Genomic DNA, 143,392 nt, shown 5'->3' with positions numbered 1-143,392 from the left:
CAAGCACTCATAATGATATATATTGATAATTGTTTCTTACAAATGTCACTTTTCAGGAGATTTCATATTGTACATACAGCAAAACCAGCAGACAAACTAATTGACTGATTGGATGGTTGATTTTTGAGTGGAAGCAGGATTTTGTATTTGAAAAGGAAATTTTTGCTCTTAGCCACTGTGCAGAAGCTTAAAGGAAATTGTCTGAGGTATGAAATCTCAGATATATGTTCACATTTACAAGTAGATAAATTTGTTCTAATTAGAGTTGAGATTTCCAGCTATGTATTCCCAGGGGAATTCACAACCAAAAAGTTGTTCTCGAAGAAAAGTCATCTCAAGCAACCAGGGCTAAGGACTGAGGTGATCAGAGGTGAAAAGTTAGATTAAGCACCATTTAGCACCTGCTTGGGCAGCTTACCACATGGGTATATGAGGGTATAAGTATGTGCATGTGTGCATATCAAATACAGATATAAATCTGAGAATCAATTCAATTGGACATTTAAAAGCTTGGGTCTACAGGAAAATTCCACTGCTGTAAACCTAAGAGTGAATCTAAACACTTACAAGCACTCAGGCACTGTCCTCTGTGGATATGCTTGCTCGGGGGTTGGCTGTGTGCTGCAGTGTGAGTAGCTGCTAAGATTTTGCTGCCACAGTCAGTTCTTAACTGTCTACCTCAACTCTAAAAGACAGTTTAAGTGATCTAAACCGCAGGCCCAAAACATCTATTTATTTACACTGGCTGCTTCATTTCCACCATGACATGGAGTTAGTTAGGGCTGAATTGAAAAAGTGACCACAAGTACCTCTGGAGATAGCTCAATAAATGTATATCACACTCACAGCCACAAACCCATTTTCACTCAGGAGGTGAATGTGCCCAGGAGAGTGGGTCTGAGAACACTCTTGACATTTTCATTCTGCTGGCTAAAGGGAGAGGCTGAAAAGAGAGGCTGAAAAGCCTGAGAAGATGGAAGTCATGTAAAAGCTGCTTCCAACTGTGTGTAAAATGTTTAGTGACTCTGGTGTCATAACAATTCCACACTGAGCCGGCAGCATATGCCTGTGTGCCAGTTTCACAAGAGGCAAAGGACAGCTTTCCTTGAATTGCCAAGCCTGCTCCAGTGATCAGATATTATTGAAGAGGTGACAGGGGCTGGGACAGCAGGGCTGGTTTGTTTTCAGAGGTAGTAGAGTTGTTTTACTCAGTTCCAAGTTAGTGACATCTGCTTGGACTTGGATCCTCATGAGGCTTTTACTTCTGTATATTATTTACAGTGTGCTTCTTTTCCAGGGGCAAATGTCTAAAGATTTTGTAGTTGGTTTTTTTATAGAGAAACCGCTCTAGCATGTAGAATAATCTCAGTGAAATGAAGGATGGAAATAGAGGCGAGAAGGGTTAGAAGAAGAGGAGATAGGAAAATATCAAACATAGCTAATAATAAAGCAAAGTGTCCAGATGATTTATTTTCTTTCTTTCACTGATGCCTTTTGACAGCAGTTAAATATCAAAAAAGGAGATAGACCAAAACTTCTGATACAAACAGTTCCTTCCTGCTCCTCTAACAAACTTCAGGGAAGCTCAGCTCCAAATTTTGTGGCTTTCTCCTTTTTGATATTAAATAAAAAATCCTAGCATTTGCCAACAGTTACATTCCTCAGCAAATCCATCTGCCGCTGTGCTGTTTCCATGGAGGTTGAGCTCATCAGCTTTTGCACTATTTTGATGCCCATGCACGTTTTCAGCAACCTGAAGGTATACCTGAGAAACTGTAATGACCCTCTCTTCAGAAAATCTTTTGCAGCTTGGTACCTGCACCCTATGAGGCACCCTGCAATGCTGAGTCTCAAATCAGTCACTTCAGCTGGAGAAGGGCCGTGGCAAGGTGAAAGGAGTTTAGCTAAGGAACTTAGCTTTTGTTAACACGCAAGCACAAAATGAATGTAGAAATGAACTTCTAAATCTGTATACTTCCCATCTACTCTCATTATCAGGAGAGGACAAAAGCCTCAAGATGCTAAAAAGCTGATGTGGGCTGTCCCTCCTCCCCAGGTTTGTTTACTGTGTGCTGTAGGGAATGGTCAGCCTGCTGTCATGGCCACTGGCACCCCTGTCCTGCTCCGCTCAGCCCCCTCCGGAGCTCACTTCCCCCTCAATTTTGTCAGCATAACTGCACATGAAAGGGCTCTCTAACCCAACTGCTGAAGTGATGAGAGTTACAAAAATAAACATAGTACTGGAAGTGTTGAGGCTGACCCAGATTACTGTGACAGAACTGGGTTAGGGAGCACCTCCAACCTGCAGCTATGGTGGCAGATACAAAGCAGGGATGATGTTTAGCAGGAAAGGAAAAGGACAGCTGGGACATGGGACTGCCCTGAAACCGGGTTCATCTGAGGCCAGAAAAGCACATTAACCCCTGCTTTAAACAGCACCTGCTGTCAAGGCAGCATCTCATTTCTTAGCTCTGTGAACCCTTCCCTATGGCACAAGCATTCGAGGAGGCTTTTCAGCGATAATGGCAGTGAAGCTAAAACAAGCAACGAAGAGAAAGGGGGACAGTGAAAAGCTGGTTAGAAGTGAAGGCTGTCCTTGTTTTATTATCTAGTCAAAAGACCCTTCCAAATTATTTACAAGTAAGAGAAAATTCCTCTTCTTCTGCCAAAACTTTAGAAGAAGATGAGTTGTTTTTTTCAAACCAACAGAAGCTCCAGGCTAGTGATGAACTCTGCCATCTCAGCAAACACCTCTGAACTGAAGTCCATCCCTTACTCCACATTAGCATTTTCCCCTCTCCTTGCACTTGTTTTAGCAGCCACTTGAGTCAGTGAATGTTATACCAATTCACATCTCTACACCTGTCTCTGGTCATGTGTTAAAATATATTATTAGAAAGACAGGAACAATTATTACAAATAAAATAAGCTTTCTGTTTCTTGGAAACCCACTTCTGTGACAGGTTGTAAATCAAATGGTATCAGAAGTAATCGGTTTTTCACAGAAAGGGAGAAAAGGACAAAGCCTTTGCACTTTCTTATTTGGGATAGGGCTGGGTGGAAGAGCAGGAAAACTGGGACTGGAAAATAAGCAGCCACTCACCACGAGGAAACTACATGTCTTTGTGGAGAGAGGGCATATGTCAGATCCATCCCAGAGGTCAAGGTTGGGAGAGGAAAAGAAGATATGGAAGACAAGGCAGAAATACTAGCTCTGTTTTTCAAGAGCATCTGAAGATTTCCTGGAAGGGTGCTTCTGATGAGAGAAGCGTCCTGCTCAGACAGCCCCATTCAAGGGAAGTCACCACAGGCAGGAAATGTGGTTAGGAAAAAATCTTCATCAGCACTGGAACACAATCAAGACATTATATTAAGGGGAAGCTATTTGCATTTGGTAAACAGGTTGTATTAGTGTAACAAAACCCTGCAATTAGGCTAAATGTTCTGGACATCACCCAGTGATGACCTCTCTGCTGTTCCTCATGAGTAATGAGTACACATGGTCATACAAAGCACTCGTTTAACAACAGCTTCAGACCAGTTTGAGGGTGTTGGTTCTGTAGTCACCCCTGGAAAGACTAGGCTCGGAGTCATATCATAACAGGGTCACTATGCTGTAACTGGTTAAAAGCACCTCTCATTCTTAGCAGCACTCCCTCAGGTCTCGACTTTATGATTCAGGTCATGAGAGCAAGGTGATCAGAGATATTAATAGACATCACATCTAGCTGGAAGATGGAAAGCTGACTGCACACATGAACGTCTCCCTTGAGTGAGTTTTGTCTGTGAGCTTGGTGAACGGACTGAAGTGCAAGGGAGAGAAAGTCATTCTCATTCCCAGTAATATTTTATTGATTTACTTCATATAATGCAGTTCAATAACTCATCCCCCAAACAGATGAAACTCCAACTCCATATAAATAGGTATTAATCTCATGTAAATTTCTGACAAGCCTTAATTAAGCAGTAAGATGGAACAGCCCATATAGTCTGATTAATGGCACACCTAGGACATGCACCAGGGCACAGGGAGGCAGAGGGCTTCCAGTCCACTCGTGGAATGAAATCAATCAGCAGAACAGTAAACCCAAACACATCCTCAGGGTATTGTCATAGTCAAGGGCTTGACTGTTACTCTAGCCTTGACCATGCAACTTCCAGCAGTTTGTTTAAAAGAAAACATGGCAGAAACTGAGTCTCTCAGATTCTTCCAAAGCAGCAGGCTATGTGATTGCATTGCTGTTTGTACCTTTCTTACCCATCCAAATAAAACGTGCCAGTAATAGCAGCAGAAGCATGAGAGAAGGTTTATAATGCAAGAAACTCACCGAGAAGAGAGATGCCTTTGCAAATCCCTGGCATAGGCCATGCTCCTCAGTGCAAGCCGAAAACAATTCTGCACATTTGAGGGGGCATCATTCCAATTTTGTTTATGGCGCTGTAAATTAGGAGGGACTCCATGGAGGTCAACAGAACTAAAAGACTGTGAAATTGATGTGAGGGAAAGAAAGCGGGAAAAAAAGCTCCATATGTTTCTCTCCCTGCACACTAGTGTCAGAGTCTGCTTCCTGGTTTATCAAAGCATGCTATAGCCCTTTCTATTTCCCACTAGAGGAGTAGACTATTAGCATACAGCTGCACCTCTTGGGAGAGCAAAAACAGAAAGAACCAGAGTTTTGGTGGAGTGGGGGTTTTCTGTTGTTTTGTGGGGTTTTTTTCACAACGGGCAATACAAAGTCCCCACAGAAGAGGGAGACGTGACAAAGCCAGTTCTCAGTTACAGTAATTCAGTTCATTTAGTCAGTGGAATTACACTGACTTACTGTAGATGATCAATTCACCTCAGTCTGCTCCCAGTCCTCTTTCTCTCTGGGTCCAGAGAGGTTGAAAGCAAGCATTGAAAAAAACATAGAAGGCCAAAGAAACTCAAGCGGCAGACAACTTCGTGGAAGGAGAATGCAATGCAAAGACATTTGTGCCAGAAAGGGAAAAGGGAAAAGGAAGACAGGGGACATTCCCATAAAATTGGGAAAACTTTCCAGTTAAAAAGGCATTGCAGCTGAGCGGTCCTGAACTGAAGGGGAAAACGTAGGTTTAAGTGAGTAAATGAGGGAGTCCCACTCTACATGCTGAGATGATGGATTCATAATCATGTGAGGTCATTGATCACAGGTTCCTATTCCCGCCTTGCTCAGGGTCTTCCTAGTCTCCTGCATCCTGGGGCTCTGCATGCCTCCATTCCCACTGTTGTCCTTCTGGCTCAACAGGATCCCTCCCTCCCACCACCACCACAGGGGCTGTCTGGCACCTCCTTTTGGATTTTTTTCCTTTCTTCCTATGTCCCTTCACCACTGATTTTGTGGGCTGTGCTTTATTAAGGCGGGAGGAAGAAAAGAGCCATTGGCCATTGATTATTGTCACTAAGGACTTCAGCCCCAAGGATAACAGTCCTTGCTGATTAAAGTACAGACTGTGGCCACCAAATCACTTTCTAGCTTAATAGTACTCTTCCTGTGTGCTCTGTCCACCCTTCTAATCCATTTGAAAAAGTCCAGAGCAGGCAGGAAGCTTTGACATTGAAAATCAGATCTTTTACAGGACTGTTAATGAATAAAGCATTTGCTGGAAACAATTTCTGTGAATCAAATATGGTTGGTTGTTACTTGGGGCAGCTGGAGGAACAACCAGGTCAGTTGTTCCATCGCAGCCTGCCTCGGAGAGCAGTAAGCTCTGGCTGAGGTCAGGTGAGCAGGCAGAAGTCAGCAACTTCTTCAGCCACCTCCACCAAATCCAACACACAGCACAAGTCAGTGGGTCTTGGACATGTCAGGATGTCCTGCTAATTTTTCTCCTAACTTCAGCACTTTGGGGGTTTTCACCCAAACACCAGAATAATTAGACCTATCTTTTTCTTTCACTATTCACTCTGCATTTCAGCTAACCTCCCTGCACACATGCAGACGCACCACACCCCCACTCCCCATCTGAGCTACCGGCAGCCCAGCTACACCCATCCTAGCAAAGCCCTCTAGGGCAGATGTAAGTAAAACCAGCCAAAAGTGCTCTGGGTAGTGCACCTTTTAGTCTGGTTCACTAATATATATGAACTCTGTCAGGAAAAAAATAAGTGTTTGTTTCTATGCTTCATGTTGGTTTAACTGCAGTTACCATAAAAACATAGCTGAAAATGTCACAGCAGAATCACACCCTGACTGACAATGAAATACCAGCCAATGTCTCTAGCATAACTCTTGCATAAACTACCAAGGTTTAATTTCCAGGGCAAAGGGAAGCAAGCAGACCTGGCAGGCAAGAATTTAAAGGAAGAGAAAGAAGAAAGGCACCTTAAAGAGACAACAATTCTGTTACTAAATAGATATTCATTCATGTACATTAGCAGATAGTGCTGCATCCCATTACCAGTCACTCTTAAAACAGTAAGAATTTTTCTGTTTAAGGTCTCTGGATAAAGCTGCCAAATGTTGAATGGAAAAAGCTACAATGAAAATATTTTATTTTGGCAGAGACAAGGCCACCTATGAGGCTTTCCGTTTCTCTTCTTTCTCCTCATTCTCCCTCTTCCAACCCCCTTGCAGCCATTAATTTACTAGCAGCAGTTATGATTGTCTTGAGATATGCAGAGAAGCATAAGACCATCCTGTGCCTCATGCCAATGCTGTTAGTTCAGGAATATTATGGGATTTTTTTTTTAAGATGTTCCTCCTCTTGTACGCAAGGCTGGAATTGAAAAAAAAAAAGGAACTTAAGAGGATTTTCACGCAGTGTGTTTGTTATTCATTTTGTTGTTGCCACAGCATGTGGGATTTGTGTGCATTTAAGATATCAACTTAACTGTGTTCCCTTCATTTCATTACTTGTGTTTGCCAGCTGATGGGATGCCAAGGTGAAGTAACAGAATCAGAGAAGATTTAAAGTAAATACCATTTAGAATCTGGGGCAAACAGCATAACACTAGTGAGGTGGCTAGGGAAGGAGGAGAGGAGAGGAGGAAAAGGATATAATGTGCTGTTTTAATAGAGGGTGCCTCTACAAAAGACTAATGCTTGGAGAAACCAGCTGTCCTGAAAAAATCATCACAAATATTGCCAGAGACTTTTGTTGTCATCAGTCTCTCCTTTCAAAGGACTGCTGCACTCAGGTTTTATTTGGTTATATCTTTTACTATGTTCTGAAAGACATTCCAATCATTAGTTTTCCTTAGGAGGATTACTAAAATAAACTACTGCATTGTGCCATAGATTTTATTTTTTGTCCCATTTGCTTTGTCTCTTTACCGGATAGGCCTCATCAGTGCATGACCTTGAGATTTTGCCTTTCATCTTCTCAGATTTTTGTCTTTACAGGTACAAGGGATGCAAAGACTAAAAACAGATGCTAGGTGTATAAGCACTGTCTGCATACTCTGTGCCCTTACCTCCTTGTTTTGGAGAGCCCTAGTAAGACCATTTGTTACTCACAAGGGGCAGGCACGTGACATTACTGTTTTCTAGCCGCATAGGTAAAACCTACCATCACACACCTATCTAAAACTTTATTATTCAAGGAGAGTGCTCAGTAGTAAAAGTTTTAGAGAAAAGGAGGAGATACCCTGTTCCAAATAATATTGAAATAATTTGGATCTTGAAGAGGTCACTTCTATCAGGAATTGTCACTAAGTGCATTTTAGGCACTTCAAGGCTACAGTCTATTATTTTCACTCTTTTAAAAAATAAAACAATATTTTGTCTGGGAAACACACTATTGTGGAGAATTCAGAAAAATTATCTCTTTATAGCTCCCTCCTTCCTCCATCCAGATTTTGAAAATAAGATTACTTATTAACAGTGGCAAATTGGAAAAGATACAGCCCGGTGAAGGGGAAAAGTCATTGCTACTCCTTGCAAAAATCTTTTTTGAACACTTTCAAAACTCATGGGCCTGCCAAGACAGCCTTAATTTGAAAGCAAAGGAGCTGCAGCTTCTGGAATCAGATGAATGTCCTGTAAAGCATGAAGAGCTGAGATACCATGCAAAGGCCTGATTTCAAAATGGCTCACTCAGCGCCCTCCAAACCTTGCTGCCCTCTGAGTCGCTGCTTCTGATACTGGGTTTAGCCTTAAAATGGCATCAGAGAGCTGTGACCCCCATTTTACAGCTGGGGGAGGGGGGCAGCATGAAGGCTGAGAGCAGGGAGGAGATGGATGCAGATCTCCTAAGTGCTAAGTTGGTGTCTCAACCATGAGTAAAACCCCACCTCCAAGACCCCTCCAAGCAGCACGTGCCACCCGATAGTCCCAGCTGTCACCATGCCAGCGTGCCACCGGCTGTGCCCAGACTGCAGCTGTGCCAGTGTGCCTGCCCCTCTGCCAGCAAGAGAAACCACAGCAGGGAAAACGGGGGCAGCAGGGGCTTCGGCACATCATAGGAGTCAAAGCACATAACCAGGATCCCCGGAGTGTTTGTATGTTGGTTGCTAGCAAATGTTTGAGTCCCGGCAGTGACACAGGCACAGCTGCTGTCGCCCACACTGCTCAGAGTAACGTAGGCCATGACACAACCACACCTGTGTTCTTCTTTGAGGCTTCTGCCCATCGCTCTTGAGTCACAGCCCAGGGGCACTGGACAACATGTTAGGAGATCTGACTGCACGTGGCTTGAGACACTTCCGTGCTTCTATTTTTCAAGCTTTTACAGCTCTAATAATTATTCGTACATTATCATTGGATCTTTCTGTTCTCCTGATTTGCAGTACAGCTTACAAGGATGCTGTGTATCGCTCTCAAGTAGTTTTACTTTTTTAACCTCTACTGTTTACAAAACCCCACATAAAAGGCTGAAAATAAAATTTCTTTATTGATTTCTTTTCTTTTTCCATGTGGTGAACATTGATTTTTTTCCTTGTGTTTTTAATGGAGCTTGAAATTAACATGAATCTGTTTGTTCAGATCCCTGTTTGAATTAGTGCAGTTTTAGTAATAAAGTTAGGTAGCTGTTACCTTGGAAACAGAGCTCTCTTTTAGCAAACACTTTTAACTAGCTTTAGGCCCTACACAAACAGAAGTAGTAAAACCAAATTCCTCAGTAAGAGATTGCTGGATGTTGATATCAGTATTTACCTTCAGCCCAGAACATGCCACCTGCCTGATGGTGATTGTATAAAGAAAGCATTAACTCAGGGGCTTTGGCTGTTTCACAATGTTCAAGTTTTTGCAAGTGCTTCTTTTCCCTTCCCATCAACTAGTGCCATGTTGTCAGTCAGCATTAAGGATTCCCTGCTTCTCACTATCCCTTAATTGCCAAGCTAATCTGGACTACTTGGCTTAGCCGTGTGATCCTGTAAAGGTGCAGGCATACTGTGTGTACCTCTGATTCCACAGCAGTACAATATCCAAGGTACTGGGCACGACTGACACGGCAAGACGGCCACAGGGAGCCGATGATTAGTTGCAGGGATATACTGTGCTACTACAAACACGCAGGTTTGAATAGTAGCCCACATACTCAGAAATGTATTAGGCCTCATCTTCTGCAGAAGTGCAGGAGGGAGGCTCGAGACAAAGATACTGAAATGTATGTGACAGATCAGAGAGCAGTGGTACAAACACAGAGGCAGAATATGTCCCACAGCCAAAACTCAAAAGCAGTTGTCCATCTACAACTTAATTGGACAAGAGATAGAGCAGACTGAGCCAGCTGTGTTAGGCTTTATCGCCTGAAAATTGCTATTTACACCAATTAGATAACATTCAGTTTTCTCAATTTCTTCAGTTTCCAGTAACATCCAATTGGTGCACCAGGATAGGACTACTCCTCTTCCTTCTCTCTCCCAAAAGAATTATTTAACAAAGAATAAAAATCCTCTGGAAGAGCAGAATTGTTTCAACACCTCCTTCAGAGGTATGATTCATGTACGTGTGACTTTCTTTGACCATGAGGCTAAAGGTGTCTCAGCCATGCTTGCTCAGATTCCAATTAAAAAGAAATAAAAATAAAATGCTGAATGAGAGATGACATGCTGTTCTGCTGAGGTTTGTTGTTTTATGATCATTTCTGGCTTCCAGTAGCACCTTCAAAAAATCCAAAACTTCTAGCTTTGCAAAAACACCAACTGACAGGTTAGTTATTTAGCTCCATGCATCTCTCGTGGACAGGCAGCAGAACAATGAAGAGGAAAAGATAATGCTTAGTGTAACCTCAGCATTAACATATGCAGCATAATAGATGAGTAGCCACCACATTTGAAGAGCAGTTCATGAAGCAAAGTAGAAATGGTGTGTGTGCAGGATATAATTACAGCAGTAATGTAATAACATTCCACGTTGGATTATTAGGGGTCCATTCTGCCCTTGACATGCCTACATAACTCTCATTAATGTTAATTGAGGTTATGCACATGAATCAGCAACTGAGCAAATCACTAAATTAATTACATGTAAAGTACCTGTTTCATTTTTTAAAGCTGCTGATACGTTTGGTTGGTGCAAATGCTTATAGTCCAGAAATGAACTACCATAGTGTGGAGGAGAAGGGATGTGGAAAGACTAGCCAGATTTTAAAAACCCCAATAAATAAAATTAAGTTTTGAAAAATAGGCAAGGGATAGTGGGAATACTAATTCCTAGACAGGCCTTCCTGTACGTTTGTCAGAAACCCTGGGACTCTGAATAAGCTAGGAGAGACTCTTGCTTTTCTGTAGCACCTCCTGCAGAGAACTGGAGCTTTGGTTATTTGGAGCTCTGGTAAAACAAAGGTGTTAAATACTGGCTCTGGAGGAAAGGGGGCAGCTTTTGTGAGTGCAGCCATAAGAGCAATGACAGACTTGGATAAGGCATACAGCTACTATTTTTCTTTCTGCCTGGCAGTCACAACCCCCACTTTCTGTCCAGGAACGCTTTGATCAAACAGATGTGATGACAAGGATCTGTGCGATGACAAAGTCTTTGCATATGGTGGGAGAAGTTTGGGCTTGAAATTCAAAGCGGGTGTTTCACTGAAGGGTCTCATTCTGCAAACATTTATCCCAGAGTTTGAAGGCTGGAGATTGTTATACAAGAAACTGAATCAACCTTCTCTCATTCTTTCTTTGTTTCATTCTTGGTTTAAGCACCAGGAGCTCTTCAAATTTCAGTACTCTTGAGCTGCAAACTGGGTGCAAAGAACAGAAGAGGCTTCCGAGGAGAAAGGGAGGGGGAGTATACACACCCCCCATCACCTGCACCTCTAGTACTGCCCCCTTCTGATGCTGCAATTAGAGCAGAGCTGGGTCGTAAGCCTTTTCCACAGCAGGAACCCCCTGGAATCCCCTTCTCAGCTGGGCAAGATCTAGAAGGGATTCCCCCACCCATTTAGCAACCTGAGAAGGCCCGGATGGTCATAAAACTCTGCCACCTGTTTGTGGTCTCCCACTGGGAGGGGGGACAACTGCCCCACACTCAGACTTCCTGAAATAGAGCAATATCCACAACACAACCAAGAGAGCCCCCCTCGCTCTAGATTAGAAAGGATGCCTGAGCTTTTAAACCTCTGTTTCATATGAAGTAAACAGCCTCTCTGGTTTCATCTGGACCTCTCTGAAAGCGCAACTTCTGGAGTGGCTTTATTTACTGGGAGCTCCACTGCCCCCCCAGATAGCTTGTGGCCCAGATCCCTGTGTGTACAGAGTGGCACTGGAGCATGTTGGACGTGCTTAGCCATGTAAAGAGGCCTGCCTTCAAAGAGCTACACTTTACAGGATCACTGCCTGCCAGACAGGCAAAGAGGAACTTAAGTTTCACCTCAAGACAGTGTGTGGACGCAGCTGCCGAAGCAGAGTAAAGCTAACCCTGGTCAGCTGCACAGCAGATGGGGTTGCCAAGTTAATTACAAGTAGCATTACTTTCTGTAATTCTCAATAGATATTTATGCCCATTTATTTGCAATAATTTGCACTTAGGAGTACCTTGTCGTCACTAGGAGTATAAAGAGGGCCAGCCAGAGGAATACGTGACATGAGCAGTCACCCAAGGAGAGCAGTCACCTTGGCAGAGAAAGCAGAGTGGTAAAATTCCAGCTTTAAGGGAGATCTCACCTCGGTGGCCATGGCATCATCCCTGGCCTGCACTGGTTCAGTGGCAATGGCATAGCTATTCCCACAAGTCTGATTCTTTGTGAGCTGTGAGGAGCAGTGATGGCTCTGCTGTCTTGGTGTCTTACCACTGTCTCCCTCACTCACAGCTGAAGACAACAGCCTATACAGAAATTATGCTTCCCAGTGGCAGGCAAATAAAGGTGGAACAGAATAAAGGTGTCTAGAGACAAGACCATGTTTCCTCCTCCTCTCTCCGTGCTCTTTGGTACGTGTCTCAATGTTGTGTGTGTGAGAACCCATCAGCAGGACTGTAGCAGCCAACTGTGGGGCTGGACAACCTGTGCTCAATGCCTCAAAACGCTCAAGAGACATGGTGCTTAAAGAAAGTGCTCTGTTGAAGCAATTGGAGGCTGTCATGGAGAAAGGACTGGTCTTTGCCATGGGAAGCTAAAAAGCGAGTACCTAAAACACCAATGAGAGTACAGAGAACAGATACTCAGATGCCAAAAAAAGATTTTTGATGCTTAACTTCAGACATTCATGTTTAATAATACAGATGTATTTATTTGCCTGAGAAACAAAATGGCTTGTTCATCCCTTGCTTTCATTCAGTTAAGTCTACAGATATCTCCAGAAAGCATTCAAGGTTATGGGACTGATATTTTAAGAAGGAAAGGTGGACCTTGTGGACATAGGACTGGCTTTCCATCTATGTCTACATTCCTAAGTGTTCGGCTCAAAATCTCAGTGGCTGCTCACTTCTATTTAAAAATACAATTACAAAATAAAGAGAAAATAGCATGTGAAAATGCTCACTGGCAGGTTTCATCATGTTTTGCAAAGGACAGCTATCTTACTGTTCTCATTTCAAAAAGGACAGGACTGGCACTCAAGAGAAGCAGTGAGTAGTCAGGCAGCCACCAAATGGCCGACTCATTTAAATGAGCTCCTGTTCCATATCATGTTGTGCAAGTTTCATCACCCGATGAGTGCATGGAACCTATTCCCATAAGAGGTCAGATTCAGAGATATCAGAAAGCCTTATGACCTCCAGAATGATTTTATGTGCACGACTCTGTGTCTCCAGCAGGAGTTTATGTCTCCAGCACATACTGCCTTTTTAAGACAGTGCCTAGGCATACAGGCTCAGTAAGTATACATGTTCTAATTATTAAATACCCAGGTATCAAACATCCAGTAGTTGGAAATTTTACTCTGCAATTCCACAAATATTGATTAACTGACCTGAACTCTTCTGCACTTTATAGCATATTAGAAATCACATCATACCAGGGCCACTGCCTTTGCATTACCAATTGCACTTCAGCCTAAATATTCAACTACAGCTTGTTCTGTTTAATAATATTCTGGGCACATCTGTGCCAGGAGATAAGTGATAAATAATGTGTACAGATAACAGGTCAAGGCACTGCAAACAGAGCCAGCCAAATCAAAGAGAACTTGGAAGATTCAGATATTGATGATACTTGAGCTTCAACAGTAGCACACAGAATTTGTACTATGGCTCCCTCACACCCATGAGGCTGTTACGGAGGCTCCCGCTGAAGCCAATGGAGACTTTTCACTTGACTTTCCAACTGTGTGTATAATAATTGCAAGATACAGCCTATTACCAGTACCCTACATCAGAAAGGAGTCTCTGTTCCACTATGGCTTTTCTTCACTGAATTTTAAGGCTGTCTCGCTCAGCTCCATTTTTGGTCTTTTTCCTGGGTGCTCCACAGACAGTCCCCCATACTCTTTGCAGTTAATCTCCCACCCATCCCTAACCAACACTATGGGCCTGACTCTGCCTTACCCATCACCTAGGTCACTAATCCTGAGTCATGGTGGTCAGCAGCCAGAGCAGTGTGCAAGCCGTGGTGTGCCTCATCCCCATCCTCACCCTGGGATTCACCAGCCTTAAGGCCTTGACACACTAAGCTGGGCACCCTGGGCTCCAGCTCCCAATCACCTGTGGTGGCATAGTGCATGGCAAGAGCCAACAAAGGTAGAACAGTGGGAACTGGGAGTGCAGCAGGTGTCTCACGGTGCAGCCCTCAACAAGCAGCCACTGCTGGCAACCAGTGACAGGACCTGAGGGAATGGCCTGAAGTTGTCAGGAGAGGTTTAGGTTGGATACTAGAAAAAAATTCTTCACTCAGAGGGTGGGTGGGGGCTGGAACAGACTCCCCAGGGAAGTGGTCACAGCACCAAACCTGGCAGAGTTCAAGAAGAGATTGGACAATGCTCTGGGGTACATGGTGTCATTCTTGGGGTGTCCTGTGCAGGGCCAGGAGCTGGACTCGATGGTCCTTCCAACTCAGAATGTTCTGTGCTTCTGTGATTCTGTGCACCCAAGAACACAGCTTTCTCACCAGAGGAAAGCATCACTCTAACTTGCCCCCCGCAGCACTTTGCTCTTCACTCATCCCAAATCAAATACAAACCCGAGTGGCAGGTGTTAGCCTAGATAAGTAGGAGAGAGAGAGAGGAGGGAAGGAGAAAAAGGCAAGACAGGGGGAAACAGAGAAACCCAAAATAATAACCCTGCCAACCCCAGCCCCGCGCCGTGTGCTGGCAGGGCAGGGCAGGGCAGGGCAGTGCGGGCCAGGGCAGGCCCGGGCAGTGCGGCGGGCGCGGTACCGCGGCGGGCAGCGCCGCCGAGCGCTCCCGGAGCCGCCACAGCCCGCGGGACCGGCCCGGCCCCGCTCCCGAGCCTGAGGCGCGGCCGCCACCTGCTGCCGGCCGGAGGGAGCGCCGCGAAGGAGCGGCCCGGCTGCGCGGGAAGCGGGCTCGCCCGGGGCGGCTGTGCGGCCTCCTGCCTCGCAACGTGGCATGGCCTTGGCGAACCCTCGGGAAGGGTTTGCAAAATCCGTCTCTGACGCTCTGTTCGCCCCCGACTCATTTCAGGCTTAAATGAAGGCAGAATCTGGCTACAAGCGAACGCAAATCCTGGGTGTCTCTGGGCAAGGAAAACCTGCAACACCCCAAACGGCACCAATGATTGGTCAGGAGCAGCTGGAACTGGACAGTGGAAAAGGCCAGGAACAGGGCAAACTCCACCACTTTTTGCTATTCTTTCCCCTTTCCTTTGCTTTTTACATGCTAATAATACTCGTTCTGCAGAACAGACCCCAGGCTGAAGCAAATGACACCACATCATCGTAGTATCCCATTACATTCTCTCTCTTAAACACTGTAGTTGCAGACTACTGTCTGCCATTCCCAAGGAGACATCAAGGCTCTTCAAGAAGGGATTTCTTTTTTCTCCACTGTGTTCACTGTGTTGGAGTAATAAACTGATGATGGACTGTTGGAGCGAAAGCTCCTCTAGACTCAGGCCCAGAGGGAAGCCAAAGCACAGGGATTGAATTAAAACCTTTAGACAAGCTAGAGATACATGAAGCCACACCAAAGTGAAATAGAAATATAGATTTTTAACTTTAGTAGAAATATATGCTAAGTGCCTTAAAAATTAAAAAGCTGTAGCAGAGACCTTAAACACAGTTCTTGCAGCAGCAGTGTTACCTTTTCACAGAATTCTTTACTTTAGACAAAATATAGATACAACTATACTGTTCACATTTTTTAGATAGAGTGTTCACATAAACAATAAGAGCTGATAGAAACTGTATACTCAAATCTGTGTAATACCTATGTAACACTTGTGTAAGACTTACGACTGTTAGAATTAGACCAGGATAGGTTAAGAAAAGGAAAACTAGAATCGTGTGTTAATCTTACTGGTCAGTTAACAAATATAATCCACACTTCAGTAAGAAAAAATATATGGAGCATATAGAACATATAGAAGAAGCTGGTTTTGCCTGCTGTTGCTGCTGCTGTTTGGCTTTATCATGTAACCCCCTTCAAACTCTGCCTTCAAGAAAGCTGTGAGACAATGAAATAAATAACTTAGCAGAACAGCAGCCTCCTCTGCTCTTTTACCCTGGTCCAAGAAGGAAGGGTATCCCGTCAAAAGCTCAACAACGGACAAATAATTATCACCATTGCAGTCGAAGAGTAAACAGAGGCTGTTATGAATGAGTGACTGATGAGGTGGAGTATGGGAAGAGCCAAGACCAGCAGAGAAGTTTCTCCTGATCCTCCTTTAGTAACAAGATGTAAATGCTGTTGCCCCTCACTGCTTTGTTCACAGGATACAGTCTTGTGGGGTTTAGAAAAATGAAATAAGGCTGGAGAGGATGCTTACTTGGTTAGAAAATATTTATTCCTCTGTACCGGTATTGATTTCCTTTAGGTATGAATAGCAATGGCATTCTTATCCTCCAAATGTTCATTCCAGTCAATAACAAAATTAATTTGTATACCAACAAATCCACAGCTCTCCGGGAGGCAAATGAGCTCAGTACATAATAGAGAGGAGAGTTTTGGCAAAAGGGAGAGGGTAGAAAGAAGACTGCTCATAAGAATTATTGATAAAAGAATTATATGTTTAGAGAATCCAATTCTCTATCTTGAAGCACTTTATATGTTCAGTCCTCAGCGATAACTGCAACCATTTCAATAATCACTGTTTGCTGAAGAAAATTGATTTTAAAATCTCCCTGATTCATTTACAAATTGCTATTATATTTTTGTACTAAAGTAGCACCCCAGAGTCTGTGGCTCAGATTAGGGCTCCCCTAGGGTAGGTGCCACGCAAACTCGTGATGCACCTCCAAGAAACTGGCTTTCTGAACCTCACAGTTCAACAAGATTCATGGGTATGTACTTGTGCATGTGGTACTGAATGACTGCACTGAAGTCAACATCTGAGACAAAAGCATTTCTTTATTAGAACCTACACAGGCTCTTAAGCACTGAAAGGCGCCTTAAATAAGCTTGCATCCACACATAAAAGTCTTTAACTCACTCAAACCCCAAATTCAGCTGGTGTTGCAGCCACCATGGACTCTGCAAACTCCCTAGAGGTGCAGAGCAGTTGGGGAAATTGGTAGTGTGCAACTCACAGGCATGTTTGGCCTCTGTCTGTGCTAACCCAAAGCTGAGGGCAAAGAGGGCAACACAGGAGGTTTGCAGATATACAGCAGGATGTAAACACCTTCGATTGGTGAGTTAGAGAAGCAGCCTCACATTGCAAATGCTCCCTCACACTGGTTCTGCTCAGGAGGTGCAGTGAACAGGCCTCTTCACTCCTCGCAAGGCAGGTTGTTAGCCTCCGTGCTGGGGAGCTGTAGGAGGTTAGAAGAACTAAAGAGCAAACAGCCCAAGAGGTACATGAAAAAATATATTGGGGCACTCACAATTCAAATACGTTGCCACCAAAAAGTGCCAATATGGAAAAACAAGACATTAAGAAGCACTGTTGCACAGGAAACATCTGAAAGGAGCAGGAAAGGATCACAGTTGCTGTGTCTAAATAACAAGATTTACCTTCCTCTCAATTTCAGTATTATCTAGTGGGCAAAATGAGTGAAACTGCACTTCAGGGTCAATTCATCCCTTGCCACAGACTGTACCCACAGGGAAGAGAAAAGGAGTGTTTTGAGCAATGCAAAGCATGAAGTAGAAGCAAGTGACGTGGGGGAAATCTGCTCTCAGACAAAAGCCTTTGCTGAGCCAATACACCTCAAGTTGAAACTCTGGGGGCACATAGGTTCTGGAGCACTGACCTGGACGTGCACTTTATCCCCCACATATACAACCACAGCAGAAGCTGGGGAATACACACATAGAATGCACAACAAGGACAGGAACATAGCCATGTGACCTGGATGCACCAGGAGTATCTGTGTTGTTTGTCCATCTACCTCCAAAACATGTGAAGGACAAGTCTTGAGCCAAAGAGATGAACAAACATGGCAAAAGTTACTCTGGACTCTGATCCAAAGCTCAAGGCAGTCAAGGGAAGTCCTCTAGGACAAACCACATGCGGTACCCACAGCTACAGTGCATATGATCATCGGTAACAAGGAAATATCAAAGATACATACAGTAGTGGGTGTCTTAAAGCATCCTGACAAGCATTTCACCACTAGGAAAAACAACTGATAGCATCTTTCTCTCTGAAGGATGCAGTAAAACAATTTAATGGCCAAATATCCAGTTATATTTCATGGTACAAGCTGAATTTTTTCACATCTCAGCTTCTGGAAGCATTATGTGAGTATGCAAAAAGCCCAGCTTTATTCTGGTTTTTATTTTTACTTCAGTTTTTAATCTCCATATAGCTGTAGAGAAAAACTCAAAAGCCATGAATGCTGAAATGCCAAATTCAAACTCAAATATATAGTATATGCTTATATATATATCTATATATCTATGTCACACACACATGTATACATACTACTTCATGGTTTGACAAGGAATTTTTTAGAATCCAAGGGCTTGGCAATACTGTGATCATCAATGGCCAGGCATGGCCTTTGGGGATAAAAACACATATGGTTATTTAGCTGAACACGAAGGTACTACCAGTCACAAAAGTGACAGCAACAAATTCTTGGCTGCTAGAAACTGGCATAGTTCCACAGAGTTTCATAGATCAGCAGCTGGGTCACAAACTAAATCCAGAAATCAGGGAAAATAGAAAATCCTGGGAATGCAGACTTTTCAGTTTGCTTCACACCCCTCCATCTTTTGTTAAGCTTTTTTTTTTTTTTTTTTTTGGCATTTGCACAGAAAACATGTCAGTGTGTCTTTTACAGCACTCCAAGGAAGAAAATTCAAGCTGCTCTGACTGATATTAAAAGATGTGGCATTTGGTAATATTTGGATGCAATCCAACTGCTAAACTGCTGAACTGCAGTTTGTAACGCAAGCACATCTTGAAGGGAAAGCAGCAAAAGAGATGAAAATGGAATTTATCAACAGGAATAAAAGAACACGTGAGCAGAAAGCAGCAGGAGGGATATCCAGTGTCTGAGGATGGAAAGAAGGATAACAAGCACATTAACAGTGGCATTAGCTTATTTAAATACAGCCACATAATGAAGCTGAGCATTAGCGTCATGATAAATTGGAGCAGAGGAATGAGCTTTGAGGGAGGGAGTGAGTGAGTGAGTGGAAACATAGGATATGGCCAAATGTGTCATGGCATGTGGAATGAGAGTGACCCACCTGGAACATCTTAGATGCTGAATAGCACTGCCTGCTACTTACTCAAATGACAAAAACAAAGTTGCAATATATAGGATTAACGCACATTACAAGAAACAAATTCTCATGCTATTAAAAAGATGATAGTATGGTCACTAAAAACTCATAGTAGTGTAACCCACAAGTATTTAGCTGTTGAACAAGTCCATTTGCATTTCATATATTCAAGTGTTAGTAATTAAGGGTGGGATATCAACCTTAAGCTGCTACATTTTCCCAGATACTGTCAGTTTAAATCTGACTCTTGCCATCGCTATAGCTTGTTTTTGCTTTTGAAAGGAATGGTGAGGTCCTAGGAGTATGACATCAGCCTTCCTAATGAGAGAACCACAGAAAGTAGGGCTGGAAGGGACCTTGCAAGGTCATCTGGTCCAGCCCTCTGCCCTAAGGCAGGATCAATTATACCCAAATCATTCCTGACAGAAGTTTGTCTAACCTGTTCTTGAAAATGTCTGGCAATGATGATCCCACAACCTCCCCAGGCAATCTGTTTCAATATTTCACTACTGTTACAGATGGAAAGCCTGTCCTAATGTCTTCCTTAAATCTCCTTGGCTACAATTTAAATCCATTAGTTCTTTCTGTATTCCCAGTGGACACAGAGAACAATTTACAACTTCCCTCTTTGCAGCAAGCTTTATATGTCTGAACAGTGGTATCACATTCCTATTCCTTTCCCTGCATCTCCTTTCTCTAGATGTACTACCCACTTCTTTCAGTCTTTCAGTTCATGTTTTCTAGACTCCTGATCAATACCACTACTTTCTGTTGGAATTTCCAATTGGACAGTATCTTTCTTTTTTGAAGTATAGTGCACAACAGTAGACACATCACTCCAGCTAAGGTCTGAAGCAGAGAATAATTAGAGTAAGATTATTTCACATTTCTTCTCCATGACACATTAATTTATAGAGCTGAAATTGCATTAGCTTTCCTCACACCACGGCCTGTGTTCAGTGCTTAATTCACAGCAGTCACAAATCCCCTCCTGCAGAATAATGACCTCTGAGTAAGAAGCTCCCATTATCTATGTATATTGTTGGCTATAGGAATTCAGTGGCAAGATCCTGGAGTATCCCACACTTAAATTCTCTGAATTTAAACCCACTCACCTCAGACTACCTTGTTCAGGTTTAGTAACAAGCTCACATATCTACCAGTGTCATTTCACTTAGAGCAATGACGTAGTATCAGTAAATAATTTATCCCAAGTTGCCCATCCAGTGTACAGGAATTCAGCAATGGATGTTCCCTTTAGTACCATGTTTAGTATATTCTGTGTGAAATAATCTGAAACACAAGGCTGTCAGTGTAGAGGAATTGGAGCAGCTTAAAATATGGAAAATTATATATGAAACATTATAGTTCAGAGGTGTCCCAATCAGATGAAAGGCCTCCAACCTACCTGTATCCTGATGACCATAATGCCCAGGGAGTGGAAGGCTTTCATTCACCAATAATACCCAAATTAGGATTAAATGGGAATTGCATCCTATCAGGTTTCTAGTTACTTGTCCAGAAGGGAAGTTCAATCTCTATTCATATCTGTAATGTATGGAATTATATTTGTCCTATTATATAATCTTAAAATGTGCTAAAGGAACCAGCTGCAGTTTCTCTTTCTGCTCTACAGGCAGATCCTTCTCTTTAGCAGCTGGAGAAATTTGCAGATACACTGTGAAGCAGACAGAACAAGGTTCTTCAGTAAAGGAGGCCTAAACAACAACCCAAAAATACACTGTCGTAAGAAAAGGCTTAACTCTGCAAGTGCCAAATTGCTTTGTCACTTGAAGTAGAATTACAGGTTACCCATACACTGTTTAAAAGCATATGAAGCATTTAAATGAAATTTCAAAATTGCTCTGAATTTGACCCTCCTCTAATTTTGATTTTTACCAAGTATTTTAAGCAATTTGGAATGATTAAAATTTTATATTGGAATACTAAGTAGCTCAAAGGAAGAAGTCTTCTAATTTCCATCAAACTCAGATACATAATTCCCACAAGTGTCTTTGAAAATCTCTGTTTTCAGTGTTGTTGTCCACTGGATAAACAGCTCAAACATCACTGGCTTTTTGCACAAACTTCATCTGCCTGAAATAATTTATGAAAATCATAAAACTGATTTAAGCTCTTCTCAGTGCTCCATAAATTTTATGTAGCCCTTAAATTATAAAGCTGCTCCTGCTGCTGCTGCTGCTGCTGCTCCTGGGGCACTCATCAGAACAATGCTTAATCTCTTCTCTCAAGATAGTTGGCATGTCAGAGGAGAAAAGAAGGGACTCAGGCAGCTGAACTGTTTGTTTCAATTTAACAGGGCAGAATAAAACAGCCTAGATGCCAGGGCTCTAGTCCCAGTGAAACTGTGTGCATCAAGGTTTTATTGCAAAACTAAGTTGTTCTAACCTTGCCCTGCTTTTCCTTGGTTTTAAACCAGAAAATAGCTTTCATTGATTTCACAGGGACTCTTTTTGCACACATCATCAGGTTTGTGATACTTGAGATGTTCCCTGCCTAATTTATAATCAGTGTATTCTTGTTCTGATATACAACAATAAAATTCTGCATCTGTCCAATTACCCATCGGCGTGAAAATACTGTGCAAACCTCACTTCATCCTTATCAGATAGTCTCTCTCTCAGCCCAAAGCTGTATCAGAACAGGTAGGGTTTTTTCTTTTACTAGGGTTTTATGTAGGGATTTTTCTTTTACTAAAATCAGAGGTTTTATGACTGTTCGGTTTCTTTTTTAAATCTCTTACCTTCTTCAGCAAAGACTGAAAGCATTTTTGGAACTGTATATAACACAAGGTGAAAATAAAGAAAATAAAGTCCGAGCATAGAATAACTATGATTGAATGTACTCCTTTACTCTTAAATTTGGCCTGGTAACATATTAAAAATGCAGACTGATTTATTAAGATTTTGGCTTGTGCTAGCTAACTCAGATTAAAAGTAAGCTGCTTTTTCTGGTTAAGTCTCCTCTGGACTAGCCCCGTCTTCAGAGGCAGAGTGATCTGGACTTTATAAGACTCATTCTTTTCAGTGTTTCATCATGGGGATCCAAAGTCAGCAGCTGCTATAATCTTTTCCTCAGCCCTGACTTTCCAGCTCTCTCCACTCTACTGGTAGCATTCCCTAGTCTGTCATTCAGACAGTCGTCATCTTTAAGGGATGTGTTTCAACCTCTCTATACTCACGCTTTTCTCCCACGTAACCCTGTGAGTTTCATCCTTCCTCGTAGGCTGTTTTTGCTCAGAGGTATACAAACCATCTGTGCCTCTAATACAATGTTCTTAAATAGCCTCCAGGCAGATCTCTATGGTTTTTAAGTACTTCTCTTTGCCCTTCAGCCTGCTGTTAACCATTTTCCTCAGAGTTTTATAATCTGCTCTTTTAAAGTTCGTTGTTACTGTGCTGTCCCTAAGGGAACAACTCTTTCATGATATCAAAACTAAAAGTGTGCAGTGATCACCGTTATCCTACAGAGGCTTGACAACACCTACCTCTAATAACTTCTGCCTCTTACAAGCTAGCTCCCTCTTGCCCATGGCCTCAACTAATCAGGCATGGCACTGAGGACTGCCACTGGAGTCAAGGAAAAGGAATTCTTTGCCATATGGATTGGAATGGCACCAAAGCCACTTGTCCTGATAAGAGGGAAAGAACTGCTTTTACCAGCTGTTGCTTTACCTTCAACAAAAAATATGTTAACAGAGAGGTAAATAACAGTAAAATTCAATCTTGTGTAATTTTCCTGACTGGTCCCATTCATTTTCTCCAGGAGGAAGTGAATTCCCAGAGGCTGGCTCTGAGATTTTATAGGTTCTCAAAATCTTGAGGAAGTCTACAGGAGGTTGCAGTCGCATAAAACCCTGTGGTGTGTCTCCCCTGGTTTTAATGGCTATCTTTGTGGCTGCTGCCTGTGAAATGCTCTCAAGGAAGTGGGGTAGAAGGGAAGGTCTACAACATGAAACATGTCTTTGCAGATTAGTACCTTGCCCTAGGAATGGGAATAAAGGGATGATACTGAAGAGGCAGCTGATACACCAGCCTTTCTGTTTGCTGAATGCACAAAGAATTGATTTATGGCTTCTTGCCACAGGAGAGGCCTATAGGTTATTAACCAACTTCAATGGACAAACACTTGCTGAGACTGCACATCATACCTCTTGTGCTGCACAAAAGGTAATGACTCATCTGCAGGCAAGCCTGATGTCCTTGAGAATGCAGTTGGCTCTGCACAGCCAAGTGAAGCATTACTTAGATAATACATCACACCATAAGGGAAACAATCAGCTGAAACGATGACATTGCTGCTTCCTAACAGGATTATATACTGAAGCACTGTAAAAAAGGACATTAAGTCCTGTGATGAAACTTAAAAAATGTGTAATTAAAACTGCTAAATACAGGCTTCTTGTGCTCAGTGTCTGCAAAACACAGCTTTTGATCCTGCAAATGATATTTCTTGGGAAAGCGCTGGACAAAAAAATCAGAATAGAATTATCAGAATAGAATTCTGACTCACCCCTTCCTCTTTAGGCCAATGAAATGAACATTTGCAGTACAACAAATTTCATTTATTTCAGAAATACAACAGCATCTATTGCTGCAATGCTACTACAGTTCACCAGATTTGTTGCACCTCACTGCTCAGCTAACACCATCAATAAATGTTCTAGTCTTAATGAACTGGGAAATTTCAAGTACTTTGTTAATAAAAACTGTATAAGATTCCCATACGAGGTAACAGGCCACATCTGACCAAGATTCCTGTACTGACTAACAAGCCTCAGCTACTCTCACCTTGCTCCTCCAGCACTTCTCTCACATTTAACTGGGCAAACTCCATGAGAAAATAAATGCATATACATTCTCTACTGCTGGAGGGGTTAAAAGACTAGGAAGGGAGGCAAGGAAGAGCAAGAGAAGGAAAACCCAGGAAAATTATCCTTTTCTGTCCTAGCCTCATGTTCCACGTGCTTAACTTTGGCTTCCCCTTTATAAGAAAGTTGTGATTATCTTCCTATGGCCCATTAAGACAGGTGATTGCTTAAGAGTTTTACCTTTCTTTCCTAAATGAACAAGTAATTGTTCTCTTTAGTCACAGGTTTCATAGGGAGTTGATAAGTGTGTGTGATTTTCCTGGTGTGTCATAGTAAAAACACTGACTTTTCACATGACTACCTAATTAAAATGCTTTTGAGCATCACTCACACCTCTTAATAACTCTATTCAATCAGTTATTGTTAGGTGAACTGGGAGTGAAATACAATGAATACAGAAGTCTCCTCCTGGTCAGAGCACTATAAATCAGTCAGAATAAAGGAAAGAAGCTGGGTTTCCATATCCACCTTTCTTTTCCCTGCTGTGTTGCCTGAAGAACAACACACCTTTTAATTTATTATTTCCAAGTAAACACAATCAATTGATTTGCATTCCAAACATCTATCATAAAGTTGTAGGGCAAGAAGCACGATTAAGCAAAAGTACTGCACTCGATACTTCAAGGTAACCCTCCTTTTACTGGACTTCAGTCTCCCGTCTTTCACTAAAAATGGTAACTTTTGTTTAAATGCAATTACTAACCAGATTCAAACAAGATCCCACTCTTATTTTGAACAGACCAGATCAACTGCATATTTGTGAGGGTTTCTCTAATTTTAAGGTAAAACCAAATTCCCTCTGGTCCTTGGCAAGCACTTATCTTGATAGCCATGTCTCCTAAACAGCCTCACGGCTCAAGTCAAGAGCTTCCAGGTTGTGCAAGAAAAATGTAAGCAAACATATTTCTGTGCTGATGAACAGAACCAGAAAACTTTTAAGTAAGCAGCCAATGGTTAATTCATTCTTTTAGATGAGTCTCAGCAAGTCAGAGTTTTTACTCCATTGTTGACATATGCCCAAATATTCCTTTTGTATGCTGGAAAGCTACAAGATCAGTCATGGCTGTGTATGTGTATATATATATACACACATACACATATGTGTGTGTATTTAATGGATTCAAAGAAGTTTTAAGCATACAAAATAAATGGAAATACTAAGCCCTGGGAACCTTTGGTTTTGTACTTCTTTAAATTTGTTCTTCTTTTATATATAGAGAATACAGACAAATTATGTATCTACAAATGTAGCATGTCCTCATGGGAATAATCAGGTTGCCACACAGTACCTCTCTCACTATTCTGAGACCAGTGCAACAAGACTTTAATACCCATTTACAGGTCTGGTTTCAATTTTCTGAAAGGACAACAGATCTATTCATTTTCAAACTCAGGGTAACATAGACTCACACAAAAGGTGTGAAACAGTGTGCAGACTTGCATCTGATGTTATGCTGCAGGAAGCTGGTATGTAGAGAGATAGGCAACAGGTACAGGAGGCTCCAGTATCAGGCAGCAAAAAAAATCTCATTTCATGTACTGAAATTTTTATTAAAATATCTTTGATCCACTTAAAAGAAAACATCATTTATTGTTTAATACCAGATGAACAAACTAAAACCAGCTGTTTCACACAGCAACTTGAAATTTGCTCCTCAACGAAGCTTTACAGGCCAAATAATTTTGACTGTTCTGTCACACAGCAGAACTGGTTTCATATGGTTACAGAACACACCATACATCCAAATAATTTCAAAGTCACTAGTCACATTTCCACCACCGTGTTCTCCCAAATCCCATCACCTCTCAGTGTCGTTTTGAATTTCAGCACATCCTGTTACAGAAAAGGTGCTGAAATGGTCACTTTCTTTCTACGTCCACCTGCCAAGATTGTTACTCTCCCTTTAAGACCTGGGGGTCAGAAGCAGAACCTGAGGGTCTTGCTCCAGGTTCGTGGAGGCAGGAGGTGCCAGGATCCCTTTAAAAGTAGGACAACACTCACACAGGCCTCTCTTTCGTTCTGCTAGCTACTGAGAAGCTGAGGCAGCGCAAGGCAGAAGCTCCCCTTTGTTTTGGTCTCTGGGCCAGCAAGGACGTTTTCTTCAGACCTTTTTTCCTTCCTTTCTCTTTCATTGTTGTCACCCAGGATGGCCAGCCATGGCACCACAGTGGGAAAAACAGAACAGCTCCTGCTCCATACAGTCACTCCAGCCCACCAGCAGCACTCAGTTGAAGCAGGAGGGCACAGAGTCCAGGTTGCCCCAGCCATCTGCCTGTCATCTTCTGCTGAGGAAGAGGCCAAGTCCCTCCACGAGTTCCAGCTGCTGACCAGTTCCAGCTGCCACTGCTGATGGAGCTGCTGCCGCTGCCGGGAGAGAGACCCTGTTGGGTGATGTGGAGCAAACGGATCAGCAGCATTTGATTGGTTTTGGAGTCCAGGTTTCCTTTTGTTTTGTCCTTGTTCCTCATTGGTTGTTTTTTGGGGGAAGAGGGACTTTTATAATCAGAGTTTCAGCAGGGACTTTTATAATCACAGAGTGTCAGATGCTGTGGGGCTTTTTTCCCCTTTGTTCTCTCTCCACCACATGGTCAGGAGAAGGGGCTGCTCCACCAGCTTGTCTCTATCCCCTGGACCACGTGGTCTTTTATGAAGGCCAACATTTTTGGGGAGGGACTTCTCTGCTACCTTGTTTCCTTGGTTCCTGGATAGTCCATGGGATTCAGCACCTTTGTATCTAGTGATGATTACTGTTATTCTGCCTGTTGCTAATTCATTTCTTAATAAACTGTTATTTTTTCACTTATATGTTCTTGCTTTCATCTCTGCTTATTGGTGAAAGGGGAGCAGTTACAACTAAAAGGGGCAGTAACTCATTTTGGAGTGTCTGCCCCAGAAACTGTCTTAAACCAAGACACACAACAGCTAGTGTTTCTTGACTTAAATTCCCTGTTTACAACTTCTCCCCTACTTGAAGAAAACTAAGTTAATGCTTTTCCACAACTTAAAGATGAAATATATTTTTTTAAACAAGCTGAGATCCCAAATAATTATGAAACATAAGTAGCCAACTGGAACAAATATAATTTAAAAAAAAAAAAACAAAACACCACCAAACCACTGAGCCCATCAGTGTCAAAACCAAATTGCACAATCTCTAATGGTTTAGGCTTCTTTTGTATTAGTTGATACCATCAACTAGAATCAAAATCTTTATACCTTGCTATCACAACCAATTCAAACTAATTTGATGTTTCTCAGACTGAATGCACCAAAGACAGGATCAAGACTACATGACTTCAGTAACTGCAGCCTTATTTATGGTAAGGCTCTGCAAAGAGCTGATCTTGCAAATCACAAATGCAAAGGTTGTGCAAACCTTAACAAAAGTTAAGCTATGAGACAGAAAACTTCAGTCTCTGTTCCACAGCAATGAGGTGTCTCTCTTGAATGTCAATAATAACAGGTAAAAACTACACAACTGTCAACTAAGGCTATTCAATACAGAGGAAATACTTTTTAGTAATGGAGGGCATTTTAAAATGGATTGATTGAAAATCTATAAGCTGAATATATACAGGTATATCTTGCTACTCATTGTGACCTCAAATAGCTTTTACATACATGGTTAAATTCTCTTTTAAAATAAAGACATGACATACAGTTCCAACTAACTGCAAAGACTTAGCTCTTGCTAATTTTATACTATATTTCTCTAGTTGGACGATAACAAAGTAAGAGAAAACTCAGACACCATGCTTCAATTTCTATGAAAGCCCTCAATGTTATTTAGGTCTCTAGAAGGGCAAGTAAAAGGTAAAAAAATACAACACCTAATCATCATTTTCCTCATCATCAAATGAGAGAAGACTGCTGTTTTTGACTTGCTTAGCTGTACTCTGAGAAGTAGTTGCTTCCCTCTTAGTTTTCTTTGCTTCTTTCATCTTCTTACTTGAGCTTACATTGAAGTCCAAACACTTCTCTGATGAACGTTTGGCTGGTTTCCTGAACATAATTTTTCCATCAGCAGGTTCTGGTTCATCATCTGTAATAAAGAGAGTAAAGTCAGAACTCATCTGCACATGTTCACAAACAGACTTTCACTATTATCCTGAACCACTATGATCTTGGAGCAAGATCAGTGAGACCTCTGAGAGAATACAACTATCATGAAAATGTACTTTTCGGCCATAAATTCTGTATCAATGAATGTCCTTTATGAACACACACCTGCTCCATGGCAGCCAGCCCTTGAAGACCATCCTCCTGCAGTTCCTATTGGAAATGGGGTTTCACTAACCAGAGCTCTAACTTAGAAGAGCCTGTGTGCAGTAGAGCTTTTCCCACACATTCCATTCACATCCGCTTACCAAAATGGAGAGGATAACTTCATAGGATCCTCTCACTCTGCTTCCGTATTTGTAGAATTCATGACAACAAATGCATGGCATCTCTGTAAATAACAAAATGGCACACGTACAAGAAAAACCATTTTTTCCCTAATATATTCTGTTCTGCTGAGACAGCTGAAAAGATCACATGGTAATAAACCTCCCCTTTATTATCATAAGGGATGAAAGTTTCAGGGTTTCTTTGTATCTGCAAAATCACCCAACTATTCCAACTGACTGATTTTGCTCTAGTACATGCAGAGGAGCAGACAACGATCCTGAAAACAGGAGAAGTCCCTTCCATGATTATCAGGCAGTGGGAAAGCTACTGCATAAGTAACAGCATCAGGGCAGTATTTCTGGAAGATAAAGTGTAATTGTAAAGTCGTGAATCAGACACAAAGGTTCATGCTGCAGTAGTTTGCAATTTTTGTAATGTATATGTGACAGAATGTTAAGGAGCCATAGGTTCTGTGCAAGGTATTTTTCCTAAATTACTTTTGTGAAATTCATTACTCAACAGAAATGTGTTTGACAAGATTATGTGCTATTTAATTATAACCAATAAATAACTTTTCCCTTTAGCACAAATTCATTCCTCAGTATATCAGCACTATGGCAGAAGACTTAACATTTCAGTGTTATCTACACAGCACTGGCTGAAACTCTTTTCAGTGCCTTCTCAAAACAATACAACTAATAAATCTGGTATCTTAAGGGTTGTGTGGTACAAATGAAGACATCAACTTCAGCAGGAAATTTCACTTAGAATTCCTTAAGTTTCAGAGCCCCTTTTTAAGAAGAAACCGAGCTTGAAAAACTAAGCATCAATTCTGTCAGTGGCTCCTATAGAATTAATACTCCCAAGAGGTGCATAAGATGATGAGCTGGAGCACACATCCTATTGAGGAGCAGCAGGGACCTGGGGTTGTCCAGTCTGGAGAAAAGGAGCTTAAGTGAGACCTTATCTCTATCTGCAACTACCTGGAAGGAGGTTGTAATGAGGTAGGCAGCAGTCTCTTCTCCCAAATAACAAGCAATAGGACAAGAAATGGCCACATGGGGAAATTTAGATTGCATACCAGGAAAAATTTCTTCACTGTGAGAGTTGTCAGGGTTGGAACAAGTTGTCCAGGGAAGCAATGGAAACACCATCCCTTGCACTGTTCAAAAAACATGTGGCACCTGGGGACATGGTTTAGTGGCAACAAAGCAGTGCAAGTTTAATAAGTGGAACTCTGTGGATCTTAGAGGTCTTTTCCAAACCAAACAATTCCTTGATTCTATGATTCTATACTAGTTTATGAGAAAATACTACTATGCAGAAAATAACTAACCAGCTTTGGGGAAAAATATTTCAGTCTTGGCACATTAGAAAAGCATTACAGTTACAAGGAATTACCAGCAATAATAAACTGTAGATATGAAAAGAATACTTCTCAATCGATCCATTGAGAACTGTGCGTGGAGAGCTTTGGTGTTTACATGCTGTACATGTGACACAGAAGTTTAGGAAGGGCCTACAGTAAATTCTGGGAGGGAAATAGAACTCCTGAAAGCATATTACACCTAGTGAATCAGAATACGCTATGCATCATTTTTCTCAGAAGCTGGACCTCCATTTTTGGGCTCAGAAGTTTAATAGCAAATGATTCCCCTTACTAATTGCTGCATAACTACAATGTTTATTTGGAAACCCAGATCTTCTAATTTAAATAAGGTCTGAGACACAATATAAGCCAAATTCTGGGGAAAAAAAAAGTCGACCTATAAGAAAAACTTCCCTTATGCGCAGACACAACTGTCTATGTACTGGAGCCAGTCTGAGTGCCAACTGTATATAGTACCAATACTGCTGTAGAAATGACACAACCAGCTACTGGATAAGCATGAGGAGCAAAACAATCAAACCTCACTGGACACTCTCTAACAAACTGATTACTACATTTTCTTAGAGTGGTAAATTTAAAAACCTAACCCCTAAAAATGTAGTTCAAAGCATATCCACAAAAGAAAACAGATAAACAGTCTGTGTTTGGAATCCATGGAAAAATAGAGGACAGAAATTTTAATTTTACACACAACTGTCCTGCTGCCCACATTGTGAACTGCACAAAATAATTTCATTTTGCCAACCAGATGGAGAAACTGGTAAGTACCTTTGCAATATGAATTTAAATATGAAATAAGCTAAGGGCACAAACAGCAAAGCTCAAAAACTCCACCAAAATGGCAACTAGCTCAGCTCTGACCTCCAGCGCCACAATACTATTTGCAGGTTATTCTGCATCAAAGGAAATTATTTTAGCTCTTGGCCTGGTTAAACACTGTCAAAATTTCATTATATGCTCAAGGACATTCCCTTCAGCAGGAAGCCCAGGCCAGCTTCAGAGAGCAATGTGTGTTGGCAGTGCTTGGCAAACAATGAAGCAGATGAGGAAACACCATAGGCCTGGCCTTACCAACATGTGCAGAGAGTGAAGACAGACTACACTTTTTGAAAGAATTTGATGTAGCAGTTCAAGAAATTTGTGTTGATTTGTTAAGATTGTCTTTTCCAGCTGGTAAAACAACTTCACTTTATCCTTTGTAATTTCACCAGGTTCTTATGTATCAGCTATCTTTTTTGTTTGCATCAAGGACCTACAAAAAACTGACTTGTATTAAGCAATGCAAAAAAAAAAAAAAAAAACTAAAGAAACAATCTCAGTGTTGGTAGCTTTTAAAACAGAGTCCTAATAGAAGATTCTGTTAGTATTACAAATTATGGAAAGCGGGATTTCTGGTAAGCAAACTGAAATACACAAAGTAAAATACATAAAAGCACTACAGGAGAAATAATAAAATCCACTTCTGAAAAATGAGTCAAAAACTACACTAGTAGTTCAAAGTCCCACTGTTCTTAGTCATTGCTGCTTTTTACTTGGATCACAAACTTTTACACTCCTTGACCAACAGTCAGATGTTGAGCTGAAAACTCACTTCACAAGTGACATCAATTTAAGAAGTCACAAAGTCAGAAATCTCTTCTTTTCTTTTAATTTCAAGTTATATATTACAATAAAAGTAGAAATGAGAGTCTGAAAAAGAAATATTGCTCTTCAGTTTACAGGGTTTTTCTATTTAGTAGTCATTTGTGTAGTTAGCAATGTCCACATGGGTCAATGAGGCAACAACAGGAAACAAATGCCACTGAACTGTCAGGAACAGCCGGAGGAACACTGGAAACCATATACATCTACCCAAAGATAAGGGGTTGGGAAAAAATTTACAATAACCTGGCAAATTTGTTAATGGTTTCTAAGGCTAGAAGTTCAGGTCAGCCATTTCAGATGCCCCTTACAGTGCTTTCTGGCCACCCATTCTCTCTGTATGACTTTGGAAGCATTTACTGCAGGAATTTGGCACACTGGTGGTTTGAAGAGAAGAAGGCCAGTGTTGCTCCAGTAGTCAGTCTCAACTGTATAAGAGAACACTTGGGAAGTTTTTCTTACTTAAATACTGCAAAGTTAGCTTTGATTTAGGTTCCTGCTACTTCACATGATAAAGAACACCATTAACTCTGTGAGACATACTGGATATAACAACTGCTTAATCAGAGCAGCCTGTGCCTATTCAGAAAGAGCTCCAATAGCCAAAACAGCATGGACTGTTTTCTCCTCATCTTCTTTCTCTACTGTCCTTCCTCAGAACCCAGCATATAGAATGAAACAAGAAAAATATTATATGGCTTTGAACATGAAAGGATACCTTTTCCCAAATTTGGTCATCTGCACATGTTAGTGTCCCAGAGGCCATATGAAGTAGAAAAGCACTAGGGAACAAAATTTGATTTAATAGATTATAACGAATGCTGGGATAAACTATCTTGCAGTAATTGACATATTTTCTTTTGTGCAAATTTAATTTTTCATAAGACCATTTGTCTCTGAACCAACAGTAACAATTTATAAAATGATGCATAAAACATTAAGCAAAATCACTGCTGATAAACAAACTACTTATTTTTAAAAAGCTTCTAAGTCTCTGCTCCATGGAGAAAAATATTTCAATATAGAAGGGCTTTTTCTCATATAAGAAAGGTTTGGTCCTAAATAAAAAAGATCCCTGTGACTCTCTACTTGCAGAAGCTGAGAGAAAATCTTCACTAGGATTTGCTCTGCCTTAGGAGGCAACTAAGTGCAGCTAGGACATTAATCAGCTGGTTTTACCACATTAATGCAAAAGTGTTTAACACAAAAGGTATTATTCATCTATAAAAGAAAATGCAAATCATGGGAACATCTGGTGTCTAAAGTTAAAAAAAAAAAAACCAACACAAAACCACCAAAAACTGTAGCCATGTCAAAAAGGTTATAGAAGAAAACAAAGGAGAAAGTATGTAAATGAAATACGGAAAATTCTAGAGTAAAATCACAATCCTAAACCTGAAGACAAGGTCCTTCAAATTAAGACAATCACTACAGATCTAAAAGAGGAGAGGGCAGAACTTTAAAACTGAGTACTTCCCATGTTTTGAAAAATTGCATTCACAACAGATAGCTAGTAACACATTTCTTAGGAGCTATCAAAGTGCCTCAGCATGGATGCATGCTGGAAATGAAGATTATCAGCTGGGAAATTTACTTTCCTATTACCTTTACAGCTTCATGTAATTTCACTAATGATCTAAGTTGGGGCTATATAGTATGGTCCACTATTAGCAATTAAATTAATTTGACTTTCAACTCTGGGATAAAAATCAAAGCAACATGAAATGCAACCAAGTCATGCGGCACCAAACTTTCTTTATACTTCCCATTTTCAGACAAAAAAAATAAAAGAAATTCACATTACTCAACATTCTTTTTATTAAACTGGAAGTAAACAGATGTCTAAACACCTGCCTCAGACTAGAAATCAGAATTTAAAGCTAGAGGTCAGACTGACAGTGCAAAAAAGGCCCAAAAGGCAAAAAAGCCTTCAGCAAGCTGTAGCGTAGTCACACACACCTTCCTTCATTGAAAATTTCACACTGGGTTCTCTCCATAGCAGAGGAACACAGTAGCACTTACCCTGTTTATTCCCATAAGCCATAAAAAGGAAAAGGACACGAAGACCTCATATTAACTGCAAAGGCAGATGAATGAATAGTAACACAATAATGCAGAACAGAGGGCAGCAGTCCCCAACACTCCTGCTACCTACTTCTGTGGATTTTTTCCACCAAATGCAAGTTATTACTGAAGGGCTGAAGGGGTAATAAGCAGAGGTGACAAAGTCCTACAGGGACTCAATACTGCCATCCTCACTACATACAATTATGTCTTAGGAATGTCTTTTTCCACCAAATAAGTTCAGTCACTCTATTCAAATACACTTCCATTTCACACAGTGTATTCAGCTTCGTAGCTCTTTTGGACTTTTTTCACAGCATGGACTCCACCTCAATAGATTCTCATGGACAACTACTTCTTTTTGCCCAGCCTTACAAAATCATTTTTCCTCCTACTGTGATCATTCAAAGTTCAAGTTGCTTATATGAAAAGGAAGCCAATGCTCAGAAAGAACCATGACATTTCTTTCCAATAAGTTGAAACTTCTCCCAATACTAGGAGGGTGAAAAGAAATTGTGTGATGACTTTAGCAACTGCAACACGAAGCATCTATATGCATTACACTTCAGTAAGAAGACACCAGGAAGTAAGGCCAAAGCTGAACATATATTCTCAGAGGAGTTCAAGTCATATACCTGCTTAGACCTAACAAATACGTATCTACCTGCAGAAACAAATAGGACGCAGTTCTATTCAGTTTCAAGCTAACCTACATTATTAAAACTTAAAAGATTTCTCATCAATCTGCTTTTCAAAAAATGTAAGATTCTCAACATACTTTCTCCCACTGCTGTTACTGACTTCGCCATTTATACCATTTAAACTTTAACACGTACGTCTACACAGAGGCAGCACAAACTTGAATTTTCAAATCCGAATGGCATACAGAGAAGCTAAGGATGTCATATTGATAGCCATGTGCTAGGCCTCACAGTGGGCTCTAAATTCAATTGGCAGCTTTTGTAAATAGCCATAATGGCTAACCACAGAAGACATCCAGTTTCTATGATTCACCTATTTTATACTTGTGAGGTTCCAGTCCTATATTCTTAATTGTCAAGATATTTCCACTAGAGACAGTAGTAGCTACATTCAATCTGTCAAGTCTTCTGTCAGCAAAAGATAAAGCTACATTTCATCACACCCTGTGTGATGATTGAAGTTTCTGGACACTCAAAGCACTTAATCATATCTGAATGATGAATACTGAGAGAAATTCTTAACATAACCATATCCATCAGGTGCAGTTTCACATCATTATTGTCAAACTATAGCAGTCCCTCCCACACGGCTTCCATCTTTCCATTCTGGGTAGTTCTTTTAGCAAAGAAACCTTTTTTTCTGGACCTTGCTGGTTTTTGGCACTATTGTACCATCTGTTTAGTTTTGCTTAATATATTTGCAAGTCACAACACATACTGGGGTTGATTTTAAGCAAGTAATAACATGGACCAGTCAGCTAATATGTTCCCAAGCCACACATCTGCCATTCTTTCCACTGAAGACAGACCTGAATCCCTCTGCCCTGACACTCTCTTTTATGAACTCACACAATTACCTTTAAAACATCCACTCCATTGTCAAATTTGGCTGAACTAGTCAATGAGTTAAAAAATTATCACAGGTGATGTCAAAAGACTGTGCACTGGAATAATACAACAAAAAAAATTAATTTAAGGGGGTATTTAGAGGGAGGATGGTGCACAATCAAGAAGTACAGAACTACGTAATTATAAAAAGCCAGACATCCTGAATATATACTTAATGACTTGAGATTAGGAGCCACAAGTAAAAATTATTTAGGTGAAAAATTCAGAACTAATCAAAGACAGTATTAAATGGTAGAAAACTGAGCAAATATCAGGCCCCTCTTATGGGTTATCTCTTTGACTACACAAAGCAAGAAATTAGTAGTTTGAAATTCACCTGATTCATTTGACTTTAAGGCCTCTTTGATTTGCTGTTTAATTTTCATTGCTTCTTCAGCAGTCAAGTCCCCTTTCTTCAGTGTCACCACTTGAGGTTGCTCATCTTCCCTGTCACTGCCATTGTCACTGTCATCATCCGCAAGGGAAAGCTGTTCTCTCTGGACAAGAGAGAAATAAAAGCCATTCAGGTAATCACTCCAGTTGTGAGCCAGTCCTCTTTGGTTTCACTTTTGCAGAAGGGTTATTGAGGAGACTTGGCTGCCAGCGCCGGGCCCTCCCAACACACGTTGTCCAAAGGACACTCCAATTCTACCACTGAGACATGGCTTCCCATTGAAAAAACCAGCATGGGATTATGGGCTCCTTCAATTAAGACACTGGAACAGCAAGGACATGGAAAGTGAGAAATCATTCCTTTTGTTCACCATCTTGACTATACAGGCACTGTCTGCCATGCAGCACTAAGAAAAACTTTAAATGCATGGGTCCATATTTGAACCCTCTATGCTGCACTCAAAACAGCACAAAGGGAAATGTGGTCCATGGTGGCTGGGTTATCAAACCTGCCTAAGCAAATCACTGTAAGCAGCACTGACACAAGGAAGATCATACTCCTGTTTCTACTCTCTCAAACTTGTGCACTGAGACGGGAGAATCATTTGGGATAATTTTTTTTTTTTAAATAAACCTTCTGCCATGGAAACCTCAGTGCAGCAACCTGAAGTTTGGCAATATTAGAGGAACTGAGAACTTCATTTTGTAAGGAAACATATAGGCAGTATTATTTTAATCCACTGAATTTACCAAGAGATCGACAAAATGTAGTCTTTCTTATGAGGTGAAACAGTTTGCACTAGATTTATTAACGGCACACTTTATCTGAATTTCCAGCTCGTGAAGTGTTTTTTGTTTAACAAATCATTGTGACTATTACTTTATTGACTACCCTGGAGAGGTCAGGTGGTCATGGCTTCCTTAGCTCAAATGAAATGAACCTTAAAAGGCAATACAGGCACATGGAGCCAGTGGTGAAATTCAATACATTGTTTGCAATAAAAGGTATTTTCCTAAGTAGCTTGTAAATTCACAGTGGTACAAGTACAACTCAACTCCCTCCACTGGGAAAGGGAGAGGTTTTTTCACTAAGTTAATTTTTGGCAACATAAAAGTTCGAGCTGGGATCATCCAAACATTTGTACAAGTAAGACTAGGTAACAACATAACTGCACAAACAGCGCTACAGCTCAAGTTTTCCTAGTCATCAAAAAGAACAGTTTTACATGTGCTATACCACAATAATGATGGGCTCATTCTTAAGGTAATCTGTAAAACCCTACTTAGAGGGAAACACGTGCAAAAGCATACTGAAAGCAGAAAAAAACTGTGCCTCAGGAAAGGCTGCCTTTTAATAAGCTAGTTCAGACCCTACTGCCCCTGCCCTGCCTTTCCGGCCATCACACCGCAGGTCGTGACCACGGACCTACAGCAAGATGGTCTGGGTTGGGCGGGACCTTAAAGATCACCCAGTTCCAACCCTCCTGCCGTGGGCAGGGACACCTCCCACTAGACCAGGTTGCTCAGAGCCCTATCCAGCCGAGCCTTGAACAGTTGCAGGGATGGGGCATCCATCATTTCCCTAGGCAACCTGTCTCACCACCTTCACAGTCAAGAATTTTTTTCCATATATCTAACCTAAATTTTCCCTCTTTCAGTTCGAACCCACGTTAACTCCTTTCCAAAAAAAGGAAATTACTGTATTTTTGGAACACTTTTTCCACACCGCCCCCCTCCTTCCTGGGCTTTTTAAAGGCTAGCTCAAGGTGGGACACACCGCTGTTCCCCCGGTGCCTCCACAGCCCGGTCGGGCACGGAGAGGCTGAGCGGCTGCTCCGCAAGGCCAGCACAGCAGCCTTGCTCAGACCTGTCGCAGTTGTTTTGATCCGCCAACACAGAAGAAAAAACAAGTTAGACAGACGATTTCGGCCAGTTTCAAGCGGGTAACTACGGCTCCCCCCTGCACTACAAAGCCCTGGAATGCTGCTTCCCCACCGCCCGCTACGGGAGAAGGAAGGGGGCGGGGATGGGCGGGCATCGAAGCTCGGGAAGCGCCATGAAGCGGGCGCTGCCCCTTCCCACCCCCGGGCCAGGGCGTTACCTTGGTGTCCACCGTGGGGCCCTCCCGATACCCGACCCGCCGCTTGAAGCGGCTGAGGAAGGCGGGCTCGGCCGGCCGCACGTAGGAGACCTGGTTCCTCTTGCTCATGGCGACCGCGACCGCCCCCGCGCCCCTCGCCTCGCGCGCTTCCGGGCGGCACGCGACAGGCCCGCCCTCCCTTCCGGAACGCCTCCGGCACGTGACGGGGGCTCGGGCGCTCCCGGCCAATGGCGGGGAAAGAGGGCGCGGAGGAAAATGGCGGCGGCCGCGCTGGCCCCGGGCAGGGGGCGGGGCCGCGCCGCTGAGCGCCAAATTCAAAGGCGCCGCCATTTTGAGGCGGCGGGTGGGTGGGAGCTGCTGGGGTTGCAGTGGCTATGGCTCCCGGCGTGAGAGGTGAGTGGGGGCGGTCGGGAAGGGGCTTGGGGATGTGCCTGCCGTTCGGAGAGCAGAGAGGGACCGGGGGATGGCTCTGCCCGGGGGTCCGGCTTTGCCTGGGGGGCCGCCCCGCCCCGTCTCCTGGAGGGGCATCACCCGTGTGTAAGAACCAGCGGGGCCAGGTGCGACCGTGTGGGGGGTGCTCGGTGCCCCATGGGCGGCTGATGCCCTGGAGGTTCCGCCCTGCGGTGCCTGCGCGGCAGAGCGCTGCCCCCGGTGGTGTCGGGGTACCTGGGAGCCGGCCCTTTCCCAGAATCACGGAATAAGCGGAGTCCGAAAGGACCCACAAGGATCATCGAGTCCCACTCCTGGCCCTGCATAGCACCATCCCCAACAGTCAGACCATGTGCCTGAGAGCGTTGTCCAAACACTTCCTGAATTCTGTCAGGCTCAGTGCTGTGACCACTTCCATGGGGAGCCTGTTCCAGTGCCCAACCCCCCTCTGGGTGAGGAACCTCTTCCTAATATCCAGCCTAAACCTCCTCTGACACAACTTCAGGCTTTTCCCAGGGCTGTGCATGTACCTATTGGTCTGATTTCAGTTTTAAAATGCACTCCTTTCGTTGATAACTTATGAAATTGAAGAATAAATTACTGAATTGGAAGCTAAATTATTTCTCAGATATTGGATAAGTCAAAACAGCACGCAAAAAGCTCGTGCAGCAGCAGGATATTTAGGTAGTATGAATGTCAAAGAGAAGGTTAGCACCTTTGCACATTATTGCTCATTCTGCTTTTAAAGACAATCCTCCTACAAAAACCCCTGTGTTCTTTTAAAGATTTTATAGAAACTTTATTATTGGAATATTTTGATGCATTATCTTTCATTCTTATTGTGCTTATTTTCTAAATGCAATTTTTTTACTTAGTTAATATTTTGACTATATTTTGTACTTTCATGTCAGATTCACCCTTATGTAAAAAATAAGTCACTTTATCTACCTATGGGGTAATATATGCCATCTCCTTGAAATCTGAAACTGTGCAAAATGAGGCTTGTATCACAGAATCAGTGAGGTTGGAAGAGATCTCTGAGATCATGGAGTCCAACCTATGGCTGATCAACACCTTGTCAACTAGGCCATGGCACTGAGTGCCACTCCAAACAGCTCAAAGTATGGTGGCTCCAGCACCTCCCTGGGCAGCCCATTCCAAAGTCTCTTCATCCTTTCAGTGAAGACATTCCTCCTGATGTCTAGCCTGAACCTCCCCTGGCACAGCTTGAGGCTGTGTCCTCTTGTCCTGTTACCTGGGAGAAGAGTCTGACCCCAACCTGACTACAACCATCTTCTGGGCAGTTGTAGAATGATAAGGTCTCCCCAGAGCCTCCTTTTGTCCAGGTTAAGCAACCCCAGCTCCCTCAGCTGCTCCTCATAAGACTTGTGCTCCAGATGTGTACAGGATATCTTTATTCATTACAGGGTGACTAATTTTCACAGAAGTAAAAGTAATGCAGCTGCTCAGTTGTGCTGGTTTAGGATAGTGAGGTTTTGCAGTCACATCAGGAAAGTTAAATCATGCTTTAATGGTTTATCTGCATTAAGTTTGCTATTTTTAAAGTATAATAGAATATGTAATACTATCAGCATTTATGTTTCTAATTCTCCAAAACACTTGCAAAATCTTATATGCATTGACTTAGGAGCCTACTCATTGCACACACGTTGACAAGTGTGTGCCTGTTCACATTACAGGACTGGAGATTTCTCTACCTCTCTTCTTTTTGCCAAAAGAAGATAATTACCAAATATATTCATGCATTTCTGTCTGCATTTAGAAGGCTCTCCAGTTATTTCCCTCTGTACTGCTTACAGGATTTTGTATTTAGATGGGGGGTTTTGAGCAGTAATTTTATTTTTTGTATGTCTCCCTTTTCTTTTGTAGGAGATTTGCGTGACTCTTCAATATCGTTGGTGAACTCACCTAGGTAAAATAATATTGGCCAGTGACCATATATTATCAATCACATTGCACAGAAGGTGCAAACAAAACCTAGCATAACTTTGTAAAATAGTTTAAAGGTTTTTCTTTCAATCTTTTCCTGCCTAAGATTTCTGTCTTTCTCTCCTAACATCCTTACCAATTTTAAAAAAGAGTTCTCATAATAAAATTGTTGTGCTGACATATTGGGTTCCTCTTGGAATGCTGCCATGCAATAAATTCTCATTTGTCCACTAATTCTGCAGCTGGACTCTAGAGTTTATCTGAAGAAATATTCCACTAGGAACTTCAATCCTGTGAGGAAGCCCTAAACTAAAACAAAAACTAAGAGGCCCTCCTCCAAGTGTAAACTGTGCCACAACTCAGAATAATGTCACACAACAAAAGCACATTTGGCAAATTAATTTTGTGTGTCTTAAATACAGTATAACATCTTCCCTTTCTCAGCTGCTGCTTGTGTTCTTAGCCCTTTCCTCTGCCACTACCCAACTGCACACTTCATTCATGGAAACCCTTCTCCACTTTTAAAACTGTTCTCTTCCTTGCTCTTGTATACCAAAAGTAAAAATAACAGTTAGAACACCCTCCTGCTAAAACTTCTCGAAAAGAGAAGTAAAGCAAATCCAAGCTTGCTACCACTTCATGTAGGAATTTAATTCTTTAATATTTTATGGGTGTATTGGAATTTATGGCGGAACTTCTCAGAGTCTTAATGTAAGTCATGTACAGTTACGTATTAAAACTGATAAATGTGATGAAATTGGTTAGGGATGTTTTAGATGTAGGCACTTGCTATGCTTTATTTGATTCATTGTTCAAGAATTGATTTTTCTTTCCCTTCTTGTGAGCACCAATTATAACTTTTTTGCTGGACTCTAGCATTATCTGCTTCATTTGTCCATTAAAACTTCCAGGAGTAAGAAGGGCATCTCAAGTTTACTGTGCAATGTGTTCTTTTAGAGCTAAAGTTAGGTGCCACAGCAATAAATTGCATGTAACTGCATGTTCTTTGTTTTTTCAATCTGCCACATTTTCACCTTTAACTGGTCTTGTAGTGAATTGATGATGTTCCTGTACAAGTAGTATGGTTTCAGGACAGACTTTCCTAAGACTTCACATGCTTAATCTGATTGCTGTGATTTAATTTTATCAGACAGCTGCTAGATCTATTTGAAAGTAATCTAATGCATAAATATTTATTTAGTGTTGAAGGTGATGCTATCAAAGTTTTTGTAAGGGTACGTCCCCCTTCAGACAGACCTGCATTAACCGATGGAGATCAAGGCCTGTGTTTATCTGTTCTTTCATCAAATACCATCCGCCTGCATTCGAAGCCTGAACCAAAGATCTTCACTTTTGATTATGTTGCAAATATGGAAACAACACAGGTAATCATTTCCAGAATCTCATAACTACTGTAATTTCTGCCCAAGTTTTGGCAATTATTATGCTAAGCTTTTCTAAAGGTATAGTGCATTAGGTCTAATTTTTTTGCCGTGGTCAGATTGGAAGTACATAGTTATAGTACAGAAATGCTGCATTAAATTCTGCTCTCTAACAGTTTTAATGTAATATTTTTTAGCTGTTAATTTCTTTAATTGGAGTTTGAATTAAAATTGAAGTTTTTGTTTGTAAACATTGTATCTATCACTATAGACAGAAAATAAATCTGCCTATTGAGACAAACATATAAAAATAACTGGCAGTCAGTAGCTGATATTAAGGTGTGATTTCACAGAATATGCTGAGTTGGAAGGGACTCACAGGGATCACCAAGTTCAACTCCTATCCCTGCACATTAGTATTTAAGGAACTTGGGCGTTTATATTCCATTTACTATAATGCCTTTTAAATGGATGCAGTGCTCATCTGGGGCAAGTAATACTGGAAACAAAATCGTTCAACTTAATTTCTGTAATACTGTGTTCGACATTCTGAACATAATTTTAATTCTGCTAAGACTTCAATTCCATTTCATTTCTGTTAAAAAAACAAAACAAAACCTCCGAAAAACGTCACCTGCTGTAGGCTGTTATTTGTAGCTAGGCTTGTCTTGCAGATCTAAGAGAAAAATGTGGAAGTAGATGAGACTTAAGTTGTGCAGGTCTGTTGAATGTGCCATTGTGCAGAGACAAATGTTGAAAGCTAACTAGATTTCATAAGTGTCACAGGCATCTGACCTACTGATGGTATAAAGTGCATAACATAATCAAAACCACTGGATCAAAATTATTATTATATTTTTGGGAGCGGTTACTGTGATGCTGAATTTTATTATTTCTCTTTGAGTTTATCAAGGAATACAATTTTTTGAGAGTGTGATTTATGTCACAAAGACTTAGGATGTATTGTTTTGCTGTGAGAATTCCAGGGGTCATGGTACATGTCTAACCTTAAGGAATGCATCTATTTATATACACTATAAAGTTATGGCATAGGAAACACTGATATAAAAGACACTTAAAGAGGTGGTGCCACGTGCCTTCTCTTTCCCTTGTCCCCAGGAGTCTGTGTTCTCAAGCGTGGCTAAAAACATTGTTGAATCTTGTATGAATGGCTACAATGGAACCATCTTTGCATAGTAAGTAATTCCATAGCAATTGCAGTCATTTCATAGCAATGGCAACATTTAAGGAGATTGTGCTAATAAGCAGTTGTGGTTTTAAGAGCCAGAGCCTGCCTAATGTTACAGTAAGCTTTAAAAGTTTTTACTGCAGCACAGCATAAGGAATATTCTTGCAATATTGGGTGGTACTCCTTGCTCCTCTTCTGGAGGAATCTATATGTAGATGTTATACTTTTAATAATGCACATGTAAACTCATTTCAATCTTACTATTATTTGCTTAAAAAGTAGGAGTTACATTGTACTGTTAAAGAGAAGGCTAGTGGTTTTCAGTATGACCATAGTAAAATGGAATGAAAATTGCTTTATCTTGATACTTGGCTAGCTCAACTCTTCGGTGACTCTTGGCTGCCTGTGGGAAAACTCATGAATGATAATTTTAACTTTTAGGATATTTTCAAGGTAGAAATATGTCCATGACTAGTAGTATGAATATCATTATATTAACTCAGTATTTTTTCATTTTGGAAACTGAGGAAGGACTTTAGTCAGAAAATGCTTACTTAAAGGGCTAATCTAATCAAAACCTTACTGGGGTTTTTTAATGTAGCACACCTTTTGAAAAACTATGAAGTCCACTTTGTTTCAATATACAAATGTGGAAAAATAAAATGCAATTGCCCTGAAGTTTCTCTAGCATGATCAATAACTACATTAGAAAAAATAAACTGTAAAAGAAAAAAATACTTTTATGTCAGATATATCCTAATGTGCACTACTGAGTGACATAAAACTCAAAAGATTGACCCAAAAATTAGTTTAATGTATATATTTGAAAGCCTTCATTTTAATGCTAACTTCCCTTTCCAACAGAAATTAGGAAGAAAGTAGTGGGTGGTAGGGGAGACAAAAGGGGATTTATCGGTAAAATTTGTTGTTCTATTTCTATACCTTTTAAGCTGACTGATTTCTCAGCTTGCTCCTGTCTCCTGATCTTCTGTTTTGAAAATTTTTTGTTTGTTTAAGTTTTGACTTCTCCTTAAGAGATGCAGATTAATGAAAAATTCAGAGCCAGAATAAAGTTTAATCTCAATTTTCTTTCTTTTTGTTAGTGGCCAGACTGGGTCAGGAAAAACCTTTACTATGATGGGTGAGTGCATGAGAGATTAATCTTTCAGTGGTTTCTTAATTTTTTTTTTTTTGGTCTTGAGACATATTTCTCATGTCAACTGCTAATCTTGAGTAGTACTAATTAATTTTTTTTTTCATTAAAAAATCTCTTTAGGACCATCTGATTCTGATAATTTCACTCACAGTCTGAGAGGTGTAATTCCACGGAGCTTTGAATACTTATTTTTTCTAATTGAGCGGGAAAAGGAAAAGGTACATTTATTTTATAATTACCATTGTAGTGAAAGTAATGTTGCACAGTAAAGATTAGCTAGGGTTGGTAAACTGGGTGTGCAGCCAATAAGTTACCAAGATTATTGCCATCTTGCATCAAATTTGTTAATGAGAAATGCTTGCATCTAGTACTCTACCAAATTATAGTAACTGTTTCTTCAGACACCAGTGTGCTTATATTTTGAGTCTGAAAATGCATCTAGGTTTCTGGATGTTGGTTGTCACCTGGGCATCAGAAATGTATAGTATGCAGAATATACGTGCAATCTAATAGCTTTAGGTATGTGTGAAAAGAGACTTGCTGCCATACAATGACAGACTTAATAAAACCCAACTGTTTATAGTGTAAATTACTGTGTTTTTCAGGCTGGCAGTGGAAAGAGTTTTCTCTGCAAATGCTCATTTATTGAAATCTACAATGAACAGATATTTGACTTGCTAGATTCTGCTTCAGCTGGACTGTTTCTCAGAGAACACATCAAGAAGGGAGTCTTTGTTGATGGTGCTGTTGAACAGGTGTTGTCATCTGCTGCTGAAGCATACCAGGTATTTTTTGGCACTTTTAATGTTTGGACTATACATCTTAAATCTTATTTGGTAAATATTCCTCTTGGATTAAAGCACATTTTTTTGCCCATTTTTTGCCTGCAATGCCTTCTCCCTCTATCTTCATGCTCCAAAACACAGTGTAAAAAAGTTTAAGGCAATGCTTCCTAACTATCCCATACCTGTAAGAAATCAAAGAAGTTCTGGAGTTTGGAATACCTAAATGGCAATTACAGAAATCATTCCCTAATGCTTGCCCTACACATCTCTGAAATACCAACAGAAAACTACATTTCCTGCCGAGTGGGCACCATGTGTTCCAGAATTGTCAGGTTTATTTCTCCATGAATAATACACATACACATAGTATTTGTATCACTTTAGGTTTTTGTGTGTGTGTGTGTGTACTGCTAACGTACACTAGTATGGGGTATGTTATGCTTTCAAACAGCAATGGCACTTTTGGAGAAAAGTAGTGAATATTATAACAAGTTCTGCTGCTAAGATTGACTGTAGCTGTATCTTTTTCACTTTTAAGATACTTCTATTGGAAAACAGTAAAAAAATTCTTATCCTTGAGGTTTTTAAAAGCTGTTGCATGGAATGGTACCTGTATGTAAAGTACAGTCTGACCCAGTTGAAATTGTGATGTCTTTTTCATGCTTAGGTATTAACTACAGGCTGGAGAAACCGTCGTGTAGCCTCGACCTCAATGAACAGAGAATCCTCCAGATCACATGCAGTTTTCACTATCACAGTGGAATCCATGGAGAAAAACAACGAGGTTGTTAACATTCGGTCTTCCCTGCTCAACCTGGTAGACTTGGCAGGATCTGAGAGGCAGAAAGACACCCATACAGAAGGACTGAGGTTAAAGGTTAGTTCTGTAGTATCTGTGACATCTTTCTCCTTTCAGATGCAGGGCCCTGTCCCATCCATCAAATCCATTTGCTTTGTTCCCTCCTCTTTTTTTTAGGAAGCAGGTAACATAAATCGATCACTAAGCTGCCTGGGCCAAGTAATCACAGCACTTGTTGATGTGGGAAATGGTAAACAGAGACACATTTGTTACCGGGATTCCAAGCTCACTTTTCTGCTACGGGTAATATATATCCTCTGGATTTTATCTGCTACCTGGGATGTAGAAAAAAATATTTGGTTGGGCTTTTTTACTATAAAAAGCGGAACTCCAGTGCATTAAAGTTGTTTCAATATTGGGCAAGTGGAAGAAAGATTGAAAGGTATCTTTTTAACCTAAACAGATTCTTAATCAATCTCTTGCTTTTGACTGAAGACTAATCTATTTATACTTATAAGCTCCTACTACGTATTTGGAAGTTTTAATTTAAAAAAGCACACATTTTCATCCTTATAATTTGGGAAATAATGTGTATCAAAGTGTAATATTCAGAGATGTGTTGAAACATTTGACATGCTTTCCAGAATTAGCTTATGTGTGCTTGTTGGATGTCAGCACTCACCAAAATTCTGTGAAGAGTACATGAATATCTGTAGTATATTTTTGTATTATAGTATTTGTACGCAATACAGTATTTGTATTACAACACAGTATTGTGATCACAGCAAAATTTCTCAGTGTTCCATCCCAGTTCTATATAGATTGATGAGACTCTGAGGAATTATGTTCTTCCAATGTAACCCAAAATACATAGAAATTGGAAGAGAGTTACAACTTTGTGAGCTGTTACTTTAAATGGTTATTTTTTGAGGTGTCTGTACTGCAAAGATGTCCACAAACATGACCTTCTCTACTAGAGAGGAAGAGAGAGAATGCCATTGAGGCTTGTGGACTATTTTGTAGTACCAGACTTTCAGTCTTTAGGTATTACTGCTGCCTTCTCCTGGGATTTGAGAGCTACTTATGTAACAGCACAGAAACAGCTGAAGATACGCATGTAAAAGGGAGATGATCCTTTTACATTCTTGGTCAAGAATCTGTTGGTTTGTGATTTTGTTCATTTGACAGTTGCAACCAGAAGGTTGGAACAATCAACAGATGATGTTGAAAGTAGTGTGAACATTAATCTGCTAATTACCAAAATTATTTTTTGTTTAGAATTTTTTCCTCTTTTTGCTGTTCAGATGAAGAAAGCATCTCACTTTGTTCAGTAATATAGCCAGGATTTTGAAGACCTAAATAGAGTCTTTATTTACAGTTGCATCCTTTATACCCACATTTGAAATAAAATTTAAGAAACTTGCCTTCTGTGTGGATATTTGTTAAACGAAATTCTTTCTGCGATTTGTTCAAAATTATACACAGTATCTTTTAGGTGATGGCTTCTTATTGTCAGCAAAAACATGTAAATAAAACTAACTTCCATGTTTTCAAATAGGATTCTCTTGGTGGTAATGCAAAAACGTGTATAATTGCAAATGTTCACCCAGGATCCAAGTGTTTTGGTGAAACACTGTCCACTCTTAATTTTGCGCAGCGAGCAAAGTTGATTAAAAACAAGGTAAGAGTTAATAGCATATATTCTTTGCTTGTTCTTAGAGCTTGTTTTCATTAGAAAAGTAAAAAGTAAATCTTTATTAAAAATATAAATTGTCATAAAAATTTCTGATTTAATGTTATTTCTGTTAACTAGTTCTATATAAATCCTAGTGCCCAAAATGTAATTTCTCATGAGGGGGTTTTTAAAAGCATGTTGGCATTTAGCTGAAATTGTTGCTGATGTATATTGTTTTGTTGGTGAAAAAGGTCCAGACAAAATTCTGCAGAAAACGTTACATTTTTTAACCTCTAATTCTCTCTGAAGTACAACTTGCTGGTTTCTCAGCGAATGGAATTCTGCTTTTCCCATGAGTTCTTCCTTTCCTAAGATGGAAAGAGTTCTCAGTAATTTTACTGGTTTGCATTCTTTGAGTTTTCTCTTATCATGTAAGATTTTTATTTACACCTTTTCCTAATTTTCTCCTATTTATAAAAGGCTGTAGTAAATGAAGACACACAAGGAAATGTGAGCCAGCTGCAAGCTGAGGTCAAGAAGTTGAAAGAGCAGCTTGCTCAACTTACTTCAGTGCCATCTGTGTGCAGTATTTCTGTATCACAAGGTAAGAGTTGGAGGTGAGGGAGAGAGAATTTGCTACTTCTGTAGCCTCGAAGGTTGAGGGCCTTAATTAAGTTTCTGAACAATTAATATTTTTGTAGGAACTGACCTATAGGGGTCACATTTTCCTTATGGATCCCATTTCCTGTACCTGTATCTGATACCTTGTAGAAATTGTTAGCGTGGTTTTGTTTTCTTCCTCATAAGTTCGGGTACTGGACTATGGTTTTATTATGATACCTAGATATTCTTCCACTTCAGAAGAGATATGCTGCCTAATCCTTTAAGTAACCAAAAGTTTGCATGTGATTCCTTGTCCATTTAGGTCAGAGGGAAGGCACAATGTTGCATTCTTTTTAAGCTTGGAACTGGATTTTTTTTCTGCCTCTTCCCTTTTTTGCCCCTTCCAGAAGAACCTAAGAGGGGTGTTTACTTTCAGTAGATGTTTGATTTCAGTGTAAGATGGAAATAGAGTTTTTAGGTGATTTTCAATAAGCTTCTCACTGGGCTATTTTATCTGCAATACAAATCCCAGCAGAGCTTCCTCGTATGTATGTTTCTCACTGAAATGTGCTGCTTGATAATGTTTGATTGCAAGGTGGTAAACTTTGTAACTCTTACTGTTCTCGTGAGTCAACTCTTTCCTGACCTTGCCAAGAAATAGAAGATACAGCAAGAGAAGTTACGACAGAAAATAGAAAGCCTTGTCTAATATAATACAAGCATCTGGGGTTGAGTTTTCCTAAGGAAAAAGTACTTCTGTGTTAGCATACATGTTTAACCAGTAAAAACAAGTCAGTGATGAGGTAGGACACTGACTCATGGTTCATGAATACATGAACATTGACAGAGAGCTCAATGTTTAGACCCATGATAGAGTTCTGAGGGAGAACAAGTATGATGCTTAAACACTGAGGAGGAGTTTTGAGCAGAACCTAATGTATCAGAGCTGTGTTTGTTCTGTGCATTTAAATTGTTTGTAATACTCAATCACACAAACATAAAATCTGCTTTCTAGCTACTTCAGAAACATGATGGCATTTTAAAATATATTAAATTATGATAATGTAGTTATGCACCTAGATACTAGTGATTAGTATTCCATAAATAAGTAGACTTATGCATTAGAATATTTAGAAATGCTATTTTGAATTAATTTCTAAATGGATTATTAAACCCTCTTAATCCCTTGTGTGGATACTTTCCTTCCAGATTAAGCCACTAATTGTCCACATAATTCAAGCTTATTTTCCTAAATTTCCTTCTCATAAACGAGTCAGTCCACTTCTAATATGTACAAACTGTACTAATAATGCTAATAATGGGTTAGTGTCATCAAATTAATTTCAGAGGGATTTTGCATTTTATAGATATGCTTAGCTGAACAGACTGATTCTTTTATTTTAATAAAAGTTCATTGCAAGTCCGTTTAATGCTTGAACAACTTTGTTAATTATACAATTATGTATATTAGCTCTGTTCTTTATCAGCACTTGCAGGTGACTAGGAATTACTGTCCAAACAGTGTGCTCTGGGTATGCCACATGATCTTTGTGGAAGAATTACACTGTTCAAAGAATTATTCAAATTTTCTTTACGCAATTGTCGTGTTATGTATGTAGAAAAACCTGGCTAAGTGGTATTTTAATAAATATAGCATTTGTTTCTTTGACTTCCCCTACAGATGCTGTTGAAAAAGGCAAGAACAACATAAATTACATGAGCAGCTTTCTCGAAGCAATGTTGTTTTGGGAGAAATCAGAAGGTGAAAAGAAGGTAAGAAAGCACTGATATTTCTAAGTGCATTCAGTATACTTTCTGGTGAGAGACCAGTGAGCATATTGAAACTGACTCTCTTAATGATTTTCCTTGGTTTTGAGTAAAAATACTCTGTCGAAAGATAATAAGGTTTGCTAACAAGGGAACTTAGTCAAATGACATTTGAGATAAAATCTGTAGTGCTCAGGAGGACTACAAGACAACTAGCAGGGCCAAAGCCTAAATCGAACTTAAACTGGCCACTGCCATAAAATGTTTCTATAAATATATTAGCAACAAAAGGAGGGCTAAAGAGAAACTCCAGCCTTAACTGGATCCGGGGGAAGCAGTGACAAAGGATGAGAAAAAGGCTGATTTACTTAATGCTGCCTTGGCCTTAGTCTTTAACAGAATAAGAACAGTGATTCTTGGAGTACCCAGCCCCCTGAGCTGTAAGATATAGGATGGGGAGCAGAATGAAACCCCCACCACCCAAGGGGAAATAGTCAGTGTTCTGCTCCACCACTTAGACACAAAAGTATGGATATTAGGGAAAAACTCTTCACTGGAAAGGTGGTCAAGGACTGGAACAGGCTGCCAGGGGAAGTGGTTGAGTTGCTGTTCCCTGAAGGTATTTTAAAGAGATGTAAATGTGGCACTTAAGGACTTGGCTTAGTGGTGGACTTGGCAGTGCTGGAATAGAGGTTGGACTTGATCATAAAAGTCTTTTCCAACCAAAATAATTCTGTGTTTCTATTCTGTCTTTCAAATTCCGACAAACCATAGGATAGCTTTCATAGTATGTTTAATTTTAGGGGGTGGGAAGTTTTACTGGGGTTTTCTAGTTTTAAAAAATTGAACAGAACAACAAGACTTCTCTGTTTTACTTAATTTTGAGTGTGGTTTTGAGTGTTTGGATCAATAATGTGTTTTTTGAAGCACATCTCCCATTCATTCTCATTTTATTGTTCTTTGGTCATGGTGTAGTATTGAAACAGCCAAATGGATTGTTTGGGGCTTTTTCCTAAAGAAAATCAACTGAAACAGGCACCCTAGTGATGTGCATCTGAGGTGTTTAACTGAATACTTACTCTACCAGATCATATTGGAGTTTCTAAGTACAGTTTTTGCAACATGTTGTTTAATTTGGGTTCTTGGTATGAGCTGTTGCTCTCTACAAATCTGCTGCAAATGATAGTCTGTATATACACAAAATTACTGTTAACTGAGATTTTGCATGATTGGTCTGCCTGTGCATATGTGTGTTAGATGGGCACCTTAAAAATTCACTAATCTCTATTTGTACTTTCTAAGAATTTATTAGAAAAAGTTGCTCAGCTAGAAGAACTGTGTGCCAAGAAGGAAAAATTTGTTCAGTCCAATAAAATGATAGTTAAATTCCGGGAAGACCATATTGTTCGCTTGGAGAGATTACATAAAGAGGCTGGTGGAATTTTATTGCCGAAAGAGCAAGGTGATCTCCTCAATGACTTGAGAGAGGAAGTGCAGATACTCAGAGAACAGGTAAAGTCTGGTTTTTCTTTTCTGGAACAATATTGTTTTGTGAGAATAGCTCATGTGTTGTAGTCCTGTGGTGGGTGAATAAAGGCCTTTTAGGAAAGACAGGCAGAGAAGAGGTTGGGTGGTGGGTTCCTTTATAGAAGCATTCAAATGCATGGAGTTTCCCTATGGAAGAGACAATGGCTGGATTTAGAGCTTGAATTTTAAGAGGAGAGTTTAGTGAGGGTGATGTCATGATGGGAGCTTGCCACAGGCAACCTGATCTGGGTTAGGCAGAGGACCAAGTCTCTTTTCAGCAAATTAAGGAAGTCTCCAAATCACAAATCCTCATTCATATGGCAGACTTCAAGCTCTGACATCAACTGAAAGGGAAAGAGCAGGATGCAAATAATGCAAGGGTTTCTGAGGGATAACACACATGCCAGATGGACATGTAAGGGGTGTCATGGTCCTGGAGCTGTTTGAAGAACAGCTTTGGGTTATTCGGGTGTCTGGATAGGTGTGGTATCATTTGTGAGGCAGTTTTGAAGAACAAAGAAACTCAAGAGAGAAGGCAAATTCTTGAAAAACAATTTCCTCCAAGCACAAGTAGGGAAAAAGAGGAAATGTCTCGGCAGGGTAGCATGAATCTGTAGCTCATAATTGAGCTTCAAAGGAAAGGAAGAAGGAGAGGAAATGAAGTTCAGGACAGTCCTTTATTGACTACAGAAACATTACTATGGCATGCAAGGATAGTGTTAAGAAAGCCAAAGTTCAAAATTGAAACTGAAAAGGGTATCAAGAGCATCAAGAAAAGCATCCTACTGCTTTAATACAAGTAAAAGAGTAAACACATAAGATGTAAACTTGCTGTCTTGTGAGTAGATTCCAAGGCAGTAAGAAAGTTAACCAAAAAATGAGTAGCTTTAACCACTGTAGGGAACACCTCTTTTCCTTTTATATTACAGTTTAATCCTTATTAAAGGTAGTAGAGTAACAGCTAGGTAGGTATAGCATTGTCTGGAAAATCAAAACTGTTGAATAAAATATTGATTACCACAGATGGAACAACACCCACGAATTGCAAAGTACGCCATGGAGAACCATAATCTCAGAGAGGAGAATAAAAAACTTCGTTCTTTACAGTCAGTTAAAAAGGCCCAAGAAATTGATGCTCAGACCATTGCAGAGCTAGAAAAAGCTTTTTTGGAAGCTTCAGCCACAGAGAAAAGTACTGGAGGTAAAAACATGCTAATGTTTCCCAGCTAAATATGCTTACTGTGTTTCTTTTGTGTGCAGTATAGTGTTGAAAATGTCTTGATGTATTTTTGCCTTCCTCAAAGTGGTACCTGAAGACTGCTAAAACAATTTTACTTAATTGTATTCATGTTGGCCTTCAAGCAATAGGGAATTCAGATTTGCATCTTGTGAAACCCATCTATAATCTCATTTTGTGGTCCTTACTTATCATGAAGACTGCAGTAATATTATTTTACTGGTTTTCATGTTGGGCTGTTTCTAATACCTATTTTTGTCAATCTCAATTGCTACTATGCTGTTCAAAAGCCCACAAACACTTTCATTTTAGTAAAACTTTAGGTATTTGAGCAGCTCTGTGATTTCAGAGGGTCTATGTTTGTTCTTTAGGTCACCGCTTATATTCCACCACCATGTCAGCGGAAGGCAACTCGCTGGCATCTGTTGAAAGGCTGAAAGCTCGTCTGCTACAGACCCAAGCTGAACTGGCAACTTCAAAGCAAGAATATGAAGAATTTAAAGAGCTAACCAAGTGAGACAAAACAGTATTGAAATATCTGTAATTAAATGTTTTTAAGTCATTATTCATATTGATTTTTGAAAGACTCAGATCCTGATTATACTGACTAGGTTTGTTCTTTGCATGTAAGAGAGGGCCAGGTTAAGAATAATGGCATGCACACAGAGTATGTTCCTGTTGAACTGGGTTATTCCCAGACTATGGCACAACCATCATTAAATCTGAAGGTATGTCTGCGCTGTTGGAGGTTTCTTTGTCTTTCCCAAAGCCCCTCTTGATAGTTAGATGCAAAAAAATGCTTCACAATATGCAGGAGATGGACATACCCTTTAATTCTGGTAGTTACCTGCTTAACAGCACTGGGAGAGTTTGGCTTAGTTTCCATGTAGAGCAAAGGTTTTGCAGTAACTGAAATATTACAGGTGGAAGCACTGACAGGAAGTAAGAGTTGATGGGGGTGGGGGAGAATGAGAGGGGTATTTTGAGGGTTTGTTTTTGTGCAACAGTAGTTTTTAATATAATCACTTAAAGTCTGCAAGTTTGAGTCACCATAAACGTAGAATCCAAGCACTCCAGAAAATTCTGGCTGACCTGTTGATTAATTTTTAACCTCAATTTCAAAGATTATAATACTGTTATCTTGTTAGGGGAACAAAGGTTTAATTCAAATCAGAGCAAAGACATGGTGTCAGTAGTACATTTATGTCCATTTGCTTTGGCATCTAAATGTGAGATAAGGGTCTACTATGCCCTTATTAAAGTAGTAAAGAATTTACTGTTGTTATTCTCCTGGAGGGCAGCACAAGATAATGGGAATGGCCTAACTAATACCTTCAGTGTTCATATGCATGTGAATAATACATGACTTCACTTGATTAACTGCATTTCTGAAAAATTGCAATCTTGTTACTGCAGATACAAGAAAAATAGCATTTCCAGCAAATGTAATACAAACCTGGAAAGCAAAAGGGACCTGATTTTTTTTTTTTTAATTTATTTTAATTGTACCTTACACTGTTGGTTTCTATTGATTTCAGTGAAATTAGAGTGTAATTCTAAAAGCATCAGGCACAATTTTGGCTCCCCACTTCTTTGTTTTCAAAGTAGCTTTTAATATCCTTTTTGTTTAGTCAGGCAATTGTACAAATCTGTATTTTTACTGTTAGATTTCTGTGTAGCAAATCCTATGAACTTTATAAATAGTAGTAGTATGATCTGAGGTTAGCAATTCAGCAATCCATCAGTTGTCCCATATCATTAGTTGCAATAGTCTATTTGTATTTTTATATATTGATTACTTTATTTTTTTGCCCACTAAGTGTATTTCTATTTTATGTATTCCATGTTTTGTGAATGTCTTGCTTTCTTGGTAGTATGTATGCATTTTATTGTCAATTACCAACATTTTCTTAGTGGAGTGAAGTCAAACAGATACGTGCTTTTCAGCCTCTGGAGTAATTAAATTTCACTAAATTTTAAACTTGTTTCCAGTTTCAGAGTAACTGGATACTTAATTTTACATGCAGGTGTAACTATATGCTGTAACTGAACAAAAGTAGAGTAAAATAGCAAATTCACAAAAACAACATATGCTAATTTTTCTGCTGTCCAATTGCAGTCAATACTAAAGTTCTACTCTGTTCCCTAAGTTTTGTTGTAGATGCCAAGAGCGTGAGAGAAAATGATTGCATTAAACTGCCAAGAGATGAAATAGTATATTTCCATTTGTCTATAGACTTTGACCCTGCCATTATGCCAGTAATGGCAACTATCACAGTAACAGTGTGTAGCTCTGCAAAATACCTAGTGAAAATTATTCCTAAATTTACGCTCAACTGTTGGATTTCAGTTAAAGTACTCTTAGAGGGCAAAATAATCTTAACAGAGCAGCACTTCCAAAAAAAAAAAAAAAAAAAAGGGTCTTTAAAGCACTAAAGAAAATCCTGGCAAGCTCCAGTTCAGACTTCTCATATAACTGGATAACATTTTTAAAGCTTAAAACCATATTGGTATGGGTGATATCACTTTCTCATAAAAGGAACTGCAGAGCTCTCAGCTTATTTCTTACCATGTAATGGATTTTTTTTTTTCTGACATGTTTAGTTATCCATCTGCTTGCTTCATTATGCAGGCACAAATAAGCTGCTTGGCTTTTTAATTTTTTATACGTTTTTTTAACTTTTGAATACAGCAGTGATGCCTTTCTTCTCAAAATAATGCATTTCTGTGTTTGGGTGAAAGTTCAGCTGCAGTTTGCTCATTGGCAGTACTGCAGCATATTCTTACTGATAGGAAGACATACTCATGGAGTAGTTTTGACAGTAGTAAAATACTTCCTAAACAGGAAAAAACAGATGGAACTGGAATCAGAACTTCAATCCCTTCAGAAAGCAAACCAGCACCTTGAAAACATTCTTGAGGCAACCAAAGCACACAAGCGCCGAGAAGTCTCTCAGCTACATAAGCTACATAGAGAAAGTCTTAAGGTATGAGCATAAGTTTATTTAAGTCCACACATACTTACTCCTGAGTTGTACAAGAGTACAGACTGTCATTTTTGTGATCCCTTAGCCTAACTAGTTTTCTGGAGTGTTTTCCATATGTGATAAACCAAATAGCCTACTTTTTGTTCTGGAGTATTAATTAAATGACTGGTATTGTCATCAGATGACAAATCTGAAAAAGTGGTAGTGGTTCAGAGCTAGCCACTTTGAGCATTTTATTTCATCATTCTGCTTATAGAATTAAGAAATACAATACCAGACAGAGTCTTAATTTCATTTTACAGTTAAAATAAAGACTGCTTTGTAATCTTTGTAACAGAACATAACCACTCCAACTAAAGCGTACCAGCTGAGGTCTCGCCTTGTGCCGCGAATTAGCCCAGATTATAATTTTGAAGATTTTCAGCGTTCTGAAGAGATGATGGATGACATTCTGAAAGAGCCAGTTCCTCCAGAGATGAGTGAACAAGCATGTGAAGCTATTGCTGAGGAGCTCAAAGTGGCACAGGTGAATGTTTTGAATAAAAACTGAAGTGTATGTGCAACTTTATAATAAAGTGGGCTTTGCCATGAAGTGCTTTCCTCTCATCAAGTGCATTCTAATTTGCATGGGAAACTGAAGCCCCTCATGAATACTTAACAATAAACAGTTCTCTATACCTTGTACTTGAAAGAGGATTTACAACAAAAATACTGAAAGTGATTTGAGAGTTGGATATCATAACTAGTTTAATCAGGGTGTTTGTACTTTTTTCTATTTAAACCTGATAACTTGTCTCTGAGGAGTCCTCTTTGTAAGTTGACAGCTACATTTGGAACAATACACAAGCTTAATATTTAATACTGCATTATTTGAAGAAACCTGCCAAACAATGCTTGTCCACCATTATACATTGCCTTGTATCTTTTCTAGTGGGCAGGGAAAGTCTTTTGTCACATAGAAGAGCACTACAGATTTATCTGAACTACTCTCTAGAAGCTGGAACTAACTTTCAGTGCATGTAAAACCCTGGCACAACAGCCAAAACCCCTCTTTGATGCTTACCATAGTGGAGAGATTCAGTAAGGAGTTTAACTAGTGCATGTTTTGAATAATTCCTTTTTAAAGCCTTATTTTTCCAAGATAAACATGTGTCTGAAAACTAAGTGTTTATTGGATTCAGTCCTTGTATACAGTGATGGATTTTCTTGTGTTTTGGCAGTTTAGTTAGAAATAGGAGAAATCAGCTACTTAAGATACCAGTTTATTTTTGAGTGTTCTGTTTTCTGTTGGTTCAGGTCATAAAAATAGAAACTTGTTGACATTTTTATATTTAATATGCACAGACTGCCATATGGCATGTGAAAATAAGTACAAGATGGGTGCTCTAATTTTGAGTGTCTGTTGTGTCACAGGAGCAACTGAGCACAATGCAGACAAAGCTGGATGAAGAGGAAAGCAAGAATATAAAACTCCAGCAGCATATTAATAAACTGGAGCATCACTCTGCACAAATACAGGAGGTGAGAGAACAATGCAATATAAGGCTCAAGTAACTATAACACAGTCATACTGCTGTGTTGTCTGGTGAGGTCTTGCAATGTTACTTTCATTTTGACAAATTTACATAGCATCATAACTCATGGCTGTGCAGGAAGACAAGGACTTAAAATCATGGAATGGTTTGGTTTAAAGGTCATCTAATCCAACCCCTCTGGAGTTGGAGTGAGCAGAGACGGTTCATTTAACATAACACTGCGGTTTGGAGTTTGGTTTTGTTGGTTTAAATCTTGTGCATCTGAGCCTGCTTGGTCTTAAATATAAGCAAATAAATGCTGTTGTGGTTGGGTTTGGCCAACTTCATGATTTCTGGAAAACAACAATAATAACAAGGAAATTTTAAACTTTGGAATGCTGAAAATACTCATTTCAGTTGGATATACCCATCAAATATTTGCAAGTCTTGCTTAATTGCTAGGGTTGATTTATGATAGGAAAGGAAATAAGGCCTGGATTCTTTCCAGATCAGTCTCATTTCTCATATCTGTGATGTCAACTCCTAAGCTCTGGGTTCCTTTTAAATGAACTTTTTCGATAAGGTAATGTCTTCAGTTATACAAATTATTTTTTTCCTTGGACTTCTGGGGATTTCAGAGTCACCAAATATTGAATTTAAAGAAAAATGTGTTTATAATCAGTTGATGAAATGCTTTAATACATCATTATCTTATTGTTACAGTCTGTGACTTAGCCACTCCTACACTTCCTTTCTACTTAAAAAATTTTACTTTGCTTTTCAAGCTTCTTTCATCTGAAAGGAATGACTGGAGTAAAGAGCGCCAGGAGCTCCTTGAACAGATAAAATTACTTGAAAAGCAGCTTCAAGACAGTCAAAGCAAGGCTGATAGTAAGTCTTTATAATACTGAAACTTCATAAAAAGTTTTGAGGTGTCTTTCTGTTTTAAGTCAACAATAGCACATGTTGAGTAACTATTTGCATTGTTAGATGTACTGGTTTGATTTTTTTTTTTTTTTTTAATAAAGAAAGCAGAAATTTTAATACTTGCAGATCATCTTTGCCTAGTCTTGCACAGTATACAATATTCAAAATGGTTGTGTCTTTACTCTGAATGTGAAGGAGGTACAAGATACAGTATTTTAAAAGAAAATGTTAAATAAAAATAAAGGATAAAACCTCTATTGTCTATGGAAATTACAGTGATATTCTCTGGAATATTTTTGATTCACCTTTACTTAAAGTCAGTGTTTCATTGACCTTTTCCATTCACAAAGCCTTTTTGTGTGTGACTTTCGAGAGTAATTCCACTGAAAACGGGCAGAGGTTTGTGAGACTTTCCCAGCAGGTTCTGTAGCATTGTGTGTCCCATATCTAGCACAGTTTTCCAAATAACATGTAAATTATTTTGGGGTTTTTTGACAGTATTAAAAAGTGAAGTCCATGACTTGCGCATTGTCCTGCAGTCTGCAGACAAGGAGCTGTCTTCTGTAAAATTGGAATATAATGCCTTTAGGGAAAAGCAAGAGAAGGAAATAAGTCAGCTTTCTGGTAGACATATGGATGTACAGTTCCAGCTGGACAGTGTCAGGTATGTTGGCAGTTCAGTACAATGCCTTGTTATCCCTTCTGGATGCATCTGGTGATTCAATTATCCTCTCCTGTGTGTGAACTTGCACTTTACATGTATTCTTTAAAGTTGTTGTTCTATGTTCGTCCTTTGCTGGGATTTGTTTGTTTGTTGCAGGGGGTTGTTTGTTTGTTTGGGGTTTTTGTGTTTGTTTTTTTTTTTTCTCAGTTCTCTTTCATGCCTATTTCAGGCAACATGGTGGAATTATTAGAAAGAAAACAAAATGTGGCTACCTTAATTTTGCTTTGCTGTATCATTTTCTCATTAAATAGGATATATCTATAAACTTGCTGCCCTCCAAAAGTTAAGTGGCTGAAGAGACAGTTTGTTAGTCTGGTCACATGAACTAGATGACATAATGATGTTACTCTAAAAATACAAGCAAAAAGAAATCATAAAAAATAACTGAAGTTTGAGTATCAAAGCCAGAAAAGGTCATTGCCTTGTCTGCAATAACTGCCATTATTATCAGGAGATGATAATCAGTATGGTTTTTAATTATTTACATGACTTAGTTATGTTGGGTTTCATTGCAGTTTTTGTTTAGTTTGTTGTGCTTTGGTTTTATGTTTTGGGTTTGGTTTTTATTCCTGGAAAATGTAACTACATTTTGCATTACAGCAGATCATGTCTTAGCTGAAGTAATTTTTTGAGGCATTGTAAGACCAGGAACCTGGAATTGAAATTAAATGCTGTGGTTTCACTGGTGTGTTCTGTGTTAGCAGAAATACTGTTGGAAGAGTATTCCTCATTTAGTAACATGATTCATAACACTTATGTAGCAGCTCTTTTGCCCCTCTTTGCTTTTCACTTTTGTAAAAAATTAAATTAATTTTCAGTGCCACAGTTTAGAGGGGACTAACTCAAACTTGTCCAGAATACGTAAAGATTTTATATAGTATAAATAACCTAAATATCAACTAAGCATGTGTAGATACTGAGGATCCTTCTAGCAGAGTCCTTTGTCCAACAGCTGGCTAAAAACCAAATTTTTTAAATTATTAACTCCATTATCAGGACACAGGACATTTCTACTGAAATTTCAGTAGAATTTTGTAAGAAGTAAATTATTTCTAGAGATCAGAAAAAGTATTCTCTGCCTTCTCAGCCAATGCCACTTCAAGTTCCCATGCACTTCATAAATTTGGTGTCTCTGTTTTAAAAAAAAGAGTCAACATTTATGTCAGTCACTTCTTTCTGTAGTAACTGTACTCTGTATATTATCTTAATATTTTAATATACATTTGATTGGAGTATTTTTATAAGGACACAAACCCTTACTAGAGTATTTGTTTTGGGTTTTTTATAAAGGCTAGAACATGAAAAGATTCTTGAAGAAAAGGCAAGCCTGCAGGATGACTACGACAATTTGCAGGAGGTAGCAAAGTTTGAGACGGACCAGCTGAAGCAACAACTTGAGGACAGGAAGCAAGAAGCAGAAGCAATGAAAACTGAGCTTTGTGTAAGACAGTCAAGGATTTTAAAGGACTTAATCATACAGAACCCAGATTGCTTAATTCCTATTATTGTATCACTGATAACATTCCACAATAGTAATAGGTTTCTTGGTGATTTCATTTGGAAGATGTACCCAAATTCTTTTTCCAAATTTAGATTTTTGCAACCACAGGCTATCAGAAATCTCCAACAGCATCATGAATAGTAAGATTTTAGGCTGGAGAAATTGCTCTGGAAATGCTGAGGGAGATGGGTTAATTAGTAAAGGAATAAGAAACTTCTTTGGAAAAGAATCCTGACATTGAAAGGCTGAGATGACCTTTTATCTCAGGGCTAGCCAAGACTAGACTAATTATTCTATCTTTACAAAGCAGTTTCTTAAAAATTTTTGTAGTAGATGTGATCTTGTTAAAATGATCTATGGCTTGTGGTGGATCACTGTCCTGCAATTTAGTTGGTGCTGTCCTTGAAAGCCTGTCAGACTGCAGTGACTGCAAAACAGCAGTAAGGTTGCTCAAGGGCTTTTGCAAATGATTTTGCCTGTGTTTCTGCAGGGTGCATGGTGCCTGCTCAGGAAGTTTGATATAAATTTTCCTTATTCATGTTTAAAAGAATGCTGACAGATTGAATGTTATTGGTTTAAATTTCGTATATTTTAGTATTTTGAACAAATACAGTATTTTAAAATGCCCCCAAATTAATCTACAATTGAAAATTCTAATTTTTCCCTTCACAGGGAATATTGAGGAACATCATAGCTATATGAAATTATTATTAATGGCAGGTGAAAAGATCTGATTACTTAATATAAATAAGGGTTTACTTCTGAACTTCTTCAGGACCAACTAAAGATCTTCCAGTTTCCAATTAAGGTTTTGTGGGGTGGTTGTTTTTTTTTCAGTCATCTTAGAGATTTGTTTAGATTTTTATTTCATTTTAGATTGCTCTAGAGACTTTATGTTGTAACTTTGTATAGCAAACGTATGTTTTGATTTCTAGAACCTTTTGCAGCTTCTGAAAACAGAAAAAGAACATAATGAAAAACTAACATTACAATTACAGGAAGACAAAGAAAACAATTCAAAGTAAGTTTTAATTAGCAGTGGGGTTCATTTTCGTCTGACCTCATTGGTGCTATATGTTGTTCAGATGGGGCTCCCACTTGTAGAGGTGTTTTCCCCCAGATGGGTTTTTTATTTTATCCAAATCAGAGCAGCACTTCATTTTAATGTAAAGTAATTTCATTGTATAGTTTTTCATGTCAAAGATAAAGTTCTGCCACTGATAGCAGTGTAAGGCTATTAACTAAACCATTAGTCTTTTGTATAGCACTGAGAATATGATAACTGAAGAACTCTTAAAAAATTAAGCGCAAATAGAGAAACTCATATCACTTTTTTCTTGTTAAAGTTCTCATACGTTTTGATCATATTTCTCACTAGAAATGTGGTTTTTTTCACCAGGGAGCTCTTGAAAGTACTTGAAAAAGCACAGGTGGAGAAGCCGTTTTCAGAAATGGTAACACAGTGTGAGCAGCAGGTACAACGGCAGATTTGAATATCTAAATTTTGTGTTCATGGCTTTGCTTGGGCATTAATAATAATTTTATTGGTGTACTGACTGTTAGGTTGATTACCAGCAAAATAAATGTAGAGTGCTTGGGCTACGTATTGTTTTGTTAAGCTACTGGTTAATTTTTTGGGTAAGGTTAACTACTTACTTCCTTGGGCTTTTTTCATGACTTAGTGCTTTATAAAACATACTTCAAAGGTAGTGAAGACACTCCTTCACAAATATTATTTCCTCTAGGAAGCAAAACTGAGGACATTGGAACAGGAACTGACTGCTGCTGAAGAGACTATTGCTTCTTTGAAGAAGACAAACGATACAGATAAGGTTTGGGCTTATTTCTGTTACTGATACAGTCTTGTGGATAACTATGTTCTGTAGTAGAGATGGAAGACCAGAGCCTTCCTTTGCTGCTTAGTAATTTTGTGCTTTTAGGCAATCCTGGCTATATAGCTAGGTAAAATAAATCTTACCTTTTCCTAGCATGAGTTTGCAGGGAGGTAGGAAACTGATACGCATGTAGAGAAAACACAAGTTAACTGATGTTAACAAAACCTGAAGTTTAACAAAAAAATTGAAGGTAAAGCTGTCTACTGGACAAAAAAGCATTCAATGCCTAAACAATGCATAATTCCCCAGATGATTAATAGAGCCTTCCAGTCAGGGCTTTGTTGTAATGGGCAGATGGAAAAGGTAAGAAAGGTGTTGTAAGAATGTGACCATGTGTATCTTTATTAATAAAATCAAAGCACTTCTTTATGTAAAGACTGATGCAGTATGAAAGCTTAAATAGCCAGAGTTCCCCTAGTGCAAGCATATGTGCTGTCTGTAAAACAGGCATAAGAAAACACATGGTGCCTTTACTACCCAGCATGATGCAATGGTAAGTATTGCTTTTTCCATCATAAACCCAAAAATCTGACATGCATAAGGTCAGAATCATCTAGCATTGTTAGTGCAGTGGTGTTTCTTGAATGTGCCTTTTTCCATTACAAGCAAGTGTACCCTTAAATTATAGTAGTTCTGTTCTCCTATTAGAAACCCATTACAGACTAAGACTAAATCAGCAGGCCAGTCTTCTCTTCTAATGAACACTGCAGGTTATTTAGTTGTTTGTTAAAGTGCTTAGAACAAAAGCCAGTGATTTAGCAACAAATTTTCTGTTTATTCTTTACATGTGCATTTTGAGGACTCATTTTCACATGATTGATTGAAATTTGGGATTGACAAATTATATACCAAAAAAAGCTCAGTAATACATTATATAGATTTTTTAATGTATTTTATCAGGATTAACTTTTTTTATGTTGCAGGAAGTTGTAACTGACTTGATGAGACAGATCCAGGAGCTGAGGTCTTCAATTAATCATAAAACTGAGTCCATAGATGGGCTGACAAGAGAGCTCGAGGATATAAATGTATGTTCTGTCATTTTGAAGGACATGGTATCGTTCTGTAGAAATGGGAGGCAATGACATGTCTTATCATGGGTCTCAAACAGTATAACTTGCTGTAGTATTTTAGAAGGAAACTTCTTTGTTTTGACACGTTGAAATCTTCTGAACATTTTATGCCTAAGGCTGTCTCAAAAACTGAACCCTCTCCACGTGGTGGGTAAAAAGCCATGTCTCTAAAGGGACCTGCTCACATCCTGTAAACTCCACTCAGCTGACAGTCACATTTAGAGTTTCTCAGAAATTGGCAATTTAAGACCTCAACAATTGAAGCTGAATTGTAAATTCATTTTTGATGGAGTGAATTTTTATGTTGCTGGTATTAAGATGTTCTACATCTGAAAACAAGTATAAAGAACTATAACTGTGTATTTGAATAACTATGAATAAATATGATGCCTCTGCTTTATTAAAATAGGTCTGGTTTGCAAACTGACAGAGCAATCAACAGAATGCTTTAGATAATATATTATGTGTGAACTACTAATTCAAAAGGTTCTATAGAAAAGTGTTGATGAGACAGATTTCTGATTATGGCTATCTCTTTAACAGTGGTTTTAGTGGGTAATATTTATTGTGGTGGCTAATTTGCGTTAATAATCTTTTTGTATCATTCTGACAACTAATCTCTAAAAACAGTTTGTATAATTCAGCAAGTACAATATATCATTCTGGTTTTAGTCACTGACCCTGATTTCTAAATGTATTGTCATCATAAGATTGGTGATGTACATTTGTTTGTCTTCTGTTGCTAACTTTACCTGATAACATGTTTTTCTAAAATATTTTAAAATTTAATTTAATGCTTTTTGTAGTACAAGTATAATATTGTTCTGGCTGCAAAAGAAGAAAGCAAGGGAATCATAGAGGATCAGGAGAAGAAAATTGAAGAACTGAAGGAAGCCTTGGAAGGAAGAGAAATAGCTGATAACATTGAGGTAAAAACACTAATATTGGTGTATTATGATTGTTTGTTCAGCCAGACCAATTGGATGTGGTTTTGCTTAAAATGCTCGTGTAAAACTTTAACTCATTTTAGTTCAAACTATAGCCAGTTAAGCTGCTCTCAAAAGAATTTTTCATGAGATACCTGACAAATTCTGTTAAATTATCATGTTACTTGACATAAATATTTTATAAGCTACTTCATAAAAGCCTATGCTAAGAGCCTGGTTTAATTTTGTTAAGGCCACTAAGGAATCATCAGCTGAATTTAATGGCAGCTTTAGATGATGCAGCTGAGAAATTAAAATAGGTAGAAGAATATATTCTGTTTTACATTATCACTTCCCCCACTGCACTATATTCAGTAATAGCTTTTCTTTACTCATAATTTTAACTAAAAGCTCCACCTGCTGGCAACAGATCTAGGGCACAGTTTTGATTCAACTGTGGTTTTGCTTTTTAATACTGTATCTTTCTTTAACTCTGCCTTTTCTATTACTGCTGTCACTATTACTTTGTTGAACATGTCCATCAGTCAAAAACACTAGCACCTCCTTACATGTAATTTCTAGAAGATCATCTGTGATTAGGTTTGCTAGTCCAATCATATAGCACCAATAAAGTCTTCTGGGGAGGTGTATGTTTCTCAAAGCACATTAAACATAGTGGAAATCTGTTTAAAAATAAGCAGACTATGTTCATTAATAATCGTACCTAAAAGTGACGTTCTGAAACCCAAAGCTGAGTTGTCTGGCAAATGGATCACTTTGGGGTTTTTTGGTTTTTTTTTTTAACTGAAGTGCCAGTTCCTGTTTCTGTGTTATCCTTGGGTATATCTGACTCCTGATAAAATTAGAGTGTTTTTCCTTTACTTTATACTTCAGTTACTGATTTCTTCATGCTTTCTTAATTGGACAAGAGGAACTAATCTGAGGTGGCATTTAAAGTACTAAACACAGTTTCTCCTTATGGGTTAACACACCTTGTTGTAGGTATGATGCCCCATCAGATAGGGTGGGAGTACAGATCCTAGAATAAATCCAGGGTATCTACAGAATATCAGTGCACTAAAAAAGCTGTAATCACTTCAGCATGAATTAAAATCTATAATTTTTTTTCTTATTTAGAGAACTCTATCTCTTTTTAAGTACACATTATACTTTAAAACAGTGGTTGATTCCAAAGATCTTCCACAAGAATCTTAAGCTGACTATGTGGTGGCAAAGCTCTCGTTTTTGTTCTGCAAACAAGACCAAGAATAAGAAAACATGCTAAAATAAGAACTTTATAGACGAATGCTTGGTATAATTCATGATGAGAAAGTAGAAGGAAAAGGGAGATGCTTGTAGCTGGTAGCAATCTTGGCATCAGTGACAAAACATCTTGAAACAACTGACTTTAGAGCAATAACTTTAATGCTTCTTTCTTTACTCATCCAATGACTGGAAATAGAGGGACCTTCTGTGTGAAGAATTGCGTCATACCACTGATCAGCTGATAAGTCTGACAGAGGCCTCTAAGAAACATGATGCATTGCTCCAGTGTGCACAGGAAGACATAGCAAAGAAAGAAGCTGTAATCCAGGAACTCAGGGAGCAGGTAAAACAAAGACATTTTCACAGTTAGGTCGTTGAGAGGGAGCTGTGGTTAACTGTAGCTTCTGAAAAAGGTTTCACTTGTCATTTTAGAGCATCTTGTACATAGGATTCTTGGTGAAGAGCATTGCTCCTTCTTGTCAAAGCAAAGTAGTAAGAGTCTAGCTAAAAAACTTCTGAACAAAGATTAGGTAACTTTTAATGTTTTGGAAATGTTGTCTAGAGATCACAAAAATGTTTACTGTGATAGCAGAGTAAAATTATCAGTACCTTTAAGAACAGAGTAACCTGAGGTTATCAGCAGTGTAACTTAGGGGATTACTTTTTCCTCTGCTTAACACTTATCCACAAATGGTATCATTATGCAATAGAGATAGCTGTTTAGTCTGCAGAAGCTCCAAACTACCACATCATTTTTAGAGCTCAACAGTTACGTTAAACCTTTGTCCAAATTTTACCTCTAGTTGTCACAACTATCATAGTGCTAACTGGCATATTTGTGTTGGCGAAGACTCTGATAAGTTATTTTTTGAAAGAGGAGGGTTTTTGTCAAATTAGCATATTCTCTTGGGGAAACTGATCAAATCTATACCACTAAAGTCTTTGTATCGAGTCATACTTTGACCAGTGATGTTTGCCAGCCAAGTTCATAATAGGTTTTTTCTGTGTTAGCAAGCCCTTTGAAAGGTAGATTGTGTTAGCAAGGCAAGAAAATCAAATACTAACTAGAACAAAATTCAGATGAACTACACAATAGTTAGATGTATAGATGCTTTCAATAATGCTTGTTGCATACAACTATTGAAAGTTTACAGTGATTGGCTAAATATAGAAGAGTTATGAAAGTGAAGTCTTTGTTAATTTAAAATAACTTGTGGTGTACTTAAGCTTGCTCGAAATAAAGAACTGAGTGCTGTTTTGTTTCCTATTTTGCGTGTATTATGAGCTACTTTAATTCTGTGTTTCTAATAGTTGGACAAAATGACAGAGGAACTGGAGAACAGGAAGAATGAATATGAACTGAAAATGAAGCAAATAGATTGCTTTGTGGACTCATCTTCAGTAACATTTCCTCAGGTATGGCATTTGTGAGAGAAACACTTCCACATAGTTTGTAATTATTGATGATGTCTGCCAGGAATTTATTAATACATGTCTCCAATGAGCATTAAAACATGTAACCAATACACAGGGGAAAGAGTCCTTTATTAACAGTTTGTGTGGTTTGGTTTTTTTGACTTGCCAGTGTCCAAAAACTCCTCCTAATTTTGATGTGAATTTGGCCAAGCTTTTGGAAACTCATGAGCAAGAAATAGCTGATCGAAGGGCCTCTGCAATAAATCTGGAGCACCTTGTGCATGAACTGAATGAAGAACGAAGAGCAAAAAATGATGAAATTCTAAGGCTGAAGGTACTATGAGTTAATCTCTGCTGGCAATTTGTAAGGTTAAAATGAGACAGGCTGCAGAGTGCACTTCTTTTAATGAGCTCTGCTTAGCAGTATGTTCATTAAAGCAGAAAGGCAGTTTTTGGTTTTCCCTTTACCTAGGCTGGGAACAAGTGGTGACAACTTGCTTGAGATGTCTATAAATCTCATTTTCCCAAGGACTGTGCTGTTTTGTGTTCATGAATGTCAGATGGTAACATCATTTTTGTTGCTGAAACAGTTCTAATCTATTCTCAAAGTTTCTAATGCAACTGTAGATGGAGGGGTGATGCAGGTACTTGCCAGAGAACCAGCCTTTTTTTCTGATAAATAATTTTTGTCTTCTATTTTACTCAAAAACATGTTCAACTGGAAATGAAAACAAGAATTGCAATTTGGTCTTCAAATAAAATGTTTCAAATTTCACTTGCTTAGGAACAATTAAATGAGTTGGAGAACTTGCGTCTGGAAATGCAGATATTGGTGGAGAACAACAGGAGTTTACAGAGCATTGTAGAAGCTCAGAGACCAAGCAAGAACAGGTAAAGTAAAATAAAACATAAAAAATTTCTCTTAACTTGAAATAATTAAGATAAAATTTACATGTCTTATTTGAAATACAGTCTTACATTGCTTGTATATTTAGAGATTGACTCAGACTTTTCTATGAAAATTGTTTACTGGCTTGTAAACTTTATGGCCCTTAAATCACAAGTTCTTAAATGCAACAAAGTTTTATAAAGGGAAATAGAATGTAAAATCATTATATGCATAGTAGTTCCTGGGTATTATATACTGCCATGTCATTTGTGTAGTTGTGGATCCAGTAGATAAGGAATGTCCAAACAAATGCAACACATGTTTTAATATAGACATAAATTAACTTTTGAAGCCTCCAATATACAATTAGCCTTTGGTCTATTCAAACCACAACTCCTATCAACTAAAAGAAGCAGGGAGTTCTTAGTGCATATCCAAATTATATCCCAAAGTCCCAAGTCAGGAATCCAACAAGTGAGGAACATAAAAGTAATGCTTTTTTGTGGAATAATTTGGTCTAGAAAACCTACACAAACTGTGAGAAACAAAGCCACAGAACTAGTGTTCCATGGCAACATAACCATTGTTGTTTTCCTGTGATTTCCATTTCAATTCACAACACACTTTCAAGTGTCTGTTGAAAACTAAGCAGAAAGCCTTAGAAACAGTATCACTGTTCAGTAACCTTCCTGATCTGTTCACAAGATTTTAAGTTACTGAAAATAACTTTTTATTGTACTTGATGCAATTATAAAACTCCTAACCAATAAAGTTTTTCCCCTATGGCACACAACAAGGACGAAGTTGTTTTGAGTTATTTGAATTGTATGTGTTTTCTTACTTCCATCCAATGTCATGTTGATTAAAAACTAACAAAATAAAAATTAGTGAAGTCTTCTGAATAGAAGAATCTTTTATGTACTTAACTTGGCAAAACCACTGAGCAGTGATCTTCTAGGAAGTCCTTCTGCAGTCTCCATATGCATGAACATCGTGAACTAATAAATCATGTACCTCCATCCCAAAGCTGCTCTTGTGGTTTAACCCCAGCCAGCAGCCAAGCCCCACGTAGCCACTGGCTCACTCTCCCACCCGTGGGATCAGGGAGAGAATCAGGAGAGCAAAACCCAGAAAACTTGTGGGTTGAGATAAAGGCAGTTTAATAGGGAAAGCAAAAGTCATGCACACACACAGGCAAAGCAAAACAAGGGATTAATTCAGTGCTTCCCATGGGCAGGCAGGTGTTCGGCCATCTCCAAGAGAGCAGGGCCTCATCACACACATTGACAAATTGGGGAGACAAACACCATCACTCCAAACATCCCCCTATTCCTCCTTCTTTCCCCCACTTTGTTATACTCTGAGCATGGTGTCCCATGGTCTGGAATGTCCCTTTGGTCAGTTTGGGCCACCTGTCCTGGCAGTGTTTCCTCCCAACCTCCCACGCACCCCCAACTTCCCAGCCAGTGTGGCAGTATGGAAAGCAGAGAAGTCCTTGCCTTGGCTCTTTGTAAGTCCTGCTCAGTAACAACAAAAAGATCTCTACATTAACAACCCTGTGTTCAACACAAATCCAAAACACAGCCTCATAATGGCTGCTATGAAGATGATTAATTCTACCCCAGCCAAAACCAGCACAGCTGTCTAACAAATGGTTGCATATTTATTACATTTGTAATTGTTTCCATTAAAACATTCATTTCTCTATACTCTGATGAAAGAAAATGTGTATAGAAGTTTAAACCCTTCCATTGTTGTTTCATGATGTTCAGTATTTTGAGTATGAACACATGTGAAAACAACTGCACACATTTACTGGTTTAATCTGAATAACATATTTTTACAACTGGTTTCCTCTGTTTGTGAGAAACTTTTTTTCTCATTCTTTAATTTCCTAGCGATCAGAAACATCCTGATGTTCAGTACCTCAAGGAGAAAGAGGAGGAGATCGCTGAAGAGCGACTTGCCAAGGTATGTTATCCTTCTCATGTCAGTTGGTGTTGACCTGTTGTGAAGTATTAATGTGATTTTTTTGTTGTTGTTGTTAGTTTGATTTGATTTTTTTGTTTTCATGGCAGCAAAACAAACACTAAATTCTAGTGAATTTTAACATGCACAGCCTGACACTTAGCTCTCGGTCCAACGCCAGTGAACTGGATGTCAGATTGCACAATTAGCAAAAACGGATTCAGATTGCTAAATCTGACTCATGCCAAGAGTTGGAAAGTGAATATTGCATCACTTGCTACTGTCAAGGCTCTGTCAAAGGGAAGTTAATGTCACAGCAGAGGTTGCCATGGATGTCCCAGACAGAAGAGCCCCTTGTTAAAGCTCTGCTGTGTGTGAGTGGGCAGAGAAACGCTGCTGTGGGTCAGCTGTGCTGGCATGAAATGGGAAATAAGTGCCTACAGCAGAGATGAACTTATAGTGAACATTAGAGATGTGAACTACTAGATAGTAGGATGATCTGGAATTAGATATGTAGCATCAATTAAGTGACAAATATTTTTAAACATATATGTTTATATTAAACATTAAGACTGCATCTAATGCTTTTGAACTTTTACAGAATAAAGCGGTGGAAGAAATGCTGAAAATCAAAGCAGAGTAAGTATGACTATTGTTTCTTGAACTGGAAACTAGTATTAAACTAATTAATGGCAAAAAAAGGTATATTTAAGCAATAGAAGTCCAAGATCTGACATGATAAAAGGCCTAATTTGGAAGTATTTACACTTCTGCATGATACCTTGAGTTCTTACTCCTTCTCATCAGTAGGTGGTAGTAGCACCTATTACTACATAGCATTATATCAAGACAATACTTTAATGGGTAGAACCATAGAAACTTAAATTGGACAGGATGTTTTTAGTTGTTTAGTTATTTATATGCAGAGAATTCTAATCACATTCCTTTTCAAATTAAATTGAAACTGATTTATTTCTTTATTAATATTGTAAATGTTTCATAATTTTTAAACATAATGTAATTATTTGCTTTTTATGGTTTTTGTTTAAATTTTTTGCAGTTCAGCTTGAAAAATGAAAAATTATTAGAGGATTTCTAAATTGTGTTTGCACTATTGGGCAAGTAGTCCTCAAAATTCAAGTGCTTTGTACCTTGGATGGATAATAGTGAAGAAAGAAAATACTGAATTAGTAGATAAAATTAGTTTGAAAATTTTGCTCCTGCTGTTCTTTTCTTAATCTGTATTGTTTCAGGATTCATAGTGACTGAATCTCCTAACATGTGAGTTATTTACATGTGATAGAATGCTTTCTATGTAAGTAACTTCTTTTAAGGAGGAAGATAGTTTTTATGCACACAGGCATTTAAAAAGTAATTTACATTAAATTTTCCAGAAACCCTCATCTGGAAATTAGGGATTATTTTGCTATTTGATGCATTGATTTTTCATTCCTCTCTGGTGTCTGAAACACACTGTACAACAGTGCTACAATGTCTCATACCAGCAAATACTGCACAAAGAGGGAGAAGATCCTTTTCTCATCAAATAAATGTCTTGACAAAGGCAGCAAATGAATACTGTTTTCACAGAGCAGGTCTGAAACATCAGGCTTCAGTAAAACAAAACTGATGACAAAAATGTCATGTATACAATATTTGAATTGGTCTGCAAAATTACTCAAGTTCCTAAAAACAGTAGACAGGCTGCTAAGTTTGATGGCATAGTTTAATATCCTGTGACCTTACCTGCTGAAAATGTTTTAATTCTATCCAAAGTGGCAGTCCTTCTGTTACCAGGCCAAACAGGCTCAGACCATCTGAGCTGCTCAGAGATGTTTCTGAGCAATAAGGCTGTTGGGGGAAAAGCCACAGACAAACAAGCAATTTGGGGGAAACTTGAAGAGCAGCTGAGTTTAGCTGGAAAATTTACATTCCTTAGGTGAATTAATTCAAAGTATTCTTGTAGGTGAAGCTTCTGTTTTCAATCATGAGTGGAGTTGTATATCCTGGATTGCAAACAGCACAGTTCCCAAAGAGAAGAGCAGCTTTAAAACACTGCCTCTAGTTGATAGTACCAAACATAAGAACTGTGAAGCAGAATGAAGTTTTTCCCTTTCCTTAGCACTAAATTCCAAGGAACATATCTCAAAAGAGTGCTTTTAAAGGAGCCTCCCTCCATGTCCAAGACTGACTTAGTAATTCAGTTATATGGCATTCATGTTGGTTTTAATGTTTTATGATTCTTTTACACTGGCAGATTAGAAGAGACCAAAAATATCCTCAGAATCCAAGAGAAGACCTGTCGTGAAATGACTCTGGAGATGGAACGAACAAGAACTTTGGAGCTCAAAGCATTTAATGAGAAAGAAGAAATTAGATCAAAACTGGAGGAAGCATATGAAGAAAGAGACAGAATTGAAAAGGTTACACATGTATAATTTTTTTTGTCATCTTCACAGTAGGATCTCATTTAGCAGAGGTACAGCTGTTTTGCAGCTTAGTTCTATTTGTGATGTTATTCTCTGCGCTAATGAAAGCCTGGGTTCAGAAATCAGTGTTGCAATTTGTAGTAGTACAAATCTAATGGTGCTCCTTTTTTTGCTCTTTAGAGGGATCTAACAGTATCTAAGGAGACATAAGACAAATACGTGTTTCCTGAATGAACCAACTGTTGCATCATATGTTACAAACTTAAATGTTAGTATGTTAATAGTTCTAAGAAGCTATTGCTTCTGAAAAGAGAAGGAGAGGCTACTGCTAAGAGGTACACAATGTATTTGTTATTACAGGAAATAGAATTGCTGAGGAAGCAAGTCGACTCGCTTGCTGAGGAGAATGGGAAATTACTTGGTCATCAAAACCTAAACCAGAAGATTCAGTATCTTGTGAAACTGAAGAAAGATAATGCTAAACTCACTGAGGTAAGTTGCAGAGTAGATTACAGATGAAGTAATGGCCTGACACAGAAAAGAGCTAAGCTTTGAGAATGAAAATTAAAATTCCTGCTCCTCTGTTGGAGAGGAGCAGAGATACCTGTGATTTTATGCAGCTGACTATGTCATGGCTGGTCTGTCTCCTCACAGGCCCCAGACAAGGATCTTCATTTTATTTCCTCAAGTATATAGTGTATAAAACACTTGAACAACTCTAGATACCGCTTTTGTAAAAATACAAAAAAAAAAAAAGTGAGGGTAATTTCCTTAATATATGCATGGTTTTTTCTCTGTTTTACAGGAGACTGAAAAACTACGAGTTGAAAATGCTTTTTTGAAAGAATCAAAAAAATGTGACATTTGTAGACATTATGATCAGCTGTAATGACCCAAATAAAACTGCAGAGGCATATTTTTGAAGTCTACAGAATAAGCAAAAGCCAATTGTCAAACTTGACTTTTGCTGTGGTTCTGGAATAATCAAGTATTTTAGTTTGTAGATTTTTTTGCTGGTAATAACTCCAGGTGAAGATTGTTATTCCAGCTCTGTGGGCAGCTTTCAGTGACATTTTAACACCTTTTTGTAATTTTTCAATTTCAAAAACTGATTTTGTATAGGTGCTGGCAGATGGTTCCTTGAAACTTTTGTAACCTTGCCAAGGAAAAGCTTTCTCACTGGGAACACACCTGGATTTTTGTCTTCTTTTGTGCTCTTCTTCAGGTTCCTACCTCTTCTGAAATGCTACATTTCCCACCAGAGCCAAAATTGAAAAAGCACAATTTCTTTGTGATTATTTCTTTAGTTAAACTTATTTAACATAGGATGACTTTCCTGGGTTACTTAAAAATAATTTTCATATTGGACTATCTTCAATAAAGCATAAATGTGAATTTAGTAACAGGCTTGTAAATAGTACTATAAATGTATTTTTGGGTTCTGTTCTTTCTTTATTTGCAAATAAAATGTTTTTCAAACCTTTCTTCTGTTAGTATAGACTTAGAGTTCTGTATTAGCACTGTAGGAAATTCTAAGTATTTTGCAACCATTTTCTTATCAGAGAAGTGAAAAATGTTAGGAAAGATGATGTGAAAATATGCAGAACATTTTAGGAGTACAGCGTAAGTTCATGTAATCGCACTTAAGATTTATTGCAAATAACTGAAATGTTTATTAGTGGATAACCAAACGTTGATTTCTATAGCAATATCAAACTAGGTTTTCTGAGTACTTCAGATTTGTTCCTACTTGAGCTGTGATGTGACATACAGAAATAAAAAGCTGACCTTAAAACGGGGGAGGTGTTGGGGTATGAGTCGAGGTCAGAACTACCACGGATGAGGAGCACTCAGACCAAGAGGCATTTGTCAAGGGTCATTTTATTTGTGACTGCCATATTCTAGGTTCATAAATGTTCCTTTCTTGTCTGTTTCTGGACTATTTCCATGTAGGCAGAGGTTTCTGCCCTTTTTCTGTGTTGTATGTGGCTACAGCAGGAGCTGCGTTGTTCTCCTCCTCCATCCTGTCCTGTTTGTTTCAATAAAGCTTTTTTGTACATAAGCGAACACGGCCCACGTGCCCTCCCTTCCATTCCCTCCCCTCCCACCGCGCCCCGGGTGCGGGCCCGCCGGTGCGCGGGGCGGCGCTGGCGCTGCGCGGGGCTGTGAGGGGCGGCCTGGGCCGTGCGGGCCATGCGGGCGGGGGCCGGGGCGGCGGCGGCGGCCGCGGGGGGCCTGGGGGCGGCGGCGGCCGCCGCGGCGAAGCTGGCGCTGGGCCCGGGCGGGGAGGCGGCCGGCGGCCCGGTAAGGAAGCAGCAGGCGGGGCTTGCTGGGCGCCCCGAGTGCCCGTGCTGCCGCCCCGCAGGCGGTGCTCGGCGCCAGGGCTTATCGCGGCGGTGGGGGGGAAGGAGTGCGCTGATTCTTCCTCCGGCGCTTCCAGGGGCTGCCCTGGATTTGCAGGGAAAGGGGGGCGGTTTCGGAGAGCGGAGCCGTGACTCACCCCTGGGGGAGCCCAGCCTTGCCGGGCTGACTGATGCGCGGTGCCGACGTAAACAGCGGGGAGAGCGCAGCGAGGCTGCCGGGCGTGAGGAGAATGAGCGTGGTACGGGAATGCCCCGAACCAAGCCCAACTCTGGGAGCCCATTTGCGGTGCTTCTACGTCAGTGTTACTTTAAAAGCAGGATGTTAGTATGACTGAGCATCAAACGCTTGTCGTTAGCCCACTGTTTTGCTGATAGCAGCGCCCTTTTATTCTATCTCTGCTCGGCCGTGACCCAGAGCAGAGAGGTGGAGCCCTTGATTTCCACTGTGCTGCTCACCTGATCCTTGGGTATTCGTTGGTGATGATCTTTATCTCGGCCGTGTTTCTCAGACTTCCGTGTGCTTGAGGTTACATGGAACTGCTGGCCCTTCACTTCAGAGGTAATGTCCTTACCTCCAGGAGTGACCTCAGGCACAGCCACGGCAGAGGTGAAGAGGGGCACGAGGTTGTGTGAGAGTGGGGAGAGGAGGAAGGCAGCGTACGTGTATCCTAAAAGTGCTTTGGGGAGATCCATTCACGTATATGTTGTTATTCACATGGGAAATGTACATTTGAATTTGAAATCCAAAAGGGAACCCACAAGGGAAACTAGATCTGAAACAAATCCAGCTTTGCACCAGGAAAAAAAAAAAAAAGAAAATTGACCTGTGTGATTATTAGAGAGGGTTAAAAAGGCAAAACTTCAATACCTGCTAATCCTGTTAATCCTTTCTGATATCTCAGAAATGGTGACAGAAAGGAGAATTTTAAAAAAAATTAAATCCTGATACTCTTTCCCTTGCCCCAGAAAACCCCAGATTGTGCTCTGCACTGACCTAATGGCAGAGCATGGAATTACTCAAAATGTTGACAGCATCTTTTCTGAGTATTTTTTCTGTGTTGACATTTATAAAAATATTGCCCGTTTGTTTAGGGGACTTTTTTGTTCTTTTTTTTTTTTTTTTTTTTTGAAGCGCTATGACAAAGTGTCATGTCATTGATGTGGAGTGTTGCCAGAAGGTTAAGGATGATGATCCTTCCCCTCTATTCAGCCCTAATGAGGCCAAACCTGGAGTTTTGGGTCCAGTTCTGAGCTCCCCACTGCAAAAAAGAGGTAGAGGTACTGGAGAGTCTAGCAAAGGTTCATAAAGATGATGAAGGGACCAGAGCATCTCATCTGTGAGGAGAGGCTGAGAGAGGTGGGACTGTTCCTCCTGGAAAAGAGAAGGTTCAGGGGGATCTTTTTGATGTGTAGAAATACCTGCAGGGAGGGCGCACAAAGGATGGAGCCAGGCTCATTCCAGTGGTGCCCAGTAACAGGACCAGAGGCAATGGGCACACACTGAAGCACAGGCGGTTCCCTCTGAACATCCAGAAACACCTTTTCACTGTGAGAGTGACCAGGCACTGGCCCAGGTTGCCCGGGGATGTGGTGGAGTCTACATCCTTGGAGATAGTCAAATACTGTCTGGACATGGACCTGGGCAATCTGCTGGAGTGACAAGGTTGGACCAGATGAACACCAGAGGCCCCTTTCAAGCTCAACCATGCTGTGATTCTGACTGTTTCTTTTTTCTGGCCATATTGGTTTCTTTCAATTTTCAGGTCCATGCTAGGTGACAGTTATTAATTGAATTAATCAGCTTAGCTGTAAAACTAGCCAAATTTTATGTAAATGCCGTGATCTTCCTAGTAGCTTAAATTGCACAGGACCTGTAGATGCATAAGTGTTTCAGTGCACGCATGTGGCAAAGGCATTTCTGCAGAGCCGCCACGAGGGGACAGAGATTCAAGGGGTTTTGTGTTGGGAGGAAGAGCTACAGAAATCCCAAAATAAGTATAATAGCAGCCATCACTTGTGCAGCGTGGAACATGGCAGCAAAAAGTGTATTGACACTTCTAAGAGCTGATGATGCAGGGTAGCAGGATACTCCACGGCAGCACAGGGATGGACTTCCTGGCTAGAAGGATGCATTGTGGTGGCCCAGCCTGAGAGCGACCTGATCAGGAAGGGTCAGTGCACTTGAACAAAAGTTCTTTGCTTTTTCCGCTCCCCTGCCAGTCTTCATCTAAAATTACTTCTGCCACTTCAGGAGTGATTCTGGATTATCTGAAATGTACACTGAAATTAATCTTTGCTTAGAAAAGCAATCAGAACAGTAATCCTTGACTCACTGGGGTGGCTCAGCTGAGCCCTTAGCAGCGGAGGAATTTATCTCCCTCCTTCCTTGTGGAGAACACGTGGGGATGTTCCTATCTCTCTGTCTGCGTACCATTGCGATGACCACTCCACTGCCCTGGGCACAGAGGAACTTGACCTTTCTCTGATAAACCTTCCTAATGGGCATGTGCCACCTGCAGCTGATTTTCCTGGCTCTGCCTTAGGAGATCAGAAGAAGCCATGGGTTCAGAGTCACTTTTGAAGGTGGCATAGTTGCTGTGATGGTGGGAGCCAGCTTTGCTTCACTACTGGTAGTCTCAGACTAGTTCAAGTCAGGCAAGACCTCTGCAGGTCTCTACTCCAACCTCTGCTTACACATGACCTTCTCCAGATAAGTTTTACGTACTTAGAAGGCTGGACAGGCCATGACCTCTGTTCCAGTGCTTCATGGTGTTTCTCGTGACAGCTGTTTCTCGTGACAGATCAAAATTTCACTTGTTCCAGACTTTACTTGTTACCTCTTGTCATATCCAAATGGACCTTGGAGAAGAGCCTGAGCTCCATCCTGCTACACCCTCAGGCTATTGGTTGAAGGCAGTAACAAGATCTCATTTTCTTAAGGGGTTTTTTTTTTACCTCAGCAGCATGGTCTCTTTCTGATCCAGAAATACACTGAATTTAGGTAAAACACAGAGAATTGGGTTCCCCTCTCACCTCTACTCCCAGGTCTGCCTACTCACTAGAAGTGTGTGGATGTACATAACTGCCTGAGGAAAGTAAAACTGCCTGGTCATGCAGGCAGAGGGTGAAACTGGGAGGCAAACCCCATCCTGTGGGGAGCCGTAACACAGCTGTTTTCTTCCTCAGAGGAGTGGTAGTAGCTGGACATGGTTGTCCCTCTTACCCATCCACACAGGGTTTACCAGGGCGTCAGTGGGAAAACAGAGTGCTTCACTGGTGGGAATCATTCTGAATCTTTAATGTTGCCCTGACCAGTTGCAAAACTTGGAGACCTTTGCCACAAGTGGGGCAAAATGAGGACACACACCTGCACCATCCCTCACAGGAGTGGGATTAGCCTCGGAGAGCTTGTGCCAGCCATCAAGCATGGATTTGCTTTGCGTTATTTTCCTTTTAACTTTGTGCTTGCTGTATCACTTGCTTCAGAAAACTGTGAGCTCCCCCACTGCTTGCAATTAGTACTTTCTTCTTCTGAGTGGGAGCAGGACACAGTTGGTGGACCCTGTTGATTTGGGCAGCTGGCAGGAGGACACAGTGCAGCCATTCCCACAAGGCAGGTGCCACCTCTGAGCTGTGCTTGTTGGTGGCTTCACACCTGCATTTCTGTCTGCTTCAAGATGGATCCCACCATGGACTGAAAGGTGACAGGCTATGAAGCTGTGATTGCTACAGGCTTAGACAAAGCTTTGCTTTCACTTGTCACTGTTTGTGAGAGTTGTGATCTGCCTGCCTGTGATCTCCCTTGGTGTCTTCACATCAACTACATGGTACCCAGGGGCTGGGGAGATGGCCTCATCTGCTTAAACTAGGAAGGGATGGGGGACACTGTGAATAGTAAAAGCTTTTTAGGTGCAACTGTGCCTTTTTTCAGACTGAGGCTGTTACACATCTGGTCAGGTTGTCTAACAAGGGAGGTCTTTCTTGAGGCCCTTGAATTCAGAGGTGATTTTGTTGCTGCTAAATGCTAGAGCAGAGACCTCTCAGTAAATCTACTCTCCAGTGAGTGTGTAAAACAAGGCATGAAGCCAGTCAGCTTTTCCTTTCTGCCCAGAGATCCTGCTCTGCTCTCCCTGCAGCAGTAAGGCAGGCCAGGTCCTGGGAGCTCGTAAGGACCAGTGCTTTGGGACCACCCGTGTCTTGGCTCAGATTCACAACAGTTGGGTTCTGGAGCACACTCAGTGCCAGCATGTGCATCTCTGGTGTTTGTCAGACTGAATTTGACCCTTTTCCATGCATCAAGTGATAAGTGAAGGGCATTTATGGGCATTGCATGTGGCACCACATTGTGAGCTGGAGAGCTTTCTGGAGATTGGCTTCTGGCATGGCAGCTGCTGCATATTATCACAGGACTTCTCAGCTTATAGTATGAGGCTGGGCTTGCAGCAGGACATGGCAGGCTCACAGTCTATCCAGGGCTGTTCCCTCGTTTCCATTTCCTTCTGTGATCTAATATATTCATCTTCATGTAATACTAGCTGTAATTCAGTTTTAAAAGCTCACACCATTGGGTTTGGCTCCAAAGTGGACATGAATTATTGAGGTTGAATGAGTGGAGGGTGAAAATACACAGTTTTCCATTTTGTCCTGCAGCTGCCAGTGCTTCTTCACCTCAGCTGTGTTGGCCTGGTGTTTGTGTGCAACGCAGTGATGTGGACAGTCTTCACAAAAGCCTTACGACTCTCCTCCTCCTCAGCTGCTGCCTCTGTGACAACAACAGCCTCCAACTTCATCTCTTCGGTGAGTAGACCCCTTCCCCAGGCACTGAAGCCTGAGGAGCACAGCAAGGTGGGAATGCCCATGCTGGTTGTAGCTCATCTCCCAGTGCAACCAGCATAGCTGGCCACAAAGGGAGAGTTACAGGAAATTGTGAAACGATAGTGTCAGGCCTCAGCTGCTCTGATAGTTGTTCACGGCACAGGTGGTGGAACTTTCCTGGGTGGTACAGGAGGAAGGGTGCTGCTGCCCAACATGATGCCTTGCAGCAGCAACACAGTTTACTGAACTTTTCTAATTACCAGTGGGAGCTGGAGCTGGGAGCTTTGCTTCATTTTGCTTTTCCTTTGCAGCACCTCACTTGTGCCAAGCCAGTCACCCTAGCTGGGTATGAAGATGCATCACCTCTAGTGACAGCAAGAGCATCTTTGACCCGCAGGTTTTTTCTGCTTGCTTCTCACTCTTGGCAGCTGTCCACCTTGCTTCTGTGCTCCTGCTGGCAGACAGCTCATGGTGGTGTCCAATAATCAAGTGTAGTTACCCAGTGGGAGATTTGGCTCCTTAGAAGTGCCAGGAAGGCAGAAAAGCACATGTGCACCTGCCACACCCTGCTTTTGGGACCACAATACGGCTGTGCTTCCAGGCTGCTGGTGGAGTTGGTCATCTCCAGCATCACCTTCAGCATTCCTGTTGGTCATCCAAGTAGGAGTTTCCTCAACCAAGTTTTTTCCAGGGCTGTCTCTCCCAGAAGTCCTCACAGCTCTGGCAACACAAGAGGCCTTGGGGAAGCTCGGCCCAGCAAAGCTTTCTGTCTCTCTTTTCCTTCAGGCTATCCTAGGAAAACTGCTCTTTGGGGAGACGTGGACGCCTCTGTGGTGGGTCGGCCTCGCCGTGACGGTCTGCGGGCTCACGCTGCTGCACACAGCTGCACCCCAGCTGGTGCAGGTCCCAGCGGAGAAGAAGGAATGATAGCTGCTGGAGGCGCCACGGTGCCATGCTGCCCCTCTCCAGCCTGTCTCATGATGCCATCCCCAGTCCCCACCAGGCTCTGAACACGTCGGCCACGGAGGTGCTAACACCTGCTCACTGCTGATCTGCTGACTTGCAAAATCACGTTGGTCACATCTTTCCTAGTGGTGGTGTGGTGGCAGTGACAGCCTCGGAGGGAGCTGGTCAACTCTGAGTCAGTATTGTGAAAATCAGGGGCAGAGGCTTATCAGCTGCTCCTCCTCTTCACACCCTGTGGCTGTGGAGCTTTCCCGGTTTGGGGAATGCTGAAAGTAAACATGGTGGCTGTGGAAGGTGCTTGTGCATCAGTATTTTTCCATAAAAGGACCTATCCCAAAATAGAAAAGCAATCAGAATTAGATGCTGAGGGCAGCTGATATTTCTGCTCTGCTGTTTCTGACTTTCTGTCTTGAAATGGCTCTATGCCTGCTGCTACCTGTAAGGCTATGGAGCCTTTCATTAATTTTTTCAGCTTCCTCTGTCAGTCACATACACCTTTTAACTTGCCATTTGTATCTGACATCTTTAATTTTCACTTACCCATTCCTGACATGTTACTCACTGTATGGTTGCTGCTCTTTCCTTTAAACCCTTACCCAGAATAGGATTTTATCACCATTCCTGCTTTGTGTAGGTCAAACTGTATTTTCAGGACAATACAACAGGCAGCATGTGAACAGTCAGCTGTTCACTAAGAGTGTCCATCTTCAACATGTCCCCCATGCCCACTCAAATTGACAATTGCTTTAATGTTTGGTAAAATGGAGTTTCTCAAGCCATGTTTTTTCTACACCTCTGGGTGATGCTTATTCCCATTCATGTTACACAATCAACCAGATCACTGGTATCCAGGTATCTGGTAAATTTTGCCTCAGTGATTACTCCCTATTCAGGTGTCAATTTGGTGAATGTGTCACAAATCATCATTTGTAAGGTATCGGCTTCATTCCCCTGCCCTTTTTTTTCTTGGAAATTCTTCAATTGGAATCCTAATTAAGAAATACAATGATGCCTATAAACATATGCATCATGCTAGTGATATCACTTGTTTGCTCTGGGCTTGCCAGGTTGTCTCTGTCATCTTGTAATGACAGAAGGTGAGTCATGGTTGTGGCATGTGCAGAAAACCTAAGGACATATGTCTGTGAGTGTCTGTATTGGAACCTGCCAGGTCTGTCATGACTGGCAGATCTGCGCTGTGTCAAGTGTGAAATAGACTTGTGGATGGAAATGCCCCTGGAGTTGTGCTCATGCCATTTTCTTCTTTGAATCAGAAAGAAGAAGAGTCATTGTCCCCCAGAAGAGGCCAAGAGCTGTTTGCTCCATTCCCTGCCATTCTAGCTCACCACATCTGGCAGCCATGTCCCAAGAGGGGCAAAGCCTTTGCCTCTCCCCTCAGTGTGCTCTCAAGTCTTCCCCTCAAAGAGGGGAGCTGCATATGTGGTGGAGGAGAGGGCAGAGTGCTCTGAGTGTCTTTCCTCCCTGCCACCATGGGTTTTTGCACCTGGGGAGCTCTCTGGGTGGCAGCAGTGGTAGAGTGGGACACATCCAGTTGCCTGGGATGCTGGGACCTGATACAGGGACCCAGCATCCCTCATAGGTCTGCAGACATGACAGCCAGGAACTATGCATGTCTAAGTACATCAGGTCTCCTTAGATCTTCATACATGATGGGAAATTAATGAAGCCTGATTTATTTGCCCTTGTTATTAACCCTCAGCCAGCTGTAAGCCATGGCTGCCTTCATGCAAACAGCAGTAGAAGGACCAGGTTCTCTGGTTAATTTGGCTGTTGCCCATCTCCTAATAAACCATTTGGAAAGCTTTTTAACCTGGAGTGTCTCAAAACTGACATTTCTTTATTACCATCATTGTACGTCAAGGTTTAGGATGTGTTAGTTCGTGTGTAGAAGGTGTGAGCAGCACTTTACTTGGTGATGCTCACTTTAAGGCGGATGAATATAATTTATTTTATTACATTTATGACAGGGCTGTAAATTCTGTCATAAATGCTTGAAGGTGGGAACGGAAGCAAGTTTTCCTCCAATTCCCATGGGAAGAAAATATTGCCAAGCAGGACTCATTTTACAGCAGAATTCCGCTCCTCTTGTGTACACAGGGTTTGGCCCATGTCTGCCAGTGGGGCCAGGGCTGCAAGAAAGGCTGCAATCACTGCATGGCAAAGCAGTGCACCTCTGGTGAACAGTTCCTGTGTGATCATCAAAATGTGGCTGAAGGTAGTAAAAAAAAAAAGGATGCTAGCATTTCCAAAATAAAAGTGTCCAAAGCTCAATGGCTGAAACTCTTTTTTTACAGATATTTTAGACACCACACACGCACACAAAAAGCAATGTGAGACTAACGAATGAGCAGTGCTTGACAAGTCAGTGGTTCAGATGTGGTGGACCTTGTAAGGTTGCTGAAGAGCATGACCAACTCCAAGACCTTAGTTTACCAGGGCAGAAGGTGGTTTACCATTATGTGGGAACTACAGCAGTGTGTTTGCATGGAGTTTTTGCTCAGTTGAGGCGAGGTGTTACTAGAGAAGAGTCTTGGGCACATGTTTCCACTCAGATTCCAGCAAAATACACTTCTGTGTGCACAACTCACAAAAGCACAGTTCTGTATCCACAGCACTGGTGGATAGGGGCAAAGCCATGGACATTGTCTACCTGGGCTTGTGCAAAGCATTAGACATTGTTCTGCACGACATCCTTGTCTCTAAATTGGAGAGACATGGATTTGATCCCAGGCACACCTACAAGTTGGGCAGAGATGTGATTTACAGCAGCCCTGTGGAAGAAGGGCTTATGGGTGGTGGCTGGCCAGAAACTCAACATGAGCCAGCACTGTGGCTGCCAGCCCAGAAAGCCAAACAAATCCTGGGCTGCATCAGAAGGAGCGTGGCCAACAGGTGGAGGGAGGTGATTCGGTCCCTCTGCTCTTGCGAGACCCCACCTGTGGTGCTGCATCCAGCTCTGGAAGAACATCCAGCACAGGAAGAACATGCAACTGTTGGAGCAAGTCCAGGAGGTCACAAAATTGATACGGCGACTTGAGCACCTCCCCTATGAAGACGGGCTGAGAAAGCTGGGGCTGTTCAGCCTGGAGAAGGTTGTGTGGAGACCTCATACCAACCTTCCAATATCTGAAGGGGGCCTACAGGGGAACCAGAGGGCTCTTCATCAGGAACTGCAGTGATAGGACAAGGAATAATGGGTACAAACTGTAAGAAGGGAAATTCAGGTTAGATAGATGGAAAGAAATCTTTACTGGAACAGGTTGCTCAGAGAAGCTGTGGATGCCCCATCCCTGGTACTATTCAAGGCCAGGTTGGATGGAGCTCTCAGCAACCTGGTCTAGTGGAAGGTGTCCCTGCTCCTGGCAGGGGTTTTGGAACTAGATGATCTTTAAGGTCCCTTTCAACACAAACTATTCCATGATTCTCTCACCTCCCAAGTGCTGGCTGTAACGAGTCTTTCCTGCACCTACCTCTCATTCTCAAACACAACACTTAGATTTTCAGCATCTTGTTCATCATCAAGCGTGGCCATACCATGTTATACTTTTAAAGAGTAGAAGAAGCCGGTGCATGGTTAACAGGAAGGCTGACAATGACACTCGGGAATATTCAAATAAGTACACTTGTATTAATGGTGGGAAGCATTAGAAAAATCTGTTGTATAAACAAGGTCCAGGAGTATTGTATTCTAAGGTAAACAGTGTCTCATATACCTTTATAAGGAACAAAGCCAGATGAAATTATAGTTTCAGTTGAACCTTAAACCATAATTTGACTGATTAGATAAGGAAATATACATAAAAACTTCTAAATGTCCCTGTTGTCATTGACAAGGAGCCTCTGAAACTTGGAAAGTTTGTACAGTGTCTCAGTCACAGCTTATATTGAAATCACTTGAAGGATGGTATGTTTGCCCAGGTGATAAGTATTTGAAGTAGATGTGATAAATAAGTTTGGTAGATTGTTCTGCTGAGTTTGGTATTTTCAAAATTTTCAAGGAATTTGATTCAGTGCCCTCTGTTGACCCTTCAGAGACCTTAAATGATCACATTGCAAGAGTGTCCCATACGCACACATAATTACAGGATCTTGCAAGCAGTGGGGTGTTTTCAAAGAAGGAAGTCCTGTGAGGCAACATGCCAGAAGAGTGGCTCTGACCTTGTCTGGTACAAAAAACCCATGAAATTAGGGATAAATGGGTACTAATCCTGACATGCTCAGAGTTCCAGGTGCTCTGCTTGCCTTCTGCAAAGAGCAGCTGCAAACCTTCATTTTGGGGATCTGAGAGGTGCAAAGGGAAGTCACACAAGATGGGCACTTATCCTTAGCAAGCATTGTGGTGCCTGCAGCTCACTTGGTCTTGGAGAAAAATCTGGGGTGAGCTCAGGTCAGTGGTAAAAGCTTTCCCAGGAGAACCAGGGCTTTGCCCCTAAAATTCAAGGGTGTGGAATGTTGTACAAGGTGACTTTCTAATGGAAAGGATCGAAGAAGACAATATTCCTGAAAATGTTTTTCTTCCTTAGGAAGGAACAAAGTACTTTAGACTGTAAGACCACACATTCTAGCTTTAGGCAGATGGTTGTTGGGCTGGGTGTTTCAGTGCCCTTTCTAAGGCAAGTCTCTTTCTAGATACCTTAACACCAAAAAAAAAGGTCAGCAACTTGCTTGTAAAATCTGAAATGGGGTCCTGGGCCATGGGCAGGGAGGAGGGGAAAGCCCTGTGGGTTGGGCAGGGGCAGCCAGTCCCAGTGGTGCTCTCAGAGTCCTGACACTGTCAATGGTTCTATCTGGAGTGTTTTTTCCAGTGCTGGAGCCCCAAGTTCAAGAGGAGTGTAGGAAACTGGTCTGGCTCAAGGATTCCAAGATGGCAGGGGCCTAGGAGGAGAGGCTGAGGGATGTGGGCTGGTTAGAGACAAGGAAGGCTCAGGCTGACCCAGTCAGCCTTGGAAAAGAGTTACAGAGGCAACGTAGAAATGGCCAGTACTAAACAAGGCAACAGGCACAGGTTCTGTCTTAGGGCTTTCAAGCTGGCCGTCAGGGGAAAAAATGTCATTAGGAGGTTAGTTGCCAGTACAGGCAGCAGAGTCTCTGCCCATGGAGGTTTTCAAGACTCAGCTAGACAAAGCCTCAAGTGACTCAATCTAGCGTTGGTGACCATCCCATCTGGGCAGACAGTTGGATTTCCTGTGACCTAGGGGCCAATTTAATGACCAATGCCATCTATAACTGGAAACTGGTTTGACCTTCTGCCTCCATGTTTAGCAGTTCCCATTAAATCCTTCTGTGTCAGAGAAAGAAGGTTCCTCCTTGAGGCACCATGCAGACCTAGGCTGCCAGAGGCTTGTACTCTAACCACAGAAACCATAATGGACACTTGCATGTGCATTTATAGCCTGAAAACAAATTTATCAAAGGAGAAGGACTCGACCATTGTGAAGTGCTTTGTGAATTTGAGCCTTTGCTGGTTGAGAGGACAGCCAGGTGGGTGCAATGTTAGCAATGGCTCCCAGGGCTGGGCAGTGCTGACCAGCTGCAGCACCCCAGCGTGGCGTGCCCAGAGGGATAAGCCTGGATCTTGTGGTACTCCATCCTGTGGCTGTCTGCAGCACCACAGTGACCCATGGCCAGTAGCACCACTTGGCATACACAGGAGGGTGTTTGCCTCGGAGCAGCCAACCAGCCATGCCATTCACTCTCCAAGGAAAAGTTTTGGTTTCTGACTGTTTAAAAACGGTATTAGTTGTTTCAATTTTTCCTTGAGGTTTAAGGAAGGGTGTCTGTGAGTGGCTGTATAAATTGCCAAGACTTCCTAAGCAGCTCCCTTCATGCCCTTGAAGTCCTGAGGGATTGCTGGTGCTGGGTTAAAGCTTGGGGAGCTCCTGGGTGGGGCTTCCCACTCCCATTTTGCTGGGGTGAGATGATGCACACCTTGCTTAGCCCTGCACAGGTTTTGCATGACACATAGGCTCCACTGCACCCTGAGGGCATAAATCCATGACACTGGAAATAAGTGAGAGGGAAGGGCTGCAAAGAGTGGTAGGGGGTGGGGCGCGGTAGATGGTGCTACCACTTTTTGTACAAGCTCAGTCTCGCTTAGCTCAGAGGTCACTACGAGCCATGGTTTCATCCTGCCTGTGAGAGCTGGGGCTAGGGCTTGGCCATGTGAGCAGTTCAGGTCCTCCCTTGGCACAAGCAGAGCATCTCTGGTTTTGCAGCAAGAGGTGAGAGTTGGACAGCTCTGCTTGGCACTGTGACCTGCAGTGTGCAATGTCTGAACAGCAGCCGCAGCTTCGATCCAAATTGCTTTCAGTAAGTGAAGGCAACACTTAGGGAGAAATGAGCAGTGCCCCAGGGACGGATGAGGCATTATAAATATCACATTTTCTGCTGCCAGTTGACTGTTTCCTCACCCAGATAGGAGGTATTTTAAGTGATTTGTTCCCTTCAGGACACGCCAGAGTTAGGCAATCACAAGCATGATTCTGCCAGGAACCAGTGTTGCATGAAAGTGCTTCCTAGAAAACCCTGGTGGGCATGGAGCGAGAGCATCGAGAGCTGCTGTGAAGGACAACAGCCTGAATGCTGTGACAAGGGGTGGGTGGGAGTATGTTGGCTTGGTTGCTTTTCAGGGCAAATAGCCGCAGATCCCTGGGCTCAGTCGGTCCCACCATACCTGGAGACTGCCACTTGACACATATATTCAGGGGTGGGACAAAACCTTTGCATCTGCTGTGCTTTTGGTCTGCTCTGGTGCAGCACAGGAGCCTCCCTGGAAACCTTGTTCTAGGAAGTTTCTCCCTTCCCACCACGTGACAATTTCAGTTGCAGTGCTGGCTGGCGGGAATGCGGCGTGGCACAATGGGACCTGTAGTCTGTAGACCGTGTACATCTCGATCTATAGAGACACACACACCCACCCACACAGACAGGTAGGAGAAGCTGCTACACCTCCCCTGCCCAGAGAAATCTTACTCGAAGACACTGGCATGCAAGTTTCTGCTTTCTCACTTAGACATTTGCAACCAAACACATATCCTGTAGGTGGGAAGGTATTCTTTCAGTATTTTCCTTGTTCGCTGGAGCTGTTTTTAATACATGGATGAACTATTTTATCCCTGATTCAATATTTGCACTGTTGATTTCCTTGCCCCTACCATTTATTTTTGCAGCCCTCTTTTGCTTTATTTTTCCTCGTACCTTTTCATATTGTTTGCTTTAGGTGTAGGCTGTGGGTATGTGTTCACAGTGCAATCAGTCAGCGTGGTCATACATGCAAGCAAGTTCATAGGTCAGTGGCAGTAGGGTGGATACAGCCCTGGAATAACTACACCCGCCGTGTTGGATCCTTTCCAAACACACACTGTAGGTTTCGGGATGGCATAGTGAGGGGGGTCCTTCTCCCCATTTCAAGTCTCTTGATGGAGTGGACAAAGGTGTGAGGATGGAGCTAGCAGGCTGGTGCCATTCAGAGTGGAAAAGAGACCATGGTGGTTTGTAATAGGGGCCGAGAAGACCCTGAGTTGCATGGAGAAAGTAAGCTGAAATAATGGAGAAAGTAACGTGTCAATTGTCTCCTCTGCCACAAGGATGGGGGGCCACAAGGGAAGCCAGTAAGCATCAAAGCCAGAGGAGCTTCCTCTTCTTGTAGTGTGTCATTTGGCTGAGGAACTCCTGCCTGCAGGAAACAGCAGAGGCTAGCTGGCTCATCAGGTTCAAAAAGTGGGCAATTATTTTTAAAATCTACTGTCTGGAAAAGTTGACATGATGGAGATCTTTCTTTGTAATTTATTGCACAAAATTCTCAAGTATTTTGCTGAGAAGCAGAAGTGCCTCATGCTGAGTTATTTTAGACTAATACATAATGTCTCAGCACTGGAGCTGAGTTTCCAGTGCAACAGTTGTACTAGAACTGAGGGTCAAGAAGTCATAGTACTGAAATTCCAAGTTCAACCGTCACACATTGTTGGTCCATATATCTAGACTGATACTGCAATTTTGCCTTTTGCACTCCAGCCAGGAAAGGGATATTAAAAAATACTTTAACATCGTATCATTTTGGCTTGCTCTTAGAGCAGCTTTCTGTTTTTTAATGGCCTAAAACCTCCATTTCCTGTGATGCCCACAGAACTTCTCTTTCAGGGCACGGAGAGTGCTACACAAGAGTGTTTTGCCTGAGTAGCCATAAGTCTGTGCTTGATATATATGTAGGTATGGTGGCTGTTTGGTCTCTGTCTTCTTCAGGAGCAGAGCCCTTGGGTGGCACTGGGTTGGGCACAGGTTGATACAGTTTTCATTCCTTCAGTAAGGAAATGCCCAAAGCCACTCACCTATATCCCTAACTTAGGTCCAAAAATCCTCTTTCAATATCCAGTGAGAAGGAAGGAGTTGGACTTCAAAGACCCTAGTGGGTCCCTTACAACTCAGGATATTCTATGATTTCATGATTCTATGAAACAGTGGAATTTCCGTAATAATTATACTGGTATCAATCACTTCTCTGGTATTTGCCTGTGAGAAACTCATTACCAGGTATCTGGGGCCAGATGACTGAAATCAGTTAAGATCTGGGCTTGGCCATCTTGCATCAACCCCTGACGTCCAAATGCCTGCCACAGGTTGGCTCATGTTGGATAGAAGAGAATCTGCCTGCTGGATACATGGGATGCCCTGTGGGCACAGGCCACTGTCATGGTCCGTGGTCGGTGTACATGAGTGAGAAATGATCAAATCAATGCTCCTTTCAGAGTAACAGCAGCACTGGCATGTCAGGATCATTGTGTGACTATGATGTGTCTTGATACCAGGACATTCCTAAAGACTGAGGTACAGCTTAATGAAAATGTGAGAACAGGACCAACATAGCGCCTCAAATCCAGCTCAAAAGAGATGGACCAGATTCTCTGCAGTTCTCCATCTGTGATTTTTTTTGTCTTTGACACCCCCAAGATTTCTTACTACTTATCATTTCCTAGGCTGTGATTCAGGAAGGACTCAACATGTACTAGGTGGTACACATGGGAGCAGTCGTGCTGTGGTCAGTGGAGGACATCTCCTTGCCATGGTGCCCCTCAGGACCCAGACAGGGACTGTGTCCCTGTGTACTGCGCCGGATGCGCTGCTCACCCTCTGACACCTCAGAGCAACTCCATGGGAAGGCTGAGAGGATGAGTTCACCTTTCCAGAGTGCCCAAAAGGAAACCTGTACTGCTTTTGATCTGTTATTTATTTTGAGTATTACTCTGACTGGACATGGAAAAACACCCCGACAAAACAAAAGGATCTTGAAGCCTCAGGTGTTTATAAAAAATGTAGCTCAGTAAATTGCTGTTACAAAAGGCAACTTCTCATGGGGTTACAAATGAATGAAAATGTAAAGCTAAGGATTTGTCTTTCCTACTTGGCATCAATAACTGTGGTCATGCTCTGGAAGCTTGACTTGTTTTGTCAGTTTAGATACACAAAATAAACAAAACCTGAGACAAAGGGCAAGCTTGTAAATAGGGGAGCAGCCACTGGGGAATTTTATTTTATTTGTTTGCATTTTATTACCTTCTTATGCCAGCTAATAAGGTGACCTTGCAACAGACAGATGCAGATAAGGCTGACCACATCTGTTGTCTTATTTTGCAAGTTGGGAAGTAAGTTGCTGAAATTATTGGGAATAGGGAGATTGCCTGAAAAAAAAAAAATTCCCGGTACTCTTAATTAAAAGAATACAGTTTTATGAGACAGACTGAAGTGATTTACTGTTGTAACTGTTTGGGGGGGAAAAAAAGAAATTAAAATGGACTGGTATTTTTCATTGCTTCACCAAGAAGAAAAAAGCCGTGGTGAACCATAGCCGAACCATAGCCATCCACTCTGACCAGCAAAGACAGAAGGAGGTTTGCCTGTAAAAAGACAGAGATCACCTGCCTTGTAACATGAAAGAATTTGAAACCACATCTTTTAAAAACATTCCTGTAGTTTAAGCCAAAATTCCTCTTCTCGGACCTTGCCAACAACTCTTGGAGAGTATTAGAGTTCAATGGCTTTTCCTGGCACAGCAACTCGTATGAGCCAGGGGTGGAAGGTTGTGTTGGGAGCGTGGTACCATGTGCCAAGTTCATTTCTGTTGAATTGAGATGCTACCAGTGTGTAGAGAAAGATAATGGGAACAGGCTAGACCAGCAGCTCCACAAAGCAAAAGGAGAACTGAAGCCATGCCCCAATGGCCAAAACCCACCCCCCAAAAAGGTCAGCCACCTTCGAAGATGGAGTGGGTTCATGGCAGGGCAGAACCCGTATCCATGTAACTTTTACAATCATTTCTCAGACTCAGGTTTAAGGTGAGGGTCAGAACACGCACACTGTTGAAATCAAGGTTTTGCAAAACCCCAAAGGACTGCAAGTATGACTGTTCCTGGTGAATACATGCCCTGCTTCCCTTGTTCACCCTCCAGCACACATCTAGAAATGTTTTTTCAGAAGCAAAGTGTTACCAACATCAATCTGTTCCTGTTCGCAAAAATCTGTAATTTTGCTGCAGGACTTTTGTGTCAACACAATTTGAGATGCCTCCAACCAAGCACAGAATGATGTATAAAACAGCTTGAGACAGCTTGGATTAGGAAGCTACTGTCAGTGACTTCAGATGATGTGGATTACTCAGTTGTTGCATTTAAGTGGAAACCAGTAAGATACATCATGAATGTTCACATTATGTTCAGACTAGTTATGTTGTTGTACTGACATTCCATGTACACTTTACTTCATCCCATACTGCTTCTTAAGAAAAATGTCTTTCACCCTTTAGGAGGAAGGAAGTGCAGAATAAAAGCCACGCTGAAAGCTAAATCAGGGTTGCAGTGTTTTTGTCAATAGTGAAATACGTAGTTGTCAGCACATTGTCTGGTGCTGAATGGTGAGTGATGCTCCATCTGCTAAGAACTTTGCTGGTTCAGATATTCTTGCAGATGTCCTGCGGGATTATGGATGTGCGCTGAACCCTCAGTGCCCTGTGGTGCCCTAGTCATGCTCTCAAGTAAGGACACCCAACATCCACCTGCCAGCAAGCACTGACATGCTCAGAGGGTGGCATCTGCTAACTCAGCTCCTCATTTGCACCAAGGGAAACAGTCCTCCTAAAGTAAATACCTAGTTACCTAAATCAATGGAGAAAAGTTGGTGCCTTTGAAGGCTTCCACAGGGCAATCCTGTCTAGGGAGAACCTACATTTAGACGTGATAGCCTTGCAGACAGCCTTGCTGAACCCTGGGCTGCTGCCATTGAGGGAGGCATCAGAGGGCTAGGGCTGCTCCAACAGCTGAGCCACTTCTACATTTCTGGGTGCCTGGAGACGTTTGTATCTCTTTCTGGACACTTCCCATGTCACTGGCGGCCTTTATACCACCAGCTCTCCCCTCTGTAGGGTAGAGTCATCTCTCCATCTTTGGTCACCCTGAGGACCAGGGTGGCAGTGGGGCATATGGGGTCCAACCATGTCCTGCAGAGCTGTCAGCAAAGAGCAGCCAACAAACAGCTCCTGTTCCACCACATTTCTTTCTCCTCCTGGACATAGCCTGATTCTCCTCTTTCCCACTTAGTGCTCCCACTGGGGTATCTCCCTTGACATCTACCTCACCCCGTGGGGAGAGGGCCAGTGCTAGGATCCTTCAGCTTCCCAACCCACATGTGTAAATGCTGGATTTTAGCCCACAGCTCCAAGTATTTCTGTCCCAAATGTGATGACAAAAATCTCACTAACTTAAAAGAAAGTTAGACTGGTCCTAATGGGCAACTGTTCTCCTAAGGATTAAATGTTTGTGGGCTTCCTTGTAAAGTTAGCCCTGGAGTTGCAGTCCTGGTGACCTGGATATTAGGTCATAGGTGAATTCTTGTTACTCACCTAGCCTGTGATTTTACTGTTTGTCAGTGAAGGGTCTGTCCACTTGTCATCCGATTGTGCAAATTCACCTTCCATGTGAGTCGAGATTTAAGTTTCGCTGTTTTTCAGGGGCTGACTATGTGCAGAGGGAGTTGTAGTAATTTTTTTTTCCACAGGAACTTCCTTTCTTGAAACACCACCCCTTGGCAGTGGACCTGCTGACACCTCAGAGCAAGACACAGATAAAAAGGGCAGCCTGTCTTCCTTCTCCACACTCAGAAGCAAGTGGCATAGACTACTCAGGAGCTTGGAAGCTGCTGGCATCACAGGCATCTCGGGTAGAAGCTCTGAAAGAACCATGTTCGGCAACACTGGTGAGTTTTAATGCTTGATATGATATGTTAGGTGTGAAGTTTGGCAAGTCTCCTGCAGGGAGGATGGCAGCTCCAGAGGTCCTCATCCCTCTGATTGCCATGGGTGACACCTTGGGGAAAGAAGTTGTGGTACCAGTGCTGCTCACAGGGGATGAGTTTGCTCTGGCTGTGCAAATTGTGCTTTTGATGGATTGGTAATCTAACTGTAAGATGCAACTCATTTTTCATCACTGTTCTTCAACCTGTAGACATCTGGTTCTGTCAGTGTGAAGGAAATGCAGCTCTTTTAAACTCATTCCACATCAATGTTAAAAGAATTTCTTTCTTTCAGGCTACTTAATCATGTAGATTATTGCTCTTTAGTGATGCCTGATAGCATCTGATGGAAGTTTCAAAATAACTGAAAGGAGGATTTATATGGGCTTGAGCTCTGTCCCATGGCTGTCCTGTCTGCCCTGTTGTCAGGAGATCCTGAACCTACCTAGAATGGTGCCTGGGTCACTCCTGCAGCAGCTGCTGAACCACCACCACTGGCCAGCCCAGCCCCAAGATTACCAAAACCCCAGGGGTTTGGCATGTAGCTGGGTAGGTGCCCATGTGGGCTGGATGGTGCCTGCAGCAGAGTTGGGAACAGGTCTCCACGGCCCTCAGGAGGTGAGGGGTGTTTTGACACCACTCCAAGTCCCCCAATTTCAAACCTCTGTACTTTGAGCGTGGATGAGCTGAAATTTTCCAGGAAGTCTTGGACAGCAGCATCCTTGGGATGTGATCTCACATCTCTGGGATGTGCATGAGGGTTTGCCTGGAGGCTGGGCAAAAATCAGGAGTAAATGCAGGTATCCAAATTATGTTGTCTCTTGAAAAACTACAGTTCTCATCCCACTTCCCTTCTGTCCTTCTGAGCAGCCCTTGTTCCCAGTGATGCCAGACATACAGAAACTCTGCTCCATATTAATAGGTTTTTTAAACCCCATCACCTCCTCATCATCAGGGAAAAAAGGCCCCAGACACTTAGCAGTGCCAAGCCCTCATGTCCCCATTTTTGGTCTGGGTGGTCACTGTGTTCTTGAAGCTCTGAACATCTCTCCAGGCAGGTAGCAATGCAATGGGGCTTGTGGGTTAGCATAGGAAGGGGCTCTGTAAGTGATAAATCATGGAACTAGGAGGCAAAATACTGCCTTGAATTTTTTTCTATTTAAAAAGGAAAAGAAATCTGCCAGCACTTGAGATTTGGGTTTGCTTCTGGCCTGGCCCAGGAGCGAGCACAGACAGGACTGCCTCTCACAGTCTGAGCCTCTGTCCTGTGGGCAGATGCATTCTTGGTATACTCAGCTCTTCTATAAATCATTAATTTCCCTGCTGGCAAACCGAGGTGCCTGCAGGCAGCCAGACACAGGGTGTGTGGGGGTCCAGCTCTGTGCCCAGGGCAGGAAGCAGAGCAGGAAGACAAAAGCAGCAGGTGAGGGTAGACGGGCTGCAGCCAAGCCACCTCGGATGTGGTGGTGGGTGCGCCACTGGCTCGCTCTGAGGCATTCCTTGGCACAGGACACTGTGCCAGTCAGATCACAGGGCATCACAAGTGTCTTTGCACAGGACTCAATGCAGCACGATTGACAGGCAGCGCTGAGTGGAGACAGGTCTTTGGCACTGTGCTCAGCGCGGTCAGGCTGTGTTCCAGGGCAGCTGTTGTCAGTGAATTTTCCCTGTGCATCCTCAACAGAGGTTGACAACACTGGTGATGTCCAGAAATGGGATGGCTATGCAGTCCCTAAGTTAAGAAATGCTGGAAGGATGGATTTCCTAGGGCCCTTTCCCACAGCCATCCTATGTGCTCAATTCCCATGTCCCTTTTCAGCCCTCTCCCAGGACCAGGGCTCTTTTCTGCTATCTTCTCAGCCCAGCACCAGAGTTCTCCATAAAGAACAAGGTTGAGCAGCTTTAGTGTTTGGAGATTTCTTAATGCTGAGGAAGATGCACTTCCTTTTTGTCCTCAAGAGGGTTAAGCAGCTAGTTCCAGCTGAAATTTTTTGGCATAAATGCACATACACCCTGTTGCGTAGAACTTCATCCCGAGTTTGGCAACTGGCATGCAGCAAGCAAACAAAAAGCACTCAAAGATTAAATTGGTTAACAAAAGGTGCTGGTCAATTCTATTTGTTGTGCCACTTATATCTGTTACATAATTAATATAAATATGGTTTATATATTTACTTAGAAGAAATACTCAGAGGTAATAGTCTGGTGGGGATCCATGGGTGGTCAGTTCAGTTTACTTAAGGCTGCAGTTGCTGCCCAGCACAGGTCTCACTAGGAAGCATGTCACTGATTTCAGCCTGCCCTGGGACCAGCCCTGCATGTGGCATCTCTCACGCCACAGCAGCTACCAGCCGATTCCTGCCTCTTCAGTGTTCGGCATGTCTCTTGTTGATACTGAGATTAACATGGTTGCCTGGTACCATGCAAATCTGTCAAGACATTTGGTAAATTAATCTCTTCAACCATTATGCTTTTGACTTGCTAATTTCAAAGTTACCGTAACCTGTTTTTGCCTCTCCCATGTCTTCATCTGAATCACTCAAGAGAAGAGTGCTTATGAGGTATTGTAACTCCCTACTGTTCACACGGAATTCATCCTTTGAGGATATTTAATGGGCAGGTACAAGACCTACAACGCTCCCGAAGAAATACGGCTCAGCCGCATTCCTGCATGCTCTGGCTTTTCCCGTCACAACTGGGCAGCCTGCCAACGTCTGATGCAGTAACCCCCAAATCTCCATCATCAAGAAAGCTGAGGGCTTTCTTTTTGCTCAAGTGTATCACTGGGTTGTGCCTCTTGCAGCTCCACTCCTATGCCATGGCCCTGAGCCACAAGCCACTGGGCACAGAGATGCTGAGGCTTGTCCTGGCCCTGCTCCCATCCAGAGTTGCAGGAGTAAAGGGCAGTTGAGGAGGCAGTCATTTTAAATGCTGTGTCTTAATGGGAAAAGCAGCAGTTGGCACGAAGGGGGCAGTGCTCTATGGTGAGGGTGCTACAGCAATCCACCCAGAGCAGGGACAAGCTCCTGCCTTGCCCTCTGACTGTTCGTCTCTGCAGCATGATTCTGCCTCCTCCTCTCTCCATCTCTTCCCAGGGAGTCTGAGGTTTGCCTCTGGGTATTTATTTTATTTTATTATCATATTATTTTATATTGTCTTACTCTAGATCGCTTGTTACTCTAGATATTTTGATGACTCACAGGGCTGCATTAAGAAGAGAACTGTCTTTACCGTGCAATTTGCCATCAATCTCTTCTTTTTCCTTTCTACTTTTCTCCTAATGTCTTTCCAGAGAGCAATCTGGAGGTCACCGGGATTGACTTTCTGAAGAGCCAGAACACCCAGCAGCACCACACGGATGGGTACAACATCAAGAACCTGGTGGTGCGGCGCGGGCAGGCCTTCCACGTGCAGGTCAGCCTCAACAGGGAGCTGAGGGCTGCCGACAAGCTGTCCCTGCGCTTTGGCATCGGTAAGCAGGATTCCCACTGTGGCCACCAGGCAAAGCCAGAGAGCCCCAGGAGCATCCAGCTTCCTCCTCCTGGCACTGCACAGGCATTGCAGACCCGTGCAACCCTCACACACACTGCCTTGGGTTTGTTTCTAGGTGAAAATCCAGTGAAAGACAAGGGGACCCTGCTGTCACTGAAACCAGAGCAGGAGGATTTCAATGGGTGGAAAATCTCTGTTGTCAAGAAGAACGGCAAAGAGGTAGAGCCTGTGGGCAAGGGGGCCAATGCCCAGTACCAAGCCCATCAGAAGCTACAGAGCGAAGCATCCTCATACCCGTGCTTTCCCTTAGTCATATGATTTTAGATGGGCAGCAGCCTTGTCCTGCTGGGTTCATTGCTCCCCCCATACACAGGCAGGCTTTGCCCTATCCCGCTGCCTTCCCCTCTTTCCCTCCAGGGACCTCCATGGCCCCCAGCTTTGCCACTTGTCCCAGTTCTGTGGCACTGTATTTGTGCTATGCCTGTGGCCATGGTGGGGTATCCCTCATGCCATCTCTCCTTGTTGCCTCCTCAGTGCCTGCTGTCTGTCACCAGCTCACCCAATGCTGTTGTGGGCAAATACAACCTGCATGTGAAGACTGGTGCTAACATGTACAAGCCTGAAAATGGTGTCATCTACCTTTTGTTCAATCCTTGGTGTGAAGGTGAGTGGTCCTGCAACTGGGAGTGATAATTACTGCTACCAGGGATTGTCCCAGGTGGAACTTTGCCTCATAGTTTCCCTCCTCTGTTTCTCACATACATTGCTTTTTCCCCATAAAACACTGCAAGCAGCATCCTCATGGAGCCAGTGGGAAGCTGGGCAATAGCAGTGAACCAGCTCCTCATTGGATATTCTCCAGGGCCAGGCCATAGAGAGACATCTATCTGTCACATCTGTTTGTACCTCCGTATCATCCCTCTCTGTTTCCCTGAGCCAGCCAAAGATTAACTGAGAGAACTGGGTTGGCTTACACTCCAGACAAAAAATAACCAGAACAAAAAATTGTGTGGTTGGGTGGCATCAGTTCCCTAGTTCTCTCTGCTGTCTACCTGGTCCAGTGTTCAGAAATAAGCTTTTTTCTGTAATAAAGGAGTGGTCACGTAGCAATGGACCTACAGGGGGAAACTAAAGATTAGTCTTAGAGGAAATTCTTTCATGAAAGGAGCAAAAAAATGGGGGTGCTGCATGGTCATCAATTGGTGTGAATGTTGCACACCCTTGGTTACCCCAGTTTAGCTTTCTACGGAAAATTTCGTATCATGTGTGCAAACCACCTGACATCTGAGGGTTTGGGATTTTTTCTCCAGATGACGTGGTCTACATGGCCAATGAGGCACAGAGGAAGGAGTATGTGCTCAACGACACCGGCTACATCTATGTTGGGTCTGCCTACAGCATCTACGACAGGCCCTGGAATTACGGGCAGGTAAAACACAGCTGTCTTGTCAGCCCTATTACCCTTCTTCATCCCTTCAGCATTAAGCCCATGAGTAGCTCAAAGTGCTGGAATGACCCTGCCAGCTTCACTGAGAGGGCTCACCTGCTCAGAGTAATCTATGTGCCTACATGTTTTCCCCACCCACAGCTGGAGAATGGGATTTAGTGGCACATTTATAGTCAGATCGTGTGACCCCCTGGCAAAGGATGTGGAAACCAGGGACAGGGTATTTCTGACTGAAAAAATTCCCATAAAGGAATTCTTGCTCTCATGCAACTGTAGTTGTTGGTAATCAGGTAATGAGACATGGAGAGGGCTGATGGGGAAAAAAATCTGATTTATCTCTTGCGTCATAGTCAGGAATAAAAAAGGTAAAATTACTGGCAGAGGTTATCACATTTCAAGTGGTGCCTTCACTGAAAGCTGTGTGCAGGACACAATCAGCCACTCTCTCAGGAAGGGTGTTCCTGCACGCTGCCTCTGAGATAACTCCAGAGGAGCAGAATGTCAAATTGGCTTGGGCTAGAGATAAGAGGTGGATGCCAGAGCAGATTTATTTGTACCCTATAGAAAGCACACAGGCACCCAAGCAGAATATCCTGCACCCTATCCAGACAGAATTCCCCACCAAAAAGTGTTCAAATCTGGGGGGGGGGGGGGGGGGAGGGGGGAGGGGTTTCTGTTTCTTTTGTTTTGTTTTGTTTTATAAGTCTGCAATTTTGCAGGATATCTTCAGAATGTATATCTGCAAGACACACATCACCCAACAAAGGTGCTCACACTGATGTCTTTACAGAAAAGGGGCCAAAGGGCATCATCTGTAGGGCTGTTCCTATCCTAATATTTGTTCTGCTGTTAAGCAATGAGAATTGATATTGATATTCTGACAAGCTTCATTGGATCGAATGTTTGTCATCTCTCTGAACCTGACCTCAGGGAGCTTTATCAGCAACTGCTAATTAGGAATCTTTGCTGTAATAATTAGCATTTACATACCTTTCTCTTCTCCAAGGTTCATTTTGTACCTATGTCAATAGACTAAATATCTGCAGACATCTTAAATTTTCATTACTCTTGTGAGTAATTTGCAGGGTTGCAGGGAAGTGATGTCGGTAACTTTGTGCTACTCACAGGAGTAAAGATTGCTGGGTCAGGTTCCAACTGTATTTGCAAGACATGTGACAGAGGCTTTTGTCTTCCAAGGCTGGGTTTCATTTTAGCCCTTCTTTGGAGACAACAGCTTTGGAAAGCTCCACAGCCTTGGAAATTCAATATCATAAAGGAAGTTTAGAAGTTAGAGCTATTCAGGCATTTTCCTCCAAGTGCATGCTTTACAGTGACAAGCAAATTCTGTTTTAGAGTGGCACATAAAAGTGTCTCCATTTTCTCCCTAAAACAGTTTGAGGAATTTGTCTTGGATGCCTGCATGTATCTGCTGGACAAAAGCAAACTCAGTCTGACTGATAGAAGGGATCCTGCAAATGTGTCCAGAGCCATGTCTGCTTTGGTAAGCCTCTCTCAGTGAAGTGCTTTGCCCCTCCAGCACTCCCTCCACCTTCGTTCTTTCCCTGGGACCATGAACACCATTTCAGGATGCATATGAAATTGATTCCTTTGGGATACTGCAAGCAAAGAGACAGAGGCATTACTGGGTGGAGGGACAAGTGAACAAAATACAGCAAGTCCCCATCTCCAAAGCTTGCAGCTGCCCCAGTGGTTATCCTTCCTCATCAGTTGTGTTGGCAGGGCCAACACAGGGGGTTGTGTTTTGGGGGGGTAACTGCTCTCTGTGGTGGGACCTTTTTGGAGCCCTATGGTTTAAGATACAAGATGCAGAGTTAATTTTTACTGCCCTGAGCAGAGGTGCCACCTCCCTCTAGATATCCAGGTGGAGGCTTTCCAACCAGGGGAGCCCCCAGCCAGCAACAGCAGCCTTGGTGGGTCGCACAGGGCTGTGGAGCACCTGGGAAGACACAGACTAGGCAGAGACTTTGCGGTTTAAGCCTCATTCAGTCTCGTCCCTTTATTTTTCTCCTTTGCATGTGTGGCCACAGGTTAATGCCAACGATGACAGCGGTGTCCTGCTGGGGAACTGGTCAGGGAATTACATCAATGGAACATCCCCTATGGATTGGATTGGGAGTGTCACAATTTTGCAGAAGTACTACAAAACAAAGAAGCCGGTCCGTTACGGCCAGTGCTGGGTCTTCGCAGGGGTCCTCAATACAGGTGAGCAGTGAACTGCCTCCTTTCTCTGACACCCCACTTGCTGTGCCTCTGAGCAGCAGATGTGCCAGGGTCTATCTGTAAGGAGAGGCTGAGGGAGCCAGGACTGCTCAACCAGGAGAAGAGAAGGCTTTGTGTGTAAATACCTGATGGGAAGGAGTGGGGCACAGACAGGCTCTTCTCAGTGATGCCCCACAAGACCAGAGGTGATAGGCACAGGCTGAAACATGGGAGGTTCTGTGTGAACCTGGGAAAACAGCTTTTTTCACTGTGAGGGTGACCAAGCACTGGCACAGGGTGCCCAGAGAGGTTATGGAGTCTACATCCTGAACGTGTTCAAAAGTCATCGGGACACGGTCCTGAGCACCTGCTCTAGAGGACCCTGGGTGGGCAGAGGGGTCAGATGACAGGATCCCCAGAGATGCCCACCAGTCTGAGGGATTTTGTGACCCTGTGCTTTGTCTGTCTGTGCTGCAGTCATGCGTTGCCTGGGAGTGCCATCCCGCTGTGTGAGTACCTTCGACGCGGCCCACGATACCGAGGAGAACCTGAGAGTTGACGTCTACCTGAACGAAAGAGGAGAAAAGCTGAACTCGTTGTCTTTAGACTCTGTCTGGTACTGCCAAATGGGGCTAACGCTTCCTAGCCCCTGTGCTGCCTTGCAGTGCCCCATTTCCCAGCCCCAGCAATTCCTTTGAGAACTTCCATACTGCTGGGGTTTGTTGCCCAGGAGAGAGAGAGAAAGCCTGGGGTTTCACAGGGTTACATGCAAATGCCCATTAAATCTGCCCTTACTAAAGGATTAAGGGAGGAGATCGTGACTCTTCAGGCTGTAACAGCTCACTCCTTTTCTTTCCAACCCAAATGCATGCAGGAACTTCCACGTGTGGAATGATGCCTGGATGAAGAGAACGGACCTGCCAGAAGGGTTTCATGGCTGGCAGGCAATTGATTCAACCCCTCAGGAGCAAAGTCAAGGTAGGATTTGCCTAGAAAGCCTCTTCTGCAACTCCTGAGGGAGGCAGGGACATTTTGTGTGAAAAACATCTTTGCTAGTCAGCAAAGCAGGTACTCCCTATGCACATCTTCACACGCTGGGGCAGTGACACTCTAAAGCAGGAGGTCTCACTGCTGCCACCTCAGCCCAGGATGGAAGGAACAGCATTTCTTGACAGGCAGAAAAACTGCCTTGTGGGGACATGATTGTTGTTTCAGAGGTTAGAGCACATCTACGTCACTGGGGTCATGAGGCTGTTCATCGGTAGATGAGAGGAGTGACTACCAAAATTGGTGACTACACTCCCTGCAAATGTTCAGGGAATTCAAAGGTGGGAAAAAACCAAAAGGTTAATCCTCAGGGAAGTGCAGAAAGTGGAATTGGCCTAGAGATCAAACACAGGTGTCTGGATGCAGTTGACTTCATAACCTGACACTGAAATTGGCTAAGGAAGAAACTTTCTAACACAATTTTGAAGCATTAGAAAGCAGGTATTCATTATTGCAGCACACTGGGCACCTGGAGGATATTTCCTCTAACTGGGTGTATCACAAAATTTTACAACAAGGTATTTATTCCATCATGATCATACATATTCATTAGAGTGTACTTCCTGGCTAACACATAAACATCACTTCTCCTAGAACTAATTTGCGTGCATCTGCTTCTTACTGGAAGGGCTTTTATGGTCCTGGAGGGTCATCTGAAGGGGTCGTACTCACTAAGTAACCCCCAGCATACAGATGACCTTGCCTTGAACTTCTCGTAGGGCACGTGCTGTTGCTTCTTGTCATATAATTCTGCCACAAAAGCCACTATATTCTTTATTATCTGTTTATCCACTGGTCTCAGCTACGTTTCGCATGCTGTGTGGCTACTTTTACATACTTTTATCTACTTCTTGAAAACACGTTCCCTTTATTGGACAAGGCATCGTTATGTTCTGTTTCTTTTATCAAACCAAGCTGTGGCTTTCTAACCTTAAAATTATCTAAGTGAGGGGAAACATGCAAAAGCTCCTACCAGACCTTGGTCATCTACAAAAAATTCCCAAGCAGCTGTGGGATAAATGAGAGGTTCTGGAGTTCATTATTGAATTGGAGGACTATTTACTGCTAAGTGTCAACTGCCATGGCCACAGATTCCTGCTTGAGTGTGTCTGAGAGTGGAGCAAAAGTTGGAGTCACTGCTCACGTTTGGAAAATCAGCTGGTATTGAATGCCCTCTCTAGGTCGTTTCCAGTGTGGCCCATGCCCGGTGAAGGCTGTCCGGGAAGGAGATGTGTATTTGCCCTACGACAGCAAGTTTGTGTATGCAGAAGTGAACGCTGACAGAGTCTACTGGGTCGTCAAGAAGGTGAACGGCAAGGACAAGTACTTCAAGGTTGGCACAGAGACCCAAGCCATCGGCAAGAAGATCAGCACAAAAGCCGTGGGGCAGAACAGGCGGGAAGACATCACCCGGGAGTACAAGTACCCCGAAGGTAACAGCGCCCATCCTCTAAGGCAGTGCCAAAGAGGAGACTCCTGACCGTGCAAGTCACCCCACAGCACGTGTTGTTTCCAGGAGAAAACTGCAGGAGTAGCTGCAGCGGTAAACCCAGTGTAAGGCCTGGAGACCCTCGGGAGGCAGCACTGCTGCCGGGTATCCTCATGCCCGCAGTGACACCTATAGGCTGCTCTTCAGGGCCACGAGCAAGCTTGCAGGCAGTGAAAGAAACAGGCTGAGTGATGAACCTAGTCGTCACACTGACTTTTGCTTTATTTCTTCATTCTTCTTCTTTTTGTCTTTCCATTCCCCAAACCATATTGGAAAAAAAATCCCACATTTCTTCTCCACAGTTCTCAAGACCCAGCCATGTTGTCCTAGACTGTTAAACCCTTCTCAGTGAGGAGGGCAAAAAAATCAGGCTGAAAAATTTAAGAGTATCCAACCTCTAAATTGTCTCTTCCAGGAAATTCTTCCTGTCCAGAATGCTACAGTTAGATTTGGTGGTAGCATAAACCAAGAAGTAGCCCTGAGCAGAGGCTGGAGGTGCTCTGACATCCTCTCTGCTTATCAGCAAAAGCATAAATAAAGGGAAGATAGCTCTGGGTGAGGAGACCGAGATACAGCTGTCACACATATTTTTCTTCATCCAGGCTCCAAAGAGGAAAGGATGTCTATGCAAAGAGCTTATAGCTTCATACGCCCTTCGGGAATGGTGCCTCGTTCGGGCTACGCTTCGACCATACAGACACTAAGCGGGAGCACCCAGCCTTTGGTCCCGAAGGAGCCCGTCACCAAGACTGGGCTCCACCTTGAGATAACCAACACAGAGCCTTTGCATCCTGGCAATCCCCTTGAAATGGCCATCACAGTCAAGACCTCTACTCCTGGGAACTGGACCGTTGACCTTACTGGCTCCTGCCAGCTGCAGTACTATACTGGAAAAGTTCAGGCCAATCTTGGAACTATCAAGGAGACCGTCAAGCTTGAAGGCACATCTGGTAAGCACAGAAAGCTTACTGTGTTCTGTAGACTAATTTACTGCGCCAGTCTGGGGTTTGGAGTGGCTCCACTATAGATCAGTGTATGGCTCTGTACTTTGTGAAGAGCAGAAATTGCCTGCCTAAAACCTACCTCCCTCATTACTGAATTTGGAAGTCTCAGTTACAGACTGGGATCCCTCTGTAGCAGGGACCAAAACGTGAAGGCCCTGCTGCAGCTTCAAGGAGGTGGTTAGAAACACATCAGTGAGGGCAGACAGAGGTTTTCATGGCATGTGTGAGGTATGCTGGAGCATCTGCCTCCTGTCTTCACTGTGTAAACATCAAAGATGTCACCACAGGCTTTGTGTGCATCCATGTGGATCAGATCCCTCACAGGATTTAGATGGCTGGAAATTTCAGCCTTTTTTTGTTCTTGTGTTTGCCACTCTAATTTGGGTGGTGGAGATGCTGGTGAGTATTATTTCCTGAATTCTTTGCCCAAGCAAATTCCCAGTTCATGACTGCCTGCCTGGCTGATCCCCAGAGCTGTTTGCTGCTGTGCTTTGCATATCTTTGAGTAACCTGGGTTGCATTTTTGATGCCCAGCAATGTAACTGAAATTTGCTAAACAAGAGACTAGTGAGAGATGAATAATAACAATAAACAACGCTTGCTGATTCCAAGCATGACTCACTCACCAAAAAAATAAAAGTAGAAAAAAAATCTTTGCTGTTGATGAGTGCTGAGTGTTTTCACTCATATATTGTTGCTGTAAAAATGCAGCAGGGCAGGACACAAAGGTAACCACATATATACCTGCATACATATATACATATGTACATACACTTAGGGAAAAGAAAAGGCTTTTTTTTTTGTTATTCCCAGAAGCCGGGAAGCTTTGCAGCTAAATCAGTGCTCAAGCACCAGCACTGCTGACTTCTTGGCTTTTCTGAGCCACTGGAAGGTTGTCCAGGCAATTAAAATCTGAAGTGAAAGGAAAGCCAGCAATTTTATACCAGGCAGAGAAACCCGAGGCAGGCTTAAATGTACCCAACCTCCTGCTCCTCTGCCTCCTTCTGAGTGCCTTCTGAGGGCACCCAGGGACAAGGGCGGCTGAGGTGCTGGATGTGAGCCCAAGCCAGTGCTTGTCTGAGCAGGGACAGTGGGACTCAGCCACCCTTCCCATGGGCTGCATGTGCCAGGTACCACCCAGCCAGCCAGGGCTTCTCCCCACAGGGACTAGGCCCGAAGGGACAGCAGGATGGTCTCAGCAAATATGGCTCATGCCACACCCTGGGACACCAGCCACCAGAGCTGACTTTGCCACCCAATTCCTGGGCGTGTGATGAAGCATTGAGTTGTGTTTTCTTTCCTGCAGAGATGCAGATCCCCATGAAAATAGCACCTGACGCGTACATGAAGACGCTGTCCTCCCTGGAAGATGAAGTGCTCATCCTTGTCACTGCCATTGCCGAGGTCAAGGAAACAAATGACAAACTCACCAAGGAGACCTCAATGAGATTCCAGTACCCCCCCATCACTGTCCAGGTGAGGCAGCCACCAGCCAGGCTCCTGGGGGACAAGGGTTAAAGCCCTGCTCACTGCAGCACCATGGTGGTGTTAGCATTCCAAGGGGGATCTCCCAAACAGCTGCCTCCTGGGATGCTCAGTTCTTGGCACCTTACTTGGCTATTCAACCTTCATTTGAATGTTGAAAGCAGCCATGAAATGAAAGTTTTATTATTGCCCCATCTAAAAGGGGAAGGAAGGGGCTGCTGGAGGGAAGGGGATGGGAGAAGAGGGTTTGTACAGGGCTCATCTCCAATCCCAAAGCTCTCCCTCCTGAAGGAAAAATGTTGAGAAACCAGCTGGGAAAACACAGTGCTTCAAGGGGGATGGAAAGGATACGAAGGGGTTGTCCCCCACCATGCTGGTGGTCAGGAGCAAACCTGCAGCAGCTCTGGCATCTTTATTACCCCTCTGATCCCTAGCCTTTGAGTTTGTTTCTCTCTTTCCTCCTCTGCCAGATGCCAGAAACAGCCAAACTGTACAATGACTTCAGCTGTGCATTCATCTTCAAGAACAAGCTGAATGTGACCCTGGAAAACTGCAAGCTGCTGGTGGAGGGCTTGGGCATATTTAAGATGACAACATTTGATCAGGGGTAAGGAGATGAGCCAATGAAATGACCATGGCAGGACTCTGCTCTGTTTATTGGGTTTTTTTTAACATCCTTGAAGAAGCGTTTAGGGGATTTGGAGTAAGAGGGACCTTTGCCAGCTGTGTTTGAAATGGCACCACATTTGGGCAGAAGGGCTGTAGTGGTTTGGTCCAAAATACTCATTACTGTTTATCTGCTGTGAGATAAGAATTAGGAGAAATGCAAAGCAGGCACCAAACTTGAAAGAATATAAAGAAGTTTATTAACAGACCTAAAAGAGGAAAGAAAAAAAAATTATACCACACCTTCAGAACTCTCCTCCTCCCCCCACCTTCCTCCCTTCTCCCACTGACAATGTGAAAAAACAACCCTTAAGATGTTCAGTCTGTTTACCACTGCCATGATAACCTTGTTCAGTCCATTTAGAAAGAGAAGTCTCTTCTTGCTCATGCTATGAATGAAAACAGTATCACAACGAGACAGCCGCCCACTTCCAAACATTGTTCAGTCCATTTAGGAAGAGGAGTCTCTCTGCCTGCGTGTGAGTCCTTTCCCCCGACTTGCAGCTTTTCCCGCAACTGCTTTCAAGGGTCGACTCTTGAAGTTTTTTGGGGTACAATTTTAAGGTTGAGCCGTTCAGAAACAAAAACAGAGGCCCTTCTCCTTCCCTGGGAGCAAAGGGTCTTCATCATCTTCATCATTAGGACTATCTCTGGGAGCATCTCTAGGGACTGAGGTTTTCTCCTTTCCCATTTGGAGCAAAAGTCCTCATCTGGTTCATCTCTAGGGACTGAGGTTTTCTCCTTTCCCGTTTGGAGCAAAAGTCCTCATCTGGTTCATCTCTCCCTGTCCAAACTTCTCATGAAATTACAGCAGCATCAGCATCTGCCTATCTCAGCGCAGGTGCTTTTGCTCACGAGTTGAACACTCCACCCCCCATATCTTCATGAAATTACAACAGGATACTCTGATATATCATAGCTTCACAACAGACTTTCAGCTTTAAGCATCTCCTCTCTCTCTTCCCTCAGGTTTTCAGCTCTTCACAGCAATAAAAAGGGTTAATCTCACCTCGGCCTTGCAGCTTTGCAGCTGGAATGTTGAATTTTTCTTATCGCAGTGGAGAGGGGGGAGAGCCGAGCTGCTCCGGCTGCCCACGGCAAGGCAGTGGGGGGGGTTCCACGGCTGGAACAGGTCCATGGCTTCAGGATGGCCGTGGCCCGGCCCGGCCCGGCCCAAGCAGGGCCTGGCCGGGCCCACTGGGCCCTGCTCGGGCCCTGCAGCCGCCTGTCCCAGCGCCGGAAACGAGAGAGAGCTTGGAGGGGGAGTTTGCCTATTCTTAAATGTGGATCACAGAGGTGGTCACAACTTTAAGTGGCTTAGAGAATTGTCCATATTCAAACTGGCCAGCTGATAGGTTCTATCAGTTCCCAGAGGAAACTGTAAGCACCCCTTAGCAAGGACGTCCCTTCCGGGACTATGCTTGCTAACCTATGACAAGGACCCACACAGCAGGTGACAGGCTCAGGGCAGATGGGCATGACAGGGGCTCCCCCCGTGCTCCTGCTGTGCTGCCCAACAAGTGTGAACACAGCTGCTTCCTTCAGAGCTCAGTTTGGTGTTTCAGCAGTACGGGGAACTCTGGGGAAGGTCCCCAGGACCACCAGGCAGTATCACAGTGCCAGGCCCCACTTGCTGCACATTGGTCATGGGGGAAGGGAAACACCCACCCTAAACACATGCAGTGACTATTTCTTTAAGTGAAATTACTCAAAAAGTGGGAAATAACCCAAATTCATGCTGAGACTGTGTTTTTTCCTTTGTCCTTAGGGATATAATGCCTGGCAGGATCATGAAGTCTGAAATAATATGCACTCCAACAAAACTAGGAGAGAAGAAAATCATAGCCAAGCTGATCTCAAACCAGATCAAAGGGATCTCTACAGAGAAGGCCATCACCATCACCGAGTAGGATCGGTGCCTTGTCGGCGTGCAAATGTTGGCCTTGCTAAATGTATCGCATCCCTGGGCACTTCTCTTCTCCCTGATTGCTGCACAGTACTTTTAAAGTAAAGAGCAAAATGCCATAAAGCTAAGGGAATTAAACTGGCTTAAGGGCACAGTTGCATTGATTGCAGTTAACTGTGATTCAATAAAGATTGTTAAAATTGACTGTGTGATTGGGTTTGATGATATCGTCACGTTGGGATGGCTCTGAATCCACAAGGGGATGTTCCCATCACAGACCAGGGATCGGAGCTCATGTCGGTGCCAGCTTCAGCCAGCTATGGGTGTGAGCCTGGGAGAGGCCAGCAGTGCTGTGGTCCAACCTGGAAGGACACACAGGGACCTCCCTGCACCAAGGGCTGCTGTGCAGCTCAAGCAACATTTCAACCAAATCCTTCCTGGGCAATTCCCAATTCCTCCCAGCTCGCCATCTGGGGAATGTACCACCATGTGCCTTTCCTTGTCTTTAGAGCACAGAAAGAGCAAACCCAGCACAGTCTCCCCAAACACCATTTTTCATACAGCTTCCTATCCCACTTCTTTTGGGGGTTTTCAGGCGTTTTTGGAGGAGGAGCCATCTCCAGCAGCATTAGAAATGTCCAACATCTATTCTTCCCCTGCCACCCTGAATGTTGCTGGGCAGGAAGAACCTCGATGGCAGTGTACATCAGGAGCTCTTCCAGCCACAGTCACACTGGAGAAGACAACAGCTGTGCACAGCTGGAGCCCACCGCTGCACTGCACACCCCAGCAACTCTTGAGCACACCTTTAGCAAGGTCCCACAGCGTGGCCAGCAGCAGAGTGGCACTGGGGTTTCCAGCGTTTCCACAGGTAAAGATGAAATCAGGTCACAAAGTAGTATAGGGGGTAATTTATTTGTTTATTTAAAAGGCAAATGCTCAAGCATTAATGCAGTAGGGTGGAAAAAAGAAATGGTGACTACATCTGGTTATGTGCCAGCCCATAAAAAGGGAAGAGGAAAAAAACTAGGAAGGACATAAAAAGGCAAAAAGATTTTAACCACTCTCTTGTGTTTCAAAGATTTGGGGAACTCCCAGAGGAGCACACAGGTGGCTGCCAGGCCATGGACAGGGGTCAAGGCTGCCCTGCCCCTGCTGACCCTCTGCCCATGGTGTTCTGTTGCTCCACAGCAGCACAGGGTCCCCAAAAGGCCACCTCCTACACCTCCTGTGGTGGCATAGCAGGGAGTGGGAGCTCCTCTCCACAGGCAGAGTGGGTGCAGGGTCCGTGTGCATCCTGTCCACAGGGTAGGGAGGAGCAGGTGGTCCTTGGAAGATGAAGTATTAGCTCTTTAGTAAGTACAACAGGGACTGAAGGCACAAAAAGGAGTTACAAACAGCAAAAAATGTGTTTTTTCAAGAGATGTAAATTCTCTATTTGCATAGAAAACCTGCTGTAGAAGACACCAGGTAAGAAGTACGAGAACACTTTCCACATTTGCCATGACCCTGCCCATCACATATTAACCTCATCAGAGCATCACCTCATGTCAGAGCAGTGATGGGACCTCCAGCAAATCACATCCCACTGTGCAGTGCAGGGGGAGCATCCTCCCCGGCCCCATACACTTAGGGTGCCACAAGCAGGCTCTCCAGGATGTCTTTCCTGGGACCTGGCAGGCCAGCCAGGACCATAGCTGCATGGTCTGCACATGAAGGCATGCTCTAACAAAGGGCAAGAAGTGTGTAGAGGGAAGGGAAAGTAAACAGTGAGTTTCATTTCAATTCCATGAAAATTATGTTTGGTCTCAAGCTACCAGTCAATCATTAAAGAAGGAGGTTTATACAAAAGCTACGGATAAAACAGATTTTTCCAACTTGTGAAAATGTGGGATTTCTGAGAGTTGTCACACTACATTGAGACAGAAAGGAGATACACCAAGGGGTACTGGGACTTTGGAAGGGGACAAGGGAGACTGACAGACAAGAAACACCAGAACTGATTTCCTGGGTATAGGAAGTCACCCTGCCACATCTTGGGGGCATCACAGCTGGAGCTGGCTGTCCAGGCTCTGTGTAAGGCACAGTGACACACCCCTGTCTCTCACTCAGACTGTAACTGGAGGAGGGGAGATGACTGTTCTGGCTCTCACCCTCCTCTTCACACTACTTTTCTGTTTCCTCTATTTAAAAAAAAAACAAACCCAGAAACGCCAGCACCTGAGGAACAATAGGAGTGGTGGGAAACAGAAGCAGATGACCACTGTTCTCCTGATGAAGTGAGCCAGGTTTGAGAGTGCAGGAGAAATTAGGCTGCCTCCATCCACACCTACCCAAAGCCATGTCCCAGAGTGGGGTCCCCGTTCTGAGAAGCATCCCTGGAACGCAGCATATGGGGGTCCCTCCCAAGCTGACATCCCTATATGCCTGCCTCAAGGTGATGTTCAGCCATGAACTAGTTTCTCCCTGTAGCACCATTCCCACTGCAGACACAGCACCAGAGGCAGGGATGTTAACTGGATGCAGAGGTGGAGCAGCAAGCCAAAATTAGAAAATGTGAGCTAAAAAGGGCACTCTTATTCTTCCTCCTTCAACATCCCCATTGCTCCCTACAGGAAATTCCTTTTAGATCTGTACGTCCCTGACATCCATTTCCTGCGGGATGCTGACAGAGATAAACATAGTCTAGTGCAGAAGGAGGAGTTTCTTCCCTCAACACCACACAGCTGCACAGGGCAAAGACATTCAAGACCTCGTGTCTAAATGACATGAGAGGATACCTTGTTTCCCCTCCAATGTGGGGCGTTTCCCTTTATCCCAAAGGTTATAAATATACAGTTCCTAATGATGTTTTCTAGATCTATTTTGCACTGACAAAGAGAAGAGATATCCAGAGGGAACAGAGGATGGGACAACTACTTGGAAATACCCTCTGGATTTTGGTCAAGCTGTGCTCCTAACAGTCAAGGCACTCTATTTGTTCCCAGTACCTTTGCCAGAAAATGAGACTGCTGTGGCAGAGGACAAGTCCAGGAGAGAATCCCATCCCTCCACAGTAGTCCTGAATGTCACACCATTAATGTACACCAAGATGCTTTCTGAGGAGTTAAAAAAAAACCAGGAAAAAAATCTTGCACAAATTCCATTTGATATTACTCCTATAAATAATAAAAACTTCATATAGGTCTTTCACAATACCATGCTTTCATCCCAAAAACTCCTTTCTCTTACTTTTGAGAGGAAGCAGTTATCTTTGGACCATGTTACAGGGGAGGGGGAGATAAAAGCAAGCATGTTCTGGAGGGGGGAAGCCAGGAGCACATCTCTAGTCTCTTGCAAATTTAATGACAATTAATCTAAGGGATATGACAGAAGAAAAAAAAAGCAATTGAAAAACAGTCTAAATTAAAAGTACCCTGACATCTGGAGGATGCCAAGTGTTTGCAGCGTATCTGAATTCAGAGGCTGGCAACATCTCTGCATGACTTTGCTACCACTACTGCCACCTGCAGTGATGCCCTCTTCAAGGGACGAGTGTTCCTTCTACAGGTTCACCAGCATTCCCCAGGAGCTGGCTGCAAAATTAATGTAAGGAAACCCTGCATAATGGCACGTACTAGTAAGACAGTGTTAAACCCCAGTAAGATTAGGAGGCACTGTTCATTCTCTACCAACTCTAGCTACCAAGAAAAGAAGAAAAGAGAGACATCTAAATTAGACAAGTCAAACAGAGAGAAGCAGCACCTCCATCACAGGGTGTTCACATCACCCTCTCTTTGACAGCAGAAATAGCCCTGGTACCTGGCCTAGACCACTTCCATGCTCCCTGGGCTGCAGAGCTCAGCCAGGCAGTTCCTGCTTCACACATCTCACATGTGAATGAGCCACAGCCCCGGGGCAAAAGCTTCCCCCCACCAGCACCTCGAAAACCCGGCCAACATTTGCCCGTTCTTAGCTGCACTGGCCACGGGTGAATGCTCTCACCAGCCTGGCACCATCACAAGCCCACCACCTCCAACATGCACCACCAGTCCTGGGCAGTCCCACAAGCACAGAGGGTAAAAATTAACCCCTGGAGATATTTCAGAGCCCAAAGGAATTACACCCAGGGTGAGCTCATCCAAGTGCTGCATCCATAGCCCTGTATCCCACCTAGGCTAAGATCAGTGTGGCAGCAGCTTTCATAACCTAGAGGCAGCACCCATGGGATGGGATGGGCTAAAGTGGATGTGTTTTTCCAGAAAACCTTCAGAGCTGGCCTAATCTTGCCATCACACACATTTAGTCCTCCAAAGGGCTGTTAAGAACAAAGATTAACCAGACTCCCTAGGATGGCACATTTCTGGGAACTGGAACCAATCTATCTGACAATTATAAACTGTCCTTTAAGGCCATCTAAGAAAAGCTCAGTAAAGAAGTTGACACAGGTCTGAAAAGGAGCTTATGAACCACATCACTTACGAAGTTCTCTCTGGAGATTTGCATTACTAGTGCTGTAGGGTCTGTTCCAGACAAATACTCCTGAATTTTTAAATGCACCAGAAAATATGCTAAAAAGCAACCCTTAAATCTCCAGCACAAGTAATTATTAAAAGGAACACCTGAAAGCTTCTCCTGGCATTGTGGAGGATGCTTTGCTTATTCACGCAACATTTGGATGGCAACATCTCGAGCCAGAAACTGCTCGATTTCTTCTTGGGTCATAATTTCAGATGCAGGAGCTGCTGCCACTGCTTCAGCCAGCACTGGGCTCTTGCAGTTCAGGTTTGAGAAAGGGTTGAACCAACCCAGGGAGAAGGCACCACCAAACGCCAGCTTCATTCCTTCCCAGCCGCTGATCTTCTCCCAGGTTGGCTTCTGGTTTTTAAGTCGCTCAATACCCTGCAAGAAGAGAAGAGTTTATGGTTGTCTCACGCATACAGCAGGTATTTGGGCACCAAGCACTGTAGCACATGCAGAACTGCCTACCTATAGCCAGGTTGATGCTATTCCAGTTTGAGTTAACAATGAAGACAGACACCCTGCATTAGAGTTTCATCTCCAAATTTAACAGCAAAACCCTCACACGAGATCAAATTAATGGACAATCTGAATCTTGCTGATGTATTTTGGCATCAGTTGCTATTGATTTTTAGGGTACAGAGATGGCTTCTGAAAAGCCAGCCTTTTTGGAAACACGGACCTCTTCTCATGCAGCTTTTTTAATCCTTCCAAGGAGTGACAAAATACAACTTAAGAGTTTCACCTTGTTTGGGCATTTTTTTGCAATAGTTCAGGCACAGCCAAAATACTGCACTTTTTTCCAGCAATCAGGAATTTACCACTGCCACACCTAGGCTTGTCAATAGAAGCTCACTCCATGCCAGTTAAGAGCAAATATTTAAGAACACAACTTCCATTTACCAAATTGTCAAAGACAAATCACAATGCAACCCAAATAACCTGCTGGGAGGTGAGAAAATCTGTACAGGTGAAAGTGGAGGCTTCAAAATGGGACCACAGCCTTGGTCAATCAGTATTCTAACTCATTCTCCCTTCAAGAACGTCACTTTCAGTAAAGCAAACATTTCGATTGTACTTAAAGAACAGATCTATCGAATTTAGGCAGTGACTTTTTTTTTCCTGGTAGTCTTCTCCATGTAGGAATAAGGAACTAAAATTTATTTTCTTAATGATTTTTTTTAAGGCTGCCACTGTGTGAAATAGGGCACAATTTTTTATGCCCATTTTCTGTATCATTTAAGAGAGGAGTCAGATCTGCAGCTGTGTATGATCCATTCGTAATGATATACGAGTGACCACACAGAAAGTTTGTTCTTAGAGAAGCAAGAATACTGGATCCAAGTTTTGAGAAGCTCAAGGAAATGAAAAAAAAGCGCAAATTCAGTTAAAACTGTAAGAAAGAAGAGTTTTAGAAGTGCTGGATGAACAGTACATTTGTCACGTACTAATTCTACAGATTATTCTTGACAACACACAGAACATTCAAAGCTCTGCAGTGAGAGGAAAGGAATACAGGCAGCAGCTCAGCAGCACCACAGCTGCACTCACTGTCAGCCTCGCAAATAACACAGCAGCAGCAGCTCAGTTTGCAAGAACACTGAGTCAGCACGAGCAGACCCAGAAGAAAACACACCAGAAACCGCAGCACTGCGTGCAAAGCTTTTGTGAACTTCATTCCTTCATTCATGCCCTGTTTCTCGTGCTGATTTAGGAGAAACCCAGCAGTGAAGGTGCAGAAAGGAATGACGCAGCACCAAATCGGAATTCCTCAGGGTTGTAATTTGGGAAAAATTCAAGCCCTGAAGGACTTTGAATGCTAAGCACACGCCTGCAGCACCTCACCCTGCTCCCAAGCTTGCAAATGTACCGTTTTAAGTGCTCCAGGGAAAATCCCTTGCAGCCCCTGGTCCCTTGGGATGCCACACTTGGTGTGCCACAGCCAGGGCCCGACCTTACCTCCCTGCTGGGCAAGCTGGAGAGGAGCAGAGTTTGTGCACAGCAGACCCTTGGCAAAGCGTTCTAGCACTACTATGAGCTTTTCCTCTGGGATACTGCACTTCCAGCACCCAGTGGCTGTGCAACCAGGAGGCAGAGGCTTTGGCAGCTTAAAGCAAGAGACCACCTTTGGTTGCGCAATGTTCCTTAGCAAACTGCAGAGCTTTCCCATGTGTCAGTAACAAACTGGCTGGAGCACGGCTGGAGCACTTACTGTGTGAGCATCTAGGGAAAAGGAAAACAAGTAGCACAGAGCAGGAGGAGAGACAGACACCAGGCATTTAAACCCCTCTCTGCAAGCACAAGCTTTAACCCTGCCCTCACTCATTTGTGTAATCCCTTTCAATCCTTGCTGCCATCTAGACTGGGAATACAGATTTGGAACAGTTCTGGGCAGAAACCCATCCTTTCCTCCCAAAAAATCATTGCTCACCTGCTCCTATCAGCATCTGCTAACCAAGGCAATAAGCAAGGTCAGGCTGAGGTTGTGCTAATGCCAATTAGGGAGCAGTTCATCAGAGCAGCTAGAGGCATACTTTCTCTCTCCCAACCTGACCTCACTAATCCCTTCACAGCATGGTTTCAAAATAAACAGAAGTTTTATAATTGTATCTTGATCTATTTTTGGCTGCCAGCCACATGGTCAGTAGGGCATGAGGTTATGCCTTAAAAAGAACCTAAGGGAGATGGAAGGAATGCACAGCTGTTGGACAACTCATTACTGTTTCATCTTTCCCTATTTCAAATCACATAATTTTGAACCAATACTGAAAAGAGAAGATATACACTGAGGAAATATAAAATACTGGACACTCCTCTTTAAGTAAGAGGCACAACATTGCAAACATGGGGACAGTAAGACAAGGTTAACCTGTGACCACTGCGATGCTGTAGGATATACTCTCTTTCTCCAACTACTGCCCTCGGTATCTGCTCCTGCCCAGAGCCAGAGAAGGACGGTGGGCTGCATGGTCTTACCCAGAAGCAATCTGCAGGACAGCTCTTGAATGTTAGAAGAAATGCATTAATTTCCTTCAATGCACTTTTAACACATGAAAGGAAAGAGCAAACCAGAAAGACAAGCATTGAGACAAATTGATGGTTACAGAGAAGACACAAGAAGCACCGCCACTGGAAATCATGATTAAGGCAGACTTTTCTTACAGCAGTTCCTTGCACTCGTTTCTGCTTGGAGCACCACTTAGTTTTCCAGAAGTGCCCTGTTTGAGTTTCTTTCAACTTCTCTCGGCCACACTAAAACAGAACTAGCACCTGAAATGGGGTAGTCCTGACCAAGAAAATACTTTCCATCAGCTAACCAGTAAGTCTGCCTTTCTCCTGTTAGTACTGTCCTACTTTTAGTACCATTCAAATTGCACCAAACAGCACCACCGAGCCGTGCAGCACAAGGAAAGCTGAAGGCCATGGTTATCACCACACACACACAACAGGTACCGGTGGCACTTCTGGGATGGTGCCTCATTTAAAAAACAAAACACACAGTTTGACTGAAAATATCAGTACTATATAACGCTGTTTAACAATTTGCATTTGGTTTGAAGCAAGAAAAACTCAGTAGCTAGGCATTTTTCCACGATGGTCAAAATGCCAGAAAAATGTAATCAATCTTCCTCCAGAACGCATAGCTAATAAGGGTAATTAAAATAAACCCAAACTGGAACATAGAATTTGTAATCGAAACAATTTTTGAAGCAGTGAACTACAGAGAGGTGCATTAATTAGTTAATTCCCTAGCTGACTCAATATAAAAAGCCTCTCTCCTCAATAAATCTGATTTTGCATCAAGGCAGCGTAAGGGCCAGATTCTCTACCAGTTCAAATCATCTCCTGCACGTGTCTCACCAGCTGGACTGACCATGGCCCAAGATCCAGCTTAACTATTAAGCTTGGGAGCGTTCTCTGAGAAACACCATCACACACTAAAACCAGAGTTACAGCCTCTCCCCAGTGGCGAAATAAACCACTGATTAACAGATCAGTATATTACCAATTAACTCACTTTTCAACTTAGAAGTTGAACACTCAAGTTAATTAACCTTCATATGCTTCTGCCTGCTTGCACACAGAAGTGAAAGTTCAGAAAACCATTACGGATTTTTCCTAAGATTTGGAGCAAAGAAAGGAAGAACAGCAAACAAGTTTTTGGAAAAGTTTTATTGCATTTGTTTTCCATATGGAAGCATTGACAGATTGAAAAGATGCAGCATTCACATTACTTCCAAAATGAGACATCCATTCAATTTCTCCTTCCCTGATTTCCCTCCCTTCCCACGTGGCTTTGAAGCAGTCTAAACAGGTCAGTTTCCAAAAAAATATTTTAAACCAAGGAAAGAAAAGATTCCTTGGAAGTCACAGACACAGCTGATTTGCGTATTTCTTTTGTTTGCAATTCATTTGATGAGCCCATGGGAGTTGTGAATCAAAAATATAATAAAATTCCTGCCTGAATCTAAGATGCCAGTTGTAATTATGAATGGTTTAGCTCTATCCATTTTTTGGAATGTCTTCTGTCCCTCCCACTTTCATCACCACACAGTTCATAACAGCATGCATGCTCCTTACCATAAATATTTCCCAATTTCAAACCCTTACGCATATATGTGCCTGTGTTTACACACATACACATGTATGCATAAATAGGAGAAAAGATTTACAAAGCTCTAAACCAGGGCAATGCTAACAATATAGAATCAATCACCCTGGAACACTTACACATCCCATCAATATTAGTCTTTATAGGAATCTGGGCATTCATGTCAGTTTTTCACGTTAACACCGCTTAGCAGGCATTGCTCTAACAAGTCATTTACCAAGACAAACACACACAAAAAAAACATGATTCTGCTATTCTAAACACTTGAAAATTAGCTTTCTTTCTTTCCTGGAAGTGTAAGGCATGTAATAATCCAAACAGTCTTCTAAATCTGCCACAGTTATCCTAAAGGGGCAACAATTTCCTGCACACAAGGGAGGGAACAGACAAAATAATGCCAGAAAGATGGAATCAGTTCTGTGGCTGGAAGGAAAAAGGAGGGTGGAGTGGGAATTGGTGTTGGCAACGCTTAAGTACTTTAACTGTTTGTGATCACCAGGTCAACTGGCTCTCTTGCTGTGTTGCCTTCTGGTCTTGCACCTTTTGGTACGTGAAGTATCTGCTTTCCTGGTCAAGTTCACTTATGAAAGAGCAATGTGCTCCTTCAGGAAGTCCAAATGTGTCTGTGTAGGGCTGTTGGCACTCACATGTCATCCACAGAGCTCATCACAGTCAGGAGACAGCATGAGAATTTACTCAGAAGAGGTGGGTCATAACAGAGAAGAGAGGATCCCCTTCACATTAGTTATGCCATACAGAAAGCAGAGAGAAACAAATGCCAGTAAAGTTAATGAGATAAAAAAGAAAGGAAAAAAAAAAGAAAAGGAAAAAAAAAAAGAAAAAGCAGCAGCAGTTTCAGCCAGAGATATAGAATTATCTAAAATGGTGGAATATAGGGCTTGTTTTTCCTCTGCAATTATCAGCCATTTAATAGACATAAAAAAAGTTTGTTTTGCTTTTTGTTTTAAACATTCATGGAAAATTTGTAACAGTAGTGCTGTAATATGTTTCTATTTTAGTGGAAATGCTGGTCAGGAATTCCTCAGACCACATACTGGTACGGGTCTGCTTTTCCTTGGTCTGGTGTTGCGAATGGGCTAAGCCATGCTATAGAGAACGGATGGCCAAATACTGCTTTCATGTTCATCCATTTTGTTTTTTTAGCCCATCTTCTCTCTTCCTTTTTCAACTGTTCTATTCCCTGAAAACAGAAATATCACATTTTCAGTCAAATACTCAGATTCTGTAGTTCTGGATTCGGGGAAAGGTCTACTCTCAATTACCTCTTATCCAAAGGACAGAGTAAGAAAATACAAATGCATCTGTACTGTCTTTCCTTCTCACTGTTTTATATTAAAAAATATTAAATCTAGAAACTGTTCCTTGAAAATAAAATTGCTTTCATTTTCTTCAGACCTACATACTTCAGAAACATTTTAAGACCTGCCATCCAATTGCCTCTGATGTCAATAAAAAAAACCCCACCACTTAAAACCAAACAAAAAGTATGTGCTTTAATGGCTGAATGCATTATGTGCTAACCAGATGGAAAAGTTTTAGAAGAAACCATTACAAGCTTGCAGACAAAAAAAAAAAAATAAAACAACCAAAAAACCCACAAACCCAAAGATAATCACTATAATGCTCCCAGATTCACCAAGCAAGTTCAGGAAGTGCCCATGGCTCAGTGTAGCTCAGTCTACCTGGTGCCTCTTCATGTGTCATTAGAATCACTGCTAAAACATGCATGGGCTGACAGCATGGAGAGAGGGTTAAATAAGATACTGATTTGAAGAAATCATTGGCATTGTTTAGTAAAGGTTAGAGGCAGAACAAAAATAAGCCATCAAGCAATCAGCTGGAACATTCACTAGTTAAACACTAAAAAGAAATAAATCCATATTGTGTCTAAAGCCCAGGAGTGAATTTGGTCTGTCAGGAAAGCCATATATGCCTGGCTGCCATAGAAGCACAATGAGTAAGAGCAGTCACTGGAGAGCATCACTCTCCCATGGGCAGCAGCAGCAGCTGGCAGATCACCCAGCTCCTTGACTCTGCATCTTTTGCAAGGTAAGGTTTCTCCTGACCTGCACGTGTCTCCCACGCTACGCAGTAATGCGCTGCAATGCATCTGCGTGCCTCAAATTACTGACGCTGGGAGCTCTGATGAACACAACAGGGGCCAACTGCAGGAGTTGTGCTGATCCCTGGTAAATGTCACCTCCAGAGACAACAGCAAAATACCAGGGTTCTGGGTCCCTCCAGGCAGAAAGGAACCATCTTGCTGGGACAGCATACTCAAGATGAGGAATGAAGTCTCCCAGTGACTGGAATAAAAAGGTGAAAAACGGCAACACACAGCCCTATCTCTAAAATGTGAGTTACAACACTACAAGAGAGCACACCAAGAAGCACTTCACCTGGAAGTATTCCTCTGCTCAAAACAGACTGCTTGCCAGACAGCTAGCTCAATGCTGGCACACCAACAATGAGACATTCCATGGAGCAAAATCCTTCCTGGTACATATTAAAAAAACCACCCAAAAATAAAAACCCACAACCCAACAAGGGGAGACCATATTTCATTTTTTTATTTTAGAATGTGGCATTGTTCCTTTAACATCTACAAGTCCCCATCTAAGAGTGGAAGGGAAAATCTGGGGACTTATATGGGTGCCCAGCCATAGGAAGCAGCTTCTAAAAATTCTTGACAGGTTTCAAAGATAGAGAAATTCAAACAATGGTTTCACAGGCGGCATTGCTAATTTACACACTTATTGATGAACACAAGCTCAGCAGGATCTGTACCACACTGTACTTCTTCCTGGGGCTCTCCCCATCAGAAAGAACAGTGAAGTCTTCCTCTGAACACAGACAGGTGGAACATCAGCCTCTTGCGGAAGCCAAGCATTAAAAATAGCACTGCAAAAAAAGGCTCAGAGCAATGGGCCCATACGGCATATAATGCCAGTCACAGCTCTCTGACAGTAGCAAAAACACTTATGCTAGCTTCAACTGGCCATGGGCAAACAAGGAAAACAAACCTAAAGGAGGCAGGGAGGAAAGAAGAGTTGTCACTCTTTTAAGCCCATCACTTCTCTCCAGCCACCCCAGTTAATTCAATTACCTGAGCATGCTTGGTGAAGAGTGGAAGTATTCACAAGTGTGGGAACACCCACCAGAGTCCCCAGCTACATCGCTACAGAAGTGGGCAAATACATGGATTTAGGACTGTAATATTATTATATAACCTCTCCTATGCCACCTTTGAATTCGGGATGACTTGGTGGATTTGCAGCAGACTGTGTCCAGCGGGGTCCCTTGAGCCTGCTCTGCTCCCTTTTCTTTTTCCCTCTGGCAAGAGTTTTTGAACTGTTGAACAGGTATCTAAGACTGGAAAATCTTCTAGGCTAAAAAAAAGTCCCTGTCTGTGTGTGTGTGTGTATTCCTCCCCCACCTACTCATCTTGGCTTACCAGCACACAAACCTGTGCACAGTGACAACCAGGACACAGGTGAACTTCAGACAATACCAATGTAAAAGCACCTCATTAAAGAAAAAAGGTTCTCCAATCCACAGGGGACAAATATTCTCTACAGAATAATCCCAGCTACCTATGCCTACTTTATGGGAAGTACTGTCAACATAGCACTCCAGTCAATACATAGGAGTACCCTACTTCCCACAGTGACCTTCAGAGAGCACCATCCAGCACCATGCTAGCTCAGCTTTATTACACTGGATCTCTCCTCAAAGGGTACATGGACTCCCTGTGCCGTGAGGTAAAACCCCACAGCCCATCACTGTTTCTACAAATGGTGAGAGACAGGGTAAAGGAGAGAATGTGAGACACCCACCGTTTCATCAGTGCAGATGGAGTGTACTTGGGTCCCAAACATAACTGAGGTGAAGATGAGAAATAGGAGAGCCTCAAAACACAAGAGGATGAGGAGAATCACTGTAGTTGGTGGAGAGAAGGAACTGCACTCTGCGAAGACAAAACAACAGAGTTGGAAGGGCAGACACCAAGTAATGCACCAGCTGCAAAACACCTGCTAAGCCACGAGTTTTCTGTACTCAAACTATCAAATAAATTAGCTGAACAACATTCCCAGAAAGACACACAGGGAAGCTCTGACATGCAAGCATAAAATGATCACTCCCCCAAGTTTAAAAAAAAGCCAAAAAACCCACCAAACACCCTGCAACGCTTCAAGATTGTAATTTTCTTTTCTACTTCAGAGTTCCCCCAGTACACTGGCTAGGACTCCATTCTACTCAATTTCACCTGGAGCTTCTCTCTTAAACCTTAACCTTAACAGATTTTCCACAGTGATAAGTCCATTAGAAATCTCAAGCTGGCAGTCAGGACACGAGCTTATGTAGCACCAACATAAAACCAGGGTATGCTTCCTTTTCATAACTGCTCTAAGCCATAACTTAAAAAAGGTCAGATTAAGCCAAATTCCTACTTTTCTTCATACTCAATAATGCAAACTCAAGCAAGTGCTAAAAAAAAAAAAAACCAAGAAGGTAATTAGAAAGGAGGAGCAAAAGAAAAGAACGTTATAGGGCCAAAGTCATAGTGTTCAATGCTGTAAATTTCAGAACATCTCCAGATTTTTTCGAAATCTAAGACTCTCATCAAAAGCCTGTATTTTTCTCATGAGATCTTCAGCTTAAACAGATTCACCATAATCAGGGACTAACACAATTTGCACAAACACAAGGCAGCTGAACAACACATCCATCTCTCCTAACAGCTCTGTTCTGCCACCTAAGCCTGGGACAGCCAGGAAAGTGCCTTCTCCACAGGAACAGGCTCTAAGAAAGGAGATAAGGGAAACTACCTTTTGATGTATCCTTCCCTTACGGCCCTGGCCACTGCAGTCAAATGCAGATGTTCTCACTGACAGCTGGCAGCTGTTTTACAAAGTTCTGAAGTGCAGAACAACCTCATCAAGTTCAATTCATATGTGTATCCTCTGCAGTACTATAAACTAAAACCAGTCATTATATTGAATAACACTACTGAAATTCCAAGGAAAAAACCCTCATACTTTTCCAAAAAAAGTCATAAGCAGCACATACATGTGCACACAAATTCTTTGACACCTTGCTCTTCAACTCAGCATTACCTTGAGGATTTCCTATATATCCATATGTGATTTTAAGAATATAGGTAGACTGACTTTGTGAATATTTACTCACTGACTACTTCAGAGTGATGCTGAGGTTTTTAGTTTGGCTTTTTTGAGCTGCTTGGGCTCTGTTTTTGGTTTGTTGGGTTGTTTTTTTGTTTTTTTTTTTGAGGAAAGGAATTGTTTGTTCTTGTGAGGGTGGTTTTTTGGATCTGAGCTAGCATGTTTTCCTGGCAGTCTTGCAACAATGATTCACATTACCCTTTTTAAAAAAAGCATACACATTCTTCTTATCTTGTGTTGGCATTCAGGAAATTAGTGCTGTGTTCACGTGAACAATAGGTTATTACACACATACTCCTCAGGTGTCTTTACATATCAGCTTTTTCCTAGGCACTATCAGATGTAAGTTAAAACAGGACTTTTCAGGAAAGAGATTCAGGCAGGTAAGAAAAAAATACGAAGTTCCAGGACTGATCATTAAAAATAATAAAAAAAACAGAGATAGCATAGCAGAACCTTGATAGCATTCTTCGGAAACAAGCAACTTACTGCATTGTAAGTTCTTATTCAACGGGTAATCTGCTATTTTAATAAGGTATTTTGTTTATACTCACTTGTCCAGTCTTCTTCAAAGCAGTACAAGAAGTGAAATCCCACCATGATTAGAGCATGCAGGGAAATCAGTGCTATATACATCTGAAAAATAAAGGATGTAATACAGGCACCAAGTGAGTTCAAAGACCAAAATGCTCAATCTTCCCAACACTTTATTTGAAAGCATATTGCTAAGATTTCAAAATAAAACCAAACCACAAACAACTCCCAAAACCATCAAGCTCTCCCATCTCCCCTGAAAAAGCACCATGAAGCTGGCAAATGCCAAGACTACACAGACTCATTCTCTCCTTACTAACAGCTCTGAGCGAACACAAGGCAGACTGCTGAATTTAACGCCAGCTGGATCCAAATCCAGCCTCCTGTGTCCCAGAGTGGCCTTCCCCACAGCTCATTGTCCTTACCTCAGCTGAGTACTGCACAGCTTTCAGAGAACAGTAACACTGATCAAGGTATCCTGTTGTCAAAGCTTACATCCTTGCTCTTGACAGCACTACAGCTTCCCAGAGAAACAACAATTAATTTGTTTTAACCAGAGAATGCACTTTCATCTGTTTTCCAGTATGAGGTTCAGAAAAATGATGTATTTTTTTAACAAGTACTTTCTCCTGAGGCAGACACTGGCATGGAAAGTTTCTCTCAGGATTTAATACTTCATACTTAATCATTTTTGGTTTAAGCTAGGTCTTAGCTTTGTAATAAAAAGTGTATGTAACGAAAAGAACAAAAGCTATGTGCAATGCTACACATAGATTACAATTTACTACAACAGGGCTAAAAAAATTACTCTCCTGAAGGTACAAACCCTGACAAAGATAGGCAGATCATAGAAGTGAGAGAGACTTTGTAACAAGAAACACCTCTGGAAGCAGTAAAAAGCAATACGGGAGTATTTGGGTTTTCCTCGCAAGCTGAGCATGCTGCTGTTCTTTCACTTACTCACAGGTCAAAAAGAATATCTAAGAATAAAACCAGAAACCCTTATTTTGTTTCTCTCAACCAAATTAAGTGTTAAATACAGTCTGCTAGAAAGTGGCTATCAAGTTTTAATAGAAACTGAAATCCTTTTGATAGGACTAAAACACCTAGCTCACCTCTCAAGGTAAAAAAAACCTGCTTGCTCATAGGAAAGAAATGGGATTCATTTTGTTCTGTAATCCACATCCTTGCAAACCACACCACAGAACACTAAGCCTTTCATTTAACTGTAAATCTCCTCCTTTCTGCTTGGTAATATGAGAACATACTTCCTCAAACCTACAGATGTCTCAGAAGATTTATTAATAAAACAGAGCATCACTGAAACTCAGCCTTGTAATGTTCACACTACTCCCACGGGATATTTGCAGTTCACTTTGATGAAACACATTTCAAACCTTCCAGAAATATCCAGTATTCAAGTTTGTACTCCTGTTTTCTTACTCATGATGCTACAGATACAGTACAAAAAGTCGTGCACCTCCTTGGTTTTCAAGTACAAAACTAAACCACTTGCAATTAAAAGGTGGATAGTTCTTATCTAAGGGGATGCAGACTTCCCACTCCTCCTTTGAGATGTGGCAACGGCTCTTATTACATGATCCCACACAGGTACTCATACAACTATAATGTTTAGGAGGCCTACATATGCCTGGGACCCTACCAGCCACTGTTTGATGTAAAGGGATGGCCCCTGCCTCAAGGAGCTCAGCACCACAGTAAACTACTCGCATTACAAAATAGGTGCTGAACTACCACCAATACAAACCTCAAAAACCCCTGACAAAGGCTTCCTGTGATGCCTTTTCCCAGTGCTGTGGATGGATGGGTGGGGGTGTGTGTGTTCCCTAATTAGTGAAACAGAAGCCTGTATGTAGCAGGTCCCCATAAAGTTCTTCCAAAACACGAAGGAAGAGAATGCCAGCACTGGGAGCTGCTTCACAGACTACACACTGCATTTCAGCACTTCCCACTGGACAACCTCAAGCATCACCTGCAAAATACTTACTGTAAACAGTACAAAGTACTTCTGGTTATTCTCTCCTACACAGTTATTGACCCAGGGGCAGTGATGGTCCATTTTCCGAATGCACCTCTTGCAAACGCTGAAAGAACATAGGTCTGTATTAACAGCACTTTTCCTTCCAAGAACACAAGATTTCACAGGGGGTTGGGGGACAAAGAAATTCAGGAAAAGAATCAGAGGTGAAATCTGAATCTAAAAGAATTTACTTGCCACCATATTCATATTTGTGGTTTGCTTACTTGACTAAGCCTGTTCAAAATGAACCATACAAAACCAAACCACCACTACAAAAATTAAGGCCACACATCAGTGGTTCTTTCCCAAATATAGTTTGAATCATACACTGGGGCAGACGGAAAAAATCTGTGATTTCGTTTAGTTTTAATATATAAGGCCTGTAAAAATGTCCACAGATTAAAACCAAACAGAAACCACAACGATATAAAAGGCAGTAATGAATAAAGATACTTTTCAAAGTTGCTAATAACAGACTAAAGTTTATTTCCCAACACTTGCTGGTAGCAGGAACTTGCAAAAAAGGAAAATTAAATAAGGCATTAGAAAAGATTCATGACATCAAGGTAAGCCACATACTAGCAGAAAACAACTGTGGCAGTCAGTCAGGAAGATGGTAGCACAATATACATTCAAGATGAAATTAGATGTTAAAGCACTTCACAAAACCAGCCTAATAAAATCAAAATTCAAATTCTTGCCAGCATGTAAATTGTGGCTGGAAGTCAAATAATTAAAACATTATTACTTTGTCTGAACATCATTCTCTTGCTTAGTCAGTAACTGCTTCAACTCACATAATAAAGGAAGTCTTTTTCTCTGCTGCTTTCTCATATGCTAGGAGACGAAAGGCAGTCTCCTGATACCACATTGCACAAACAAGCACAGAAATCAAATATGAAAAAGCACAAAACCCCAAAGCAAACAAACAATAGACCCAGAAAGGAAACAGCCATTCCAGAACAATTCTGGCAGCAATGAAACAGAAAGGACTGAGCGCTCTGCTAATTTTATTTTTCTTCTTATAACAAAAAGCACTTTGACCTTAATATAAATAATAAACTTCAACACCCAAACACTTAAGGGAAACTCAAACGAAAACATAAACATGTTCTTATCAGCATGTATGAATAAACAATAGAAAACATCTCTGTCAGAGCAGCCTTTCACTCACTTTACACGGTAGGAGGGGATAATCCCCAAGGATATGTGCTATGCCTGAAAAACAAATGAGTTGCTATAGGCCTGATCCTAAATGAAAGTCCAGGCAGGCAGGCCCCAGCCTCCCAGCACGGGGCCAGATCAGGAGCTGCTCCTCCTCAGGCAGACCTGGGTGCCCTACTACCTGTCAGCCTCAGGTGCAGTGGGAAACATGAAAAGCCTCCTTTTGCCAGAACAAGCAGCTTGAAATTATTTTGAGCTACATGGAGTCTAAAATCAGCAGGCACAGTAAAAGCAATTTACCTGCCAGATAATGTACTTCGTATGACAAGTATTTATCATTGTGATAAAAAAAAGGAGGGGGTAAGGTGAGGCAGGTGGTAAAGGAGGAGGATGCCTCCCTGTGTGCAGGTGTGCACAAACTTCCCTTGGGCTCTGAGAGAGGTGCGTACCCAAGCAACCCTCCAACTGCTCCTACTTCCCCAGAGGGACAACCTGAAGATGCCAAGCCACAGATGTGAAAGGGATAGGAGAGGAGGCTGGGAGGGGAAGTTTTATTCCATGTGCACATACCAAAAACAGTTGGATGACAGGCAGAACAGGAAGCTAGCTGGTGGAAAAGGAAACACAGAAATCACAACTAAACACTGCAGCAACAGGGATACTCACACACTTTCCCCCACTCAACCACCCAGCTTCCAAATGCTGGCAGGACTAGTTTACTGGGCACAGGGGACTCACTAAATAGCACATTCATCAAAAACACCCTGGTCCCTCTGGTATACAGCTAGCAGTATCTCTTGCTGATGCAGATGCTCAACCTTGATGTGTTGAAGTCTAATAAACCTCCCTAGGCCACAAAAAAAATGTTTGACTGAAGATTCTCAACAACATCAGTGGTCAGTGGATCACCTTCCCAAATCTTAATGTCTAAAAACTTATCTTAAAGCATAGAAAAAAGGACCATGGTGACAAGGTTTTGTGCTTAGAGTCTTTTTCATTTACCTACACTGTGAGTAATCATCAAGACAGCATTTTAGATGTGAAGTTTCATTCATAATTGAAAAGCTGTCAGAGCAGATTTTACAGTAGCATTAATAAGTGATAGGCATGATCACATCACTCCTGCTGAATAACCAACTCCTGATTTTCATTAAAATTAAAAGAAAGAAAAAAAAACACAACAAAAAAGAAAAACATTTGCAAACTGAAGCTCTGAAAACAAATATGAAACAAGCAAACAGCAGGACAAGTTTGCTCAGCTCATTACCATGTATTTCCCTCCCCACAAGACCACTGCATGAATCAGCAGTAGCCCAGGTACGAGCTCGCTCTGTATGTATTGCTTTTTGAGTAGGGAAGGAAGTGACACCAGTGCAAACTTATTAACTACTTACTGGAAAGCAGGTTTGCTTGCTTTAAAAGCAGAAGAGAATTTTAGGAAGTAGTTATTTTTTTGCTCACTGCCTTTAGTACTAAAAAGCTCACTACCAGTTACTCTTTTCCGGGAAGTTTATCCTACCAGAAAAAGAAAGGACATGACAGATCAGTAGGCATACTGATCTATCACACAGCACAAAACAATGTCACAGTACTCAATGAAAATGTGGAAGTCTGAACTTTTAAAAAATATGTAGAGTTACCTGCACTTCAGTTTTAACTTAAATACCACTTCTAAATAGGATACACAGTTGGTCAAATGGGTTTGTGAATAAAAACAAAAATGGAAAAGACACTGACCCTTTGGGAGATGTTTTATGGACTTCTACACATTTTGGTATAGAACGTCTCTTTTCAAGTCATCTTTACATGAAAATTTATGGAATGTCAGTTACAAGTCTGGATCCAAGGCAGCACTCAAAAATTTTAAGTGTTTCTCACTTTGCACGAAGTAGCCTCGGCCTCCTATATCTGAAAATCTGTCAGAAAAGGTATGAGATTTCTTCTGAGAAGCTTAAATGTGTCAGGTACTATTGGCAACAGAATTTGTATGCCAATCCCTCAACTGACTCACTCCAGTCTCAGACTCCAACAACAAGGCACACTGGTGAATAATTTGTGAGGTCTTGATGAAACAGCCATCTTCAGAAAAGACTTTACCTGCAGTGATGTGCTCTGTCAGGTTTGATGCTACAACACTTTGGGCACTTGTAAACCACCTGTCCTGGCTTTAGCTGTAAACTCTCGATGAACTCTTTTGTGGCATTACCTTTGGGTACAGCACCCTGCAGGCAAAAAAAACCAAACCAGGAGATTAATTTGTGGACATTACAGCTGCTAAGAGCAACAGGATGACTTAAAACTATGGAAGGGGAAGGAAGAAAAAGAAATAAAAACCTCCCTAAGATCAATAGAGTTTCAAGAAGAGCAAGAAGATTCAGAAAAGAAATTTAAATGTGGTCTTAAAATATGGAACCACACATTGAAACATAATTTTGGTGGGGCTTTCATTGTTTTTTTTTTTTTAAACATCAATAAAGCAATTAGTCTTTTGTAATACTAGCTTCACTTAAGCAATTAGTCTTTTGTAATCCTACAGTAACCTTAAAATATTTAAGAATCCTCATCCCTCTTTTCACATCAACAAATTTACCATGTCAGTGTTTCATATCACAAACTGAGAATCGCAGATGTTTTATGCCAGTAGAAGCAGCTTCTTCTGAAGTATCACTGTGTCCACTAGAAGTTGCTGGTAAACAACTCAGGTATTTATAGTTATGCTTCCATTGTGTATTTGTTATTTAAATTAGGGTTTAACATTCAAACGGTGAACCCTAAGAATCATCACACCTGAATAAGACTCAGTAAAACATTCTTAGCTGTGCAATTTCCACTTTAAAGTATATCTTTAAATAGGTAACATATTGCTGCTACAGGAGCCCAAGTTCATAAGTTTCCAGCCTTTATAGGGACATTAATTTGCTCAAAAAAACTAAACCAAAGAAACTCCCTCTGCTATTAAAAAAAAACAAAACAAAACAAAACAAGCCATGAAACACGGTGTATGAAATCACTGCTGGTACATTGGCACAATTTACTTCTGTGAATTTAAGGCTTTTTTTATTGAAATAAAAACAAAGATGCAGTATTTCAATAGATTTCTGATGATACAGTCTCCTTTTAATACATCTATACAACCTCTTAACAGCAATAAACAGAAATGATACACACGAGTGAGAGAACTGCACATTAAACCAGTACCATAAGGCTTTTTTAAGCAGTCTTTGGGGTTTTTTTCCCCACAAAACTCCCAACAGGCCTGACTAATTTAAAAATTACCGAAACCAATTTCCACAAAATGCTACAACTCATGTTCTCTCTCCTCAGTATGCAGCAAAGCTCAAAACTTTAGGAATGCTTTTAGCAAAGACCCATTGGAAGCAGTTCCTGAAATGCAGGACACAGGCTATCAGTTGTGAATAACTGAGTTGCTCATTTATTTATAATAAGAATTCTGCTTGTTTGCCTCAGCAACGCTTCTGTTTCATTCTGATCCTATATGTGCTCCTGGTTCCCCGTGTCCTGGAAGCTTCCTTAATCCCAGACTCTCACTGCCTCCCAGATGTCAGCGCATCCCTTCTCTGTATCCTTCCCTCTGCATTTCCTTTAGCTGACTTCCTCATTAAAAAAATGAAACAAAATCCCACTGGCTCTCCATCCCCATACATAAATCCCACCTCACACTAGGAATTAACGTATCTTTTCTCAGTTATTCTCAACAGAGATCGTATCTGCTTCTCCAGTGCTGCTTGCCTGGCCCGTTTCAAAATACAGCTTTTGTTTCAGAAGAGCTGCTGCTAACTCTGCAAAATAATTCCAGCAACCTGAAGGTCCCTAAGTATAAAAATCACACAACACACATTAATTAACAACCACCCTTAGGATACAAACTATCTAACAAACTGCTGCAACCCTCTGAGTCCAACGATCAGAAGTTTCAGAGGCTAAACTACTGCTTACACTTCTGCCCAGAAGCAGCAGCATGTAATCAACAGTCTTTTTACCATAAATTGTGAGATTACCCCGAATCAAGCCATTTCTGCAGTGCTATGGCTTCTGGAAGAGCTGGAATCTAAGAAACAAAGTTATACTGAAGTCCTAAAGGCACCTAACAAGGTTTCAAGGGGGAAATAACATTTGGAAGGAACAGAGTATCAGACGCATACTACCACTCCCAACAGCAACAACAACATTTGTGAGGAAGTGGACACCAGAAGCCTAAGCTTGTCTTTCTTTCCACTGACTAGTGGAGATGGGGTTTTGGATTGAGTCTACTGTCCAGAGGCTATTAAGCAAAATAAACCACCACAGGCCATTCAGAATTAGCATCATGGTGCTAAACTTCATCTTGTCACAAACTGAAAGACAAGAAAGCAGCAGATCTGATCTCTCAAAGCAATGTCCTAAGGATACATACAAGGGGATCTCGCGCTTCTGATGCTTCCCAACTTGCCTAAGAACTGCCAGACCTAGCACGCTCAGACCGTATTTATTTCAGCATTGTCCAATACACTCAACAAAACCAGCAGAATGAGAGACAGTAACAGAGCTTTTCAAAACAACACATGTTCTGCTCCATTCTGCTGAAGCAATACTTGCCAAGGCAGACAACCAAAACCAGCTTTTCTAGCTTTCCTGTTTGTCAAGACACAACAAGCCACAAACACAAGATCTGCCACTGGGGAGAAAACAGCATCAGAGAGAAACACTCTCCTTCCCAGTGCAAAAAGAGGACCTGCTCACACACCGGGAATCTAACACTGAGTCCTTGACTTTGCATCCGACTTGAGTGGGACGAAAAATTAGCATACCACATCAGCAGCCTCACTCAGCAGGCTGACACACAAAAGTTATTTAAATCTGCCACTCACTCAGCAACTGAGTTATCCAACATCTAGCAGACAAGAAAAACACCGCCTGTTTCTTTCTGAAGAAACAGAGAGGTGTATACACAGAGAGAGGTGTATACTTACTGGATCTGTCAGCATAGCACGAAAATGTGAAGCCAAAGCGAGGAAAGCCAAGGTGTTGAACAGTGTGCCATTGATGACACTATAAACATAATCTCTCGATGGAACTAGCATGACAAGAAGGACTACAAAGTCGGCATAGAACACCAGCATCCAGGTAACGACAGCACATGCAATACCACAGCCATCTCGAATAAACCACATTGTTCCCAGGGAAGCGCGGCTAGGAGGTGGAACACACTTTTCCGGCTGGAGGTATTCAGGTGTCCTTTCAATATCTCTGAAGCGGTGGACTGGAGTAATCATCATAGGCTATTATGTCCATACTTGCATCTGAAAGAGAGTCAGAAACAATGCTCACTGCTCTGCCAGACATCCAGACCTCTGCTCGCGTAATGGCATGGTCATGACGAGGGAAAACTGCAGAAAGTGAAATGAAAAAGTAAAAAAGGTAAATAAATCAAACACAAAATAATGGATTGGGAAACCACACTCTTGCGCTTATTGGAACACTCCTTACTCAGAAGACTCTAAGTGCTTTGAAGAAGTGCTTAATTACACACTAGGTCTACCTGTGTGCCACCTCCACCTCCCTAAGTGGAAAGGCAACAAGCATTTTAATGAAGAAAAAGTCATCAGGTAGGAGCCAACAGGAGCTGCCACAACAGGAACTGAAGCAAGAACTTGGCACTGTCATGGGAGGGGAGAAGAGAAAGTCCTGGCACAGATGGCAGGGTCCGTTTTTGCTGCTTCAGATTTGGGGAAGGGAGGGGTCTTTCCTACACATACTGGGAAACTTAGCAAGTGGAAGAGATTTCCTTTCTCCTTACCCACTGACTCACAGCTTTGGGGTCAAAGTGCAAAAACAAACAGCTGTACAGTTAGATTTGCAGGAACTGATTAAGAAGCAATCCAGAAAGGATCATGACAGGAACTTCTAGTCTTGGCTGAAGGATGTAATTTCCCAACAACAGCTGTCTCCCACTCTCACCTCCTCCTCTGGCCTCACTTGTGCTTTGCCATGCCTCTCCTGCCACCTTTGCTCCATCCCTCAATGGCATTTGTTTCGCTTCCCCTTTTCTGGCCAACTCCATGCTGGTGTAGCAAGAGCACCAACACTGACATTGCCCTGTCCTCTCTAGCTCTGCAGACACCTTGTCTACCCAGAGGGTAAGATCCATCTTGGAACCAGGAACAGTAATGCTCCAGGCATGTGCCGTGCTTGCTGTTGTTTAAATGTAACTCCCACCAATACTAGGCATTTGAGAAAACAGAGAAGGTGCTCCTAAGTCTTTGGCAAGGGATCAATCCATCTGCACTCAATCCATCCACCACTCAATGTTGGAGCACACCTGGAATGCTACACCTGGAATGAAAGCAGCTCTTTACACACCCAGGAAACTCTTCCAAAAACACTTCTACTCAGAGTACTTGCTCATTGCTCCAAACGCTTCATAACACAACACCCTCTAAAGACCCACCTTCTACAAAAATAGCTACAATAATTCTACTATCAAATACAGTGAATTGCATATCCCTGAATGGAAGGGATCAGCCTCCTGCTATTTCAAAACGTAAGGCTTCTTCTCACGGCTTTGCAAAAAAGAGTGCTCATTATGCCATTTTAATTCAGAGAAAATGTACACTATTAATTATGTTTTCTGCCAAAAAAGTTCACACTGAAGCTATTTTTGTCTTTGTTTTACAGAAAACATACTGAGAGAATTGCAGAAGTCCCTAGGACCTCAAACTTTTCTCCAAATTTTACGGCTAAGTTCTGCCAAGTACAAGAAGAGAGCTCTACTTTGCCTAACACCAACCTAAATGGAGATGTTGCTGCGCCTATCTCAACAGGGAAGGAGATGATAGTTTACTTTTCAGTTGTTATTTTAAGACCAAATTCATAAGAGGACAATTATTCTTTCACAGCCAAAGAGTAAGGTCATTAATGAGCAAGATGATTAATTACATCCAAGCACAGAAGTGATGAGCTTTGTGTGCCTGCGTGCAAGTGACACGGAAGAGAGGTATTGGAACTGCTGTGGGCACAGTGAGAAGCAAAAGCCAGGAGCACAAAGTTCCAAGGTACACAGAAGCAGATGAACTAGACCATTTACAATATTTGTTAGAACACAACTAGTATAAATAAATTAGGAGAATTAGGTATTTTCTTATCTTTCCACTTTGAACATTTAGTATGCTGCCAAGCGAGTTTAAGATGGTTTATGAATCTGGAGAAAGTCACATGGATTAATGTTAAAGCATATCAGTCTTGTATTTATACACACGTCACACAGAACAGAAAAATCAAGACGAAAATGTCCTTGTGAGGATGTCATTTACTTTGGCAAGAAAAAAGCCCACAACAAAAAACCCTCTCCTTACTCACAAAATTCACATAACACATTGTAATTACTCTGTATTTTAACCACAGCTATAATTTAACCTCATGATTCCTGATATCTAGGAAGACAAGCTATATAATTTTCATAAACAGTGATTACCCAAATGATCTGGTGGTCTAAGTTCAGATAATTCTATACCTACTGGTAAATCCATACCTTTTCTCCCATTTTTCACAATTTCTGTAAGGACAATTATGTATTCATACATTCACCGAGACTTAACAAGTCTCTAACAAGTATTTCTCAGACTCAATTCTTCCACTCCCTCAAGGAAACAGGTTAACCTCCACTGCATTGTTTAATAATCTTATTAAAACTGTTATGCTTGTTTGCCAGCTCAAATAAAACTGACATAATTAAAGACTCACACCTGACAACAGTGTCAGGTTTAATTGACAAGAACATCATGTTACATTAAAAAAGCAAGAAAGAAAACTGTAATTTAGGCATTTAATTTTCAGTTGAAAGTTTAGACTTGACAAATCAGGTGCTGTAACAAGCTGGGACAGTCCTGAACACAGACTCTCAGGATTTTTTGCCTAGACTCTGAGCCTTTTTTTTCCTCTAAGGTTTTGTATCCCAAAGCAAAGGAAGCAAACAGTCACAGGAAAAGCAAACTCCTATTTAACAAAAGGAATTAGTTTGACAAGTCACTTTAAGGTCAGTATTAGCAAAGATTGACTGAAAGCCGAACAAATACACAGTGATTAAACCTGTGGGTTTAGTCACTTCAGCAGTGAAATAAAAATTAACCTCTCTTGCAAGTGCAGGAAGTGGTTTCACTCCAATAAAAGTTCTACAGCTCTCTCTCAGAAATATTATTGAGCTAAACTGGGGGAAAAAGTAAGAAAAATCTATTGCTGTGTAACTGTCTAAGGAGAAACTGGAAGGAGCCCTGAGGCCCCCTCACTCTGAAAGTCTGGAGACCCATTTCTGCAGCGAGTTAAAAGGACAGAGCACAGGCCCCTGATTATGGCTGGAGGACAATTTTGTTATTTAATGTACTCTGCCCTTTAATGCTTGCTTAAGAGGGCTCATTAGGCAACAAAATTTAAGAATCAGTAATCAGTACATAAACACCATACATTATTTGAAAAATACATATGTGTTTTAGTGTTCATTATCTTAAGAGTCAAGCTATAGGAGCTTAGAGTCTCAGCTTCTCTCCTACATGACCTGGTTAGTGGGGTTTTTTTAATTCCTTGCTCTTACATACACAAACATCTGTTTTGGTTTATGTTGTTCAATTTGGTATTTTCATATAAATAATACAACACCAAAAAAAAAAAAAAAAAAAAAAGCTTGTAGCAGGGTAGAAGCAGTAACTTGCCCTAACTGGTTTGCCCTTCAATCATGCTGCATGTGAACTTAATTTGTAATACAGATGGAATATGTCAGCTCCGCCTGCTCTGGAGCAAACAATATGTAAACAATGTAGGCAAAGGGCTTAAGGACTTATTCTTGGTGTCAGGCTACAAGAGAGGCCACTAGGTAAGCGTGAGATACAATGACAACACACACATCAATTCAGCTTAATGATATGACAGAGCAAAGACCTTTTCGTTTTTTTTATCTGAAGGCATCTGGCATTACGGGAACAATCAAAAAACATGTAATTCATAAGTTAGAAATGTAAACAAAACAAATGAAAATCCACTTCCTGCTACAATGAACACTTAAGACATGCTATTACACCCTATATAAACTGTCTTTTTACCTGCCATAAGCCATGTCAAAAAAATCCTGTTTTCAATGGCCTGTGACGGCCAAAGAATGTGCTAAGAATGTACAAACAAATGATGTGGGCCTTCACCCAGTAAGTACCTGAAAGCAACCTGAGCTTCTGATGTAAAACTCACAGGAAGCATAAAACCACCATCATAATAACCTTTTGATTTTCATGTAATTACTCATGCTAGCGAAGTCAAGCACATGGATATGACTTGCAGAACTACAGCATTACTATGTACATTGCAATCATTTCCTCTGTTACAAGTCAATTAACACTGAACTTTGGGAAGACGTTATATTTTCATTCTGTCATATGAACTAAGTGAATTTCAAGTTCTGCCAATCTCATGAAAACAATACTGGGGGAAAAAAAAGAATAAAAAGAAGAGAGATCAGGGCAGATCATGGACCTTTTTTTAAGTTTTCAGTTTGGATTTTTATTTACTTTAAAGAAATACTTCCAAACGGCTTTTATGACACACAAAGTACCTAGAGAGCTGACAAACAACACTAAAGTTAAATTTTTATCTTCAAAAGGAAGCACACATACATAACTAGTCATACTATATTCACGACAGCTAAAGTAGGCAATCCAGATCCACAGGACAGATGTCCGTTTAAACAAAATCAACCAGCTCCAGACAGACAGACAGAAACTGCAGGATAATTCATTTTTAAGTTTATTTCATTTTTCTGTACATAAAACTGCATAGACTAAAACACTGCATATTTCATCTTCCTTTGCAACAGACATACGAGAAGGTGAGTTTCCTAACTAAAAGAGTTCTTCTCCTGCCACACTTCCATGCAGCTAAAATCTAACAAGCTTGTCAAAACTTGCCAAAGCAGAGATAATAAGAAAATATCAGTATTTATATGTATTTTCCTAATGGCTCCTGCAAGGCCTAAAAAGCTTTATCTGATCAACAGTAGCGGAACAAAACAGGCCAGCTATGCTGAGAATTTTTGGCAGTCTCCTGCAGATTCATCCAGATATCCATCAGCATGGCAGTTTCCAACCCCTGGTTTACAAAACCCTGGAGGGTCAATGGGACATTTCTAACAGGTCTGTGAAAGGCAGCTAAAAAAAGCAAGCCTATTATTAGCAGGCTCAAATTTGCTATAGAGAGCTGCATTTCCATTGGAATACTTTCAGGACTTCAAAAAATGGTTAAAAAACCAACCAAACAACAAACAAAACAAACCCCGCCCCAATTCAGGCTAAAAACCCAAATGGGTACAAACCTAATCTTGCGTTTCAATGGCAAAGGCAGCAGGGAAGAACCAGGCACGGAAGTTAACGCTGTGCTTACAGGACACCCGATGACTCAGATCAAATTATCTCAGGGCAAAGTCAGCCCTCCTCCAGCCACCCCAGGAGAAGGGAACAGGATTGTGCCTACCAGATATTTTTTCATTTTTCTCCTGGAAATTCAGGCTACATTAAGGAGTATAGTTACAGCCTAAATACAACATTACCAGCTTTGCATCTGCTTTTAGCAAAAGGATCACAAACATCTCAAGATTCTCCTGAATCCTTTGGCTCCTCAAGGCAGGCAATTTCAACACTTTCAGTACCCATACTGAAGAAAAATGGCATAAAGAAATCTTTAAAAAATTACAAGGCTTAAAATAAATTTTTGTTTCCTGAGGGTAAATGCACAGGCTTGAATTACCTCCCTTAAAAAGGGGAATAGAGAGCATGTAAAAACAGCTGGTAACCAAGTTACAACTTTTTTCTCTACGTGAAGGGAGTAAGTGGCTGTATTACAATGCTTTAGAGTAATTGTTTACAAAACTGCTTATATAATCAACTATTTTGATGTTACTTTCTATTTTTAATTTATTTCTTACTTCAAAGAGGTCACACATGAACAAGACCTTAGTAAAAATAGCTCACACTAAAATCATATTTTTATTATTTTTATGAGAAGCATCTTATTAGAGGGGAAGATTTAATTGAAGTCATGCCTTTCTGAAGAACACATTTGAATAGGAGTACAAATACATAGAGGGAACTTCTCCCTAAGGAGAGCAAGCAGAGGGGGAAATTACCTCAAAGACATCTGTCAGATCTAGAAACTCCATCCTGAGGACCTGGATCAGGCTGAGAATGACAGCCTCAAAAGAGATGCAGCCACATAAGGCACAAACCCCTCAGTCTCCCTCTAATTTACATCAGTGTAGACAAGAAGCAACTTCAACAGTGCCAGAGGAATTCCATCAGTAGAACTGAAAGGAAAATAAGGCCATGTTTTCTGAATTACAAATACAGGGGTTTCCCTATCCTGATGTTTGTGGTATGCAGTCTCTCAGGGCAGATGGTAACAGCTTCCTGGTTAATGTCTGTATCATTTCTGCTTAACTAATGGATGTGTATTGTATAAATAAATTATAATGCAATAAAGACTGACCTAAGAGTCTGAGTTATCTGGTGACTGCACCCCCACCAAAAGGCCTGTCAGCTGCCAGCCTGAGCAAAGGAGAGCAAAGACAATGTAGTTACTGTCCAAGGTACAAAAACACTGACCACTATGGATGAGTGACAAAATTGGGGCAACATGTAGGAACAGGGCACAAGTCACAAGGGCACCAGAGACTGAGGTCAGACTTGGATCTGACTTGGTCTGATCACAAAGTCAGTGATCTTAATAAGTCTTCCATCAGAGATAAAAGGTACTTTATAAAACTGTCATTAAGTAATGAACCATTACAAAATAACTGGTAAGGTTTTAACTATCAGAGCTGAATGGGGAACAGAGAAATTCTGTCACTTCAATCTTACAGTTTCCCAATAGACCAAATACACACAAGCTACCTGACCTATGTCAAAAGAGAAATATTAGTCCTGAACATACCATCTTTGTTGCATTGCCACCTCTCTGCAATTAAGCATCAGAAGGGAAGAGCAGTCTTGCAGGAGAGACTGCACCAGGAAACAGAAAACAACAGATGGGAATGTCATGCTTTCCCACAGCATTGCAGTTATCCTGAATACACGGCCTTATGAGAGACAAAACAGGAGAAGCTGTCCTGGTCTTCTAGACAGCTTTGCAATTTACATGCTGACTCAGGACTTAAAACAGCAAGTCACTGGATTAAGGGAATGTAAATTCTCAACTTGTCCTCTATCAACTTTTTTTAAAAAGAAAGAATGACAAAAATTAAAGGGGAAGGTTTATCTATAAAACTGGTATTATTTTTAGCATCCATTTTAAAAACCACACAACTTTCATGGCAAAAGGAATAAGTTTTGCAGAGCAGGAAAGAGCTGCAGCTTTAAAGTTTTAATCATAATAAGAAGCTGGCAGAACCCCTCTAGTCTAAAAAAAAAATATTCGAAATACTATCTTTCAAGGCAGAAAGAGCACTTTAACTATCAGACATACGTTTTCACTCAAGATGGTCTAACACAGGATTTGGCTCTCACCTGCTTCTGCTACAGCTCCCTCTTCACAAGCACGAACAAGTCACTCACTCTCTGATTTTATTCCTCTGCCTGTAGTTTATTCTTCTGCCTTACCACATAGGGGTCGGTAAAGATATAGATATGAAGGCTGTAAGGCATTTAGATTTTAAATCTACATACTACACCTAAGGAGATCCCTAAGCCAACTACAGAAAGTACACCGGGCATACATTAAAATAGCACATTAGTAACACAGGGACCAAAAAATTGTCACCTGTCTCCTGCAAAGTTAAAATCACAACTAGAAGAAATGTATGCTGTTTCTTCAGAGAACTGGAAAAACCTGCAGGTTCAAAGTTGCTGTATGTTAAAGCTTTTGAAACACAGCAAAGAACACCTGAGTTGCCAAACTAAGCATTTCTTGTTTTGCTCACTTTTGCACTGGCAAGCAGAAGGGATCCTTGCTGCCGTAAAAAATACAGTTTCTGTGTGTAAACCTTAATTTTGCTACCCTTTGAAATACAGAGAGTTCAAGACAAGACCAGATGCAATACATAGTATCTTCCTTATCTATTCTGTGTTATATTGGACATCAGTAATTCAAGTAGTCACTGCAAAGAAAAAAGATGCATATCACATTACTATCTCTATCACCTGCTACAGCCCTCTCTGTATCTATGATGTAGTACTACTGCCTTCCCACTAAACCTGAATACGTCTTTTTTTTAACTTTTTTTTTCAATACTATAGTGCTTTACACTACCTTTACTCACTCACACTGTTTCAGCTTCAGCCCACTTGTTTTAATTTCTGCATGCTGCACCACATTTAAGATTGGCCACCCCTGTTAGTTCTGCACTACTGCAAAACTCACAGCTGAACATCACAAACACACCATCTACCACCGGCCCAGCAGCAGAAACATCAACAAGGGCCTTGCATTTCCTCTCATTCAACATTCCTCTGTTGTCCAAGGATCTTAACAGTGAGTCCTCTGCCTCCTTGTTTTACTTAGTGTTTAACTTGCTCCTGGAATAGCATTTCCCAACATTTTTCTAGCTGAACTCTGCTGCTGTACCCTTCCTTCCCATTTCCATACCTTCTCATGCCTATCCTCTCTTTCTTTTTTCCCCACTCTTCTACAACTCCTACCTCTTCTCCTGTAACAGCACCGGTTCTGTATGGTCACCCTGTGACCTGGTGGTGCAAAGAGATACAGGGCTATAAGCCTAGATAAATCTCTCACTCCAGTCTCCAGAAGCATTCCCAAGCACCCCCCCAAGCTGGGGGCACAGCCAGAAGCAGGCGACAGGAATTAACACACCAGTGCTCCTGTGCAGTGAGCCAGCACCAAGCTGCACCTTGCCTCTAACACCTTGCACCTCACTAGCCAGGAACTACTGCCATATGGGGAGGTCTTTGGCACCCACACCCTGCAGACAAGCTGGCTCATTCTTTTGGACTCCCTCTCAAAAGGACAATGTGTGAAGTGTTACTGGCAGACTTGCTGCACTGCAGCTCCAGGCAAGGGCTATCTTCTTTCCTTACTGATGTACAACCCAGGAAACACACAGCTTCAATTAGGAAAGCTTTAACTTCTCATTTTCTTGAGCATAACCTGAAGCTTCAGATTAGTTACACGCACAGGTCAAACATGATGTTCCAGGTACAGTCGGTCACATTTAGTTTGCTTCAACCAGCTAAGCACAGGATGGGGAAAATAAAAACTGACAACAAGCTATTCTGTCGTGTCATATTTTACATTACCTGCTGTCTTCTGTCAGGAAGGCAGAAAAACTGTATTCTAGAATATCGCCCTAAGAAAAAGGTCATGGCTACACTGCAGAGGGATCAGAGAAAAGCATAAGCTCAGCCAGCTAACATCTGCAGAGACTGGCTGAGCTACAGCCAGTCCATTTTCAGACCAACACCACTGTGGGTGCCCATCTAGTCTCCTCTACGGGAGAGATGCCCTGTTACAGCTCATGGGAAATGTCTGCACAGTAAAACTGGCTCCATGAGCAAGTCCTCCTGAAATAATGCAACACACAGGTTTAAACTGCATGCACTATGCAACACTGCCAGCTCCTGTTCTGTTGGAGATGCACAGCAATCCACCCACTGAGAAAAGTAATTTCATATTAGGTAAGAAAAAGAAATTCACCAAAGCTTTGCTACCACTGCCCAAGACATACACATCCTGCTGAAGACTGTCAGCTGTTCCCCTTTGCTGACACAAAGGAAACTGCCCAGAAGAAACACGTAACTACTTGGGCACAGTCGACCTGCATCTGCTGAGGAATTAAGCATTCATCTCCTTGCAACCTGCTCCCATTATTTGGATTAAATTACATTTGTATACTTTTGTCTACTACCAAACAAGCAACTTAAAACTGAAATACACACCCTTGTCTGTAACTACATCACTCAAAATAAAAACTAGAAGGAAGCAGAAACATACACTAAATACTCAACAAATGTTACTGCTATAGGTCCTAAATGTCACAACAAATATTTTTGGGTTTTAGGGAGACCTTATATTTGCCCTTTTATAAACCTATAACCACAAAGAGTTTCTGTGTCACACCTTCTAAATCTCAATGAACATTCAGTCAGACACAACTACCAGCAGCGGGTCCCACTGGTGCGACAAACACTATTGCATCACTGAGGGAACACCAAGAGCTACACTGACATAGCCTTTGTACGAGCAGATCTTTATCTGCACATGGGGCTGCATCTTTAAAAGATGTAAGAATGGCGTGGCTCCCCTTAAGATGACTCTTATCACTGAAATGCCTGTAACACTACACAGAAGACTTATTTGTTGCTTTCACTGAGCAAAGAAAAACACGGTCCTCACTAATGCCTTGCTATGTACACCACCAGACACCCAATGCAGTCACTCACTGAAACAGTCCCTTCCTTCTCTGTGATTCCACTGTATCAGAACAACCATCCAAATTTGGGCTCCTTTCCTACAGATCTGACATTGAGCACACACCTTTGCTGTGCCAGGAGTCTGGCACACAGTTGCTGTCTCTCATGCTGAAAAACACAGTTTATCTTTTCTGATCAGGATCAAAGGAAAGCGATCTAAACGAACTCTGCTGTCCATCCCACATCCCTCAATGGCACGCTCTGCTGCCTCCTTCTTCCCAAGGCTTGTTTTCTTCATTGTTTTCTTGAAGACTATTTTCTAATGAGCCATCGTGAATTGCTGCTTCTTCTTAAAAATTCACCTTACAGAACTACTCCAGTAGTACTTAGAAGCTGCCGTTCTAGACCAGTCCGGATCGCTTGCTACTGCCATCTAAAACACACCATCCATTTCAACTAAACCCGCCACAGTACAGCGCCATGGTTTCGACACGGATTACTCCCGATGCCGAGATCGCACCTGGCCGACGGTGCCATCGGACAGCTGCAGCCACACGCCGGGTGACCAGGGCCACCTCGGAAGCGACATGGTCAGCTCCACTCGCTGCCCAGCTGCTCGCTGGCGGGCACGTCCCACCGCTGCAGCGCATTAGCAGATTACAGGACCACTGCAATCCACCGACAGGTCACACGACCCCGACGAAATCGCCGGAGGCTCCGACTTTAAATTTGCTGCCGAGGGGACTCAACGCTGCTCCGAAAGGCCGCGGAGCAGACCTAAACCGCGTATTTAGCCCGGTATCATTTAACGTGTTTAGCCTCCCAGTATTTAAAGCCCAGCGCTGGAAGGCGGAGGGGGGAGTGTGGAGCCCTCCTCCCGTTTCCCGACCGATGCCCACAGCTCCCGGGGACGCCGCTGCGGGACACGACCCGCCGCCCAGCCCTGGCCCGGGGGCCCCGCCGAGGGATGCGGGGCTCCGCGCGGCCCTTGGGCGGCCGCGCCATCCCCGGGCTCCCGCACGGCCGAGGGACCGCGCGGGCCGCGGACACCGGGGACACCGGCGGGGCCGGGGGGCAGCTGGTGGCGCGGCGCAGGCGGCGGCGGGATGGCATCCACCGGCGGCCCGCTCCCGGTCCCCAGCTCTCTGCTCCCAGTTCACGCTCCCGCCCCGCTCCGCCAGCGCACACACCTGCCCGCCCCCCAGCACCCCCCGCCCCGCGCTGTCAGTCGCACCCACCTACCCCAGTGGCCGCCGCCGCCGCCGCGGGTCCGGCGCGCCCCGCCGCCCCCGCGCCGGCAGCGGCACGGCACGGCACGGCACCGCACCCCCCCTTCCGCCGCCCCTTGCGCGGAGGTGGAGCGGCCGCCGGGAGGAACCAGGAAGTGAACGGCGGCGGCGGGAGGCAGCGTGTCCCCGGCCCTGCCCTTCCCCGCCCCGCCGCGGGCTCCCCGGCCCACGGACGGGCACCGGCCCCGGGCCCCGTGTGGCTGCGGACCGCCTGTGCCGACTGCGCTTTAACGGCCCGGGCGTGTGGGTGCCTGGGGGTGGGGGAGTACGGGTTTTGTGAGGAAAAAAACCCCACTGTTTTAACACGGGAACGGATGGTTCTGCCTCGTCGGTCATCTCTCAGCCCCAGGCAGGTTCAGAGTGGTTCTGGTTTGCAGGTTCCAAAATCTTTTGGCACCCAAGGAGGAGCTGTACAGCGCAGAGCAGAGGGGATGTTTGGGGGACTGGAGTATCATTCATAGGAGGAAAGGCTGAGGGACTTGGGCCTGTTCAGCCTCGAGAAGAGACTACTGAGAGGGGACCTCATTAATGTGTATAAATGTCTTAAGTGGGGGGGTGAGGGGAGAAGAGATGGAGCCAGGTTCCTCTCGGTGGTACCTAGCACTAGGATGTGAGGCAGTGGACAGAAACTGATGCACAGAAAGTTCCACCTGAACATGAGGAAGAATTCTTTACTAGTGTGGGTGACCATCCACTGGAACAGGTTGTCCAGAGAGGTTGTGGACTCTCCCTCACTGGACATACTCAAGAACTGTCAGGACACAATCCTGTGCTATGTGCTCTAGGATGGCCCTGCTTGAACAGGGAGGTTGGAGCAGATGACCCCCTGTGGTCCCTTCCAACCCTACCCGTTCTGTGACTGTGGTTCTGTGACAGAGCACTCCACTGCAGGTGTCATGTCTGGAGCCAGAGCAAGGGCTGAGTTTGCTTGACACTCTCCAAGTCAAGCCACTGCTTCCAGCCTTTGTGGCCTTGCCAGGTATTAATCATGCACTGCAAATGTTCACGTTTCAGGGGCTTCCCTCAGGCTGGCTTTATTTGAGCCAACACATGTCATTAATTTACCACAATGAAGTTAGAGGAAAGTTAGAGTTTGCCTTTGTTAAAAAAAACTCCAACATAAAAACCCAAACAAACCCAAGAAACAAGTGACATCCTTTTTTGTATGATAAGCTTCACTACTGCCTTGTGCTGGAATTTGAATGTGCTCAGAAGTGCTCTTTAGGGCAAGAGGATGCCTTCTGTCCTGCCTGAGGAGAAACAAGCCAGACCTGGACTCCTCCTGCCTCTGAAAAACTGCCTTTTGCATGTAAACAAGATTTGCTAGCTGAACCTCTGGGCTATGCAAGAATTTGACTAACATCAGGTAGATTCCAAACTGGGATGGCAGAGGTGGGGAAAAAAATTAACAAATCACTCTCGTCTGGCAGTTGGAACTGTTAGCTGCTGTGGGCTAAGCCATGAGAGGCAGGAGCTGAGATGAGAGCCAGAATGTCATCTCCCTGTGCTCTCAGTGGAAATCATAGGGCGCATCTGCATTAACACTGTGTTTCAGATCAAAATCGCTTGCTTTTTCAGGGAGTTTTTGATTTCTTCTTACTTCTTGTTTGGTTCACACTGTGGAATGTGATGACACAAGTATCATACTGCAAGTCAAATGAAGGGTCAATCTGTGCTGGATAGCAGCACTGGCAGATGCTATTTTAGAATATACAAACCAGGGCCCTTTCATGCATAGGCACTGCCTTTGTCTGGCACTCCCCTGGCCCAGGAAGAAGACCTGGCCCTGTTCACCTC

The 143,392-nt window shown here is 42.2% G+C and overlaps 5 protein-coding genes across 8 annotated transcripts; 3 read left to right on the top strand and 2 right to left on the bottom strand.

Annotated features, from left to right (window-relative positions):
• Nucleotides 1–25,605: 25,605 nt before the first annotated feature.
• Nucleotides 25,606–37,823, bottom strand: KIAA1143 (KIAA1143 ortholog). Of its 2 annotated transcripts, XM_019285855.3 has the most exons (4): nt 37,649–37,823; nt 35,492–35,651; nt 28,449–28,531; nt 27,943–28,123 (listed from the first exon to the last, which is right to left on the bottom strand). In XM_019285855.3, the coding sequence occupies exons 1-4, from the start codon at nt 37,754–37,756 to the stop codon at nt 28,037–28,039; spliced, it is 438 nt and encodes a 145-aa protein (XP_019141400.1). In that variant the 5' UTR covers nt 37,757–37,823; the 3' UTR covers nt 27,943–28,036. The 2 variants fall into 2 exon arrangements, with proteins under 2 accessions (XP_010397089.1, XP_019141400.1); XM_010398787.3 differs by lacking the exon at nt 28,449–28,531 and having other exon boundaries at nt 25,606–28,123; nt 37,649–37,815.
• Nucleotides 37,824–37,977: 154 nt separating this feature from the next.
• KIF15 (kinesin family member 15) lies at nt 37,978–73,724 on the top strand. Its single transcript, XM_010398786.4, has 35 exons — nt 37,978–38,041; nt 39,968–40,010; nt 41,229–41,412; nt 42,529–42,605; nt 43,702–43,739; nt 43,875–43,972; nt 44,360–44,539; nt 45,207–45,416; nt 45,516–45,641; nt 46,897–47,019; nt 47,494–47,617; nt 49,298–49,389; nt 50,686–50,895; nt 51,934–52,111; nt 52,519–52,660; nt 54,993–55,134; nt 55,472–55,660; nt 56,548–56,655; nt 57,434–57,539; nt 58,074–58,239; nt 59,590–59,740; nt 60,736–60,821; nt 61,200–61,275; nt 61,546–61,632; nt 62,619–62,723; nt 63,575–63,697; nt 65,157–65,303; nt 66,272–66,376; nt 66,546–66,710; nt 67,161–67,267; nt 69,164–69,236; nt 69,835–69,872; nt 71,491–71,656; nt 72,023–72,154; nt 72,468–73,724. Exons 1-35 carry the CDS (start codon nt 38,023–38,025, stop codon nt 72,549–72,551), a joined length of 4,200 nt encoding a protein of 1,399 aa, XP_010397088.2. The 5' UTR covers nt 37,978–38,022; the 3' UTR covers nt 72,552–73,724.
• Nucleotides 73,725–73,913: 189 nt separating this feature from the next.
• On the top strand, nt 73,914–82,098 carry TMEM42 (transmembrane protein 42). The gene is made up of 3 exons (XM_039549283.1): nt 73,914–73,966; nt 78,676–78,822; nt 79,627–82,098. Exons 2-3 carry the CDS (start codon nt 78,733–78,735, stop codon nt 79,765–79,767), a joined length of 231 nt encoding a protein of 76 aa, XP_039405217.1. The 5' UTR covers nt 73,914–73,966; nt 78,676–78,732; the 3' UTR covers nt 79,768–82,098.
• A 9,773-nt stretch (nt 82,099–91,871) lies between these two features.
• TGM4 (transglutaminase 4) lies at nt 91,872–107,063 on the top strand. Its single transcript, XM_010398783.4, has 14 exons — nt 91,872–92,067; nt 95,396–95,575; nt 95,711–95,814; nt 96,130–96,259; nt 96,906–97,024; nt 98,436–98,543; nt 99,091–99,265; nt 99,740–99,878; nt 100,137–100,240; nt 101,491–101,742; nt 102,401–102,748; nt 104,109–104,278; nt 104,758–104,894; nt 106,722–107,063. Exons 1-14 carry the CDS (start codon nt 92,052–92,054, stop codon nt 106,861–106,863), a joined length of 2,124 nt encoding a protein of 707 aa, XP_010397085.2. The 5' UTR covers nt 91,872–92,051; the 3' UTR covers nt 106,864–107,063.
• A 692-nt stretch (nt 107,064–107,755) lies between these two features.
• On the bottom strand, nt 107,756–141,589 carry ZDHHC3 (zinc finger DHHC-type palmitoyltransferase 3). 3 transcript variants are annotated; one of them, XM_039548439.1, is made up of 7 exons: nt 141,549–141,589; nt 129,885–130,214; nt 127,012–127,136; nt 123,718–123,814; nt 121,730–121,811; nt 119,829–119,959; nt 107,756–111,740 (listed from the first exon to the last, which is right to left on the bottom strand). In XM_039548439.1, exons 2-7 carry the CDS (start codon nt 130,188–130,190, stop codon nt 111,498–111,500), a joined length of 984 nt encoding a protein of 327 aa, XP_039404373.1. In that variant the 5' UTR covers nt 130,191–130,214; nt 141,549–141,589; the 3' UTR covers nt 107,756–111,497. The 3 variants fall into 3 exon arrangements, with proteins under 3 accessions (XP_039404373.1, XP_039404374.1, XP_039404375.1); XM_039548440.1 differs by having other exon boundaries at nt 141,545–141,566; XM_039548441.1 differs by lacking the exon at nt 107,756–111,740 and adding an exon at nt 115,514–117,172.
• Between the last annotated feature and the right edge of the window lie 1,803 nt (nt 141,590–143,392).

The sequence above is a fragment of the Corvus cornix genome, chromosome 2, assembly GCF_000738735.6.
Source record: "Corvus cornix cornix isolate S_Up_H32 chromosome 2, ASM73873v5, whole genome shotgun sequence".
NCBI classification, from domain to species: domain Eukaryota; kingdom Metazoa; phylum Chordata; class Aves; order Passeriformes; family Corvidae; genus Corvus; species Corvus cornix.
Note: the sequence above shows the minus strand (reverse complement) of the source record. Positions and strands in the feature narration are given on the sequence as shown.

Coding starts and splice junctions, on each gene's coding strand:
- KIAA1143 (XM_010398787.3), bottom strand. CDS start 37,756: ATGAGCAAGAGGAACCAGGTCTCCTACGTGCGGCCGGCCGAGCCCGCC. Junction 35,652..37,648: donor GCCCCACGGTGGACACCAAG/GTAACGCCCTGG, acceptor TCTCTTGTCCAG/AGAGAACAGCTTTCCCTTGC. Junction 28,124..35,491: donor CTTAAAGTCAAATGAATCAG/GTGAATTTCAAA, acceptor TCTTTATTACAG/ATGATGAACCAGAACCTGCT.
- KIF15 (XM_010398786.4), top strand. Junction 65,304..66,271: donor TCCAGGAACTCAGGGAGCAG/GTAAAACAAAGA, acceptor TGTTTCTAATAG/TTGGACAAAATGACAGAGGA. Junction 71,657..72,022: donor AAAGAGACAGAATTGAAAAG/GTTACACATGTA, acceptor TTGTTATTACAG/GAAATAGAATTGCTGAGGAA.
- TMEM42 (XM_039549283.1), top strand. CDS start 78,733: ATGTGGACAGTCTTCACAAAAGCCTTACGACTCTCCTCCTCCTCAGCT. Junction 78,823..79,626: donor CCTCCAACTTCATCTCTTCG/GTGAGTAGACCC, acceptor CTTTTCCTTCAG/GCTATCCTAGGAAAACTGCT.
- TGM4 (XM_010398783.4), top strand. Junction 96,260..96,905: donor GTTCAATCCTTGGTGTGAAG/GTGAGTGGTCCT, acceptor TTTTTTCTCCAG/ATGACGTGGTCTACATGGCC. Junction 104,279..104,757: donor ACCCCCCCATCACTGTCCAG/GTGAGGCAGCCA, acceptor CTCCTCTGCCAG/ATGCCAGAAACAGCCAAACT.
- ZDHHC3 (XM_039548439.1), bottom strand. CDS start 130,190: ATGATGATTACTCCAGTCCACCGCTTCAGAGATATTGAAAGGACACCT. Junction 119,960..121,729: donor CTTTGAAGAAGACTGGACAA/GTGAGTATAAAC, acceptor TTGTCTTCGCAG/AGTGCAGTTCCTTCTCTCCA. Junction 111,741..119,828: donor CCATCTGCACTGATGAAACG/GTGGGTGTCTCA, acceptor CTCTTCTTGCAG/GGTATTGAGCGACTTAAAAA.